Source organism: Leopardus geoffroyi, chromosome B4 (assembly GCF_018350155.1).
Source record: "Leopardus geoffroyi isolate Oge1 chromosome B4, O.geoffroyi_Oge1_pat1.0, whole genome shotgun sequence".
Lineage (NCBI taxonomy): Eukaryota > Metazoa > Chordata > Mammalia > Carnivora > Felidae > Leopardus > Leopardus geoffroyi.
The window spans coordinates 137,979,851-138,096,694 of record NC_059341.1 but is presented as its reverse complement, the minus strand read 5'-3'; the positions used below and the strand labels follow the sequence as shown (position 1 = coordinate 138,096,694).

Sequence of the window (116,844 nt, the reverse complement as noted above, 5' to 3'; positions counted from 1 at the left end):
AAGCGTTGCCTCGCTGGGGGCCGGGGGGAGTCAGGAGACAGCGACAGAATGCAGGCTGGTGGCTGAGGGACACACGGAGCCGCGGCCGGGTCGCCTCAGGGTCACCTTCAGCCGTGTGGGTATGGCCAAGTCATCTGGCCTTTCTGAGCCCTCACTCTTGACCAAAGTATCCCCACCCGGGACCCCTGAGCGCTCGTGTTCGTGAGCTGTGACGCGTCGGGTACAGACGAGGCCTTGGCCGTAGGTAGGGGAGGGGGGCATCTGAACAGGCGTTTGCACGGAGAGGATCAGAGGTTTGGGGGAATGGAAGCAGGACCCCCACAGGGGGTACCCGCCGGCCCCCACCCCGTCGCACTTGAGAACGGCCCGCAGACCCCAGGGCCCAGGCCAGACCCCCACGGTTTCTGTTGTAACGGCGGGGGGCGGGCGCTGTCCCGGCATCCTTCCTCGCGCCTCCCCTCCCCGCGGTGTCCCGGGTTCGTATCTCACCAGCCCTGCCCCAGCCAAGTCTCCTCCTCTCTGTCCTCGACCCTTCGGCCGTCCATCCGGGCCCCCCGTTTCCACCCCACTCTCCGCAGCCCGTTCTCTCCGCCTAGCCTGAGCATGGTGTCCCCCGAACAGCCTCTGTCACTTGCAGCATCAGATCCAAGAGCCTCCACCGGGGCTACCGGACCTGACGAACTTCAGCGACTCTCTGACCGGGCCCCTTAGACCCCGCCTGTCCTCCTCACTCACCTCCTGCTACACTGGCCTCCCTGAAGACCCTGCCCCAGGGCCTTTGCACAGGCTGCTCCTCCCTCTGTACTGCCCTGCCCCCATTCTTTACCTGACTGCCCTGCTCCCCTCATCGAGGCCTCTGCTCCGACGCCATGGCTTCCAAGAGCCTCTCTCCTGCAAAGCAGAAACGACCACTCCTGTCACGTCGACCCCCTACCCGTCCCGGCCGTGTTCCCCTGCGTCGTGCTGGCGGCGGACTGAACCGCGTTCCCCGCAAATTCATACGTCGGAGCCCTAACACCCAATGTGACTATTTGGAGGCGAGGCTTCGAGGAGGTGAGTAGGTTTACAAGAGGTCGTGCGGGCGGGCTCCTTATCTCCTAGGATTGGGGGCCTTCGAAGAAGAAGGAGAGTCAAGGAAGGTGGGGAAGCGGCCAATGCCACCCTGGGAACTGAACTTGCTGGCACCTTGACCTCCAGCTTCCCAGCCTCCACCGGGAGCTGAGAGAGGGCAGCCCCGTGTGCACGCCTCGGGTGTGGCGTCGTGTTACGGCGGCCTCAGCTCAGACGCACTCGGCACTCGGCGCCTGTCCCCGTACCTGCTTCCACGGTGATTGTTTCTTACCCCAGAAGTACGCCCTGTGGAGCCACAGACTCGCTTCTCTCGTGCGTAACCGTAGGCCCGGCCCCCGGGACAGGGCCTGGCTCAGCTCGTAGGCACCGGACGCGTATATGGTTGGGGATCAAAAGTCAGCCAATCGGTCGGTCAAGTGTGTGGCTATCAGGCCTGTCTGTGAATGCCAGGAGGCATCGGGGTGCCGTGACCGGCAGCTTCGTAGAAGGCGGCTTTGGGCCAGGCCGTGAACCCTGCGCACAGCCCCCTCCTTCCCGGCTGAGGATCTGGAACGGAGAGGGGCCGAGGATCCTCAGGGAGCAAGGAGTGACGGGAATGCGCAGGACCCATCCCAGGACGGCAGGGAGGCCAGCGCTGGGGTCGGGGGGCCGGCGGGGACCAAGCACGGAGGGTCAGGAAGGAGGACCGCAGGGCGGCCGGAGCGCGCCCGGTGGCCAGGCAGGGTCCCTGCCTGCTGTGCTGTATAGGGGGAGGTCACGGATGCCACCGAGACAGCTTCCCTCCCCAGCTCCCCTCCCCCCCACCGGGGAACTTCATCAACCTGCCTGGGGCCTCACAACAGAAAGCCTCCCCGGTGGCTTTCCACTCCGACTCTTGCTAAATTGGTTGATGATGAGACGTTATTCATTTGCAAGTCAGACGGCCAAGTCCCTGGCCTTGAACTGTTGCCCTCGGCAAGGCCAGGTCTGAACGCAAGGTGCGTTTGCAGAGCTCTGCTTATTTTCTTCTCTTGCCTGGAAACTCTTTTTAGGAGGAAGGTGTGGGGCCCCCATGGGTTCCTGGAGCACAGGCCAGCGGCCCACACAACCCCTCGGCCCTGCCCACTGGATCTGAGACAAGGTCAGCAGGTTCCGGAACCTCTGAGGGAGAATCCATCCATCCCGTGCCTCTGGCGTCGCGTCGATCCTCGCTGGCAATTCCTGGCGTCACCCCGGGCTCTGCCTCATCTGTACACGGGCTGCTCCCCACACGCGCCTACATCTCCCCCTCTCGGAAGGACTCCAGTCTCTGTGTGAGGTCACGCCCGAATCCAGGATGCCCTCCCTTAACTTGGTCACTCCTGCAAAGACCCTACTTTCAAATAAGGTCACGTGCACAGGACCCCGGGGCGACGTTAGGACTTGACCGTATCTGTTTGGGGGACATAGCTCCACCCACTACGGGCACCAAGTGCGGGGGGACCTTGCTTTAAAGGCACAATTCTCCCAACAGCCCCCGGAGGCAAGTACCGTGATCGCCCCCACTGGGCAGTGAGGGAAACTGAGGGCCCTCAGGTGGGGGCTCTGAAGCCCGTGCACTGACCGCTCAGGTGGACCTGAGATCGTGGACGGAAAGCCCTTGCCTTACAGCTGCCTTGCTGCGTCGTGTTTCCTATGACCCGACGTCAGGAAGCCTCAGTTGGCCAGTGGATTAATTCGGACATATTGACTCTTCTCTTTTTGCCGCTAATATTTTGCTCACCTGAATTAGATTCTGATTTTGAAAGCCGGGGATGATTAAGTTTTAAAATGTTGTGCCTGAGGGGCGCCTGGGTGGCGCAGTCGGTTGAGCGTCCGACTTCAGCTCAGGTCAGGATCTTGCGGTCCGTGAGTTCGAGCCCCGCGTCGGGCTCTGTGCTGACGGCTCGGAGCCTGGAGCCCGCTTCGGATTCTGTGTCTCCCTCTCTCTCTCTCTGCCCCTCCCCTGCTTGTGCTCTCTCTCTCTCTCTCTCAAATAAATAAACGTTTAAAAAAATTACAAAAAATAAAAATAAAATGTCATATCTGGAAACTCAGCCTTTGCTTTCATCCAGAGATGCCCTGACGAAGGGTCATGGTCCTGCCTCAGCGGACATGTCCCCTTCGCATAAGAGCAAGAGAGCCCCGGTTCGATAGCCCTTGGTGGCTCTTCCTGGCTGTGCACATGAACTTCCAGGCAGACATGCATGGTTCAGGCAGAGGGGACTCTCGACATTCAAAACTATGGAGGACAGTCCTCTGCAGTGCGTCCTCACGGGCACTGTACCCATTCCCTGGGACGCACGAGAATGGCGAGGACCCAGGGCTGCGGATGCTTCCTCCACGGCCCAAGTCTGCTGCTTCTTGAGCTGGTCAAGGCCAATCCCGCAGCTCCTGGGATTCAGTGGACGTGGGGGAGGTTGGTGGGGAAGTTGAGTTAAGGAGGTGAGGTGAGGATCTGTTTAGCACATTTCCATCTTTGTCCCACCTCTGGTTCTGGACCCAGCCTCCTACCTCCGTGAGCCAGCGTGGGCAGAGGCCACAGCCTTCAAATTCACAAATAAGAAAGCGTCTGTAAGATTTTGCAACTTGAATCTTTGGAAGGGCGTGAGTTTCAACTTGGAAATTTAATGACAAACCACAACTTTATGCAGCCGTCCAATTTTTTGTTAATTCTTTTAAAATGTTTATTTTTGAGACAGAGAGAGACAGAGCATGAATGAGGGAGGGTCAGAGAGACAGGGAGACACAGAATCGGAAGCAGGCTCCAGGCTCCGAGCTGTCAGCACAGAGCCCGACGTGGGGTTCGAACTCACGGATGGTGAGATCATGACCTGAGCCGAAGTCGGCTGCTTAACCGACTGAGCCACCCAGGCGCCCCAACAGCTGTCCAATTTTTAATGCATTTATTTAGCATGGAGTTGACTCCCTATTTGGAACACAGAAGCACACAAATAAACACACACACACACACACACACACACACACACACCTGCAAGTGTATACACTGAAGCCTGGCCAGCAGTTAGCTGGACGAAACACCCCCATTTGGTGATCGCCTGCCCTGATGCAGGCCCTGGGCTGGGGACTGGCATTAAGGCGGTGGCCGGGGGCGGGGCGTGGATATGGGCAACGCCCCTGCCCCTCCGCTCGCCCCACATGCCCTACGGTTTACCTGTGTTGCAGGCTTGTGTCTAAACAGCTGCCACCTTAGCCTGGAAGAATCATCCTAGGGTCCAGGGTGACCTTTTTGGGTTTTTTTTTTTGCAATTTTAGGGGATACAATATATCAGGACCTAACCAAGGTAGGGGAATATCCTCGGGAAAGCAATTGTGTGGAAATTCCCCCCTGACCTCAGTCAGGCACATATTCAGAACTTCCAAATTTATGTGTTTTCTCACAGACTTACCTTTCTCGTTCCTCCCTGATTTAAAAACCTTGAATCATCTTCTAATTCCCCCCCAAATGAGTAATTATTGAAAGGAACGCTAGTTCATGGCACCTCCTATTGCTTTTTTTTTTTTTTTTTTTAATGTTTACTTTGAGGGAGAGAGACAGAGACAGAGACAGAGAGAGCTGGGGAGGGGCAGAGAGAGAGGGAGACACAGAGTCTGAAGAGGGCTCCAGGCTCCGAGCTGTCAGCACACAGCCCGGCGCGGGGCTCGAACCCGCGAACCGTGGGATCATGACCTGAGCCGAAGTCGGACGCTTAACCCACAGAGCCACCCAGGCGCCCCCTCTCGTTGTTTTAATAAAGGTCTTCATTTCATTGTTATAAATGTTATTAATTACTTGTAACTCCTTAATTACTAGTCTCCCTGGTGACTGCCACGTGGCCGTTGAAAGATTTCTACCTGTGTCCTCCCCAGAGAGTGGCAAAGTGGAGCCGGATGCCTGTATTTCAGTCTCCCAGCCTGTGGTGTCCATTGGCCACCGGCCGTGTTTGCTGGGCGTCCTTTGCAAGCCCAGTAGAGCTGCCGTGTAGAGGCTAGTGCACCTGCTTGGACCTGAGTCAGTTTCCGTTGGAAACAACGACCTACCAGCCACGCTTCCTTGGATGGCTCGCTCCGCGTATGTTGGCCTCAGTTCCCACATCCACACAATGGGGTTAACACTACCTACCTCCTAGGGTCTTGGCGAAGATGATTAAAGAAGCCACGAAAGCCCTCGCCATAATGCCTGGCATTTAAATATGTCCACGTTCAGTAAACTCTCCTGTTATTTTTATTGTAACTTACAAGGTCTACTGTGGAACCAAGGTCTCCATGATGGGCGCTCTTTTCGTTTGGAATCTGCAGGCTCAGACGTGAAGCAGGGAGGCGGGGGTGAGCGAAACAGGAAGCAGGATGCTGTTCCGTTCTGCTGTTTTGGCATTCGGCTAAAACGGGGAGAGAATAAAAGCGCTTTTTTTTTTTTTTTTTTTGAAAAGTCCTTGAAAGTTTTCAATGAACTATGGGAAAAAATATGCTGACTGCGTGCATGAATAATTGAACTCGACTTCCTGTGCCTGCAAACACAGGCCACTGAGGAAGAACAAGCAGGATCTGAGGACAACGGAGCACCAGGGTTGCAGACCGAAGTGTCCCGCTGACCCGAGGGAGACTCTGTCGCCCAACCTGCTGGCGGGAAAGGGGCGTGAAATCTAACGAGGGCCTGGCACGGGGGAGGCCTGATGGGAAGCATCGGGCCCAGCCTCAGTGCTCCCTCGTGGAAGGAGGCTTAGGACTTTGATCACAGTGGCTCGGAGACAGAGGTGGGACCCCACAAATAAACTCAGGTTTGGCTAAGGAAGGAAGGAAAGGGAGCGTGTCCGCGTCCTGGGGTTCCACGGCGGGCGGCTTTAAGCAACAGAGGGTCTGGAGTCCGAAATCAGGGTGTTAGCAGGGGCTGTCTTCCCTGAAGGCTCCAGGGTGGAATCTGTCCCATGATTCTGGGGCTGTTGGCTGTCCCTTCTGTTCTCTGTGTCTGTCACCACGTGGGATTCTCCTCTCTGGAGGTGTCTCTGTCCCATTTGCTCAATTGTGGAACTCCTGGCCCCAGCCTGGCTTCCGACCCACGCAGGGGACAGAATCTAGGCGGAGCTCAAGCAGGGTCTGTCCCAAGAGGCCCCGGGTAGGGCCACCAATCTTTGCATTCAATTACTGCTCTGCTCCTGGACTCAAACGTTACCGGGTTGCAAGTGTTTTTTAAAGAAACCTAAGCTATTTGAGATGATGCTGCCCTGTCGTCAGGTGGGCCTGCCATGTTCTGTGAATCTTGAGAGACCAGGGCCACCTGGCCCGCTGTTGGGAGATGCCCACTGCCCACACAGGGCACAGCCAAGCGAGTGAGCTCGGCTTGGCCGTGGTGAAGGGGTCACCACGTCTCTCCTGGGCCACATCTGAGCCGTGGTTGTAACCTGAAGGACCCTTTTTAATAATTAATTTTAAAATAATGATAATAATAATGGTAAGGGAGCATCTGGGTGGCTCAGTTGGTTGAGCGTCTGACACTTAAAAAAAAATTTATTTTAGAGACAGAGAGAGAGAGAGAGTGCCAGCGGGGAAGAGGGGCAGAGGGAAAGAGAGAGAATCTCAAGCAGGCTCCACACTGATGCAGGGCTCGATCCCATGAACCACGAGATCATGACTGAGCTGAAATCAAGGGTTGGACGCTCAACCGACTCAGCCACCCAGGCGCCCCGAGAGTCTGACTCTTGATTATGGCTCATGTCATGATCCCGGGGTCGTGGGATCGAGCTCCACACCGGGCTCCGCACTGAGCGTGGAACCTGCTTGGGATTCTCTCTTTCCCCCTCTGCCTCTTCCCCTCACCTGTGCTCTCTCTCTCTCTAAAAAGAATATATAATAATAGTGATAACAATAATAGGACACGAGTCACCGGACTGGGGCCCACCCTACTCTAGAATGGCCTCGTCTTAACTTGATCACATCTGCAGAGACCAACCAGGTCACATTCTGGGGGTCTGGGAAGGATGCGAATTTTGTGAGGACGTATTCTAACCCCACGCGGGGAGGCAAAAGACCACAGACCTCACTTCCCCCTGCCTGCCTACCCCTGCGCTAGAACTTGGCCCTTTCTGGGTCGCAACACGTCCCCCAGACAAGCCCGCTGAGGGCGGGGCCTCAGCGCCCCAACCTCATCATCTCTCCAACCTCCCCTCTCCCACCCCCCGAGCCCGCTGCAGTCACACAGGCCAGAAACCACGCGCTGCCCGGACCCCCGCCTCTCCCTTGCTCTGCCTCCTCGCCTGCCCACCCGTGTCACCTTCACCCAGCCTACCCGGTGGGTCCCACTCCTTCCTCCTGTCGTAGATAGTGTCCTGCTCCAGTCACGGGGGGCGGGGACCACCACCCCTCCATCTGGGACAGCCGATGACCAGCAGGTCCTTGCCGCCAACCTTCACGGCCCGTCTTCTTGGCCCGTGATATCGGGTCCTCTGCCAGGTGGCTGCCTCCCAGGTGTGCTTTGGGGTCCAGCTGAGCCCAGGACGCGCCAGCCCGTGTCGCCAAGAGCGAGGCGCTCCATTGACTCATTCTATGTTCCCGCCGGCTCGTAGCGTGCGCTCTGCGACCCACTACTGAACGGGTAGCCCCTACTGTGCAGGAGAAATAGACACTCGGAGCAAAGAGCTGGCCGTACGTCATTCAGCCAGGGTGACGGCCAGGCTTCAGAATCGCCCGACCTCAGCCGGCTGGGCCGGCCCCCTCCTGTTACCTCTCAGAAAAGGCAAGTGCAGGGCCCTAGAGGGACACTGTCAGCCCCAGTGTCAGCCCCCATTGGCAGCGCCCCGAGAGGCCAAGGTCCAGGGCAGATTCGGGTCAGCACATCAGGGACAACTGAGTCACCGCGCTCGTCCCTTGGCGCTCTGGATCAGACCTGCAGCTGCCTGCCCCGCATCGCCCCCCGACGTCCTAGCCATCAGCGTCCCCCTGGGCTGCAGCCCTCCCACACCTGCCTCTCGGCCTGCCCACCCAGCCTGTGGCGGGCAACCTCACTGCCCACTTGGCCTCGCGGGTCAGACGGCAGGAACGTTTTGGAGCCTCTCGTCCCCGTGCTCACGTCCACTCTGGCCTCCACCCCAGCTCCTCGCGACACCTGCCTCTCCCGCCTGTGCCCCCCAAACAGAGCCAGGTCCAGACGGCCCCCACCCCCGCCCCCGGGTCTGAATTCGGCAGACAGTGACGCAGTCAGAGCACTTAGCCACCTCCCCGTCACCTGCCGACTGTCCTAACTGCTTTTAGGAGGCGTTGGCTGCCGCCTCCATTTCTGGCTTATCGCTAATGCTCTCTGGCTGGGCAGATACTGCCCCACCCTGCCTCACCCCTCCCAGCCTCCCGCCTTCCTTCTGTGCATCCTGAGGCTTCTACTGCGATCGTCCGTCTGCAACCCTCCAGCCTCGGGAGCGGGTGTGAGGAGAATGTGCCCCCGGGAGCGGCCCTCGATCCGTGAGGGGCACAGAGTTGGGGGAGAACCACCCCAGGTCTCTCCTCTTGAGTGGGATGACTCACAGGTGAGGTCCACATAGCCTCCCCGACGGAGCTCCGTGGCCCAGCAAGGTCACGTGCTCCTTAACGCACCCTGCCCGGGCTTCCTTCCTCTCTCCAGGCCACTTCCTGCTCCCACTGGCGCTTCCTGGGACCACCCGCCAGCTAAACTCTCTCCAGTCCCACTCAGGCCAGCTTCTGGCTTAGATCCAAGTGAAGCCATGGCCTCGATCCTCACTCAGTACACCTGTGCCCAAACCCACCCGCGTACTCGCGTCTCTGCGTCTAGACCTTCAGCGGCATCCACCGACTAGGTGATTTGCAGGTAGCCTGACTGCCTTGAGCCTCAGTTTCCCCATGAAGAGTGGAGGTGACGGCAAAGCCCCCACCTCCTCCCCAGGGTGTAGCAGGGGCAGTGGAATGATGGCGTGTGAAGCCTACCGGTGAGAAAGGGGACTCCCTCCTGGGTGCTTTCCAGCCCCCATACGGCTCGCCAGCAGCTATTTTGGGCCCACCTGTGGGATGGTGGACGGGAACCTGTTATCCCATCAGACTAGGAGCCTCTAGAAAGATCCCATCTCGGGGCGCCTGGGTGGCTCCGTCGGTTAAGCGTCCGGCTTCGGCTCAGGTCATGATCTCGCGGTTCGTGGGTTCGAGCCCCGCGTCGGGCTCTGTGCGGACAGCTCAGAGCCCGGAGCCTGCTTCAGGCTCTGTGTCTCCTCTCTCTCTGCCCCTCCCCCACTCACACTCTATCTGTCTCTCTCAAAAATAAACATTAAAAAAAATCAGTTAAAAAAGAAAGAAAGACAGAAAGAGAGATCCCATCTCCCCATAGCCTCCAGGACGAGGCCCCAAACACAATAGGATCCTCACATGATGCCGTGGAACGAAATCCCATTTTTCCTCCCTCTGTGCCCCATCAATTACTCCCCCAGATGCACTTTGGCTCTGTCCATGGAGAGAAGAACCAGGCTCGGGGGCAGACCATGAAAAATAACTTTCACTATTACTCCGCAGAGAGGTCCCAGGGTCAGAATCGCTGCTTGGCCAGAAGCCTGGAAACAAAAACATCACCCAGCGTGAGAAAGAAAATCAGAGAAGCAATTCCACTCTCGCGGCGTCTCGAGCCTTCCAGGGATAAAGGTGACGGGGAAAGAGGCCTTAGCTCAGTGCGTCCCCGGGGGATTTCACTCCGCCCGATAAAGGGCATCCTACATGTGTGTGCAACATGTTGACTCACCCTCAAGACAGAATTGAACCTCTGACTTGGAATCTATGATGTGGGTGTAGACGTACTAATTAGGAAGCTTTTGCTAATAATAGAAGCTTCAGGACAGACACATCTTAGGTGGCTCCAACGCTTGGATCCCGTGAGGCCTCTCACTCGTCTCTGTGGCTCCTGTGCTGGGGCTCCGGGTGGTCAGGGCTGCAGCTGGGAAGTCCCTGTCCTTCCCTGGCCATTTTCTCTCTTTGATGTTCACATCAACCACTTTTTCCAAGCGGAACCTGAACTCCCAGAGGTGAAGCCAGGAGCCTATAGTTTCTGACTCCAAGGAGGTCCACGTACGTGGGGGGCCCTGGGTTGTGACTTCACGTGGTGGACCTTGATTCTCTCCCCTGTAAACGGGTATGATGTTAGCACTTCCCAGGGCTACTACGGGATCGCCCGTAGCGTGTGTATATATTCGGTCAAGGCCGCCGCGCTCTCGAACGTTCTCCCCAAATGCTAATTCCAGTCTCCTCCCCTGCCCGGCCGCCACCTTGCCAATTCTGACCCTCTCTCAGCCCAGTGCACGTCTCTGTTCCCCCTTTTAGGGCTGACGGATGGAGGGACGGAGGTGTTCAGTGGGGCGGGGGCAGAGGAACGGAACTACAGATCCGCGGGACCACACAGGACCTATAGTTGGCGGTGCCATCCTGTGTATGCAGAATTCTGTCTCGGTGGTAGATCTTGTGTTCAGCGCCCTTCTCACCACAAAAGAAACAAGTCCGTTTTTAAAAAGTTTGAAGTCAAAGAGTCCACCGGAAATGGCTGGAAAGAACGGATGAGTTCATGGCCTTGACTATGGCGATGGTCTCATGGGGGCACATTTGCCTCGAGCTCAGCATGTTGTCCGCTGAGTATCCACAACTTTCTGTTTGTCAGTCATCCCTCGGTGGCTTTTCTGGATTTTGAACTCTGCCTTTGGAAACTGGGCCGTTGCTTGCAGGGGAGGGAAGAAAATGTATTGGGGGATAGAAAAACAACTCCCCAAGTGGCTTCTTGACCCCTGACCCCAGGATGGAGAGTCAGCTGGAAGGGGAGGTGCCCCAGAGGCGGTGGAGACGTCCTCCTCGGTTTGGAATCAAACCGTCCTGAGTTTGAATCCTGCCCCTCGCCCACACTGGCCAAGATCTAAGACAACTATTTAGCTTTGCTGGGCTTCCTTTTCTGACAGTGAGCAATTACTTCTGCCTTTTCGGGGCGGCGGGTGGGGGGAGGCAGGGCACAATATTGACGCGCATGATGATGTGGCAAAGTGGTCCAGTTAGCCTGGGGTAGGCGCAGTGATGGGGGGCTCATCCGTGCTGGCTCCCTGCCTCGTCTTTTCCCGCTACGAACGCCCGGGAGCCTCAGCCTTGGGTCAGACCCTCAGAACCTTCCGCATCCTGTCAAGGGGAGCTCTCCTGCCCTGTGGGCATTCACTCAGTCTCCAGAGCCATCCTGTTCATGTTTGAAGGGATGTGGGATTGCAGGAACAAGCTGGTCTCCAGTCATGTGATCCATAATATGGAGGACTTCTCTCTCGTCTTTAGCTGACTGAGCACTAGGTATGTAGTTTAGAAATGCCCTGTGGAACGATATATGTTTCGAGACTTCTCGGAATATCTGTGTTTGAAACCAAAATGTCAACTTGTAAGGGCGCCCGGCTGGCTCAGTCGGCAGAGCATGTGACTCTTGATCTCGGGGTTGTGGGTTCAAGCCCCCTGTTGGGTGTAGAGATAACTTAAAAATAACGTCTTTCAGGGGCACCCGGGTGGCTCGGTCGTCTGAGCTTCCGACTTCAGCTCAGGTCATGATCTCGCAGTTCATGAGTTCGAGCCCGAGGTCACGAGGCTGTTAAGGGGTGGACCCAAGTCTCAAACCCAGATATTCAAGCTCCAATCCAGGCCCATTCGATCGCAATGCAGGTGAAGAGAAACGTGGATGCTGGGATGGACCGCAGACACGGCTCATTTCTGTGGCTATTATGAATAGTCCACCTTTCCAGAAATGGAATGTATTTCTCTTAGCATTCATCCATTCACTCATTCACTCCCTCCTCACTCACCTTCTCATCCGTTAGGCACCTACTTGGCTCTAGGCCCACACTGTGCCTTCCTTCAACATACTTACACCATGTTCTGCTCACAGGCCAGACTCGCTCTGAGCTGTCAGCACAGAGCCCGACGCGGGGCTCGAACTCACAGACCGTGAGTTCATGACCTGAGCTGAAGTCGGATGCTCAACCGACTGAGCCACCCAGGAGCCCCTAAAGAGGATTTTTAAAAGGTAGGTTAGAAGCGGAGCGCCTGGGTGGCTCAGTCGGTTAAGCATCGGACTCCTGATTTCAGCTCAGGTCATAATCTTACGATTTGTGAGTTTGAGCCCTTGATCGGGCTCTGCACTGACAATGTGGGGCCTGCTTGGGATTCTGTCTGTCCCTCTCTCTCTACTCCTCTCTTGCTCTCTCTAAAACTAAATTAACTATTAAAAAAAAATTTTTTTAAGGTAGGTTATGAGGGAAAGGGCATCCCACATGGGGGGGGGGTGCAGCATGGGCAAGGGGAGGGCGGTCCGGGGTGCAGGACGTCGTCAGGGAAAAGCGTGTCCACAGCGGCAGCACAGAACTCTGCACATTTACTGACAAGAACTTCAGCTTTGGTTTTCTGCACGTAACCAACGCCCTCGTCGTCAGAGAGCACCCCAACCCTGAGCCTTGGTTGCTGGCTCAGGACTTAGGCAGCTACGGAAACAGCAGAGGGCCAAGCAGATGATTATTGCTGTGCCCCGAATTAATTACCAGAAACTTGCAGACAGCCCTTCGAAGTCTCCGCAGCAGAAAGCACCCTCCTCTAGCCAGCATCTGCCTGAGCGCGCGGGTCACGGACAACCTGAGAGTCCTCTCTGTTGATTTAATTACATACACGGCCAATGAAATTATTATGAATTTTTAACCAAAAAGCCAGTGACATTTACAGAGATTACAGTAGGAATGCTCTCACGTGCCGTCTCTCCCTGGCTCTCTGAACACCGGTCCCCTGGGCAGCCCACTTTACCAGGCTGATGCGTAGCCCAGCAAAAGCATTAGGGAGAGAGGATGCCATCCTGGACTGGGCCGAACCCACAGTGGAAGGAGCGAGAGCCTCTTCAGGGTAGCCGGAGTCAGCCCTTTTGTTTTGCATTCGGTGAACGGTGCCTCCCTGATTGGTGCTACACCAAATGGGTCATGACCACTTAGAACGTGTGAATTAACCAGCGATCCGTCACTGAGGTCTTCCTAAAGGCTGGCTGCTGGGGTCAGAGAGGAGGGGCCCCTGGTATCTGGGGGCCCAAGGGACAAACGCGTAAGTCATGTGTGGCAAAAGCCCTAATGGAGAGGCCAGAGCAACACTGGGGTCCTGACCTGAAAAAAAAAAAAAAATTCTGGCAACTTCTGACAGAAGAGCCCGTGGCCCCTTGGCATATGTTGAAAGGGCCATTTGTTGATCGTGTGTGCCTGGGTATTTTTTGTGCCGTGCAGGAACAGGAAGTTATGATGATTTATCAGCTTAAGCCTTTACTTCGAAAGACAATTGCCATTTCTCCCCAGCATTTTTCAAACATACCAGGATGCTACCAACAGGGCACAAAGCGCTCCGACGTTAATTGATGAGGGTTGGTAACTCGACCATGGTAATATCGACTCCGAGACGTTAACCGCCTGGCCGTGGGCTGGGAGTTTTGGAATACGACCTCGGCAGCTGTACTTATAACTGTTTTATGTGACATTGACCGGACGTGTTTACGATTTTTAACAACAGCCTTAAAAAGTCCAGTGACATCTGTTGAGAGTTTAATTGTGAGTGTAAAAAAAAAAAAAAAAAAAAAAAAATCATTAAAGGCACAGTCAAGAGATCAATGTCCTTACTGTTTAAACAACACGGTGGCCATCAGGCGGTGGGGGAATCTGAATCTCCCAAGTAGAAGCGTCAGTATGCAGGGGGACAGGAAGGGACGGCAGACAATTTAAAAAAAGTAGGAGACGGAGGCTGACGGAGGCAGGGAAGAGGGAGCACGGGGAAAGAGGGAGCACCGAGAGCCAGAGGAAAAAAGAAATGAAAAACAAAAAAGAAAAAATGGACATTCTTCTTCCCCCCCCCCCCCCACCGGAGAGTATCTACAAGCCCGGCCCTGGGCTGGGCGGCCCGGGGTCCTCACGTCTGGCTGCGCGCGCGGGCGGAGAGGGGGAGGGGCGTCCGGTCCGAACGGTCCCGGGGCCGGCGGCCCCAAGCCGCGGGCCGGCGAGTTTGCGCCCCTCGGCGCCGCCACTTTTGTTCTCCGCTCGGGGTGCGGGGCCGCGGCGGGGCCGCAGTGCGCACGCGCGGGCGGGGCGGGGGCGGGGCGGGGCGGGCGGCGGGCTCCGGCACCGCCCCCCGCCGCCCCGGCCCGCTCCATCCGGGCACTGCCGAATTAGCATCGCGCCGAGGCACAACTTTGCCGAGGCCCAGCGAGATCCAGGCGCGCGCCGGAGGAAATATAGTCCCTGCCGGCCGGCGGCGGCGGGGCGGGCGCGCGCGGGGCTGCGCGGGGCTGCGCGGGGCGCCCGGCGCCTGGGGGCCATGCGCCGGCCAGCGCGGGCGGCCCGGGGACCCGGCGCAACTTGCCGGGCAGCCTGAGGAGTTGGAGCGGCCGCGGGCTCGGCGCCGCGGCGCCCGGCCGCCTTTCTTCCCCCCTCGCCAGACCCCCCGCCTCCCTCCCGTTCGGCCTTGGGGGAGGGGGCTCGTGTCCCCCCCCTCCCCACCCGGTCTCCGGAGGACCGGTCCGCCCCCGCCCGCTCCCGCCCCCGCGGAGTCGCGCAACTTCCCGGGAGCCGGGGCCAAAGTGAGCGCAAAGTGCTGCCTAACTTGCCGGGATGGAGCTGCAGAGCCGGCCCGAGGCGCTCGCCGTGGAACTCGCGCGCCACCAGGTAGGCGGCCGGGGCCCCGGGCCGGGAGTGCGGGGCTTCAGGGACCCGAGCCCGGCGTCTTCTCCCGCATCGCAGGGTCTGCGCGGCCGGAGGTACGCGGAAAGGGCTCCTCCTCAAGCCTGCTCCCGGGTGGGGGACTTGGTACCTGCACGGCCCCCGCCGACCCCCGGGCTCCTCCTCCTCCCTTCGTCTCTTGCAGTCTTGCACACTTTGGGGGGGGGGGCTGGAGCCCGTGGGACCTGAGCCCCGCGTCTTCTCTTTCTCCGCGCGGGGTCTGCAGGACGGAGGGGGCCAGGAGGGGGCCCCTTCGTGAGCCTGCCCCGGGCTGTTTGTGTGAGAGTGCGGGCCGGCCCCCGCTCGACCCCCACTCGCGTGCAACCCCGCACAGTTTGCAAAAGTAGTTTTAGCGATTGTTGCTCGGGCTGGCGGCGGCGTGGCGGCCGGAGCCCGAGCGGTATTGCGGCGTGCGCGTGTGTGTGTTGGGGAGATTAGGACGCGACTTGAATATTTATGAGCTTTGCTCGACACGGACTCGCCGTGTTTACTTGGCTCTTTGTTCCTCCCCCCTCCCCCGGCACACACTCACACTCACTCGCACACGCACCCCTGCCTGCAAACTTGCACGGCTCGGGGCGCGCCGCCGGGTGGCCGCGGCCCCCGCCCCGCCCCGCGAGCTGCCCCGATGAGGCGGCAGCCACAGGTAAGCGGCCCCGCGCGGCACTGCCCGGCCGCAGCGCGTGCGGGACGCGCGGCCCGGGGAACTTGGGGCGCGCTTTGCACGGCCGGGCGGGGGTTGCGGCCCGCGGGGCCCCGGGGCGTACTCGGCCCCCCGGGGCGGCCGGCCTGAGCCCGCTCCTCCGTGTTTCCGCAGAACGGCGACCTCAAGAAGCAGCTCCACGAAAGGCAGCCGCGGATCGCCGCGCTCAGCGACAAACAAGTAAGCGAGCTGGAGGCTGCGCCCCCCAACTCCGCCCGAGGTGGGGAGGAGGGGTCGCCCGGCACTTTGGCAGCCCCCTAAAAAAGTGCCGGCCTCGGCGCCGCACGCTCAGACTCCCAGAGGAGTCTGTCTGCAGCCCTCAAAGTTACCCGCCCCCCCCCTCTTTTCTGGAAAGAAAGAGCCGGGTTCCTGGAGGCCGAGGGGGGCGAGCCAGCCAGGCTCCGGCAGTGGCCGAAAGAGACGAGCTGCACTCAAAAGGCGGCGAGCAGCCCGGCGTCCATTTTGAGTTGGTGGACATGTTTTTGGAATGTGGCAGTTTCTCCCGGCTCGGTGTCCCCCACCCCACGCCGGTGCGAGGGTAGGGGTGGCGGGGGGCCGTATTTGGGACCTGGACGCCAAACTACTTGGAAGCAGCTTCTGGATTCCATTGCGAACCTTATTTAAAGAACCTTCCTCCGGGCTCCCCCCCCCCCCCTTCCTCGCCACTTCTCCAGCATCACTTTTTATTCTTGGAACCTGACGCCAGCTCCCGGGGAACAAAAGAAAGGCGCCCCCAGGACCCCCCAGTTCTGCCCCAACTTTGGTCTCGGGGCTTCAGGTGTAGATTGGGACTCCCGACAGCCGCCTCGCGCCGGGGGGAGGGGCTGGCACGGCCGCCGACCCCCCTCCCGGCCCCTCCGGGGAGGAAAAGTTGTCCATTGTGACTTAGTTGCGCTGAGCTCAGCGCTCGGGGTTTCAGCACCACGAACAGATGCCGCCGCCAGAGCGCGGCCGGCCGCGCGCCCCCGCCCCCTCCCTCCCCTCCCTCCCTCCCTCCCTCCCCGCCGCCCGCGCCCCTCCCCCTCCGCCCCTCCCCCTGCGCGCCCCGCTCCCCGCACTCGCGCTCCCGCCCCTTCCCCCGCGCCGCCCGGAGCCGAGAACTTTGAGCCGCGCAGCCAATGGCGCTCCCGGGGCTCCGAGGCTGGCGGGGGGCGGGGGCGCCGGCGCCCCTCCCCGCGGCCCCTCCCCTCCGCGGGCCCGCCCCCGCCCCGCCGCGCCCCCTGGCCATCGATCGCGCTTCCTTCGGAATGCCGGCCGCCGCCGTCAGCACCAAACTTGGACAGCGCCGCCCCCGCCCCCGCCCCCGCCGCTAGTGCGGCCCCCTCCGGCCTCCCCCGGCTCTGGGCCGCGGGTCGGATGCCCCCTCCCCGGAGGGGTTTTCGGTGGAGGGAGAGACGTGGACGAGATCGGCGGGGGTGGCGGCGACCGCGGAGCGGGAGAACTCGGAGGCCGGGTGCAAATTTCGAGTCTTTAAAGTTGAAAAGTGGTGGGAGGGGGCGTGCTGAAGAGGAGGGGCCCGGAGGTCGCGCAAAGAAAGATGGCTGTGCCCGCGGGTCCGCGCCCGGTCGGGGGCGCCCGGCTGGACAGGCGGGTTGGGACGAATGCATTAACCCCTTTCTGACGCTGCCGCGGCACCCCCTTTCCTACCTTCCCCCCCCCCCCCCCCCCCGCCCTGCCCGGCCGCGCGCCCGCGCGCGCCCCCGCCCGCCCGGCCCGCGCCCCCGTCCAGGCGTGGAAGCTTCCATTCCCGCCGGAGGGGGGTCCGGCGCGCGGCCCCGGCGAAGTCGGGGAGTTCGCGGGGGGAGGGGACCCGGGCCCCGGCATTACCATTTTGATTGCTTTGATGCCATTTTTGGAGGGGGAGGGGTTGGAAGACCCTTCGCTGAGCACAAAGATGTTTAATCACTGTGTAGAATCAAATCAGATACTTTATTTGTATTTTATTGTTTTAAATCCGCCACCAAATCGGGTGCAGTGTGATAGCTGAGGGTTCCTAAGCCCTGTTTTCAGTGGGTAAAATGGCAAGTTGTTGACTCTTATGCTCGGAGTGAACGATTTAAGAGAGAGCGAGAGGGAGGGAGGGAGAATCCAGGAATCCAGCGGCTTTATCGCAACAATGTCTTTATGTGTGCTTCTACATGGCAATAGTTTTACTATTTGGAGTGGCTTTTCAGAGCTTAGGTCTGATCATTTCTTCTGTATTGTAGCAACTATGCCAGGGCTGTTTAAAATTTTATGTTGATAGTAAATGAGTAGCTATTTATTATCCGTCATGCCAGAATTTAGATGAGGCTGAGAGAAACATTGGAAAATTCTGTTTGGAGGCTCCATGCATCTCAGGGGAAGGAACTGTCCTACTCCCGGCTGCCTTTGCCTTTAAATTTGAACTCCGGGAAGGAAAGATGCTTGCGAATGGAATGTACCTCCATCTTTTTTGTGTCTGTAAGTGTGTGTCCAAAAAGAAAGAAAACAAGGAAAACTTTTGTTCTCTGGCCTTTTAAAAATGTTTCTCTTTTAAATGACTAAATATAACATCTGGTAAGCAGCCAGCGTTGGGCCTGGCCATCGGAACTTGTGTTTGGAACTGTCGGTTGTTTTTCCTTTTCCCTTTGTGGCATTTTATATAACAAGGGCTCATAAAAGAGGGAGGGGAGGGGGCCGAGGCCGTGGTGCAGCATGCTAATAAAGCTGCCTGGTCTCTCCCAGGCTCCGAGGTGAAATCTTTCAGAAGTCACCTATGAAATGAGTTGGGTAGACTTAACATTTACTCGTCTCTCTCTCTCCTTGGGAGAGTTTGGTGGTGATTGGCAGCTTGGTGGGGGGTGGGGGGAAGGTCCAGGAACAAGCTCTTGGAGGTGATTCCGGGCTGCACCCAGGGTCTTAAAGAGGGGCAGTGGGGCTCTGCCTGGGAGTGGCTGAAATGTGGGAGCAGGTATGAAAAAGCCAGTATTTTTAGAGTTTGTTTTTAACTCAACATAAAACTAAAGGTAGGGCTCATTTATAGATTTGCTGGGGAAGAAACTCACCGTGTCCACCTCCGGAGATGTGTTTTTGTGCCGTTCCCTCTTGGAATGTGGGATGTAAAGGTTAAGTTTCAATTAAAAGTGCGTACGTGGATGATCAACTGGATAGTAAAGCGAACGGATGACCCCATTATCCACATCTGTTAGAAATACAATAGCAGCTGAGTAACATCTTTTGGTGCCCTGCCATCAATTTCCCATTCATGCCCTTGACACTGGAATTTTTTCAGTTACGCCTAGAAACACAGACAAGTGTTTCAAGATGTTTATGGAGGACTCCTAGAAGTAAATAGGTTAGTTGTTGGTCGGAAGCAGAGAGATACGAGTCCCGTATAACTGTTCAGTGCGTCTCCCACCATTGATGGACCAGGGGATAAACAGGAAACCAGTGTCTGTGTGAAAACGGAGTTCATAGTTTTTTCTTAAAAAAAAAAAAAAAAAAAAAAAAAAAAGGAGGTGTGAGAGTTGGTCAAAGCGGAGTTTTGGGCCAGGCCGCATTCCCAGGTGTGGCCGCGCCTGGCAGCCGGGTTTTTTGATTTCAGTGGAGGAGGGACCCCTCGTCTTTAACGAGATATGATGTTTGAAGACTCTTTAGTTGCTCCGACGGTTTTATGCCATGAATCTGCAGCACACGCAGAGAGGCGGTAACATTTTTATCTAAATTTTCAAGCAACAAGCACTTCTGTGTAAATAAGAGACCCGTCATAAATACTGGGTGTCTTTTCTTTCTCTCTTTCTCTCTTTCTTTCTTTCTTTCTTTCTTTCTCTCTCTCTCTCTCTCTCTTTCTTTCTTTCTTTCTTTCTTTTTCTTCCCCCTTCCCTCCTTGAAGTTCTCAGCACGTTTAGATGCCACGTATCACGGGCATCTCTAGACCTGAACTTCATGAAGTTCAGCTTCACCACGGAGCGAGAATAGCCTCCTGTGTTGACTGTAGTCCACGCCGGTGTGGCTTCGCGAGAGAGACCCCGGAGGTGAACTTGGGGCCTTTCCTGCTGCTCGATCCATCGATTTGATGGACTCTGGATTCCGAGGGGCTGTCCTTAAGTGCAGCAATAAAAATATGTCTTCTTGAAAGGTATTATGTATGTGGCGTGCACCCGGGCGCTGAATCACGTCTTCACCGTGATTCACTAGCCGCGTTGGACAGCAGAGGAATTCTGCCTTGAAAGTATCCACTGAACAAAACTGCAGGCTGGCTACAGTCCTTTGGTAAAAGGGTGTTGTTCCGTTTGCCAAGCTTTCCTTCAAGTCTGCCCCTCTCCAGGGGGGTAAATTTCCATCTTCCTGACTTAGCGTCGAGGATGTCATGCTTCAAATAGTATCATTACTTTCTAAAGAGAGAAGTCTCGCGGAGCTCCACACTCCGTCCCCCTGCGGGGAAGAACGTGGCCTCGGATGGCAGGACCCAGCCCTGGTTTCGCCCGCTCCCACGCTTCTTAGCCCGCAGCATCCCGAACCTACCCGCGCCCCCCTCCCCTCACCCGAGCCCTGCTCCCTGAGTCCCCTCTTCCCCTCCCCCGACTCCCACCATCATCTGTCAGTTGAGGATTGAGGCTGCCACCTCACCGCATCTCCCGTGAAAACCGAAAACCCCCAAAGCGGCTTTAGTGAGGTACATGTCACATGTCATACAATTCACCCATTTAAAATGCACAATTAAATGGTTTTTTGTGTATTCACAGAGGTGTGCGACTGTCCCCACCATCAACTTGAGAACATTTTCATCTCAGAAAGAAACCCCTGGGCTCTCGCTCCCCACCCCCACCCAGCCCTGGGCAACCGCTAATCTACCTTGTGTCTCTCTGGGGTTGCCTGTTTTGCTTCCCTGTGAATGGAACCGTACGACCTGCTTCTTTCACTGGACGTGACGTCTCAAGGCTCATCCGAGTCGTGGGAGATGTTGGTGCTTCGTTCCTTTGTGCGTCTGAACGATACTCCGTGGTACCGATAGACCATATTTTGCCCGTCCGCTCACGGGTTGACGGACGTTTGGGTTGTGTCCTCCTCTCGGCCACGTGAATAACGTATCGCGTCTCCTCTTGCCCCTCTGGTATGTTCTGCCGGGCTCTGCTCAGGGCGGTCTCCATCCCACTCCTGCACGTGGCGGTGCAGTCTCCGTGGTGGCTTTCCGGCGGCTTCTCTGGCACGTCGAGCACTTCCCTGCCTTCACACGGTGTTGGCCGGCGTCCGTCTCGATCTTTTCACGTCTGCTTCTGTGCTGGACTGTAAGCTCCGTGCAGGGGGGGTGGTGCGGCCTGCTCTCCCTCTTCCCCTGCGCCTCGTAGGGACTGAACGCGCTCTGTTGAGCGAGTGGATGACGTTGTAACAGGCCAGGCGTGAGGATTAGTGGAGTCCCCTAGTGGGGAGTCCCTAGCCTGTCATAGGCGTGCAGCAAATCGTAGGTTATCCTGTGTCTGAAGTGAGTGGACTCAGCACTGATTAAGACCCGCGGCTCCCTGCCCTTGGAAACCTCACAAAAGAGTCAGGCGTAGATAACCACATTTCGAGAAGGTCCCAGCAAAGTTCTGGGAAAGCCATGCTGTCTGGCCTGGAGATGGAGGGCAGCTTCCTGGAGAGGAGGTTGGGGGACAGGTAGGTCCTCGAGGGCGCCTAGGGTCGTGGACAGGAGATGCTGGTGCGAGCCCGCTAAGAGATAATGGCCTGAAGAAACTTGCAGGTGCTGTGACCTTTCTGGCAGTAAAGCCTTGAGCAAGAGAGAGACATCAGAGAAGGTGAGCTGGGGCCAGAGCAAGGAAGGCATCACTTGCTTGGATGAAGGGCCTGGATTTTACACCTTAGGCTCGGAAATAGCCAAGGGCTGTTAGTGCATAGGTCAGGAAGGTGCAGGAATGGTGCTAAGGGCAGGTGGGAAGGGAGGAGAGAGAAGGACGCCTGAACTCCCTCGTTGCTTGGCCGGGCCGGGCCATGTGAGTTCTTCAGATGTTTGTCACCTCCATGGGGAGGCCCTTGCATGGACGCTGGGTCCCGTGTACGACATGGGACAGGAGGCTGGGAGGCCGTTGGCCACGTAGACTTGATGACCGGCACCTAACAGGCTGTGGGGGCAGGGGGCCACTTGGTGATCCTCTCCCTCCTGCCTTCCCCAGAGCTTCTTTGAGCTGAGAAACTAATGGGGGGAGGGGAGTGCTTCTGGAAACTTCTAGAAGGTGTCTCGGTTAGCAGTTCTGTTCAGTTGGTTTAAGAAAAAGTGTATGTAGGGACGCCCGGGTGGCTCAGTCAGTTAAGCGTCTGACTTTAGCTGGGGTCACGATCTCACGGTTTGTGAGTTCAAGCCCCACCTCAGGCTCTGTGCTGACAGCTCAGAGCCTGGAGCCTGCTTTGGATTCTGGGTCTCCCTCTCTTCTCTCCTGCTCGTGCTCTCTTTCTCTCTCTAAAAAAAAAAAATTAAAAAAAATGCACGTGTATATATGTATACGTATACACTTATCTGTCAGGTACATCTGTGTTAGTGATTTCATTTTGACAACGTAACAAGTAAAGTAAGTAATAAGCGTGTCACCGTGTACCAATAAATATATGCAAAGTCTATGTAATATGTGTGTAAAAGTCAGTTACTAACTTTCCAGGATTTCCTAATGAAAATGAGAGGATTTGTTTTTTGTTTGTTTTTTTAATGTTTGTTTATTATTAAGAGACAGAGAGTGAGTGGGGGAGGGGCAGAGAGAGAGGGAGAGACACAGAATCCGAAGCAGGCTCCAGGCTCTGAGCTGTCAGCACAGGGCCTGTCGTGGGGCTTGAACTCACGAACCGCGAGATCGTGACCTGAGCCAAAGTCAGACGCTCAACCGACTGAGCCACCCAGGCGCTCCTAAGGATTTGTTTTGGAAGTGAGAAAATAATTATCATTCTCCTGAAGTAAAATCTTAACCGAGGAAGGTGGTGATCGACGTTCTTTGTTGTTATTTCTGTAACATTGAGGAGATAAAGAAGAATTCTGCTTGTGAAAAAGTTTTTACTGTGAAAGCAGCATGTGCTTGTGAGGAGGAAGGTTTGCAGTACGGATCTGAGTCCTAAAACACGAGTCCCCTTCCTTCCACCCCACCCCCCATCCTTGCTTGGGGATGAGAGCAGGGCTGTGTTTGTAGGGCACGTTCTGTGCACACGCAAATGTATACAACACAGATAAACACGCTTAGTGCACGGGCTGGGCACATACCTTGCCTAAACTTGCTTTTTACGCTTGACCTTGTAGTGCAGCCCTCTCTCTTGGGAATAACTCAGTTTAATTATTCCGTAAACACTTAACGAGCATCCACCAAGTACCGGGGATATGGAGGTGACGGTGGGTAGTGTGCCGTGAGCAACGGGGGCGTCTCATTTTGTAAGGCTTTATGCTGACAAAACGCCGTCACCCATCTTTGGTTGCACACATTTTCACATACAGTTGGGGAGACAGGTGCATCCCCAGCTCCCTATCCCGTGGAGCCCGGTGAGGTGTCTGCGTGAGATGTTTAACCACCAGGCTCACTCGGGCAGCAGACGGGATGGTGTGCTCTGATGGGGTGCTTGGGGACCGCGCCGAGGAGGTGACGTGTCCACCTGTAGAGAAGCCTAGAGACAGATTGCTCACACGATCCGTTGGCCGTCAGCAGCAGCGATCAGTTCTGTCACCTCTTTCGTGCTGTCTTTTTATTTGATTGTCGGGATGATCCCGTGACTTGGGTCAGGCCGGGCAGGTACACGCTTCCTGCCAGACAGGTCAGAGAAGGGCAGCTTCCCAGGGTGCCCTCTGTTTCAGCCACTGCCTCGTCCCCAACTGGCCCCCTGCACTCCAGAGCATAGCATGATGCAGCCAGCAGAGCAGAGGCCCTAAAGTCACACGCCAGCGTTCATATCCCAGCTTTCCGCATCAGGCTGGGCAAGCTCGGGCAAGTGGGGTTCATGTCCCAGCTCCCTGCATCTGGCTGAGTGGCCTTCGACGAGTCGTGTTGCTTCCTTGGGCTCTGTTTCCCGTTACGGGCGTAGCAGTGAGACTTATCTCACCAGGTTGTTGAGATGAAGTCAGATAAGGGACGGAAGCGAAGGGGTCGATTGGAGCGAATTGTGGTCGCTGTCCCCGTGGCCACAGAAGACACCTGCCGGTCCCCGTCCTGCACCTGTGGAACCTGCCACCTTTGCATTTCCACTTGCCTCCTCTCACGGTTGGGGGCATTTCCTTTTTCCAAGTGTGGGCGTCCCGTTGCTCGGTGGCCCAGGGTGAGCTTGACGTTGGCTGTGCCGTCTTCTCCAGCCGGTGCCAGGTTCGCTTTGGTACTTAGCCTCTTACAACACCTGCCGACGGAACTGCACAATTGGTTTCCACTAGCTTTGAGTTTTTTCAGTGAGACGACTCTGATAACTTTGGTAATCCCACGATGCCTCATTAGAGCCGCTGGCTATGATGATTAGCCCCGTGATTTCGCAAGTTTTTCCTCCAATACCTTTGTCTGTCCAGGAGCCGAGGGACCGGCTCGCTGCTCTGTTCGCGTTCCTCGTACGAGCCAAAGCTAAGCGTGCCGCTGCCTGGTCCGCCCGCCGGAGCTCGCCGCTGGGTCTGAGGACGCATGCGCCTTCCTTCTCCAGCAGAGCAGTGTCTTGGCACGCTTTGGTGACCCACGGGGGACTCGAGGAGGGCCCTTTGGGGGTATCTGTTGGCTCGGCCTCCGAGGCCCTCACCCCAGACACGGGGGGACTTCGGGGGAAGAGGAGGGTGTCTGCAGTCAGTATGGCTACGCTGTTTGCAAAGTGCGCTGTTTAAGGAGCTGGGACCCTGGATTTGGTTTCCCTTCCAGAAGAGGGCTGCTGAGAAGGCTTTTAACTTTTGTCTCTGAGAGGCACGTAACAAAGAGCTTAAAGCACAGGCTTTGGAGGGGGACAGACGGGGGTTATAGACCCAACGCCACCCTTCTGTGGCTGTTCCACACTCAGTGGCCGTAAAATGGGTATGACAGTGCATTGCGAACCAGGTGGCAGAGGGCTGGCACGCGGTAAGAGCTAAGGAAATGACCCGAGAGAGGCGCTCGGAGGGTTCAGCCAAGAGGAGGCGGTAAGCCCCCCCCGCAGGGTCCTCAGCAGGTGGGACCTGGAGGTCGTCCGATTCGGTGCTGAGTCCCGGCCTCCCTGTCTGATGCTTACTGGAGCCACGCCCCTCCGAGGGTTCCTTGGACCCGTCTGCCGTTCACAGAGCCCTTGGGGGAGGCCTGCTCTGAATTCCATCGTGCTCAGGACCGGCTGAAGCCCAGAGAGGTTGACCGGCTTGTTGACGTGACGCATGTCAGGCGACAAGCGGAGGGGCTGCAGTCCGGTTCCGGGCCTTGTGGTCCTCGCTGCGTCGGAGGAGGAGCGTGGGGGGGGGGGGGGCGGAGAGGACACACGTTGGGCCACGAGTTAGAAAAGCGGCCAGGGCGTGTGTTCGGATGCAAGTAAGTGGTGTTCGCGCCTCAGAGACGAGCGCGGGTGAACCAGAAGCAGCCGTTCCGCAATGAGGAGCGGGAGTTTCACTCTGAGGTGGAAGGTTCTAGAACTTCGGAAGGGGCCTGGGCCTGCATCTGGTCTCTGCACGCGGCACCAGGGTGGGGAGTGGGCAGCGGGCTGGGTGCAGGGGGTGGGGGGCTCCGCGGTGTGGAAGCCAGGGTTCGTGCTGACCCCACCCTCGGTGAGGAGCCCATGGGCGCTCCCCCCCCACCCCCCCAGCTCTGTGAGCCCCACCTTGGCCCCCGTGGCTTGGTTACTTACAAATCTTTTTATTTCCAGTGTCATTTCACACTTGAACGTCGAGGCGTTGCCTCGTTTTGAAACGGCCTCTGTTTTCAAAAGGAACAGATACGCTTTCTCAAGCTTTTTTTTTATTATCATCGGCGGTTACTTCTTGTTGGGTAGCAGCAGTTTCCAGAGTGTGGTGAGAAATTGCCGCTACAGATCCATTCTGGTTACAGCCTCTGCCCGCCAGCAGCGGGCGTCCCGTGCGGTCTCACATGGGCCCTGCTGTTTCCTGTTGCTTCTTCTGCTTGGCACCTTCTTCTGTGTCGGTCTTGTTAAAACACAGCACAAAGAAGGGCTTCCTTGGGGCATTTTCTTTGCCTTCCTCTTTTTCTTTTTTTTGTCTGAGGCCGAGGGGCTCGTCAGCCTCCAGGTCGTTACAAGAGGAGGGGCAGGTGGCTGCGTCCTGATCTCAGAGTATCTCAAAGGGGAAAATGCTGCTTCCCAGGCAAGTTGTCCTGAGGATCGGTGAGGACGTGTGTCCCAGGTGCCAGGCGTAATTCCCAGCATGCTGCAGGGCAGCGGAGTCCGAGGGAGCGCGGTGAGCAGTATCCCTCCATCACACGTCACCCAGGGTGTGAGACGTGGAGAGCTGGCCACACCCCAGAGATCTCACTGCCATGGGGAAAGTAGACCGGCAACTGGGGCTTTTTGTCAGGGCGGGAGCCTCTGGCTTGCTTTGGTCTCCTCGGACTGGCGTGTCCGCAGCTGGGTTGGGTCGTGAGCTTGGGGTTCAGTGGAAATGGAGGGTGCGTGTCCCCCAGACTCGGCGTGATGGCTTAAGGCACAAGATGCGAGAGCCTTGGGGGGCTTTGCGGGGCCCCTGTGCCCAGCCCCCTCGTTACACGTGGGGAACCGAGGCCCTGAGTGGGGGTGGGGGTGGCACCCAGGACCCAGAACGAGCCCCGGAGGACGCCTGTCTTCCCGACCACACTCCGCAGTCAGGCAAGAAGTCTGTTGTCTTTGCTCAGGCAGTTCTGCTTCATTCACTGGAGTTTTCCTTTGGAAGCATCCTCTTGGGTGTCCCCTGTGTGACGGGCCGGGGTCTCGCACAAGATGTCCCCTGTGACCCCAGGACCACCCGACCACCTCAGTCTTAGACTTTAAGAGCGGTTGACCCCCGATTTGCCCAAGTGGGGGGGGGGCGGCCGCTTTGGTAGAGCACCGCGCATTCCGGAACTGTCCATTTTACGCAAGCGGCTGAATCTGATTGGCTGGAGCTCTGTAGGTGCCAGTGTGTTCCAAAACGACGGTTCAGAAAGAGTCCCTGCGGGGGGGGGGGGGGGGGGGTGGTGGCGCTTGTCACCCAGCCCCCTGGACACTTCCTGCCTTTCAAGTCTGCCCTCGAGGTGGAGACTGGTTATGGCCTTGGGTGGGCAGCCCCCCTCCTGAGCAGAAAAGGCGGCGAGGGCTGCAGTTTGCGGGGAGCAGCCATCTTCAGGGGAAACGCGTCTGCCGTCTCGTCTGTTGAGCGGAACCCCAAAAGTTACTTGAAACAGCAGTTGGGAGAGGTCTGTGGAGCCTCCCCGGGGGGCGCCCGCAGGCCGTCCCTGGGCGATACCGTAATCCATCTGGGGACAGACTTTTTGCCCCACGAAAGAGAAGAAGGCAGGGCTGGGGCAGGAGAGAGAGAGAGAGAGAGAAGATGTGTTTCTCCTTGATGTCATTCAGGCGGAAAGCCAATCTGCACATGTAAATGAACTTGAAAATGCAATTAAAAATATATACATATTACAGATTGTGATCCAGAATTTAATGGGAGATACAGGTTGCAAAGTGACAAACAGCATTTCCGACAATCAGTGTTAGCAGCTCTTCTCCGTGATTAACGCGTCTCATCTCGGCGGTGATAAACACAGCCACAGATAAACGCCAGAACAGCCCCACTGAACGCAGAGTTTGCTCGGCCCACGCCGCTAACCTGCCCCAGCTGCCACTGCCGAGGGGACACGTCCTCAAGAAGGCCCCTCCAAGGGCTTGTCCTGGCCGGACGGGAGAGGTGATGACAGTTGCTGACATCATCGTGGGCAGAGATCAGAGGGGTCCTGAACCTGGTTACAGCCGTGGCGCCAGGAAGTGGGCACGTCACAGGGAGGTCACGAGGAGCCACCCGTGCCCTGCGTCTACACCAGGAGCCGGGATGTGGGAGGTCCGAGGGGTTCAGCGTAGGGAGGGGGCTGGAAGGGAGCGGGGTGAAAGAGTGTGTGTGTTTTAAGCCCGTCATTGAGGAGACAGCCCTGGAGCAAAAGCCTGCAGAAGCTGCGGGGGTGGGCCTCGTGGTTCTCTGCAGGAAGAGTGTCCCAGGCAGAGGCAAAGCCTGTGCAAAGGCCCTGAGGTGGGGTGTGCCTGGCATTTCCAGTGGAGGCCAGTGTGGCAGGGGGAGAGTGACAGGTGAGCAGGAGGGAGATCTGGGAGCTGAGGCAGGGTGGGGGGCTGTCCTCTCCAACGTGACTGCCCTCTGCCTTTAACTTGTCTGCTGGCTGGGGGCGGTGGGGGACGGTGCCTGGGTGGCTCAGTTGGTTGAGCCCCTGACTTAGGCTCAGGTTTATGAGTTTGAGCCCTGCATTGGGCTTACCCTGATATTTCAGAGCCTGCTTAGGATCTTCTCTCTCTCTCTCTCTCTCTCTCTCCCCCCCTCCCTCTCTCTGCCCTTCCCCCACTTGCCCTTTCTCAAAAATAAATAAAATATTAAAAATCAATAATAAAGAAAAATAAATTGTGCACCGGCCGTAACGAATAAGCGGGAACAGCCGTTGGCTGGGGCAGAATTTTGAGTAGAAGCTGGACGTTTTCAGACGGGCAGCCTTAACTCCCAGGTCTGGAGAAATTCCCTGACAGAGCTGGCCTGGGGCAGAAGTGGTTTTGCTGGGAATCCTTTGTCCGCCACACCAGCACCTCATCAGCCGAGGCGGCCCCCGTGACAGCGGGAGGGGACCCCCAGGCCGCTTCTCCCGACACCGACACCAAGGTTCTGCCCAGAAGTGCCGAGGCTCGTCAAGGATCCTGCAGCTGCCTGATGAGAAGCAGGGATGCTCTGCCTAACGCAGAACCGCAGACTTCAACCCCGCCTGCCGCCAGGGGTCCTGAGGCCGTGCCCTGCAGGGGGAGGGCAGCGTGGCCCAGCACCTGCCCCTTTGATATTTCAAGAGAAGCCGGAAAGTCGTGCTTCTGTGGGACCTCCTGAGGGGTAGGTGTGGGCAGTGCATAAGGCCTCTTGTAAATGCTGCCCGCCCGCCCGAGGGAGCACCCCTGCAGCCAGACCCGAGTCCCCTCCCCCGTGCCCTGGTGCATTCGTCGGCGGCGTCCGGGCCTCGCCAAGGCGGTCAGTCGCCCTGACCTCGCAGACGGGCCGGGTGTCCCTCCTCCGGGCCAGCGCCCTTCAGGGCTCCATCGCACCGGGGTCACGATCTAGTCGTTGCCGCCCGCACGTCCCCCAGTCACGGTCTCGCGTGGTGTCCATGCACAGAGCACTAAACACAGAGCCGCGGGCGGAGGGCGTGAGAGCCGGGGCCCTCGGGTGGTTCTGTAACCTTCAGTCGCTAGGGCGCGAGTGTCTGATAACCAGAGCCCTGAAGGGTCAGCGGTTCTGCGGCCCCAGAGACTCCCCCCCGCCTTGTCACTTAGGGGAACACGGCCGATCGCGGGGCTAGAGGGCCATTGCGGTTTTCTTCAAGAACGTTCATCTCTCACTCAGATGCGTAACAGGACTCAAATACATTTCTGTAAATAAAACAGGCCCGCAGCCGCCCGCGCCCCAGCCGAAGTCGGCGCCTCGTTGAAGTTATTTTATTAACGAGTTCTGCTGAGTGGGCTCGCGTGGGGGCCGCCGCTCTCGTGTTGTCGAGCTAATTATAAACATGAGGGACGGAACCAAATAACTGGCCTTCGAAGGGAGAAGAGTCTGGTGGCTCGGTCTAAGTGTCCTTTGATGAACTTCTTTGGAACTCGTATCTTAGCAACACATTTTATTACACCCTGGTGCAGCTGGACGCGCCGCCCGGTAATTTATCCCCTCCCCCGACGGCGCCCCCCACCCCAGCTCTCTTTGGTGACAGAGGTGACAGAGGGAAGGACGCAAGGCCCGCTTTCCCCCGGGCTCTGTTGGCATCGCTTTGGCTTTGTTCCGGCGGTTGGAAAGGGCGCACGCGGCGTTGGGAGCGGGGGCCCTGCCCGCTGGCTCGAGCTGGCACGGAGGGGACCCCGGCCCCGGCCCGAGAGGGGGGCGGCCCTCCCGCGGCCGGGCCGCCCGTCCAAGTGCCAATTCGCTCCCGGGCACTCCCTGACTTTGGGTATTTTTATCTGGACTTCTTGTCGTGACACCGATTCGGATGTGGTGGAAGTGAGGACGTTTGCAAATCGTTCGCGGTAATCAGCAGCCTGTGAGTGGGGCCGGGGAGCGTTCTAGATGAGGTGGCCGTGGTGGGGGAGGGCAGGACGGGGGCGGAAGGACGGAGGGCTAGGACACGGGGCCCCCAGGGTGCTCAGCCAAGTTGCCTTCTCTGAGCTTAACTTTCTTGCTTGCTGCGTGAGCGTCCCGGGGCCGTTGTCACAAAGGGCCACAAACCGGTGGCTTACGACAGCAGAAATTTACCCTCTCACGGTTTAGAGCTGGAAGCCTGAAGTCAAGGTGTGGGCAGGGCGGTGGTCCCTCCTGAAGCACCAGAGGAGGGTCCCACCCACCTCTCCCAGCTCCGGGTGGCTCCGGGCTCTCCTGGGCTCGTGGCCAAGCCCCTTCACTCTCTGTCTCTGCCGGCACGTGGCCGTCTTTCCTGTGTCTCTGTCCTCTCCTGTTCCCATCAGGACCCCGGTCATTGGACTTAGGACCTGCCTTAATCCAGTCTGGCCTCAAACGATCTCATCTGCAAGCATCCTATTTCCACACAAGGTCACGTTCCGAGAGGTTGGGTGGACGTGAATTTGGGGCAGACGCTGTTCAACCCAGCGCACCTGCCAGTGGAAGGTTACCACGCCCAACTGAGGTCAGGGTCGGGGGGTCGGAGTAGACGGTGAACCCTCGATGCTGACCCAGTGCCAGGAACGCCCTGGGCTCCCTCGGCGCTGGCCTCCCCACCCTTTCCCTTCGGTCGGGAGCCGACAGAGAAGCTGCTGAAGCCACGCTCCGTCATGAGCAACAGGGTGGCCCTGTTCCCCCAGCATGGCAGTTGGTGTGGACATTTGAAATCAGGGCCACCCCAGAAAACCTGGGGGGTGTCGTTTCGTGTAGCTGGTGGCCCGCCGCAAGTGGAGGGTTTGCCGTGAATTTGCGGTTTGGAAAACCAGCCGGCCCCTGGTTTCACCCGGAGTTGTCCTCATTCGGTAGCGGGGACAGAATGCTCTAGAACATGGTGGATGGTAAGCAGGAAAGGGCACCCGCTGGGCTGCGCAGAACCTCCCATTTGTCTCGTACGGAGGTTGGCCTCCAACCCCGGGCTGGAGTTAGAGGCTCCCCTCCGAGGGGCTCCCACCTCTTTTTCTGCATCTGTAACGTGGCAATGGGACGTCACTCCCCACTCACAGGGGAATTGCAAGAGTGGAGTGAAAAAACACGAGGGGAAACCCGGGGGCTCAGGGGACTGGGCCTGGGCTGCTGGGGCCACGTGAGTGGGCCGGAGTGCCCCATCCCCATCCCCATCCCCATCTCTTCTTTTGAGCCTACTGTGTGTCAGGTGCTTTACACATGATAGCGCCACGTTGCTCCTTGGAACCGAGCCCTGATCCCTATTTACAGGAACAGGAAGCGTAGAAGCAGCTTTCAGGAGCGGGAGTGGCTAACGGCACAGAGGAGCAGGCTTTGAACCCTGGAACCCTCTCCCGCCTCCAGATTCGGAGCCTCCGCCCCTCGCGTGCAAAATACATTCCACAGCAGCTCCTGTATCTTCGGAGGGTTGAGCGGGGTGACGTGGTCGGTCATCGCCCTCGCTTGGGTGCCACCTGCAGCGGAGCAGGACTGGACGACGTGGCTGGTGGGAAAGGCCGGGAGGCAGTGGGGGGCGGGGCTGTCTCTCCTCCCGCGTGCTGGCGGGGGGCGCTCAGGTCTGGCACTCCCAAGGCGCCCCCTCCCCCCGCCGAGGGGCTCCTCCTAGTGTCGGTTCACCGTCTCTCCTTTGGCAGGGAGGCCCTTATCCCGTCCCGCCACCTGAAGGCACAGAGACCACCTTTCCGGTCCTTTCATTTGGACCCCTGTCATTACCGTACACCGAGCTGGAAAATTCTGCAGGGCTAGAATGTGTCAGTGGCTCATTGGTAGAGAAACAGAATCCAGACTCGTCCCCTCCCAAAGGAGGCGGGAAGGGGCTGTGCTGCGAGGAGGCTCGGATGCCAGGAGGCTGTGTTGGGCAGGCCCCCCAGGTGCCTGCTTTTGCTCAGCGCCTTCCTGTTGGGGCCTTCAGACCTCGGGCCATGTCCCGTGGCACTCTGGCTCCTATTCCGTTGGCCAAGGTGGGCCACGTGGCCAACTTGCCAGCAGAGGGTCCCTGAGCGGTGCCATCCTGCCACAGTGTGTGGCTGGTCACCACCCAGGCACCTGTGCAGGTGGCCGCTTGGCACACCCACTTCCCATCACCCCTGGGACAAGTGGCGGCGGGGGGGGGGGTGGGGGTGGGAGAGAGTGGCCTCTGGAGCCCACAGACCTGCGTCCACATCCCGCCCCTATGAGCCCTCTGTCCTGTGGAAACCGTCCCCGCCCTGCTCCTGGCGCCTGTGCACCTGTGTGCTCTCCCAGCTCCCAGATCCGCTCCCAGGTCCGCTCCCAGATCCGCTCACCTGTCGGGCTGGGTTTGACCTGTCTGTCCTTCAGGCAGTGCATCCCTGGCACCCCAATGCCCCGGGTCCCCGTCCCTGTCCTCTGCGGCTCTGCAGTTACTGGTGGAGGGCAGTGGTGGGGGGGGGGGCGGCGGCTGCATGAGGTGGGGCTGGGCCCGCCCCTCCCCCTCCCTGGTGCCTCACCTGGCCTGCCTGCACTGGGCGGGAACTAGACAGCCTGGCCTGGCCGCCAGGGGACGCAGCTACCTGCGTTTGTAAGGGAATCCTTTCCCTCGGAGGCTGCAAGCGTGTTAAGCTCTTCTTCAGTTAACTTTTCCACCTGGTCTCCAGTAAGCATTTGTCGTTCAGTAAGTATTCACTTCCACCATAGCGCTCTGCCCGAGGCTCAGGACCCCAGAGGAGGGGTGGCTGGGAGTGACTGTCATTGCCGTCATCCCCAGTAGCCTTGTTCATCCCTGTCGGCGCTTGGATGCCCTTTGACCCCCCCATCCATCCATCCACCCATCCATCCATCCATCCGTCTGTCCATCCATCTGTCCATCCATCCATCTGCCCGTCCATCCATCCGTCCATCCATCCATCCGTCCGTCCATCTATCTCCATCCGTCCATCCGTCCATCCATCCATCCGTCTGTCCATCCATCCGTCCGTCCATCCATCCATCCGTCCATCTGTCCGTCCATCCATCCATCCATCCATCCATCCATCTGTCCATCCATCCATCCGTCTGTCCATCCATCCGTCCGTCCATCCATCCGTCCATCCATCCATCTCCATCCATCCGTCCATCCATCCATCCGTCCATCCATCCATCCACCTGTCCATCCATCCGTCCGTCCATCCATCCATCCGTCCATCTGTCCGTCCATCCATCCATCCATCCATCCATCCATCCATCCATCTGTCCATCCATCCATCTGTCTGTCCATCCATCCGTCCGTCCATCCATCCGCCCATCCATCTGTCCGTCCATCCATCTGTCCGTCCATCCATCCACCCGTCCATCCATCCACCCGTCCATCCATCCATCTGCCCGTCCATCCATCCATCCGCCCGTCCATCCATCCATCTGTCCGTCCATCCATCCATCTGTCCGTCCATCCATCCACCTGTCCGTCCATCCATCCGTCCATCCATCCATCCATCCGTCTGTCCATCCATCCGTCCGTCCATCCATCCGCCCATCCATCCGTCCGTCCATCCATCCGTCCGTCCATCCATCCACCCGTCCATCCATCCACCCGTCCATCCATCCATCTGTCCGTCCATCCATCCACCCGTCCATCCATCCATCCGCCCGTCCATCCATCCATCCGCCCGTCCATCCATCCATCCGTCCGTCCATCCATCCGCCTGTCCATCCATCCATCTGTCCATCCATCCATCTGTCCATCCATCCATCCGTCCACCCGTCCATCCGTCCATCCATCCATCCATCCATCCATCCATCCATCCATCCATCCCTGCCAGTTCACTGGGCACCTGCCACGTGGCAGAGGTGAGCGTGCCGATGTAGACAAGACTCAAGACTCGGCCTCCAGGAGGGAGACAGAGACAGGACGAGGGCACGTGCTCCATCAGCTTCTGGCCCAGTTGTCACAGACGCTCTGAGACAGCCACCTGGTGACGGTGGTGGCTCTGAGGAGGGGGCGGTCGGTTCTCTGGGAGGCATCACCGTGTGATTCTCCCCAGTTTTCAGACGAGGAAACAAGTGACTGGCCTAAGGCCCACAGCAGCCAAGGGGCAGTGCCGGATTCCAGAGGCATCTGCTTGACTCCAGTAGGCACTCTTACCCCCGTTTGAAAGGTGAACAAACGGAGGCCCCAAGAGGTCATTGGCTTTCCCAAGTCACCCACCTCCTAGATGGCGGTGCTCAGATCCCCACCCAGGTCTCTTGACCCCAAGTTCTCACTTCCTTCTGGGCTGTGTGGCTCCTGGAGACCTGGGTGGGAGGATTCGGTGTGGCCCTGGTCTTCAGGTCACTTGGCTGGTGGACACTGTCCCTGCCCTGTCCCCTCTAAGTGCACAGAGTCCCCTGATGGCTGAGCCAAAGTGCACTGTGCCTGACACGGCCTGGCTCAGTATTCACCACGCATGTGCTGTCTGAGGAAGAAGAGAGGAATTTGATGGGGAGGATTTGGTTTTTAGTTTGGGTCTGGGACCTCCTGTGCCGGGTCCCAGATCCCCCCATCCCTGATCTCTCCTTCCTCCGTCCATCCACCCGCTGGGGGAGACCTTATTGATCCATGGACCAGTCGACGATGCAGCGCTTGGGGGGCTGCTTTGTGGGATTACAAACAAACTGTCCCCCAAGAGCTCTGCGTCACCCCGAGGGCAGTGGTGTAGCAGCTCGGGGCACAGCGACTGGAGACGGCAGCCATCGGTGTAGGTCTTGTGACCTCGCGCAAGGTATTGGCCATTCTTGGGCCTCCGCTTAGGCCCCCAGGCGGCAGAGACAACACGGGTGGTGGGGCCTGAAGTGAGAGGTGAGGCTGGTGTGCGGTGAGGGCTCAGGAGGGGCGAGTCTCTGTGACCTTCTCTCCCCGGGGCTCATCTGCACCCCAGCTCCCCACCATCGTCTTGCCGGTCACCTCCTCCTAGTTCACTCTGCTTCTCTGCCTCTGCTGCTCTCATTCGCCTTCAGCTGCTCTCACTCAGAGTGTTCCGGAGCCTCCTTGCTGCCCTCACTTGCCTCCTGCACTGGTCCTCCACACCATCACCACAGTTGTCATTCTGAGGTTCAGCCCTGCCTTCTTCTCTCCCACTACCCAGTGCCCACAGCAGAGCTCTGGGTGCGAGTCCCGCGAGGGGTGCTCTGCCCGAAGCAGGGCTGGGGCCTGGTCCCCCATGCACCCTGCCCTGTGCCCCCCCACAGGGCCGCTGGTGAGTGGGGGACGCCTGGGGCTCCAGGGGACACCGCGTGGAGGGGCTAGTGACTTGAAGAAGATTCAGAAATTCTTTGATGACGGGCCTTTTGTTATGTGACCTCGGATCACGTCTTCAGCCTCGTGTCCCGACACAGAGCTGTTGACCATTTCTCAGACACAGTATAAACACCTGTGGATCGCCCTTTTGAATTTAGCGAGATCCTGCTCATCCGCCAAGGTCGAGGTCATCTGCTCACCCTCCAGGAAGGCACCTCTGGATTCATTTGGATCGGATCGCGGGGGGGAGTGACGACGGTCACGGTGACGGTGGTGGTGGGGAGGAAGGTGACGGCGATGCTGACACCGGGGGTGATGAGGGTGGTGATGCGGTGCTGCTGATGATGGTGAGGATGCCGGTTACCGTAGAGGGGATGGCGAGAACACCGTCAGCGATGGTGAGAGCCGCTACCATTTGGGGACCACTCCTGCCGCGGGTGTGAGTGTTTTCTGAGCTGCCTGACCTGGGATCGCGGCACATCCCCGTGAGGAAGTCTCATCCCCACCACACACTGGAGGAGACAGACGCGTAGCAGGGGCTGGTGCGGCCGGGCTGGGCTTGGCTTTGCTACTTAGGGGCCGATCAGACTCCTCAGTAAAATGGAAGACTGTGAGGGGTGTTGTCTGTGTCTGACCCATCCGTGCACAAGAGTTCTGTTTTAATTAGTGGGTAGTGGGCGGGGATGTGCCTTAAAAACTGTAAATGTGATAGAAATGTCTTCTTTGCTGTTATATTGTGTCCCTGAAGACGAAATGTTTGTGGGGCACCTGGGTGGCTCGGTCGATTGAGCACCTGACTTCGGCTGAGGTCCTGATCTCACGGTTCGTGGGTTCGAGCCCCCGTCGGGCTCTGTGCTGACGGCTCGGAGCCTGGAGCCTGCTTCGGGTTCTGTGTCTCCCTCTCTCTCTGCCCCTCCCCCACTCACTGTCTCTCTGTCTCTGTCAAAAATAAATAAACATTAGAAAAAATTAAAAAAAAAAAAAAAAAAGAAATGTCTTTGCTGTTCTATTGTGTCCCTGAAGACAGAATGCCCGTGGGGCGCCTGGATGGCTCAGTTAGTTAAGCATCCGAGTTCAGCTCAGGTCGTGATCTCACAGTTGGTGAGTTTGAGCCCCGCATTAGAGCCCGCTTCAGATCCTCTGTCTCCCCGCTCGCTCTCTGCCCTCCCAAATTGCGTGTGCTGTCTCTCAAAAATAAGTAAACGTTTAAAACTAAAAAAAAAAAATACAAATAAAAAAGACAAAATGCTCGTGTGCGTGTGTGTAGAGGGGAAGCAAAAAGCTCTAGAGATTCTAAAGTGACCAGAGTCAACACCCAAGCAACAAAGTCCCTCGTGCCCCTTGCGTACCATCCTGGGAACCCCTACAGGGTTGATAACAGATGACAGAACACGACACTCTGCCAGTATTATTGGTAAAGACTGTGGGGCTCAGGTAGCATTTTCCAGGCAGGTGTCTGTTGTTGGTTGCAGGTATGTTTGTGACATCTGCCGCCACTTAGTAGGTCTCCTTGGAAGTCGGCTGTCCCCTCTTGTCGCCGCTGAGGTTCTGGAGGGGAATCCCAGGCGTAGAAAATACTATGTGATTTTTCTTGAAAATGACTTTTTAGAAGATTTATTTACTTATTTAAGTAATCTCTACCCCCAGTGTGGGGCTCGAACCCACAACCCTGAGATCAAGAGTCAGGTGGTGTTCCCCCACCTGAGCCAGCCAGGTACCCCTTGAAAATAAAAACTTTATTATTTTATAAGTTATTATTATTCTTAATGTTTTTATCTATTTTTGAGAGAGACAGAGTGCGAGCAGGGGAGGGGCAGAGAGAGAGGGGACACAGCATCCGAAGCGGGCTCCGGGCTCCGAGCTGTCGGCACAGAGCCCGACGCGGGGCTCGAACCCACGAACCGCGAGGTCATGACCTGAGCTGAAGTCGGACGGTTAACCGACTGAGTCACCCAGGCGCGCCGAAAGTTAAAACTTTAAATGAAAAAGAAGGAGATAAGCGATCCTGCCACCCCTACAAATGTCATTAACGGGTTCGGGAGCGATATCAAAATAAAAATAAGCATCCATATCATCACTGACGTAATCGCTCCTTGTTGCACATAGCACGTGTTTTTTTAACTCCCAGGTGACTCTCTACCCTCCACTGCGGTGTTTTCGGGCTTTGCAGAGACTCGGGCCCCAATTGGACCTTTGTTCAGGGTCTCTAGGTTCTGGCCCCTTGACCACCTGTCTTCACCTGAATCTCCTGGGAGCTCCACCTGCCAGCAGGTGCTTGGTCCGTAGTTGCAGAAGCAGCAGCTCCACCGCTGAGCCCAGAAGTATGTGCGATGTGCCCCCCTCCCCCCGTGAGATTCTGGAGCCCCTGAAGAGTGAGAACCAGTCCTCTGAGCGAGGATAACCCTTTCCCTGGGCGCCTGACACAATGGAAGGGTGTGGACAGCCTGCTTCTCCGGTCCTTTCCCTCTTTCGTGATCATGGGGGTGATGATGACGATGAAGAAGAAGACAAGGGTGGTGACTCTTGTGATGGTGGCAGTGTGGGTGGTGATGGGTGTGTCCCACCTTGCTACCCTCACAGAAGGGTTGAGGTTGGGGCGTGCGAGGGGGGCCCAGCCCCAGGTCCTCTGAGTGCTCGCCTTGCCCTCTTGAGCAAGGCGTGGAAACTTCCCAAACCTTACTTACCCTGCTCGCTAAAGGGACGTAGCTGTATCTTTATAAGCTGTAAGAGCCTGTGTCGACATTCGTGGTTTTCTTATAACTCGGAGGGCTGGCCTCGGTTTTAATCACGTGACCTCTGCACGCAAAGGGGTAGCGGAGGAAAGAGGACTATCGGTGAGAATGGTCTGGGACGTTAGACTCTTTGCACTCGTGTTTTGTGTCGCTGATACTTGGACATTTCTTCTTTCCTTCCTCTTTCTTGGGATGAATTTTAAAACCTATTTCCGTAAACGTGTGTTTAAAAGACAAACACAGAAAGTGAGGGTCATGGCACCAGCCTGCATTACCTGCCCCTTGGTGTGATGTCTGGGGAGAGGCCTGGGCCCCGTGTCACACGCCCCAGTTCTCGCAGGCTCCTCTCTTGGTGCCCTCCGTACAGTCTGTGCTCCGGTCCCCACGCAGGGCGCCTGATGCTGCTGCCGTAGCCTCTGCCCGTGTCGGCGAGCTGCCTGGACGGCTGGGCTCCCTGAGAGCCACTGGCCGAGGCTGAGAAGCTCTCCTTCCCCATTCTGGGTGACTCTGCCTTTGCCCCATCCAGATCAGGTTTTGTTTTATCTACTGGAGCTCCATTTCATAATTCTGCTGGCCTTGATCTTGCCATCGCAGTTTAGACATCTCCCTTTGCTGGCTTCTCCCGTTAGCCCCAGGTGCCTCCTTCCTGACACAGGGCCTGCTGCTCCTGTAATACATCCTCACCCCTAATGAGCTACTTAAAAAATAAGCATTGATTTCTAGATAAAAATCACAATGAATTTTAAATGCCCTCTGTAAGCCTTGTTACAAATAATTGCCAGAAACACGCAAGATCTGAAATTAATTAAAATCGACAGCCTCGTTTGATGTGGGATGCGCTTCTCATTTTTTAGTTACGTACGGGAGCCATGCGGATACTCTGCTCTGGCAGAACCAGTGGCTGCGAGATGCCGGGTGGGGGGATTTGCAGGAGGAGGAGCTGAGCTCTCTGTACCCCCCTCCCCCAGGTCTGGAGTCGTCCGGACCTGGCTGGCAGCCCTGCGTCCTCTCACAGTGGGGTTGGCTGACTTTCCATGCCTCCAGTTCCACATCTGTGAAATGGGTTTATCAGTGTCGGCCCCGCGGGCAGCTGGTGGAGGGTGATGGCGAGGAGGTGCTGCTTGCTGTGAGGCTGTGGTCAGTGCTTAGTCTCCGCCTCTGTCCTCCCCACTGTCCCTTCCCTTGCCCTGGAAAGGTTACCCCACACTTCTGTTATTCGGGTCGTATCGTTCCATTCATTCGCTTACTTCTGCCGCAAGATAAACACAGAAGCTGACTAGTTCCCCTCCTCCCGGCGAAGCAGCTGAGGATGTTGAAGGTGGGGAAGTGACTTGATCAAGGCCAGGCCTGGCCGAACCACGCTACCATGCCGATGGCCTCGCCAGGCTGTTGGGGTCGCTGGGAGTTGGCTTTTGCCAAGGCAGAAGGAGCCAGCCGAGGGCCACCGCTCTGTGGTTCCCCTGCCCCCACCCTGGGGTGGCATAAACCCCTTTCTCAGCAATGGGGTGGACGTGGAGAGGTGAGGACAGCAGCATTGCTGTAGTAACAGGTGCATTTATACTAACTTGCGTTCGTGGTCACCCTTTTGTCAGCTTGCGTTCCAGAATTCTGCGAATCACGGCAGTGTGTCCTTGAGCACAGAGCCCTGTGGCCCTTAGCATTTCATTACTGGTCCCTGTGTAGCTATATGAGGGGCCACCTCCCCCGCCCCGCTTCCCGAAGGAGCACGAGCGCAGGCTTAGACCTACCCGGGACTGATCCTTAGGTCCTGCCCTTTACTGACTACAGATGCCGGACAGCTACCACTTGGTATCTCTTCACACCGCAGTTTCCTCGTCTGCAGAGAGGGATAGAGTAGCACTGACCTAGTTCTTACGGTCTGTTCGCGTGTTTATTGGGGGGGGGGGGTGGCGTTTCCTGCGCACCTGCTGTGTGCCTGGCCTTGGCTGAGGTGCTGGGAAAACAGAGCAACTGCACAAGGTCCCTGCCCTCTACAAGCTCCTAGCCAGGTCTGGGGACACATAAGGGCAGCCCTCCTTGGTGAGTAAAAGGAGGGAGCTCGGAGGGGGTCCTGCAAAGGACCCACCAGTCCAGCCAGGGGCCACAGGAGACAGGGACCCCGAGAGGGTGGAGGTGACACAGGAACAGTGCTTAGCAAATTGGTGCAGGCTCAGTTAGGAGGGTTTCCTGCTCACCTCCTCCCCTCCTCTCCCAGTCCCCGAGTGTCTCTTAACCCTTTCTCTCCCCCTCTCTTTGGAAGCTTTGGATAGTAAAGGCCAGTTCCTTGTCAGACTTCTCCCATGCCTTTGGTCCCAGAGACGAGTATGTGGACCCCCCACCCCCACCCCACGTCCCCACAGACATGGCTGCAGAAAAAAAAGAGAACAAAGCTCGGAGTGATTTATTTCTCGCTTTGCAGAAATGTTTATTTCGAAGCCGCACGGCAAGGTGGGACGGTTTGATTTGATTAGCAAGTCTAAATGTATTAGCAGCAAGACAGAAACGATATTACAATTAGTGGTAATTAGTTGTGCTGATGACTCTGGGTGGCAGTGCAGGGTGACAGATGTTGCTTCCTGGTCCCGGGTTAGATTGGGGGGGGGGGGGCACTTTCCCCTTGTGAAAGGACTCGTTCGGCTCCCTGGAGACATAGGACCCCAGCCGTGTCGTCAGCGTGTCTGAGTCACAGCTAATTAGTCACTTCACAGACACACGTGTGCCGGACCCACTTGTGTAAAGTGACTTCTTGGTGTTTGGGGGGCAGTGGGCCTGACTTTTGGGGAACCAGAACCTTCCAGGCTGCTTTGGTTTGGCACCATGGATGGCCACAGCAGTGGATTCCTTCGTATCTGACTCATCTGTCTCCACGTCTTTATCACGGCCCAGCCCTCCGTACCCCATTCGCTTGGGTTTCCTTGTGGGTTCTCTCCCTGAGGCCCCCCCGGCCTAGGCTGCAGGGAGATGCCCTTGGTTACATTCGCTGATGCTGCTGTGGTGGAGGGTGGTGACACTGGAAGGTGCTGGGTTTACACTTAGGAGACCCTGGAGACTATGTGCCTCATGTTTAGAAGTTACTGCACGTGTCGGTGACTTTGTTTTGTTTTGTTTAAATATTTATTTTTGGGAGAGAGAGCATGCATGCACATGCAGGGAGGGAGAGGGAGAGAATCCCAAGCGGGCTCTGAGCTGTCAGCACAGAGCCCAATGTAGGGCTCGAACTCATGAACTGCGAGATCGTGACCTGAGCCGAAGCCAGACACTTAACCGAATGAGCCACCCAGGTGCCCCGGTTGTCAGTGACTTTGAGCAAGGATAAGGGTGGGGCGGAAATGGCCCAAGACCCCGCCTGCCCTCCAGGAAGGAGTTCCCAGTCTCCCCACGGAAGCCCCAGACCCCAGACTTGAAAACGTCCTTGCAGGAACAAGCCAAGTGCTTCTTGTGGGGGAAGGGAATGTTTTAGAGCTGGGTGGACACGGGGGTTGCCTGACTCTGTGAGTGGGTCGAATGCCACCGAGTTGTTCTCTTTAAAACAGTCATTTTGGGGTGTCTGGGTGGCTCAGTCAGTTGAGTATCCGACCTCGGCTCAGGTCATGATCTCACGGTTTTGAGTTCGAGCCCTGCGTCGGGCTCGCTGCTGTCATTGCAGAACCCGCTTCGGATCCTCTGTCTCCTTCCCTCTGCCCCTCCCCTGCTTGCGCTCTCTCAAAAATAAATAAGTAAAAACAAACAAACGAAAAAACACTTAAAATAGTTACTTTCGCGTTGTGTGAATGTCACCTCAGGTCTTTAAAAAGGCAGCAGGGTGCTAAGAGGTGTATTTTGGAAGCTCAAACACTCTACACTGAGCATATCTCAGAGGCTTTAAGGAGATAAAGTTTCTGAGAACACAGAGCCAGTATTAGAGATGATCATGGATGCTGAGTCTGCCTCTGGGGTTGAGGGAGCACAGGGGGGAGGAGGGAAGAGCCCTCCCCCCGCCTCCACTGAGGCCCCAGGTGCTGGAGGTGCGGTCTTTGGATGAGAGTGAGGAAGAGGCGAAAGAGTTCAAGTGAGACCACATTTCCTTTCTGCCTTGGCTGCCCTCGGGGGGCTGTAGGAAGGGGGAGCACGAGCCACGTTTATGCTGGGAGGAGGCAGCCCCACCTGCCTCTGTTGCCACCCGGGGCTCTTGTGCACGTTACAGACCACAGCCGCCTCTCCAGCGTGGCTGCCCTTTCCCTGGCCTCAAGGCGGTCTTGGCCTCAGCCGTGGCATCTGCCAGGCCTGCTTGGAGCCCCCAGACGGTAACTGCTTCCCATCCTCCACAGCCCCCACCATTGGGAGGATCCTCTGGGTTCCAGATCTGTGCCAGACCTGGACCAGGCACCCACTGCAGGTGCAGCAGAGTGAGACAGGCATGGCGTGCCCACGGGGCTAGAGCCCCCGAGAGTCAGCCCGGAACTGCCCCTAAGGCTGCGTGGTGGGGTTTCCGGGGGACCTGGGAAGGGCTACAGCTCGAGGAGATGCTTTCTGAACCCGAAGTGTGATTGCAGCTTAGGGGCTGTTATTATCAGGGATGGGGGCAGCAAGAACGCATTTAGCTGTGAACCTGGAAAGTGGGCTCACCTGGCGGGTGAGGACCCTGGGGGTGGGCAGGGCTGCTGTCCTCTGCAGCTCCAGGCAGACTCCACACAGAGCATCAGCCTGTCCGGTCCTCTGAAGGACATGCGTTTGGTCCAGAGCCTTTCTACCGAAGCCGGAACCCAGAGGTGTCGGCGGGGCGGGAGCAGGGGGTGTTGGACAGACCTTCCTCGAAGCGAAGAGTCAGTCAACTTGTGAAAAGATGCTCGGCCTTACCCGTGTCCGGGAAATACCCGCGAAAACCACGTTGAGATTCTGCCTCCTCCTTGTGACACCAGTCTGATGGTGCTGGGGGCTGGTGAGCACACACAGACCAGCCCAAACTATGCAGTGCTCGAGGGCCAGAAATTGGGGAACGTGGAAAACAATTTGGAGTCATCCAGTAAAGCTGAAGACACACTTATCCTGTGGCCGGAAGTCCTACTTTTGGGTGCGTGCCTTAGAAAAAGTCTGACACAGGTGTGCCAGGAGATCTGCACGTTCCTAGCAGCCCAAACAAGACCATCAGATGTGTGCTGACTGTGAATGGGTCACCAAGTACACGCATGCGCCGTGTGGCAGTGGGGAGGGGCGAGCCAGGCCACAAGCAGCAGCAGCGAACCTTAGGAATGTGTCGTTGAGCCCAGAGTGGAGGTTGCACGGTACTTTGGTATGATTCCATTTATATAAAGTTCAGAGATAGGCAAAACAAAACTGTATTTTTGGATATGTAGATTTGGTAAACTACGAAGAAAATTCAGGGAGTGATAAATGCAAAATCATAGTTACCTGTACGTGGGAGGGAGTGGGGAGGGCACGTAGGGGTATTTCAAAGCTAGTGTTGATTTTCCTTCTGTAACCTGGGCACTGGGCACACACACAATATAATTAGTCTTTAATTTTTTAAATTACATTTCTTTATTTTTGAGAGGCAGAGAGACAGAGCGCCAGTGGGGGAGGGGCAGAGAGAGAGGGAGACACAGAATCCAAAGCAGGCTCCAGGCTCCGAGCTGTCAGCACAGAGCCCGACGCGGGGCTCGAACTCATGAACCGTGAGGTCATGACCTGAGCCAAAGCTGGATGTTCAACCAACTGAGCCACCCAGGCGCCCGGTATTGTTATTCTTTAAATGATGCACGTATCTTATCGTCTTTGGTCTGTCTTTAGTACTTAATAAAATACATATACGTTCAAAAGGTGAACCTGCAGGCATGAAGTGTCCTGCCTCAAATGCACAGTGAGATGATGTGCTTTAGAGCAGGCAGACGGGGTGGGGGCAGTCAGGGTGTCTTTGGCCATGAAGCCTCCAGGGACAGGGCATTTCCAGCTTCCCAGAGGAAAAGTTGTGTGACTTTTGGAAACGAGACAGAATGGTGAAAACTGCATGATACTAGATGTGTACATTGTGAAACCTAAATCGTAAATCTGCTTTCCGCCCAATCTAAGGTAGCTTAAAGGCCACATTTAAAAGTTTTGTTTTTAACCTGGATAATGCAGCAAAACCGCTTAGCGCCCTCTCCTGGGCAAGACGGGGTGGAACCCCTGGTGTCCCGGGTAGTAGGAGAGCTGGGCCGGCGTTGATTCAGCACCACGGACAGCGTCCGCGTCTTTGGTCGCCACCCCGTTGGGACGGCTGGAACTGGGCTTCCCGCACTTGGTAGCGGTGTGGCTTTGGGCAAGTCTCTTAGGATCCTGGAGGGGCTCCCCTCCTCGGGGAACACAGAGTGAGGACAGCTACCGCCATGGCACCCAGCATGGGCTCTGTGCTCCAGAAAGAGTCATCCAGGGGCTGATGGGGCTGAATGGGATGGGCAGGGCAGGGCAGAAGATGCCAGATCAGTCAGTCCTTGTTGGAACCGTGTGACTTGTGAGGAACACCGTGAGTGGTGACTCGTGTAACCAGGCTCTGCACGCACTTGCTAGGCTGGCTGGCTGGGGCTCCCGGGGTGGGCAGGAGCGTCACTGTGGCTCTGGGCACCTGCCCATCCGCCACCTGCACTCCCCACCCAGGGCCAGCCTCCAGGTGACCAGAGGAGGAGCGAGGCCAGGCAGGTGCAGGCGTTGCCTTGGGCTTGCTTGCCTCAGTGGTGAGGCAGGTGGAGCCAGCAGAGGGGTCTCCATCAAGAGCTTGGACCCTTGCTTGGCCCTCAGTCTCTGCAGAGAAGGTGGCTTGGTGCACGTGGGGAGGGTAGTGAGATGGTGGTGGCGGTGGCTTCTGGAAAGTTCTTTGCTGTGTTTTCTGAGTGAAATGAGAAGCAAGGCCCTCAGCTGAGTGTGGGGATGCAGCAGGGGAGGGGGGAGCAGGTGAGGAGGGATTGGCCAGGAGAGTTGGCTAGGTGGCTTCGTGCTGGAGAAGAGGCAAAGTCTGAAGGAAGATCTCAGGATTCGGCTTTAAATTCTAGGCCGTTTGTTTCCAGCCACAACAACGCTCATTTGTTCATCCACATTTCTTTTTTTTTTTTTTTTTTTTTAACGTTTATTTATTATTGAGAGACAGAGACAGAGCGTGAGCAGGGGAGGGGCAGAGAGAGGAGGAGACATAGAATCCGAAGCAGGCTCCAGGCTCTGAGCTGTCAGCACAGAGCCCGACGCGGGGCTCAAACTCACGGACCGCGAGATCATGACCTGAGCCAAAGTCGGCTGCTTCACTGACTGAGCCACCCAGGCGCCCCTGGAATGATTTTTTTTTTTTAATTTTTTAACGTTTATTTATTTTTGAGACAGAGAGAGACAGAGCGTGAACAGGGGAGGGGCAGAGAGAGAGGGAGACACAGAATCCGAAGCAGGCTCCGGGCTCCGAGCCGTCAGCACAGAGCCCGACGCGGGGCTCGAACCCACGAACCGTGAGATCGTGACCTGAGCCGAAGTCGGACGCTCAACCGACTGAGCCACCCAGGCGTCCCCACGTTTCTTTTTGATTTACTTGTTCAGCGATTGGGGCACTGAGTGGTATCATATGACCTAAACTTTCAGCAACAGCAAGAACGTTACACCATTAGTTGGAACGAATTGGTTGGCATCTGTATCTCCGTGTATCGCCCTGATCTCATTAAATCTAAATCACATTCACACTCGGCAGGTCTGATTTGAACTGTAAGCCCGGCGTGGTGGAGGGATACCTGCTGTTTGAAGACCTATCTTTCTTTCTCCTCTGATTTTTGGCTTGATTCGACGTTAGCTATACAGCGTCGGGCCGTGTCTGTAAGGGCCCGCGAGGTGGTGGCAGGGTCCCAGAAGCGACCCACGGTCGGCAGGGCGCGTCTGTCTGGTGTGAAAACTCGACGTACGTTGCACAGAGGCAGGACTCGGTGCTGTGTTGCACCAGCACGCTCGAGTGTGTGGGTTGTGTACGTGAAAATGCAAGCGTGTGCCACATCAGGGCATGTTTGTACAGACCGTCATGTCCCTAATGAGGCCGATTATGACTTCACACACCAGCCCTCCGGGGCCAAGAACAGAACTGATGTTCCACTCCTGTCTGTTGTCATAACCGCTATGGCTGCAGCCCAAAGTTCACAGTGCTTCTGAGCCAGGAGGAGAGTTTAGCCTAGCCCAGGGGTCCAGGGACACAACCCCAGGCCCCACGTTCCACACTTGGATGGCTCATCAGTGTCCAAAACGTGTGCATTTAGTATTGTTTCTGCTAATTCTGTGTTGTCTCTTCCTGCCTTGTCTCCTGGCTCATTCCTGCAAATCCTTTAAGAACTGACTTGGTACTTCCTCCTCCGGGAAGGCTTCCCTGACTTCACCGTGCTGGGCTGGGTCTTCCTCAACCAGCTGCACAGCTCTGGGAGGGAGCAGGGGCCACATAGTCCCCTCCCATCATACCTTGCCAAAGCTGGGAAAACAGTAGGTGATCGGTATATGTTCATCGTATTTCAAAATGGTTACTTTTCCCCTCCCCTCGGTCAAGCACAAGAGGATTTTCCTCCAGGATTTACTAGGAGAACCTGATGGGGTTCCTGGAGGGAAACCCACCAAAGTATGAGGGGCCCCTTCGACTGAGCCGTCAGGAGATTTTAACTCTCCAGCTTGTTCGCATTCAGCCTCCAGAAGGTCTTTGAAGCCACCGTTATGAGTGTTTTGCTGGTTCCTGGCCAGCAGCTCTGTTCTCAGTCAGCTGTGATTGTCTGTAGCTCCCCGTCTCCAGGCAGCCTCCTGCTCGCTCTCTGGGCTTACGGGGTACCAGGGTTGTGCCAGGGCTGCGTCTGGCAGCAAAGAGGAAATCCCCATTTGGGGCAGACACACAGCCCCGGCGCACACTTCTTTGCGGAGGGGAAGGGCCGCAATCGTCTTGGTCCCAGGACCGGGTCCAGGCAGGCAGAAATGCTCCTTCGGCGTTTGTTGACCGACTGAGGGTTTGTGAGGCCGGCGCTGTGCCTGGCTCTGCCCGGAGCACCCCTGAGCTGACCCTGGCAGAGGAATCCGGACCCAACAGCGCGTGCCAAGAGGGCCATCGCCAGCCTCCGGGCACTCGGTCCAGTCGGGGAGCCGTCTCAGCCAAGACGAGGTTCCAGGCCACTCTGGCTCCCCTCCCCCTTAACAAAATGATGAAAATGCGCAATCGGCCAGAATGCCCAAATCCAGAACGCATTGTACGTTCTCCCAAAGTTAGAAAAGAAAGAAAGAAAGAAAGAAAAAGAGTCCCCCTTAATCACCTTTCATATTTTCATTAACAACATCAAAGCGATTAGCTCTGGAAAAACCGGTCGAACCATAGTCATCTCAGAAGAGGTGGATGAGGAACGCAAAAGAATTTGAATTTCAAAGCCGAGCCTTTATCTCTCATTAATGCTTTCTGCTGTGAGGGCTCCCCCAAGACCCAGCCGTGTCATCCATTAGGGGAGCTGCTGGATGGTGGATCTGTAGTCCTTGCTCGCTTTAAAGCCTTCAGTGCTGACGGTGCGGGTGGCCCCACTGTGAGCCCACGTGACTGCCCCCTCCCACCCCAGTCCAGACCCAGTTCAGAGCTGCATCGCCTCCCTGAGCAGCTAGCTTGTTCTTACTCGTTTGTTGGAAGCTGGGGACACCTGTTGCATGCGTGACTCTGCACTGAGCCAGGTGGGGGGCGAGATCTGTAAGATGCCCTCAGGGAGCTCCCTGCCCAGTGGGGAGACGCCCCCAACCCCACAGGGGAAGGATCAGCACAGGCTTCAGTCACGTTCTGCAGGGGGTGGACCGGTGCCAAGACCAGTGCCAAGGGCCAGGCCCCGTCCTGGCTGCCTGAAGGCACCGCACATCCCCGGGTCGATCAGAGCTGTGTTGAGGCCTCCAGATGTCTGCTGGGACCTGGGGACACAATGGGGGGACACACACATCATTGGCTCCATTTCCACCAAGGTCAGCCACGCCCAAGTGGAAACGTAAAGCCCCTTCTCCCCGTCTTCCTGACTCTGGGGTGTTAGTCACGCGTCTATACCGGGTGCCGGGTACATCATCTCGACCGCCGGCCCCGACTGGCTCCTGAAAGGGCCCGAAATCCTGCAGAGTGGTGCCGCTTACCGGGCATGAATGCCTTCTTTCGTCATCTGGAAAATGGCGGAAAATCCAAGGGAGGACAGAGCGATCCCGCCAGGTGAGAGGTGCAGGTGAGGACATCAGAGGCATCCCCATCGGACAGGCTTTGTAGTGGCGGGCGGGGCGGGGGGGTCACTGATGGTGACTTGCTCTGTCCAGCTGGGAAGGAAGAAATGCCCGGAAGTGTATTACAGACCCCTCTGTGTCCAGTCCCCTGGGGACAGGGAGGGGAAGCCTCGGAGGGGGGGACTGAAGGGGATTCAGGACCCGGATGCCGAAGCCTCAAGTTCCAGCATGAGGTATGTGGACATGCGCCGAGGTCCTCATTCCTCAGAGCTAGTCTGAGGATGGGTCGCCTCAGAGTGGCCAAGGGAGCTCTGGTCACACAGCTGCCCTGCCCCACCTTTGCTCCCTGCGGTCAGGGCTCTAGGGAGGGTTCGAGAATCGAGCCTGGGAACTGCTGCTGGAGCCGGCGACAGCGGTGTGTGGCCCGTTGTCTGTGCGGTGAGAGGCGGCCCGCCCTGCCCCCAGCAGAGAGGGAAGCCTGCGGGGGTGGCCGGGGTCACAGCAGCCTTGGTGATGCACTGACCTGGCCTCAGGAGCAGGCACGGGGGGGGGGGGTGCCTGGGGGCTGTGCAGCAGCAGACCTGCCGGCAGGGGTGTGGCGGCACTGCTCATGCCCTCCGATGCACGAGCGAGCGAGCGAGGTGCATCTGGCCCTGCCGGGCCCCGCCCTCCCGGGGCTCAGGTGCCGCCTTTGGCGTTTCAGCTCCCGTTGATCAGCACCTGCCCTGTGGCTCTGCAGGATGGACCTTTGCTGGAGTCCGTCCTGAAAGAACAGTGTTCAGGGAAGGATTTCCTCGGCCTTCTCTGCAGAGCAGATCGTGTGGCCAGCCCCACGAGAAGGGCTGGGGAGACACCGCAGAGTCCCGGTGCCCAGGGGCTGGGAGGCAGGGATGCCCTCCGGCTGTCTGATGAGCGGGCTCTGTGGCCTCTCTGGGCTCTGGTGTCCCCAAGTATCAGACACTGGGGTGGGGCTGTGATCTCTGGGCCTTTCAGAGCTCACCTCCTGTGGTTTCAGGAGACGAGGGTGCTGCCAGAGGACCTGAGGACAACAGAGCAGTGACCCTGAAGGCTTTCCAGAGCAGGCAGACGATGAGACGGGGTTTCGCTCTCCGTGCCAACGCTTAGCAGCTGGGTGTCCTTGGGCCAGTTACTCAACCTCTCCGTGCCTCTATTTCCTCATCTGCGAAATGGGGACGGTAAAGGCTCCTGTGGGACTGTGGCAAGGACCACGTGAGATGATGGAAATCCTGCACATTAGACTTTATTCTAACCAAGCGCGAGCAGCCTCTCGCCCCTAATCGGTTATCCTCAAGCAGCTGCGTTTTTCTGTTGAGTCCCGGCCCCTCCTGACTCCACAGCTCACGTGCCACCAGCTACGGGGTGTCATTTGTGATGGAAACACCCTTTGTTTGGGGGGGTCTCCTGCTGACTGACGTGAGGGGGGCCTTGGCACCGCACAGAGACCCCGTCGCTCCAACGCCGTCTCCCTTAGCTCCGCGAAGCCAGGGGTGACTCTGGCCATGTCCTTCGATGCAACAGATAAAGGGTGTCCAGGAGCACAGCATCTTGCAGTGCTGGAAACAAAGAAAAATCACAATGATGGGAATATGTCAGAGGGACACAGGAGCCGACTCAGAGCACCCCCTGGCCACGGCTGGGACAGTTTGAGGAGCAAAACATAGTATGGGGTTATAATCCCAAGGGTAACGTGACTTCGTGCTTTATAAATAAGGGATTGAATAGGCAGGGGAGAAGAGACCAGGCTCCCACACAGAAGATTCCAAATGCAGGACGCAGATACTTGGCCCCGGAGGAGCTGGGGCAGAACCGCCTCCTTCCGCGTGGGCCGTGCAGTGCCGCCCCCTCCAGGGCAGCGTGGACGGGGTGGGGGTGGGGGTGACTGAGGCCGGCACCTCTGTCATCAGGCAGGCTGACAAGCAGGTGCCCTGATGGGGCGGGACGAGGAGGGCCCTTCTGTGTGCTTCCTCCCAAACCCGGGACCCCAGTCCAACCCCGAGCAAGACATCAGACGAATCCCGGTTGAGGTTCGTTCTGCAGAATGCCGGACGAACTTGCCTCGAATCTGTCAAGGTCGTCAAAAACGGGGAAAGTCTGAAAAACTGTCACGGTGCGGGAGGGGCCCAAGGAGGCGTGATGGCTGTGTCACGTGGGGTCCTGGGTGGGGTCCCGGGAAGAGGACGTGAGGTGGAAACGCTGGAGCTCGGGATGGAGTGTGGACGTCAGTTAACAAGGAGCATACAGATCCTGGGTCCGTAGTTGAGACGAATGTGCCAGACCCCAGGGGGAGGCGATGACGGTAGGGAAAGCCAGGCGTGGGTGTGTGGGACCCGGTACCATCTGGGCCACTTTTCTGTATGTCTGAAACTATCCTAAAGTGAAAAGATTATTTGTAAAAAATTAGGATTAAGGGGGCGCCTGCGTGGCTCAGTCGGTTAAGCGTCCGACTTCAGCTCAGGTCAGGATCTCGCGGTCTGTGGGTTCGAGCCCCTCGTCGGGCTCTGTGCTGACAGCTCGGAGCCTGGAGCCTGTTTCAGATTCTGTGTCTCCCTCTCTCTCTGCCCCTCCCCCGCTCATGCTCGGCCTCTCTCTCTCTCTTTCTCCAAAATAAACGTCAAAAAATTTGTTTTTAATAATAAAAAAATAAAACAGAAGGGGATTCTGGCGTCTCTTCCGCAGGCACCGATCTGACAATGGCTGCCCCTCACTGGTTCCCAGTGGCCGCCTGTCATTTCATTCGGCCTTTACGACTTTGCTTGTGGTCACAGTAGGTGGGCACCAGGGCTCCTGTGCTGGCACCTTGATGCTCACGGACGCTGGCATGGTCACCTGCTTCTTGCTGCCCTCCTCTTGGGGCCCCGGGGACAGAATGGCCTTGGACCTGTCGTTTCCCGCTGCCCCCCCCCCCCCCCCCCCCCCGTGCCTGGGAACTTTGTGAGGACAGTGGCTGGGCCTGACTCCCCTATGTCTCCAGTGCCCAGGCCGGCCCTTCCGTGTGACCCCGAGCTTCCCAAGAGGCCGGCCTCTGAGAAGCAGGAGCGGAGCGTGGGGCCCGCCTGAGGCCATGGGCAGGCGAGCCCCGAGGTTCAGGCTTCTCCATGAAGGAGACTGAAACACTGGGTTTCTTTTTGGTTGTTTTAATTTTTTTTTTAAGCGTAGTTGTTCATTGAGAGAGAGAGAGAGAGAGAGAGAGCGCGAGCCAGGGAGGGGCAGAGAGAGAGGGAGGGACAGAGAGAATCCCAAGCAGGCTCTGTGCCATCAATACAGATCTCACAAACCGAAAAATCATGAATTGAGTTGGGCAGTTCGCCGACTGAGCCACGCAGGCACCCGACCCACCGGGTTTCTGAGCTTTCTCTGCGGCCACGTGAGGGCTGACCGGGGTCGGGCGGGGTGTGCTCGGGGCTCCGGGCTCACCCCCCCCACCCCCACCCCCGTCTCTGTCTGTGCTGGAAAGCCGGTGAGGGTGCTCCCGGGGCCTGGAACGCCAGGGGAGAGCCCAGGCCGGACTCAGAGGCTTGGACTTTTTTGCACATCATCTTTCCAGAGGCGTGCCTACTGGGCCCTTGCCCCCCTGTCCCGGCAGCTCCTGACCACAGCAAGGAGGAGACAGTGGGTGGCAGCGTGGGGGGGACCTGGGTGACGTGGGGTGACCTGGGTGACAGGCGGGTGGGGTTGAGTTGGGTCTGTGCCGCGGCTAGCGGGAGGAAAGGGCCTTCCAGGCTGAAGGGGCAGCAGGAGGGAAACGCGTGGCCGTCTCTGGAATCCTCCCGCGCCTGCCCGCCCCCTCCCTGCGCGGCTTAGTTCCAGGTGAAGACTCATCCCTGCCTTGGGGTGGGTGGGTGAACAGACGTGTGGAAGTGAGGCCTCCGGAAAGAGGATTTCTGGCCGGCGCCCGCCTCCTGTGTGCAGGGCGCAGGTGGCTGGGGCAGGTGGGTGATCAGGGTAGAGAAACGCCCTGGTGGTCGGCTCGGAGCTCCTGGGGATAAATGGCTGGTGCTTGTGCCCCAGGCTCCAGGGATGGGCGCGTCCCCTGCCACCCTCTGCCGGCCGTGCCGGGTCTGAGGCCCTGGAGGAGGCAGTGCTGGACCCCCTCACTGAGACCCTGCCCGCCGGCTCCCGGGTCAGGCAGGGCCACTGGGGTCTTGTCTGGAGGGGAAGGAGCCAGATTAGCTGACAGCAGCAGCAGGGCTCCGAGAGGGTGGAAAGAGCCAGAAGAGGCAGGACCTGTGGGCTGAGGGGGGAGGGGACGGGGGCGGAGGTCCTGGCTGGAACAGTGGTGACTTCCGCCCGAGACGTTGGCACCTGAGCCGCCTGCTTGCCTCTCCCACCCCCGGGAGGGCAGGGGGGCCTGCGCCGGAGACCCGGATGGAGGCGGCTCGGCGGAGTGAGGACGGGGGAGCTGGGGAGAGATGCGCCGTCCGGGGGTGCCGTGCAAGGGCCACGCGTCCCTTGAGGGAGGAGGAGCGTGGCCCGCCACCTGCACATGGGTGTGTGCCCGAGGCTGGGCGGGGCCGCCGGATCGAGAGGTCGGAGAGCCCTGCCTGGCGGCTGCCCTGAACAGGTGGCCCGGGGGGGGGGGGGGGACTTCCGGCCAAGCGCATCTCCAGGCCGGCTCAGGCCGGGTGGGGTCCAAGGCTGAGACTGCGAGTGGCTGGGTCATCCACACCACGTGCAGGGCAGCCCCGCCGGGAAGGCCTCAGGACCCCTTGCTTGCCAGCCGCCTCCTCTCCAGCACGTGGGTGGGAAGCTGAGGACCAGAGAGGTTAGGGTTGCCTGCCCAGGCACACACAGCAGAAAGCAGCCGGGGCAGGGTTGGGCCACACCCTCCGCCCTGAGAACCATCCAGAGTTTCGTGTGAGTGTCCACGAGGCCCAAGAAAGGAAGTCTTTCCGTTTGGGCTGTCGGTGGCTCAGGCTTTTATCTGCTCCCGCGAATAAATAAGTAAATCGAGGAGACCTGTTTCTTGTCTAAAGTCACATTAGAACATTTGCTGCAGGCAAGAACTTTCCCCCAAAGATCTCACCCTGGGAGGTATCTCCCTTTAACATGTAGTTATTAATCACTGTAGCTGAAATTAGCATAATCTGTTCGTTTAAATGCAGAGCGCAGTGAGTGAGGATCTCCCGTGGAGGGGGGGCGGGGGCTCGTCTTACTGCTGGAGTTCGGGGTACCCAGGGACGGCCCAGGGGTCAGGCCTGAGCTCCGAGTGGGAGGGGCCGGGTGCAGGGTTGCGGGAGTCTTGGGGGGGCCTTGAGCCCAGCTGGGCCTGGGGAGTGAGGCGGGAGGGGAACGGGGGCCCCCGAGGTGAGCCACGCGAGCTCCCGCCCTCTCAGGGCTGGGGCTCTCGGTGACCCGGTCTGGCAGGTGTGCTCTGGGGTCTGTGTTTTGAGGACAGTCACCTGAACCGCCGCTGTGAGGGGAGAACAGAGGCTGGGGCCTCGATCAGTAATAACAGTAATTTGTGTGTTCTCGTTGGTCCTTGTGGGGAAGGGGAAGCTGAGGCTTGGGGGCCCCCTTCCTCCCGCCAACACACACAGCCGGACGGGGCCAGGTCGGGGTGTGAGGGCAGGCCACCTGGCTCCGGAGCCAGTGCCCCTCCAGAGAGTAACCTGAGCGCCCCGTGCCTTCCAGGCTTTTCTCCGTGAGGAGGGACACAGTGGTTTGTGTTCATACAGCAGGTGTTTAAAAACACCTGCTGGGGGGCGCCTGGGTGGCTCAGTCGGTTAAGCGGCCGACTTCAGCCAGGTCACGATCTCGCGGTCCGTGAGTTCGAGCCCCACGTCGGGCTCTGGGCTGATGGCTCAGAGCCTGGAGCCTGCTTCCGATTCTGTGTCTCCCTCTCTCTCTGTCCCTCCCCCGTTCATGCTCTGTCTCAAAAATAAATAAACGTTAAAAAAAAAAACCACACCTGCTGGGGCTGGTCATTTGGGCCCTCTGCCCGCGCTCGGGCGTGGCCCTCTTCTCTGAACTTGGGGTGTTTCCTGGTTCTGCCCCAGGGGCCAGGCGTGCAGGGGCATCAGTCAGGCACGCCCTGTGGAGGTTAGGTCAGAGAAAGGCGTGGGGTTCTCGGGGTTAAAGTGAAGTCTTCGGTTCGTGTCTGCATGCTTCCTGTGGGTCCGGAAAGCACCTCCGTTCTCTTGAGCTGCACTTTGCACTCGGGGTGATGATGGCGACAGCTGTGACACTGATGGCCAACGGAGGCTTGGTGACACCGTGTGGGTTGGGCCATCTTGGAGCCTTCGGACCCGGCTGGCGAGGTCCCCATAGCAGCCAGCTTTCTGGGTGGAAGCCAAACGAGCCTGTTGGCCCCGGAGCAGCAGGAGGGGCTCTGTGCTCAGCACGTGCGTGTCCTGAAAGGCCGTCCAGTGTAATGCTCGCCCTCTGCTCGTCGGCGTGAGGTCTCGCTCCCCGGGCCACTGCCAGATGGCGTGGAAGTCGTCCCTGCGCCCAGGCTCGCGTGAGTCCCCCGGTCATTCACACATGACGAGGGGGCTGGCAGTCCAGTGCACGCGGGCAAAGGGTCCCCACGCAGGGAGGGCCCAGGTTGGAGCCAAGACCTCATGCTTTAGGAGGTGAGAGCCGGGGCGGGGGGGGAGCCCCTGCGCTCCAGAGAGCTCCATTTCCTCCTCCGCAGAAGGAACCGAAGAACAAGAAGGAACCAAACGAGAATGGACGAGCTGTTGCTTTGCGGCTCTCGGGCCACCACGTACAGGTCTGAGGCGTCACTGTTAGTTTTATGGCCCTTGTCACCTCGGTGCTCGGGGCAAATGTGGCAGTGGTAGTGACGTGTTCCTGGGAGGCCTGCGTCCTCCGGCCATGTGGAGAGTTGGGGGGGGGGTCCCCCTCTGTCCCCGACTGCCACCCACCACTGTCCCACGAGGAACAGAGGGCTCTTCGTGGGTTCGTCTTCCATTGCTACCAAGTGTCCCCTGCAGGCAGGACTCGGAGCTGCCTGTGACCAGCTTGCGCTGGGCTCTCCAGGGAAACAGAGCCAACAGGATGGAACTTTTAACATATGCACGTTCGTGTATCGTACACGTTTACGTTACGTGTTTATGTATGTTTTTAATATACGTGATACGTTAACGTTTATACACGTGCACGTATTTAACATACGTAACGTGTATATTATGTATGTACGTCCATAAACACAAGCGTGCGTAAACGCAAGAGATTTGTGGCAAGGAATCGGCGCGTTCAATTCTGGAGGCTGACAAGTTGGGAATTTGGAGACCCAGGAGCTCTGATGGTGTAAGTTCCAGCCCAAGAGCCAGCAGAGGCACGAGACCCTAGAGGGGCCCATGTTTCGCTCTGAGTCTGAAGGCAGGGTAAGCCCCGTGTCTCAGCTCGCGGTCAGGCAGGAAGAATTCCTCCTTACGCAGCCTTTCCGTTTTACTCAGGCCTCCGGTAGGTTGGATGAGGCCCACCCTCATCAGAGAGGGCCACCTGCTTTACCCCGTCTGCTGCTCCGAACGTTCGTCTCCTCCAGATGCACCCAGAGTAACGTTTAACCGGATGTCTGGGCGCCCGGCACGCACCCCGTCAGGCTGACACCTAAGATTAACCATCGCGCAGCCCCTCGGGGGACCAGACCTCTGAAAGAGCCGGCAGCCCCGGGCAGTGCGAGCACCTCCCCTAGCTCGGGGCCCGGAGCACAGAGGAGCTGGAAGTGATGCCAGCTGGTAGGGGAAAGATGGGGGCAGACAGGGGGCCTTGGAGACATGGGAGGGCGGACCGTGTCTGCCTGCTGCCCACCTGCCCTGTGCCAAAGGTTGTCTGATTTTTTTCTTAATTTTTTTTTTAATGTTTATTTATTTTTGAGACAGAGAGAGACAGAGCACGAACGGGGGAGGGTCAGAGAGAGGGGGAGACACAAAATCCGAAACAGGCTCCAGGCTCTGAGCGGGTCAGCACAGAGCCCGACGCGGGGCTCGAACCCCCGGACCGCGAGATCATGACCTGAGCCGAAACCAGGAGTCGGACGTTTAACCCTCTGAGCCGCCCAGGCGCTCCTGGACGTTGCCTTTTAAAGCCAACATTTGGCAGTGAACTTAGGTAGCCGTGGAGGGAAGGGGTGTCTCTGCGGGGCCACCAGGTTAACTGTAAATAAAACAGCAGGAAATGGAAAAATACATCCAGGAAGTGGGTCCGTCGGCTCGGCTCTCGGAAGACTGAGCATCTGGGGGGTTTTGTCCAGGCGGATGTTTACTTAGCATTTACCCCGTGCCAGGCCTTGTGCTCGGTGTTGGATGCACACTGGTGAGTAAGCACCCTGAAAACTCGGGTTTCGGTGAGAGAAAGGTTTGCGCACATAGTGAAGAGTGCGGTGCCCTTGCCGCAGGTGCTCGCTGCCCTGCGCAGAACCTTCCGGGCCCCACAGCCTTCTTTCTGGAATGGCCTGGCTTATTCCGCCTCAGCCCCCATCGCCTTCGCCCCAGTCAGGCCACATCCCTGCATCTCCTTCAACACGCTGGCCTCCGCTCCTACCTCCAGTCTTTGCAGAAATGTGTTTCTCTCCTGGAATGGCCTTTCCCTCCCATCACCCATCGAGGATCCGCTTAATTTCAGTTCTCAGCTCTTCCTGCCCCGGGGAGGCGCCGGCTTCCCTGCATCGATGCCTCCAGGCACTCCAAACAGACATCCTCCAGCCCCGGGCCCTGTCCCTCATGCCTCTCATTACGTGCCCGCCTTCCCCACCCGCCTTCCCCACCGGCCCGTGTCCTCTCGGCCAGGGCCCGCTGCAGCCAGGTGTCACAAAGGCCTGCTGAATGAGTGAGCACTTTTCCAGAGGGCGTGGGGGTGGCCTCGCTCATCACGACCACGGTTAGAAGAGGGCAGAGGGCTCGGGCAGGTGTGGAGGCACCGAGGGGCCCGGACATTGTGAGAAGTTCCGTAGATGCAGCACGAAGCCCAGAGTAGGAGCGTGAAAAGATGGATAAGGACAAAATGCCGTCATCCGTAGACGACGTTGTTGACCCAGTGCAGACCCTCCAGAGGCTTTCAATGCCTTGTCTTGAAGTGGGGGTGAATAGTCAGGGGTCATGGCACATTTGAGTCTTCCAAAACCTTAAGCCCAAATAAGTTCTCCAAGCAAAATAAATAAATAAACTTAAATTTTTTTTTTAATTTTTTACATTTATTTATTTGAGAGAGAGAGAGAGAGGCAGAATGCAAGTGGGGGAGGGGCAGAGAGAGGGAGACACAGAATCCAACGCAGGCTCCAGGCTCTGAGCCGTCAGCACAGAGCCCGACGTGGGGCTCGAACTCACGAACATGTGAGATCCGACCTGAGCCGAAGTCGGATGCTTAACCGACTGAGCCACCCAGGTGTCCCTTAACTTTTTTTTTAAGTTTATTTATTTGAGAGAGGCAGCACAAGTGGGGGAGGAGCAGAGAGAGAGAGAGAGAGAGAGAGAGAGAATCGTAAGCAGGCTCTGTGCTGTCAGCACGGAGCCCGAGGTGGGGCTCGAACTCACAAACCGTGAGATCATGACCTGAGCTGAAACCAGCAGTCGGACGCTTAACCGACTGAGCCACCCAGGCGCCCCTAGAGAAAGAACTTAATAATTCAGTCGGGGCATTCCGGAAAAATTAGCAAGAGGATCATGGGAAACCAAGCCAGTGAAAAGTCGGAGCGGAAAGAAAAAACAGTTTTGTGGGAGGGCTGACTATTGATTATGGATGTGCATTATTTAAAGACAAATCAAGTTAATTTGAAAACTGCCCCTGGAGGCAGCGGGGAGGAGGAGCAGACAGAAAGGGACGTCACGCCCCCGCCCCCATTCTTCCGCGACTGACCGCCACATGCACCAGCCTGCTTTGGTACCTTCGTAAAGGTGTTCATACATGTAATTGGGGGAAAAGAAAACTTGTCAAAGACAGTTAATCCTCGTAAAGGATACAGGCCACTGCTTGACCCAGGAAAGGGCGTGTTCTCAACCCGGTGTGTGGAAATGTGGTCCTTCTGCAGAAGGTCAAGGGCCAGGCCAGGCCGTGGCTGTGGCCAACAGGAAGCATCCTTGGTGGTGGTGGGCGGGGCGTGCAGGGTTGGGGGAAACCAGGCAGGGAGCCGTGCGGAAGGTTGTGGGGATGGGGCAGTGGTGACCTGCGGGGAGGGGGTGTGCTCAGGTCGCTGTGGCTGTGGGGAGGGCATGGGTGGCACTCTTGAATGCCCCAGAGCGTGTGGGATGCTGCTCTCCTTGAACCCTTCCCCCTTCCCGGCTCTCCGTGAGACCCAGTGAGGGAGGTCAGAGGACCAGGCGGGACCGCCCATCCCTTCCCTCTGCCTCTTTCCGGCTTCCGGAGGGGCCGAGTGGATTCCAGGAATGGGAACCATTGCCCCAGGTGGGCACAGCGGGGCCCCCGGGAGACAGCGCCCCATGGGCCTCCGTGTTCCCGAGCAGCGCGGGGATGCCCCCCGAGGTCTCCACGCCCCTCACTCACAAGCCGCCTCGTGGAGACGGTCTAGCAGTTCTGTGTCCCGTAATGTGCGAGAAATCCCAATATTTCTGCCATTAAACAATAGCGTCACGAGGGCTGAATTGCCACCTGCAATGAGTAAATTAAATATTGACGATTTCATTGACTGTTAGATTTAATTTGGAGCCATCTTGCTGCGGCCGTAATGGGGCTGGAAATGACTTACTATTTAATCCTGGCTGTCATCCCCGTTAAGAGCTGACTGATAAGGAAAAGATTACTCACCCAGGCGGGCAAGTCCTGGCTCTCAGGCCGCTGCCCGGTCAATCTGGGGCCGAGTGATGGGGGCTGCCCCCCTTCTCCCCCCGCAGCAGCCGTACCTCGTCCCCCAGGAAAGATTGAGAAACTCTGGCTCCCTCCCGAGGGGAAGCCGGGGTCTCCAGCTGGAGGCTGGTCTGCCAGGAGGGGGGTGGTGGCTTCACGCCGTTGGGGCTGAGATGCTCGGTGCCCTTCCTTGCTGGCTGCTGGCTTGGCTCCGTGGGGCAGGGAAGGGACCCTGAGCCCCAGGTGGCTCAGTGTCGGCTCAGCGTGGGCGGGACTGGTGACATGTGTATCAGGTAACTGCAGGAACTTGGGACGCTCTCCTCCTCACTTAATGGCCACAACCAGTGACCTGTGAGCATAGGTCGAGATCACCCAGATGAGGAACTGAAGCCCAGAGAGGTTCAGGGACCTCCCTGAGGTCAAGGTCACACAGCTGGGCGGTGACCAGGATTCTGACCGAAGACTGGGCCTCCACCCTTTGTCTACTTAGGCCCGACCCGGCTGGATCACTGGGGCGTGACCGGCAAGGTGCTTGCTCTGGGCTGGTGGCCCCATCCCGTCCACCCGCCCGTCCGCCCCACGCACTCCTGGCCCCATTTGCTCCGCGTCTCACACCTCCTTGCCTTGGACTCCCTTTCCTCCTCCCTGCAGGGAGAGCCCCTTGCCATCTGTCAAGACCTGCCCCCTTCTTCAGAGCCAACTTTTGCGGTGTGGACAACCACTTCTCAGTCAGTCCGTAGCCCCGAATTACTCCAGAACGGGCCAGATGGATGTTCGCAGAGAAGCAGGGTGAGATGGGACGGAACGTTGGTGAAGTCGAGGCAGGACTTTGTGCAGAAACACTTCCACGTGGCTCCGGTTGGCTGGGTTGACGTGAGGCGGTCCTGGCCTCAGAAGCCCTGCTGGGGAAGGGACAGCTAGCCACCGGGTGCCACCGTGCCTGTTCATTTGAGCACCTTCCGGCCGTGGTTTGGGGCAGTTCAGCCAGATGCCTGTGTAGGAGGGGCTCGGACAAGAGTCACCTAACGTCTCAGAGACAGAGATGTTGGGGTCCAGAGGAGGGAGGGAGCGATGTGTCCTGGTGGCCGTGGATTCCTGGGGGGGGGGGGGCCTGGAAAGAACCGAACAAGCATTGGGCGCTTGCAAAAGTATTTTCCGAGGGGATTTGAAAAGACAGAAAGGTACTGGTAGCCGCTCAACGCAGTCACGAGAAAAAGACCTTGACGGATGGCACTTCCCCAATGTAAACGCGAACCATGGGACCCTTTCATGGCCGAGGAATGCTGTGGGTCACACCCCACACGGTGGGGTCCTGAGCTGGGGGAGGCTCCCCGAGGGCATACAGGATTCAGGGAGGCCCCAGCGGATGGAAGGAGGGGCACCCTTAGAACCTTGATTCCTAATCAAATAGGACTCGCAGCTTCGGTCGCCAAACCCACACACGTGGAAGCTGTGGGTCTCAAGGGGAAGGGCTGGAAGCCTCCAGAGCAGGGGGCGGGGGGCTCCATGTTAGCAGGGAGCCCCCGCTTGGCTCCCCCCCCACCCTGCTCCCCACAAGCAGAAGAAGAAAAAACGCTCAGAGATGTTGGCTGTGTTGAAGGGATCCACTCCGGGGCTGGGATTATGTTGTGAGCAGAGAGACTAATTAATGAATTAGAACAGGACAAATAAAACGAAAGGGAACGTGGGGAAGTGAGGAGTGATCAAGGCAGGAAAGCCCCATGGGGTCTGGGACTGGTGCGGTTTGCGAGGGACGGGGGGCCGAGGCGGGGTGCCCGCGGGAGGGCGAAGGCTGGATCGGCCAGTTTGATGTTCCTAATTGGTCGAGCTTCTCTGCTTAAAAGAAAACGAGCTGGGAAACCACACTCAGACTAGCAGGTGCTTTCCGTCCCGAGCTGCGGGACCAGATCCCCGAGAGCCTCTCTGCCCCGGCCCGGGTTCTCCGCGTCCGTGTGGAGGGCGCAGCAGGGAACCTTCTCTGGCTGGAGCCAGGCCCCACACCTGGGCTTCCGGCACCAGCCCACCCCACCCCCTGGCCACCCCGGGCTGCTGTAGGAGAAACCCCAGGGGCTCTGGAGCGGAAGGAGGGGGAGGGGGGGCAGGAGGGGGGTGCACCCACTGCTCAGGAGTGCCGACTAAAAGGGCCCCTCGTGGAATGGATAAATGAGTGACTTGGGCCAAGGGAAAGGGAGAGCGATCCGGACGGAAGACACGGTGTCTTGCTGCTGAGACTCGGAGAGTTCTGGGACCCCCAGCCCTGCGTGGAGCCCCAAGATTCAGTGTGTCCAGGCCATCGCACCCGGTGCCTGCCCGGGCTGCCTGCTGAGGTTGGGGGAGGCAGGGACCCTTTACTCCCCCATCCTGCCATCGGTATTTGAGGGGAGCCCAGTCAGGTGCCAGAAGAGGAGGGGATCCCAGGACCCCCCCCCATCACTACCTGTCCCCTCAATTCAAGCCCTTCCTGAGGCCCAGGTGCAGGGACAGGGACGCAAGCCCCAGGCTGCCGGCCGCTGCTGGGCACTGCCCCACATTTCCTCTTGGGGCAGTAAAACTCGCTCCCCACTCAGGGGCGGGAGGGGCTCAGATTCAAGGCTCTCGTCTGCCTCGGGAGCCCAGGACCCCGTGTCACCGGCCCGGAGTTAAGTTGCCCCATTTTACAGTGAAGGGAGTACAGGCCCCACTCAGGGGTGCCAGGAACCTGGGCCAGAAATACTATAAAGTAGGGTGCCTGGCTGGCTCAGTGGGTTGAGCGTGCGACTCTTGATCTCAGGGTCATGAGTTCAAACCGCATGTTGGGTGTGGAGCCTACTTAAAGTACTACGCCTGGGTGGCTCAGTCGGTGAAGCGTCTGATTCTTGGTTTCTGCTCAGGTCAGGATCTCGAGGTTCATGAGATCGACCCCCGTGTCAGGCTCTGCACTGACAGTGTGGAGCCTGTTTGGGATTCTTTCTTCCTACTCCCCCCACCCCCCTCACTCTCTGCCCCTCTCCTGCTAGTGTGTGTGCATATGTGCTCTCTCTCAAAATAGTAAAAAAATTTTTAAAAATGTTTTTTAAACATTCATTTTTCGAGAGACAAAGAGACAGGGTATGAGCAGGGGAAAGAGAGAGAGAGAGGGAGACCCAGGATCCGAAGCAGGCTCCGGGCTCCGAGCTGTCGGCACAGAGCCCGACGTGGGGCGGGCTCGTCGAACTCATGAACCGCGAGATCGTGACCTGAGCCGAAGTCACCTGGCCGCTTCACCGACTGAGCCACCCAGGTTCTCCTCAAAATAAATGGTTTTTAAAAAGTGTAAAGTAATTTCCACGTGAACCAGAGCTTCATAAATGCCAGTGCTTCTGCAGCATTTCACGTGCCTGAGGGCTCCCCCTTGTTGTGTCAGGTGAGCCTCGTCACCGGCCAATCACAGGAAGTTAAAGCGGGAGACGGACGGGAGCGGGCCGCGATCAAGCACCTTCTAAGCACGCGGTCAGCCCCCCATGCAGCAAGTGCACTGCGATCCTGCAGGGAAAGGGTCTCCCCCCCCAACTGACGGAGGAGGAAGCTGAGGTTCGGGTGGACCTCCGACCGAGCAGGACGCGAGTGCCAGGCCAGAGCCCCGCTCTCCCTGCCTGACTGCGGAGCCTGGACGCTCCCGTTCCCCCACTCTAGTTCCCTGCTCTAGTCCGGGGCTCTCGCGTGGGTTTTAGGTCCCCCCCACCCCCGTGAGGTGGGCTGGGCCAGGGATCTGCGGTTTCTGGCGTCATTCATTCATTCGCTCACTCACCCACTCATCAGGAGCCCGTCTCTCCCCGGGCAGACAGCTGGACGTCCCTCTGCACGTCCTGATGGTCCACGCTGCGCGTCTCCGGCTGGCGGAACCAACGTGTGCCGGCCGACCCAGGGTCGCGTCAGCTTGCTGGTCGGTGGCGGCGGGGCTTGGCGGGGCGCGTGACGTGGCGGTCAGTGCATTTCCTAGCTCTGCGGCTGCCTCCTTTGAGTCCCCAGCGTGTCCCTGACCCGAGGCGGTACCGACACGTTATTGATGGCCCAGCTGTGGTCAGGGCCTCCGGACGGTCCTTTTCTGGGGCCTTTGCGGCCGAGGGAGGAAGAACAGGAGGACGTCACATGGCACGTGGGCTGGAGTTGTGCCCCCCGCCCCCCCCATGTGAGCGCGCGGCCCCTGGGAGCTCCTCCCTCACAACACCAAGTCTGGAAATGAGATGCGCACAGGAGTGACGCGTGTTTCCTCCCTTACCTTCTCTTGAAGGGATGTGGTTTTCCGCTTCCACACAGAGCGCGCCCCACACGGCTCATCAGAAGTCTTACCAGTAGGCGGCCATAGGATTCCCATTTGCAGATGGGGAAACTGAGGCTCGCGGGGCTCAGCCTGTCCCGGAGGGTCAGTGGGCCGAACAGCCGAAGACGTTTTCTCGACCGCCTGCCACACGCGGGGCACCGAGGGTTTGCATGCGTTTGAGACCGAGTTGGTCTCCCGGCTGCTTCGACACAGGCTGGAATGTGCCGGGCAGATTTCCTTGGGGCCCGTGGACCTGCGCGGGGCGGGGGGGGCTGCTGGGCTGGACGCTGGCGCCTCTGTCCCTTGGGCAGAGCCCAGGGGTGAGCCTCTCGCCCCTCCCCCCGGCCGGGGAGCACTTGTCATCTGCATCACTGCACGTGGGGACCAAACCCTGTCACTCGGCTGAACGTAAGGTTGCCAAAGGAGGGCTCGGAGGCGGCACAGCGGGCACGGTGCCCGCCAGGGATTCCAGGCGGCCGGGTGGGGCCTGCAGGAGTGCGGGAGCTGGCCACGTCCCGGGGAGGAAACCGAGGCACAGCCCAGCCTTCTGGGGAGCCAGGCCTCCTGACCTCTCGTGGGGCCTTGCCCAGAGCCCCACACGCTTCCTCCCCTCCGCGTCCTGAACCTTCCCCACGTGTCTGTACAGATCTGGTCCTGCGTCAGACGAAACGGGAACACAGGTCTGTCTGTCCTGCCGAGAGCCTGGGCTTCCTCTGTCCCGGGGATTCTCATGCTGCTGTTGCAGTCCTCTGGGTGGAGGTGACCCCCACCCCCTCACGGTGTGCTGCTGGGGGACAGATGCCGGGACCTGGCTGGTTCCGCCCTGGTCTCCGGGCTTCTGGGCAGAAAGCACGTTATGATGGGGGCCTGCGGGCAGGATCGCACCTGTTGGGGAAGGAGAAGTAGAGGGTTGGGGTGGATAGGAGGGGCCCGGCTGGGTGGTCAGGGGTCTCACCGAGCAGGAACCCGCTCTAGATCTTTCTTCCAGCCTTGGCAGGCCTTGGCTGTGGCTCCCGGGCCCCCTGCCCCGCCTAATCCAGGGGCCTCTGCCTCCGGCTTACGTCCTAAGGTTCTCAGCTCCTTTCCTCTTTCTCTGAGTCAGACCCACCACGCTGGAGCTCGGGGATCAGCCAGTGTAGCCCCACCCCCATCGTGCAGGTGGGGAAACTGAGGTCCATCTGGGTCAAAGGGTTTGCTGGACCTGAACCAGACACCCCCGCTCACCCACCTCCTGGGTGTTCTCCGGAGATTGACCGTAACCTCCGGGCATGTGTGGGTGGTCCTGCCCTCCGTGTGGCCTCCTGCTCCTCCTTGGGGGTCTCAGCTCGGCAGCCAGGCCTTGCTGGAGCGGCAGGCATCTTGATGCCACCCTGAACCTTTGCTGTGCGTTCGCCGGGCCTCTGAGGACAGTCTAGAGCGTGCGCTGTCTCTGTGGCCAGGCTGGTTCTGGCCCGGCTCCCTTCACCTCGTGGCCGGATCTGGTCACGGAAGTGGAATGATCTTCTCAGGCTTGTGGAGGGAATGAAATGAGCCGTGCCCGTCAGGGGCCTAGGCCAGGGTGGCCTGTGTGCCTGGCATCCTGCTCTCTTCCCCTGCAGTCTTGGTCCCCGGATACCGGGGACCTGACTCTGTGTCCCCGGGCCCCCGTGGCCAGCTTTGAGACGCTCCAGGCCCTGGATCGTCTGCCTCTTTCCTGAGTCCGGCTGGGAAAAGGGAGAGGAACCCCCAGTGCGGGTCCTGAGCATGGTGGCCTGAGGCCCTTCTGGCCCCCGCCCCCTGCAGGCTGCTCCCTAGGCCCCCCAAGGGCACACCCTCTCCCCCAGGCCTTAGCCGCCGCTGTGTCCTCTCTCGTGGGCCACCTCACTCCCCTCCTCTGGGAAGGTGCTCCCTCTGCCCCCACAAACTGAGGGGGGATGGGTCTGTACCCACCGAACGGAGCCCCTGGGGGACGGGAGCGGCGTCCGATTCACCCCTGCTTCCCTGAGCCTGGAACAAAATGCAGAAGGGAGTAAGGGAGGGAGGCAGCTTCCGTGGCTCAGGAGGGCCCCGCGGGGGTCCCCGCCCTGGCGCCGCTCCGACACTGCCCTCACCGCGGTCTGTCACCGTCAGCCGGTGTGTCTGGCCCACCGAAGCCCCTTGCCTGGCACACAGTAGGTGCGCGGGCGGTTTTCTGAACAAGTGGGGGGCTCAGAGTCGGGGTTGGTGTGAAAATGGAGCTGTACCGTGACCTTCCGCGGCCGCCGCTGGGTCAGAGGCGCGAGGCGTGCTCAGCTTGGGTGGGATCTGTGCCTTTGCGGTCTCTCCGCCCCTTCTGCTGCACCTGCTTATTCTCAGCGATGGAGATGAGACCAGCTGAGGGTGTGAGGTCAGGGGCCGCCTGACCCCCCCCCCCCCCCGCCCCAGGCCGATGGCACGTGCCCAGCGCTGCAGGGCCCCTGGGAGTCAGGGAGGCTGGCGGTGGGGGCCTGGGAGGGGCCGGAAGCTGGGGGTGACCTTGGGCAAGTCACTGTGTCTTCTGAGCCTCCGTTTCTGCACGTGAAAGGGAACAGCGGTCGTGAGCACTCGGGGCTCCTGAAGGATTGAGTCAAGTCGGGGCTGCGTGACCCAGGGCAGGGGTCATGCCAGGAATGCCGTCTTCACTCTGTGATCTCTCTCCTTGCTCCGCAGATGTTTGCGGAACGTCTTTTAAAGCTCGAAGAGGCTGGAATTTCAGAAGTTGGTCTAGCATTATAAATTAAAATTAAATTCCACGAAAATGACAGTAAGGGGGCTGCCGTCCGTGTCTGTGGGCTGGGTTGGCATGTCCCCGGACGTCTCCTACGTGTGTCCCCTTCTGCCCACGGTGGACCTCGTGTCCACCTCGGGCCCCCAGCCCTGGAGGAGGCAGTACTGGGTAGGCCGGCCCCACCTTGGCCTGGCCGGAGCTCGCCAGCTGCAGGGGGCGGTCCCAGTGGTGGGGGAGGCCTCGGGACCCCGAGGCAAGGAAGCTCCCACGGGTCTGCTGCTGCCACTGCTGAGCCAGGTCCTCAGCGGGGAGTCCCAGGCCGCACTGTGTCCCCCTCGCCGTGAGGCCGCGTGTGGGGGTGATCTGTCCTTGCCCCGGCCTCCTGCTCCACTCTCCCTCCTTGAGCCCTCGACACTTTGGGGGACTCCGGGACACCCACCTTCTGCCCCAGGGACAGGCTTGGGCGCACTTGGGTCTTTGGCCAAGGGCTGGGGGTCACGGCCAAAGACGACCTTCCTTTTCCCCCCCCGGGCCCGTCAGCGAGGATCCACGTGATGCGCTCCCTCTGTGCCCCCCGTCGGTCCACACGCCGTGTCCTGGCCCCCAGGCGTGCACAGGGACGGTGTGAGAGACTTCTCTTGAGCCCGGCACGACGCTCTGTCCTGACACAAGGCCGAGCCCCGGTCCCCCAGCCTTGTTCACGCTGTCTTCTGGCAGCCCGCCGACCGGGGGCGGCACTCGGCCCCCTCCCCGCTCCTTCCGGTGGTCCCGAAGAACCTGAGACCCGAAGACCTGAAATCAAAATAGCCCTCCGTCCCGTTGGGCCCCGCTGCTGGGTGCAGCCTCGTTATCCTGGCTCGTTAACGTGAGGACGCGACGCTCGACCATGCGCCTCTGAAGTCGCGCAGCAGGCGGGAGGACGAGAAATGCTAATGTCCGGTGATTAGAACGTGGTCGGATGGTGCGTGCAGCCTCGCGGTGTCCGTCGGGGCTGGGTTTTGGGTTTCGGGTGTGGAAATAATTAAGCCGACGGGAGGCTTAAGAGCAGGCCTGCCCGGGTCGGACCCTCTTGCCGAGAGCAGGGGCGAATGCTTTCCTGCTGATCTGAACACTCCGTGCCTGGCACGGGTTGGCGGAGTTTTAAGCACATCTGCGTTTTACCTTGACTGTTCCCTTTGACGCGTGGGGAAGCAGAGGCTCTGGGCGAGGGGGCCCCCCACCCCCCCACCCCCACCCGGTAACCGCGGCTGTCATTTTCTTGAGGACGAGGGCCTGATCTTCACATCTTTGTCCCCACCACCTAAAGGTGGGCTTGCTGGGGTTTTCAGCAAGGTCAGTCTTCTGCTTAAAGCCCCCAGAGCCCCAGCAGGTCTCCGTGGCTTCTTGTTCGCATCACTTGTTCCCCTGACCCCTCCCCGCCTCTCCTCCCTCGCTTCCCTGCCTCCACTTGTACCCCTTGTGGCCCATCTCGAGCCCCTGCGCTGTTCTGTGGTAGTCTCACGTGCCCCCAGCTCTCTGTCCGCCCCGCACAGGGTGGCCTCTGGGGCCCTGGGACCCACTCCCCCCCACCCAGCCTCCCCAGCCTCGACCCCCTCTGCATCTCTGCCCGTCCTGTGTCCCTGTCATCTTCTGGTGTCCTGGGCATCCCCACTCCGTGCCCCCCACCTGTGAGATCCTGTCCCAGCGTCTCCATCATCTTCCCCTTGGGGCCCCACGGAGTACTGTGCCCCTGCCCCGTGTGAGCCCCTCTCTCGGGATTTTCGACTAGAGCCTCCTTGGAGGTCTTGGGGAAGGCAGGTCGCGGCAGGGGCCTCGTGCATGCAGCCTCGAGCCACAGTGGGGTTTGGGGAAGCCCTCGGCCTCTGCGGCTTTAAGTACTTTCCATGCTTCTCAGAGAGGTGGGATCAGACTCGTCAAAACCCTGCTGGTAACTGACGAGGCTGGTGTGTGTTTTATCTACGAGAACATGTAGATGACATGTTCCTGATTCCGTTTGATGACACCTCGCCTTTTGGGCCGTAACTGACGTAACCACAAACACGATTCCAGTCCGAACGCAGCGAGTTAGCCGTGAAGTCTCGAAATCCAGAGGCGGGGGGAGGGGTCTGCACCCCAGCTGCCCCCACTTTTCCTTGCTCTCTGGGGGGTTGGCATTGCAACCCTTGCATTGTGTAAACACGTATAGCTTTTTCCTTTGAAATATATTTACGGCAAAAAAGGGCGCCTGGGTGGCTCAGTCGGTTGAGCATCTGACTTCAGCTCAGGTCACGATCTCGCGGTCTGTGGGTTCGAGTCCCCGCGTCGGGCTCTGTGCCGACAGCTCGGAACCTGGAGCCTGCTTCGGATTCTGTGTCTCCCTCTGTCTGTGCCCCTTCCCCGCTTGCACTCTGTGTCTCTCTCTCTCTCTCAAAAATAAATAAACATTAACAAAGTATATACTTACATACCTTGAACTTCACAGATCCTAGCCGTACCGTGTGACGAGTTTTGACACCTGTATACGCTCGAGTAACTGATCCCCCCAGAACGTTCTCACCACCTCAGAAAGCTCCCCCGTGTACCTGCCCGGTGAGGCTCCCCCAGGGCAGCCCCCCCTTCTGATTTCCCTCACCCGACGAGCCCGCCAGCTCCTGGGCTTCGTGTCAGTGGGACTAAGTACTCAGCGAGTGGCCTGTCTTGCTCTGTTCATTCGGCCCCACTTTTGAGGCTCCCCGTCCCACATTCACCAACTGACGGACATTCGGGTGGTTCCCACGTTCCGGCGGTTATGAACAAAGCTTGGAGCATCTGTGTGCACATCGTTTTGGGGACGCGTTTTCATTTCTCGTGTCAATACCTAGGAGGGAAACTGCCAGCTCCTAGGGCACAGGTGCGTGTTCGAGTTTGCAAGAAATCGCCAAGCTCTTTCCCAGAGGGGTGGCCGCACCTCCCGGTCCCCAGCAGCGGTCTGTGACGGTCCCGGCCGTTCTGGCACACTCGGCTGGCCTCCCGGCCCCGTGCCTCGGTGCCTGGGTCCCCTGTGCACCTGTGCTCACACCGGGCGCCCGCCCCGGTGTGGACACTCCCCTTGTTGCTCCCCCTTACTCCCTGGAACTTGGTCTTTCTTGTGTCCATCACTTGTCTCCAGTCCTTCCATAGAGAAGTATGGTTTTTATTCTGAGTGAGTCTTCCTTCTTGTTACCATGGAGCACGGGGTCGAGGCCGTTCATCCTTCTGCTTTCTCGTTAGAAGCGGACGTCCGCGGCTTTTGTCTTGAAATTGCAACGTCCCGTAGAAGAGCTCCATCCAACGGAAGTATAAAGGGAGCCACGTGCATAACCTCACATCTTGGAAGCCTCGTAACCAGTATATCCAAAACCTTATCACTGCAACACGTAACTAACCTCTCCAAATATTCGCGAGCTGTTTTATTCACGCCAAGTCTGTGAAGTCCCGTGTGTGCCTTACGCTGACAGCAAATCTTCGGTGGCACCGGCCACATTTCACGTGCTCACCGGCAACGAGTGCCTGGCTGCCCAGAACTCAGAGGTGGCTCTGGAGCCGTGGAGAACTGAGCTCGGATCCCGGCTCTGCCTCTTGACGTGCTGTGCAATTTGAACAAGCCACCCTGCCTCTCTGAGCCTTAAGTTTCCTTCCCCGTGAAATGGGGCTTCAGCTCCAGGTTGTGGCGGACAAGCTGTGCCAGTGGAGACCGTCCGTGTCGTTGCTCATCTCTGGGGTTTCTTGGCAGGATGTCTCAGGGGCCTGGGGTGCGGCCCTGGGAGGGTTGTGGGGGGAGAAGGGGAGCGCCTGAGTATTGAGAAGTGGGGGCCACGGCCTGGAGCGGCGCTTGGCACAGCAGCATCCTCTGCAAGAGAGCAGCCTCGAAGTGGGTGGGCTGCTAGCACCTTCCCTGCCCCGGAAGCCCAGCAGCGCCCCTGCCCTTGGTCTGGACCCCACTGGGCGGAGCCCTCCAGGGGCGCATGGGGCGGGGGTGCATCCCAGCTGTGGAGACACAGCATCTTGCTTCCTCAGGACCCCCCTAGAGGTGTTCTGCACTATATTTCGCCTACAAGGACTTTTTTCCCCTCCCCTAGTACACGGAACTCAAACTCTAAAACTTATTTTCGACACTTTATTCGTTTCCATGCCGAAGTGCTGTTTCTTCTAAAAATACCCTGGCAGAGAGAGCAGGATGTTGAGTGTCTCCTGGGGGCAGCGGGCTGTGGGCACACCGTCACCATGCACGGCACGGCCCATCACCACGCACGGCACGGCCCGTCGCCGCGTCCAGCTCAGAGCAGGCTCTGCGTGAGGCCCGGGCGTCCCTGCGCGGGGTGGGGAGGGGGCGGGGCCACCCCTTCCAGAGCTGAAGGTCTTGCGTTCCTAATCTCGCCGATCCCTCACCCCCCTGTGAAGCCGATGTCGGCGACCCCGCGTCCCCGTCTTGTAGAGAAGCTGAGGCTCTGGTGGCCAGGTGGCCTCACCAAAGTCCCAGCTGCCTGAGACCGTGTTGTCCTCGGGGAGCCACCGTTGTTTCAGGGACTCCGAGGCTCCAGGTGTGTGGCCCCTGCTTCCCTTTGGACTGTCAGAGCAAACCACTGTGGACCAGTTAATTGTCCCCGTTTTACAAAGGAGACAGCCTGAGGTCCGGCGAGTTTGCATAAAGCTGTGCAAGCAGTGACAGCCCGTCCATGGCAGGGCTGGGATTTGACTCCAGGTCTTTCGGCCGCTTCCCTGCAGTTCCCAGCGAGGCACCTCGGGCACGTGTGGGGGCAGGAGTGACAGCTGGACGGGTCACCGCGACCCCTTGGAACCGTCAGTGGCAGCCTACACGTGTGGACGTGCGGTTGGCGTGGCATTTTTAGAAGCTCTGCTCTAAACGTGGCAAGAGTGGACGCTGTGTTCGAGGGTGTGTTTAACGGGGCTTCGACGCTTCCAAGGTCCCGGGAGCTTCCCCAAGTGCAGCGGGCGCTGCCCTTCCCCCCCAAGGCATTAGGCTGCAGGTGCGTGGCTCCCAGCCCGAGGTCTCCCTGGGACTCTCGAAGGGAGGATGACAGCCCCGGGGTGGCAACGTGAAGCAGCCCGGAGATGGCCCCAGGGTTCGGGGGACACTTCCTGTAGTCTCTGAGCAAGACCACAACCGGATGGGGAGGAGGGCTTCTCTTTCCACGCTGGAGAAGCCGTCCCAGGGAAGCACTCTGATTGGTCTGCTGGGTCACATGCCCGCCCTCTAGACCAATAACAGATCCCGGATAACCCGGTGCCGTGATTGGCCCGGTTGAGTCATGTGGCCCAGCCCGCCCCTCCCCCCCCCCCCCCCCCCCCCCTTCCCGACCCAGTGGGCGAACGTCCTCTGTAGCCCATGCTCTTGTTGAGTGAAGGCTGAAGAAGGGCCTGCTGGCCTGGCACGGGAGCCAGGGAGGGCATGCCAGGCAGGGGGCCCAGTGTGCACCAACACACGCGTGTGCAAGGGCGTGGACGCACGAAGTGTCCCCGGGTCTGCTGGCCCCTTGTCACCCTGCTTCCCAGGGAGTGGGCTAGGCGGTGGTGTTTGCAGACCACCGTCCTTGGGGACGTGGGCGGAGCCTGGCCAGGGTGAATCCAGGAGGGGCATGCATGTCAGAGGAAAGGCCCCCAAAAGTCTGCTCAGCCGTTCACCCAGGGGTGAAGGGGGGAGCCAGTGAAGAAAGCAAATTGACGCTTCTCCTGGGGCACCTGGGTGGCTCAGTCGGCTGACTGTCTGACTCTTGGTTTCTGCTCAAGTCGTGATCTCGCAGTTCGTGAGTTCGAGCCCAGCTTCGGGCTCTGCGCTGACAGCCTGCTTGGGATTCTCTCCCTCTCTCTCTGCCCCTATCCTGCTAGCACATACTGTCTCCCTCTCTCTCTCTCTCTCTCTCTTTCTCAAAATAAATAAGTGAACTTAAAAAAAAAAAATTCCTCTCCCGGCACGGCATTGAGTTCTTGGGCTTCAGCTTTCTCGTCTGTAAAACGGGCAGCCCTCTGCGCCTCACAGAATGGCGGGAGGGTCGGCCGAGGTGGTGTATGCGAAGCACCGGGTAGGTGCGGTGCCTGGCGGCCGGTGGGTGAGCAGTAACTTTCTTACAGTCTCGCTGGACTAGAGCGGGCGTCAGGCTCCCACGGGCAGACGGGAAACATTTGCTGTTGGGCCCCTTCTCTTTCTCTTTTTGGGTCAGTATCACCTGCTCCGGGGCTCAGTTTCCCCACCTGTAAAACGGGAAGCCTAGAGAGATTCTGCGAGGTCGCATCCGGCAGCTCACGACCGTCAGCAACTGTTCGTGTTCTTAGAAGGCTGGCCTGAGACGTCTGCCCCGTTCGGCTCTCTAAGCAGCTGCCGGGCCGCCATCCTGTGGGGCGTAAAGGTTGGTCTGCGGGGCACGGGAGTGCTCAGAGATGCTCTGGCCCCGTCCTGTTTCCTGTAGAGTCGCAGGGGATGCTACTGCCCCCGAGAAATGCCCTTTAGGCTGAACAGTCCCTGGAGGGAATGGCGTGAGAGGGTCTCTGTCCCCGCTCAGCCATGCTGAGTGTCCCTGTGTGCCTGTGGCTGCAGCCACCTAACAGACCTGGTCCCCTCCCCCTAAGAGGACGATGGATCTTCTTCCCCGGGATGTGGGGAGGCCGGAGGTGGGTTCTGGGTGGGCTTCCTCCAGCATCTGCGCCGCACCTGCTACGGCCGGCCTCGCTCCTGTCTTCTTACCCTGACCTGGGGGCGCGTCTCAGCGAGGCTGGGGCGCCTCCCAGGACATGACCTCGTGGAGCCTGCTCAGGGTGCGGTGGGTCTGGCATCCGGAAACGTGTCGGGGAAAGAGTGAGGATCAGACGGGGCGTTCTCTCCTGCGGGGGGACCGCGCGGGCGCGGCACGGGCCTGGAGATGCCACGGTGGGTGCTATCAGAGCGTGGAATGCTCTTAGGCAGGCCTTCACCACGCCCACCACACTCCCTGCCCTAGGCCTGGGCGGTCAGTGTCGAGTTCAAAAGATGTCTTCCAGTGATCTGGTTGACCACCCCCCTAGACAGTGGTGACCCCGTCACAGAGATGGGGAAACTGAGTCAGGAGATGAGGTCACTCCGAGGTGAAGGCAGCACCACCTTGTTTCTCTTTGGCCCAAGAGACCTTGGGACCCTCCCCTCCTGCCACACGGGGCCACGTGCAGAAGAGTGACCCCTGTAATCCCTACCATGGCCGTCACCGCCCAGGTCCCAGAGTGCTGCCACCAAGTAAGTGTCACAGGCCCCTCGTGTCCTGCTCCAGACAGGCTGGTGCTGGGACGTACCTCTGGGAGGGAAGGGGTTCGGCTTGTGGCCTGTATCAAGCGCCTCCTGTGTGCCAGGCATTGTCTTCCGCAGACCCCCTGCATGGCTGAGATGGCCGTGCTGAGCCCTCGGGGGACCCTGAGCCCCTCTCTGTGTGTCCTCCCTTCCTCCCCACGACCGGGTCTCCTCCTGCAGGACAGAGTCAGGAGGAAGAGAGGGAGGGGTAGGGCAGGGTGGTGGGAAGAGAAGGGTCCCCTCCCAGGGTGCCCCCCAGGTCCCCTCCCAGCCGTCTCCCTCAGGCCACCGCCTGGGGCAGGTCACTTCCTCTCCCTACGTTTTGAACATCCACACATCCATCGGAGTCCTGGTGCTCGTCTTCCAGAACGGTGGCGACCAGCTAGACACAGAGGTGCTTTATCAACGACGAACAACGCTCCCACGCCCTCCCCTGCTGGCAGGAACCTCCCATCCGCCTCTGTCTGTGCTGGCCGAGTGGAGGCCGAGTGGGGGGGCCCGCTCCCTGGCCGGCACCTTCAGATCTGAGTTCACATCCCGGCCCTGCACCTGCTGAGAGCCTGTACCCTCACAGCCCAGGTGGGAACCTTGACTTGCTTCCATCTGTCCACACGGTACGCTGCTCCCCCAGCTAGAACCCTTGTGGGGATGCCCGGCCCTCCCCTGAGGGGTGCTCAGGAGCTCCCCGCCGAGTTGCTGGAAGGTTCTGTATCTTCGTCTGGGTGGTGGTTACTTGGGCTGAGCTCTGCGCCTTTCGCTGTAAGTAAATCGTGTCTCCGTTTCACCAAGGGGGGGGCCCCTTTCGGAAGCCGAGAGTGTCTGGGTCACTGCCCACGGGAGGCTCGGCGGAGGCGCTCTGTCAGCGGGCTTCCCGGGGCTCCGTGCAGATGTGCGTCCCCTAAATTAGATTCCGGGGCATCGGAGGTGGCAAGATGATGAGGCCGAGGCCAGGAGGAGTGCGCGGCCGCCGACCACACGTGGAAATTAGATTTATCTTCCCAAGGTCCGCGGGTCGGTGGGGAGAGCCGGGAGAAGCCCTCCCGTGGATCGCACAACTCGGCCGTTGTGATTTGTTTGAAGACGCGGACCTGGCGGGGCCGCCTCCACATCCGAGGGCCCAGAGAGCTGCTCCGGGCCTCCCGCCAAGGGGCAGACACAGATACTTCAAGTCCCAGATAGCAGGGGCCCCGAGGCGAGGGCGACAGGTGGCCTGTGGGGAGCAAGGCCTGGGGACAGGCAGGTACCACCCCTGCCGTGTTTTCCTCTGGCCTCGGGCCCCTGTGCCCCTGCCTGGGCAGCCTCGGAGACAAGCCGGCAGCCTTCCCGGCAGGCGGGGGGCTCCGGCCACAGCATCTTCGCTGCGGCCCGGCCCCTCCTTGAGAGGACCCCTGCAGAGCGGGGGAGGCAGCCTGCTCTCGGGCTTTCTAGCCAGGGGCCACCATCCCTGGGGACAGGGGTACCTGGAGGGCCGGGCAGGGGTGCCAGCTGGCTTCTGCCCTCCGTCGTCCAGTGCCGTCTCAGAAATGGCACTTTTTCCCCAGTTTTGTTGGTGTGATACGGCTGCTTTAGCTGCTCTCCCGGACGCCCCTCTCCACTACCCCCCCAACTGCAGAAAGGGCACAGCCCCCCGTCTTCAGTCCACCAGGCCATTTAGAGCATGTGTTTCCTGCTAAATAGCATAAAATTACACCCTTTCAAGTTAATGAAAGCACTTGGCGACGCTGGGGCTGCTGGGGCAGGGGGTGGGGTGGGGGGGTTAAATGTCAGCGCAGAGAAGCCGCCTGTGTTCTCTGGGGTTTGCTGATGACGAGCGGCCTCCCCTGGAAGGACCTCTGCATTGGTTAAGTGGCCCCGGGCAGCCTGCCTCAGCTGGCCCACTCGGTCAGGGTCACCGGGACCTGGCTGGGCGGGAGCCGCCTGTGCGGGGGGCCGTGCCGTTTCCCCCGCTGTGCACTCGGGAAATGGGTTTGCGTTGCAAACCCTGTGGTGCTTGGAGAAGCCGGTTTCAGGAGACGGTTCTTGTGTTAAAGCCCCAGTGCCACAGTCTCCTGAGAGTCCCTTTGGACGTGCCCCCCTCTCCCGGGAGCTGCTCTCAGTGGGGACCACCTGCCAGCCCCCGGGGGAGAACAGGACGCCCAGGGCAGGGCCGGCAGGTGTGGGTGCCCGTCGGCAAGAAGAGCCTTAGGACAAGGCCGGTCCTGGGCTGGGCGCCACCGTGGGATGCTCAGAAGCCCCGCCCCCTCGGGAAGCAGCCAGCCAGCAATCCGTCATGTCAGAGGAGGCCAGAACCCACTTCCTGCTTGCCCCAGAGGGCTCCCTGGCTTACAGTCCACACCTTACCCCCCGGCCTCAGATCTGGCCTCCACACAGAAGCCCCCTTCCTGCCCTGCTACACCATCCAAGAGCCTACAGTGGCTGACGGCTCCCCATCTCCCACAGGGCATGGCCACGCTCTTGGGCGTGGCATTCAAGGCCCTACCTGGCTGTCTACTTCACCGTACCCACCTTTGGCTTTGTGGTTCGGCCCCCAGTGCTCCGAGCTCCTGGTGCCCTCACCCCCCCCTCCTCCCCCGTCCCTCCTATTTACCACGCACTTACCTGGCTGCCCCCTTGATCAATTCTGGTGCGTCTCTCAGGGCCCAGCTCGGACACCACTCCTCCAGGATGCCTCCCCCCTTCCCCTCTGCAGAGCCCTTTCTGTCTTCTTTTACGCTTAGTTTTTAAAATTTTTTTTTTTTCAACGTTTATTTATTTTTGGGACAGAGAGAGACAGAGCATGAACGGGGGAGGGGCAGAGAGAGAGGGAGACACAGAATCGGAAACAGGCTCCAGGCTCCGAGCCATCAGCCCAGAGCCCGACGCGGGGCTCGAACTCACGGACCGCGAGATTGTGACCTGGCTGAAGTCGGACGCTTAACCGACTGCGCCACCCAGGCGCCCCTACGCTTAGTTTTTAATGACAAGTACGCAAAGGGTGCTGTGATAAGCCTGCACGTGCTCTCTGCCCGAAGCAATCAGTGGGCACTTCGCCACATTTGCGCCGATCGTCTTTTGAACAAGTAAGATGTGCAGAAGAAGCAGGTGCCCTCCGGACTCCCCCTCGCCGTCCCCCTCCCCCCCCACCGCCAGGGACACCCACGATCGTGAGTCGGTTTTGCACGTTTACTCAGCGTCAGCAAACCAGGCCGTCCCGTGGTGCTTACTCTATGTGAACGTAGCGGGTGGCGGGTACCGCTCGTGGGTTTCACCCAAGGGCCTGTCTCTGCGGTGACGCGTCTACATCCGGCTTGTGGCTCTGGCTGCCGGGAGCCAGAGAACGTCCCCCGTCGGAGGGACGTTGTGGTGGGTCCGTCCCCTGCCGATGGGACAGTCCCTTTTCCCCGAGGCAGGTGCTGTTGTGCAACACGTGTGTCCCGGGCACGTGGGCACTCGTGGCCCTGGGGGGTGTGTCCAGAAGGGGAGCCGCGGACCTGGCCCTGCCCGTGTTCACTCTGTCGGGCAACCCCGTGGCCGTCGTCCCCACGCCGGCCTCTCCCTCTCTTCCTTGTCTCGATGCCGCCTTGGTCCTTGACGCACATTCGTGACGGGAGGAGCCACTGGAAGGACCCAGGCGCCAGCAGCTCTGGGCCAGGTGGGAGGGACGCTTGTCCCATTCCCGGCGATGGGAACGAATGTGTCTGCCGGTCGGCCGAGCCCCCCCAGTAGGGACACGGGCATGGTGGACACAGGGACTCCCGGGACACGGCGGCGGGAGCAAAAGCTGGCGCGTGTTTCCCTGGGCTTTCGCACGAACCTCCAGTGGCCCCCGCTGGCCCTGCGTGGACGGGCTCGGGTTAGCGGGAGCCGGCGTGGGGGCCCCGGGCTGGGTGGGCGGTGGTGGCCGAGCTGAGCGGGAGCATGCCGGCCGCACGCGGAGTGAGCCCAGGGCCCGTCCCGCAGCCAGGGTTCACCCGCGAGCCACAAACTGGTTTCGCACGACAGCCAAAGTGGTGCTTGTGTTAGAGTACTGTTTATCGGTGCTTACTGGTGTTGGGGCTCACTTGCGTTTGGCCCGCGTCCCAGCCAGCCTCTGAGAAGGCAAGGGACCTCAGAGCTCCAGAAGCCACACAGCCGCACAGCTCGAGTGGAGGGATGCGAACCGAGGCCACCTTCCCTGGGGCTGCTGGGTGGTCCTGGGGGGCCCGGGGCTGCTGCCCCCCTGTCGTCGCCCAGCTCGGGGGGAGGCGGGAGCCAGGAGGGGTGCGGGATGTGGGAGCCCCGGCTCTGGGCAGCAAGTCCCGTCCCAGCCGCTGGAGAGGCCCGAGAAGCAGGGCCGCACGCTTCCCTGCTGTCCTCAAAGCTGCGCTCGGCACTCCGCGTCCCCTGCCGGACGGCACCCTCCCAGGCGAGGTTAGTGGAGGTCGCGGGGAGAGGCGGGTTCCTCCGGGGCAACCTGGCTCTTGTGTCCACAGTGCTGGCCGGAGCCCCGCCACCGAGGGCGGAGGGCAGGTCCCGGCTCTGCCACTCGCTGTCCCGGGGCCCAGTAAGCCCGCCCCCTCTGGGCCTGTCACCTCATATGGAACACATACGGTCAAGTAAGGGAGGGACAGGCGTGCACTTACAGAAACGTTTGTCTCTGTGTGATGCGGCCTCCTTCTGTGAGGCCGCTGCTCCTGTGATGAATTCTGAGGTCCTTAAGGGCCACCTTCCGCTCTGGCCACTGACCACGCCACGGGTACACAACACCCCCCCCACACACACACACCAGCCAGGGCTCACTGGATCTCCCTCCTCCTCCCTGTCCATCCTGTCCCTAACGTGACCCGGGGGAGGGGCTCACTGTGACCCCGTGCCCGCCCCCTGCACCATTCCTGCACCAAGGGAGAGGAAAGGGGAGGGCCTGGACGACTGGGTCCCACTGACTCGCGGCCTGTCCCGGGGGCCACAGACTGGGCAGGAGAGGCAGACGGCCACCGAGGCCCTGCATGCTGATGGAGCCTTCCCGTGATTGCCCTCTCCGCCAGTTCTGGTGGCCGCTGGGGTCCCTTCCTGCTGTCCGCGTGCGAGGCCCTTGCTGGTGGGCCGTGTGGAAGGCGCAGGCACACGCCTGCCCGAGGACGGTCCCCGGATGCGGTGGGAGGTGTGACGGTCACTCTTCCCATCGTTGAGCGTCAGGGGCTGACCTTCGGGGTCAGACGGGCCGGAAGCTGGCAGGTCAGGGCAGGCCCTGGCTCGAGGTCCTGCGTGGGAGTCGTTCTGTCCGGTCCTAGAGGTTGGCCAGTGCTCACGGCTGGGTTGCTTCGGGAACACGTCTACCCACGTGACCTGGACGGGGCCACCTCAGGACCCCCTGGGTTCCGCCGAGAGGACAGCCCTGTGAGGTCTGGGGTCAGCGCCCAGAGGTCACGGTCTGCGTGGGTGTGGAGAGCGGGCTCAGGCAGGGGTGAAGCTGGCCGTGGCCTACCGCCTGTGCAGGTGGCAGAGGGCAGGCCCACCTGATGGTGGACCCCGGTGGCCGTGCGTGCAGAAAGAGCCCCCCGTGCCTCGGCCGCTCCCCGAGGCCCTCCTGGTTTAACGACATCTGTCAGACACCCGCTCCGGCCAGGACCTGGGCTGGACTCCACACGGAGAGGGGCTTCAGCCCCGCCCCGCCCCGCCTTGCCGACGGGGCCCTCCTGTCCCGCCCCGCGGGGGAGCAGAGACCGGTTCTGGTCCCTCGGGTCAGAGGCTGGGGTGGGAGCAGCCGCGGTGAGGCCGGGCTCACGGACCCCGTTGCCAGCCAGATGCCCCGTGGGTGCTCCGGGACGTTTGCTGAACGAATGAGGGAGAGAAGGGGGTCCCCGTGGGCAGAGGGCGTCTGGCAGTGCCCGGAGGTCTAGGGAGGCCACGACGGGGAGGACCTTGGCCACCGCAGTGCACAAGCAGCAAGTCGGCATGAAAGCACCTCCACCCGGCAGGGGCGTGGCCCCGTGGCCTGGTCCCGTGGCTCGCCCTGGCCAGGGGTTTACTGAAAGCCCAGCAGGCTCTGGTGTCTGCCCTTGGGCACAGAAGGAAACACGGATGGGAACGTAGGCAGGAAGCCCGAGAGGTGGTGGGTCTGGTTTTCTTTCCTTCTTCCTCGCGCTGCTGGGCACCAGGGTATTTTACTCTGATTTTGGGGGCAGGGAGAGGCAAGTCCGTACACCCCACCTGAGAGTCAGGGGGTGCCCAGGTTTGCCCAACAAGACAGGGGCCCCTCCGGGGCGGGTACCTGGTCAGGCTGATGCCACGAGTCCCGGCCCTCCCCGCTTCCCGGCAGGCTGGCCGGCTCCGACCCTCCCCCTTTGCGCAGCGCTCACCGTGCGAGCCGGCCCCACGGCGCCCGCTGCCTCCGACCCGCCCGCGCCCCGTGCAGCAGGCTCTGTTCCTGTGGCAGATGAGGGGACTGGGCCCCGAGAGCTGGGGGGCCACACGCAGCTGCTGTGAGAGCCGGGCTGCCCCAGGGACTCCGCCGATGCAGGACAAATGTGAAGTTATCTTTGACTTTTATGGCCCTTTTTTTCCCTATTAAGATGCTTAGAGCTGTAAATGTAGTCCTAAAGAGCTCATTTATCCTGACGAAAGTGTGGCTATAAACTATCCGGTGCTCGTGACATAGCCGCTGAGATGATTGTTTCTGCTGGTACCGATAAATTCCGACGCGGAGCAGAAAGGTCAGCCCCTGCCAGATAAAATGTCTTTTCAGCTTGTTAATTAAAGCTTCATAAGGACACGGAAGAACGCGCTCTGGGGCGGAACTTAGAAAAGGAGCAAACAGATGAGGCGTGCAGGGTGCCCGGAAGCCGGCCCCGCGCACACGGGGAGTGGACGCTCGTGGCAGGTGACTTTGGTGTCCTGGGAGGCGACCCAGCGTGCCCAGAAGCGCGAGGTGGAGGGACCCGGCTCAGCAGCCCCGTTTGTAGCAAACTTCTCCTAAGCGCCCAGGACTTCAGGCTTTGACCAGGGAGTGGTCCCGTCTCTGGGCCTCCTCTCGATGCCCCGGCACAGAGGGACCCCGACACCCTGCGAGGTGCTCCTTAAAGCCCGGTCAGGCACCCCGAGCGAGCCCCAGGCAGCGGCCGCCGTGGGGCTGGGCTGCAGTCAGGCAGGATTTTAGCTGGTGAGTCAGCCCGTGAATGCTGTTCGTTCTGCGAGCTGGGGGCGTCTTAGCCAGAAGGGGATTCCCAGGGGAAGTAGGCTGGCCCCTTGTTCCCTGGCTCCTGTAGGTGCCGGGCGTGCATTTGCCCAGAAGTGGTGCGGCCTCAGGATCCTCCGGTCGGCTCCCGTCTATGCAGGAATCCCTGCTCCCAGGGGGCCACACAGCTTCGCTCACTGATGACACCAGGTGCCCGTGGGGGTCTCTGATGCAGAACCTGCCAGAGGGACAGGGCGGTTTCCTCTTGGCTTGTGGTCCCCAGGTTGGCAGAATCACCCGGAAGCTTGCTAATCAGATGGGGCACCGTGCCCGCCTCCACCTGTGCACGCCTGGGCCGGAGCGGGGCGGACGGGGGTGGTCGGGGTGGGGGGCGCGTATCCGGCTGGAGGCAGGCCCCACAGGTGGTGCGGATCGCCAGCAGGGCTGGGCCGGGGAGGGCAGAACTTTCTACACTCATCCCTTTGCAGAAGGCAGGGCAGACTCTTAAAATGTGGGCGTTGGGGGGCGCCTGGGGCGTTATTTTAGCACTGCTCCCCAAGCTGTTCTGGCCAGAGACCTGAGGCGGCATTACGGGTTGAGACGCGTCCCCGAGAGGAGACCGCGTGTGTGTTTCATGCTGTCTGTGTTGTGCGTCCAGCCCTGTTCCGGCCAATGTCCACGGTGGATTTCCCGTTAAACGTGCAGGGTGTGGCTCCCCACCGAGAGGCGGGCAGCCGGCTTGGACGACCTGAACCCGCTTGGGGCAGGTGACCTATTCCAGAGGAGGGAGGAGCCGGCCCTCCATCAGGAGAAGCTGCGCTGGGGCTTGTGGGGCCTGCGACCCTCCGCTGTGTCATTTGGGGACAGATGAAACCAGCACCAGAATCGGGACGGCGAACACATCCCCCGCCCACAACCTGGAAACGTTTCCCGGCGCGTTTTGTAATCCCTTCCTCCCATCCCCCCATCTCCACGTGATCTGACCTGCTCCTTCGTTTTGGAGATTGGTTGGCTCTTTCTGGAATCTTACATAAATGGCATCGTACGACGCGTCCTCCTTTCCTTTTTGGCGGGGGCGCCCGGCTCCTTCATTCAACCAACATTTGGAGGTTCGTCCCGGCCGCGTGTAAGAGTTGCTCCTTCCTTTTGATCGCCGAGCGATGCTCCGTTGGGTGCAGACAGCACAGGTTGTTCAGCTGCGGGCCTGGTGGCCTTTAGGCTGTTCCCAAACGGGACGTCTGGAAGTCCCAGATCGGGGCGCCTCTGCGTCTGGGTGCCCTCTTCTCGCTGAGACCTCGCGTGGGGTAAGGGGCTCGCGGTCTCTCTGGGGCTCTTTTTACACGACGCTAATCCCACCGAGTTCATAAGGCTCCACCCTCCTGACTGAACACTTCCCAAAGCCCCCACCTCCTGACACCCCCACATCGAGAGCCTGGACTCCCAACATGTGATTTTGGGGGGACACGCACATTCAGTCCATAGCAGTAAATGTGCATTTAACTTTTTGAGAAACGGGCAGACTGTTTTCTGGGGTTACTGTGCCCTCTTACGTTCCCAGGAGCCGTGGGTCAGCTGCTGTCTGTCACCACCACGTCCCGATCTGGTCCGTCCCCCAGGAGGCGGGAGGAGTGCCTCATTGGGGCTTTAGTGAGCACTTCCCGAATGACCGACGCTGTCTAGCATCTTCTTGGGGGCTCATTTGCCATCCACGCGTCTTTAGTGAAGTATCTGTTCGGATCTTGTGTTCATTGTTTTCATCACGTTTTCTGATTAGCGTGTTTCGAGAGTTTTTTGGGTTTTTTTAATGTTTGTTTATTTTTGAGAGAGAGACAGAGTGAGCAAGGGGGCGGGGGGGTAGAGGGAGAGAGAGAGAGGGAGACACAGAATCCGAAGCGGCTCCAGGCTCTGATCTGTCAGCACAGAGCCCGACACGGGGCTCGAACCCACGAACCGTGAGATCATGACCTGAGCTGAAGTCAGACGCTCAACTGACCGAGCCACCCAGGCGCCCCTCAAGAGTTAGTCTAAGTCTGGACACCAGTCTTTTATCAGCCAACTTTTAAGTGTGTTTTTCCCAGCCTGGGGCTTTCTACTCTCTTTACAGGTAAGCTTCAGGAGTTTTTAAATTCTTTTTGTAGCCCAGTTTACTAATTCATTCTCATATGGATCATGCTTTTGGTGTTAAACGTATGACTCTTTGCCTACCCGAGGGTCCCAAAGATTTTCTCCTGCGGTTTTTTTCTAGATGCTTTGTATTTCTAGGCTTTACATTTAGGCTCTGCTGCATTTTGCTGTGGTTTTTAAAATATTGCGCCAAATATGTATTCAAGTTCATTTTTCTTGGTTTTTAGTATACAGGTATCCATGTGAAAAACCTTACTTTTAAAAAAGCAAGTTGGGGGGTGTGTGGGTGGCTCGGTCGGTTAAACCTCAGACTTTGGCTCAGGTCCATGAGTTCCAGCCCCCAGTCGGGTGAGCACGAGCCCTGCTTCGGGTGAGACCCGCTTCTCCCTCCCTCCCTTTCTCTCCCTCTCTGCCCCCGCTGTGGGATTCTCTCTCTCTCTCTCTCTCTCTCTCTCTCTCCCCCCTTTTCTCTTTGCCATTCACGCACTTGTGTCCCCCGCCCCCAAAATAAATAAATAAGTTGGGGCCTCACATTGGGTGAGCTCCAGCCCTCTTCTCTCTCTCTCTCTCTCTCTCTCTCTCCCCCTCTCTGCCCCTCGCTCACTTGCCCCAACCAAAATAAGTAGAAAATAAATAAATAAATAAATGAATGAATGATTAAGAAGTCGAGGCACCTGGGTGTTGCAGACGATTAAGCGTCTGACACTTAATTTCAGCTCGGGTCATGATCCCAGGGTTGTGGGGTCGAGCCCCGTGTCGGGCTATGTGCTGACAGCTGGGAGCCTGTTTGGGATTTTCTCTCTCTCTCTAGCTCTCTCTCTGCCCCTCTCTCTCTCTCTCTCAAAATAAGTAACATTAAAAAAGAGAAAAAGCTGAGGTGCCTCAGGGCTAATTATTTTCTGGACGATGCCGTCCTTTCTCTCGCTCTAGTTTCCAGAATTTCTTTCTTTTTTTTTTTTTTTTTAATTTTTTTTTTAACGTTTATTTATTTTTGAGACAGAGAGAGACAGAGCACGAACGGGGGAGGGTCAGAGAGAGAGGGAGACACAGAATGTGAACCAGGCTCCAGGCTCCGAGCCATCAGCCCAGAGCCCGACGCGGGGATTGAACTCACGAACCGCGAGATCGTGACCTGAGCCGAAGTCGGACATTTAACCGACTGAGCCACCCAGGCGCCCCTAGTTTCCAGAATTTCTTACATGACCAAGTTACCTCGGTGATCGTAAACTCCTGATGAAGGAAGGGAAGGGCGGGGTTTGCTGCCCCCTGCTCGGCCAGCCCGGTGGGAGCCACGCACCGTCTCAGCGCCGTGTCCCCGTGGTCCTGGCTCAGCGCCCCCTCCTGTCTTGCAGGCTTTGGGAACCATCACTGCAGTGCCTGTCACGGGTCCTCAGGTCAGCTCCTTGCAGAGGTTGGCCGGACAAGGAGCGGCCGTGCTACCTCAGGTAAGCAGCTCGCAGGTGGGCCCCGGAGAGTCTGTCCGTCTGTCCCCAGCCCCTCTGGCGCCGAGGACGTGCTCCCGTCCCTTCCCTCCCCTGCCTCTCCTGCCTGTGAGAGGAGGAGACGGATGTTCCGAGTAGACCCAGTGTCGACAGTGAGGAATTGCAGAATCCTTTTAGTGGGTCGTGACCAGGACTTTTTCTGTTTTCACGGAATCAACGAGGCTGGACTAGAATAGGACAGAACGTAGCAAGATGCACCAAAGGCATTGTTTCTCGAATCCCTTGTGTCGGGGCCGGGTCGCGAGGCCACAGGCGTTTCGGTCACAGTCAAAGCAGCGTGAGAAACTCTGTCCAAGATGATTCTTTCGGGGAGGCAGCGAGGTGCTCGGCTAGTCCATGCCTGGGCTCCGCACTTTGGACAAGTCGCCTGGCCTCTCGACCCTCCTGGACCGAATCTCCTGTGCTGCAGAGGGGCTGGTGCAGGTGGCTCCTTGGTGGCCAGGGGGATGAATCGGACGGCACAGAGGTGTCCTGGTACCGAGCAGGTGCAGGCTAGCGGTTCACCGGTGCTCGGCTGTGTTGAGCGAGTGTGGTGTGCCCGGTGGCCCGCCAGGGCTGCTGGCCCCAGAGGGGAGGACGGCTCCCGCAAGTCATGAGGTCTGGGGTCCCCCGCATCCGTGTTCTCGGGCTTGGAGGCCCAGCCCCTGCAGCCTGGGCACGGCTCGCCCCCGTCCGGAGTCGGGATTATGTGGTGTGAGCTGGCCAGTGTGGACCAAACCCGGAGTGACCTGGGAGGAACCGGCGGCCCAGAACGGCCTCACTTGACCTGAACGGACATCGCAGCTGGGAGGCCCCCCGCCCACCCGGTCCACCCCCCACCCCAAGAGGATGGGGGTCCCCAGGCTGGCCCAAGGCGGGCGAGGACCAGAAGAAGGAAACTTCCCGAGGTTCTCACGTTCAGAATCGGTGTTTGTGCCGGGCTCTGATCCTGACCCCGCGTGCCAAGGACGCAGCAGGACAGGATCACGCGCCTGGGGGAGTCCCCCGATGGCGGGAGGGCCCAGCTGGCGGGGGAAGGGCAGGGCACTAGAAGGGAGGCCAAGCCCCCTGGCGGGCCCTGGCGAGGAGCAGGCGGACGAGACGCCAGCTTGACTGAGGGGCACGCCGCACCGAGGTGACCTGCTCAAGGTCCCGGAGCCCTGTGGGAGCCACCCCGAACCCCTCCCTCCACGAGGGCATGGGTGGAGCCAACCCAGCCCGCCGCCAGCCCACACCAACACCTGGCAGGCTCGTGGAGGTCCCGCGTGCACGTCCCTCTGCCCTAACGACGGCTGGAGCCTTGTTCTTCTCCCTGGGGAAGTCCCTTCCTCTCCAGGCCTCCATTTGCTCATCTGTAGGATAGGCCAACGTACCTGCTTCACAACGCGGTCACGGGGGGGAGGGGGCCCGGTAAGGTAAGACAGGGCGGGCCCTCTTCCGCCTCCTTGTCCCTAAGAAGGTGGCCCTAGGGCAGATGTCACGGGGTTGGCGTGAGGCTCGTTTCTGGTCGCAGGAAAGCAGGGGTGCTGGCGACAGCTGACAGGACGCACACGTTGTGCCTTCTCCCCACCCCCAGCGCACGGATGAGGCGCGTGTCCGGCGCCACACGGGTCCCGGAGGGGCAGGGCTGGCCCCGGACGAGCCGTCCAGAGCGCTGGCCGGAACCACGTCGTGGCTGCCTGCACCTGCTTTCACTCCGCGTGCGTGGGCCTCGCAGAGCGCCATGTGGCTCCCGGCCCGGTGGCTTCCACAGGGGACACGGCGGCAGCCCCCACCCCGATCATGAAGCAGACTGAGCGGGGCCGGGAGCCCCCGGTGGCCCCTCCCAGTCCCCTCCCCCCCACCCCCGCAATGACAGCGCCCTGTGGACTTCTGTCTTCCGGGAGAGCTCGCTGCTTTGCGGCTGGAGCCAGAGGGCACCCGACTGGTCCACAGGCAGCTTTCCCATCGCCCTCCTGCTCGTCACCGTTTCGGGTTGAGCCGGAAGGGGCTTGGGTCCGGAGCTGGGCCCCGCAGCCTCTCCACTGCTGTCCCCTCGCCTCTCACCCGGGAGGCCTCTGAGCCCGGCCGCGTCCGTGCCCGGGCTCCTCCCTTCCCGAGTCCCGGCTGTGTTCGGGGCCCGCCCCTCCTCCGCGTCTGTCGTCACCCCGCCTGCCTGTGTGTCTGCCCCACCGTGCCACTGTCCTTCCCTCCCTCCCCAGGTTAGGCCAAAGACTCTGATTCCAGACAGCCTCCCCGTCACCCCAGGCCGGGACCGGCCCCCCAAGCAGCCCCCCACGTTCCAGAAGGCCACCGTGGTCAGCGTCAAGAACCCCAGCCCGGCCCTCCCCACCGCCAACAACACCGTGGGCCATGTGCCAACGCCCGGCAGCCAGCCCCAGGCCCTCGCCGAGTCCTCGGCCATCACCTCGCCCCTGAGCGGCGCCGGGGTGGCCTACGCCATCATCTCCGCCGCCCCCAGCAATGCCACCGCCATCGCCCCCAGCACCGCCGTGTCTGTGGTCAGCGACAGCGTCATGGTCCAGCCCCTCCTCATCAGTGCCGACAAGAAGGTGGGTGTGTCGTGCCCGCAGGCGCGGGAGGCCCGGTGGCTGGCGGAGTGACCACCCGCGGGCCCGGTAAACCAAGCGGGCGTGATCAGAGGCGCGAATGAGCCGTCAGGAGAGGGGTCAGTGCTCGAGCGCCTGGGGCACGAAGGAACGACCCAGCGAGGGAGGGAGGGAGTCGGTGGCAGGAGGGACGGTGGTGGGAACGAGGCACGAAGGGGAACGGCTCCACACGTGAGCGGGCGGCACGGACGAGCGGGTGTGTGGCCGGAACACGTGGCTGAATGCATCCGTATCGGTGGAAAAAGGATGATTGGGCAGCGAATGAGCAACTTCATTCACGGGAGTCATTAACTGGGCAGTGAGGTCTGTGCCCGGAGGAGGCCGGAGCTGGTGACGATGGGTCTCTGGCCGGCGTCGTTGGGTAGCCAAGGACCTTCGGGGACGCCAGGTGCCCGGAAGGAAAACCCGTGATGTCTTGGCAAGATTGAAAACCGAAACTCAGATCCTCTCTGTGTCCCTCTCCGAACTCCTTGGTGCTTGTGCGGCTCGAGGCCTCTGGGGCTGCGTGAAAGGCACCCCTTCTTCTCGGTGGCCCCTTGTCCTCTGTCCCCAGTTCGGGATCTGCCACAAGGCCCCGGTCTTGCTGATGGCCAGCGTCCCTCCTAATTCCCAGCCTGAGAGCTGGCGGCCCGCTTTTCTGCTCCTGTACGTGGTTGCACACGGTGTATTTCTGGGGGTATTGTGGTTCTGGGCCCTGCCACCCGCGGACGGTAGCCCCGGGGATCCTCGGTTAGGACAAGCCGTGGTCAGGTGGGGGAGACGTGGCCCTCAGGACCACGGCCGGTCACGAGGGGGGAGCTCAGCAGGCGTTTGTGGGATGAGTGCCCTTTTCACTGCAACCTCAGCAGCATTCCGTGTTGCCACTTTAAACACTTTTTGCTGTTTAATCGGTGCGAACAGATGCTCGCTGTTCAAAGCTGAATTCCTTTGGTTATTAGGAAGCTCGAATGTTTCCTCTATACTTTTCAAGAATCCTGTCTCCTTCATCGTGACTCGCTTGAGGATATTTTTTGCCCTGTTTTCTACTGGGGATCTTAACATTTTTCTTCCCACGAATATAAAGAGGGACCTTTTTTTTTTTTTTCCCATCCCGAGAATTCTGGGGTTTTAAAATTGTGATACAAAGGAGAACAAAGAACCTCTCCTCGAGCCAGCCGAAAAGCAGAATGCGTTCTCTCTTCCTGCTCAGAAGCTCCAAATTCACGAGACAGTCATGTTCTCAGGGGGAGAAATTACAAGTTCAGGTTCTTCCTGGCTTGGGTCAGACCCTGGCTGGCTGCTCCTGGTGAATTCCTTCCCTCGGATCCGTGCAAGATAGCGATCCTTTGCCAATTCCCTGCCCCAAACAATTAATAAAATAGTTGAGCCACAGATGGAGAGAGGGAGAGGCTGGGCTGCACGAGTCCCTTTCTGACTTTTCAGCCGCAGACCCTTCGATCAAACCACACGCTGATGGAAGCTGGCTGGAGTGGGGCCGCTCTGGGCGATGCTGAGCTGGGTCTGGAGCCTACCTCCCCCTTCTCGCCCCCACCCCGCTGAGGCCAGATGTGAGAGCCTCAGACACAGTGGCCCGGGGGCCCCAGGGGCATGCTGGGGAGTGGGCAGGCTGGGCCCTGGAGACAGATAGACCCCTGATGACCTCAGGCGGCAAATCTGAGCCCTCCTGGCCTCCGTTTAACCTGCGTTTGAGGTAGGGATAAAGAAACCAACCTTTCTTGAGCCTCTGCTGCCCGGGTCTCCACCGCCTCCCTGGAGGTGGGTGTTTATGGCGAGGAAGCTGAGGCTCAGAGAAGCAAAGTGACCGCCCCGAGGCCACACAGCCGCGACAGGCCAGCGGAGGCCTGAACCCAGGCCCTTCTGGTTCCTAAACCAGGCCCAGCCTCACGCAGACCCTCCTCGCGGTGTGAAGGGCGGGCTGGAGGCGCACACCCTGGGGGCAGGCGCCCCCTGGGCCCGAGAGCCTCCTCCGTCCGTCCGCTGTGATCCCGCCTTCCAAGGGCCCTCTCCCTCCCCAGTTCTCCCCCCCTCACCCCTCCCCCCTCCCCCGCCACTCTCAGGTCATCATCATCCAGCCTCAAGTGCAGACGCAGCCCGAGAGCACAGCGGAGCCACGGCCGCCCGCGGAGGAGCCATCTCAGGGAGCTCAGGCCACCAAAAAGAAGAAGGAAGACCGGCCCCCGAGCCAGGAGAACCCCGAGGTAGGGTGTCCGGGGTCGGGCAGGGCGCGGTGCAGGAGGCAGGGACAACAGAAGCTCCCTGGGGCTGGGCCTCGGCCTTGCGTCTCGCAGATGGGCTCGCGGAGTGGCGCTGTGGGGCGGACGTTCGCACAGATTCTAGAAGCAGGCGCCTGGCTGTGCATTTCCTGCCGCCAGCTTTCTGGAAGTGTGACCGGGGGCAGGTCCCGTCTGCGTCTTTGTCTGTAATGCGGGTGGCGAGCGTTCCTGGCAGCGTCCTTGGGAAGATCCCGCGGGTCGGGGTCTGCTCAGTCCAGGGGACGGGGCTGCTCCGGGCGGCACACACGCACGGCCCTCCGGTGGGCAGAGCAAGACCCCGAATGCCTCAGAAGCCAGCTGCAGCCAAGGCTGGCGCCGGAGAGGCAGATGTCTCCCCGAAGTTGCTGTAGAACTTTCCAGAAATTGCACGTGAGTGCCTCCTCCCCCACCCCCACCTGAAGGAGGAGGGACGAATGGCATCCTTCTCCGTGGCTAACACAGAGCCACCTGCACCAGGGAGTGGAAGAGGCCAGCAGCTAATTCAAGGTCATTCTTTGTGAACTTTCAGGGACAGCAGGTGACCATTCTTGTGTTACTGCTTCTGTCCTCGGCCATCCTGGGCCAAAGTCAACCCTTTGGGCCTTTTGCCATGCGGCTACCCTCACCTGACCCCCCCTTTTCTCCCCTATTTGTTTGTCCGGTGCGATTCACTTCAGACATCCTCTCCTCCAGGCAGCCTTCCCTGACCACCTCACCTCACTGGGTAGAAGAGATCCCTCTGGGCTCCTACAGCAACTTGTGATTCTTTTGTTGGTGTTGTTGTTCTTTACATAATTTATCGTCAAGTTGGCTAACATGCAGTGCGCACAGTGTGCCCTTGGTTTTGGGGGGAGACTCCCGCGATTCGTCACTTGCATACAAGACGCGGGGCTCACCCCAACAAGTGCCCTCCTCAATGCCCACCGCCCATTTTCCCCTCCTCCTCCCCCCCCCACCCCCTACCCGCATCAGCCCTGTTTGTTCTCTGTATCTGAGAGTCTCTTATGGTTTGCCTCCCTCTCTGTTTTTATCGTATGTTTCCTTCCTTTCCCCCATGGTCATCTGTAAGTTTCTCAGATGACATCTGTCTTTCTCTGCCCGACTTACTTCATTTAGCAAGATACCGCCCAGTTCCACCCATGTCATCGCAAATGGTAAGATTTCATTCTTTTCCATCGCTGGGTAGTATTCCACGGTCTATATGTATATACCACATCGTCTACACCACATCATCTTTATCCAGTCATCCGTCGATGGACACTCGGGGCTCTTTCCATGCTTTGCTGTTGTTGATACTGCTGTAAACATTGGGGTGCATGTGCCCCTTCGAATCAGCACTTTTGTGTCCTTTGGGTAAATTCCCAGTAGCGCTATTGCTGGGTCGTAGGGTAATTCTGTTTTCGGTTTTTTGAGGACCCCCCCATACTGTTTTCCAGAGCGGCTGCACCAGCGTGCATTCCCACCAACGGTGCATCCTCCGCATCCTTGCCGACATCTGTCATTTCCTGAGCCCTTATGATTCTTTGAAACCAACGGGCTGTCGTTATCAAAAGAAGTCAGCCTTTCTTCCATTCATTCACTTACTCTTCGGACATGTCTTAGAGTTTGCTCCGTGCCAGGCTCCGTGCTGAGGGTAGGGACGTGGAGATGGGGCAGTTGGAGCCCTGGCCCTGGGGGAACTCACTCCTCCCGGCACGACCACCAGGACTTCGGCTTGGGTTAAAAAATGTCAAGTGTCGGGGAGCCTGGGTGACTCAGTCGGTTAAGCGTCCGACTTTGGCTCAGGTCACGATCTTGCGGTTCGTGGGTTCGAGCCCCACGTCGGGCTCCGTGCTGACAGCTCGGAGCCTGCTTGGGATTCCGTGTCTCCCTCTCTCTGCCCCTCCCCTGCTTGCTCTCTGTCTGTCTCTCTCAAAAATAAACACACATAAAAATTTTTTTTTTAAATGTCAGGTGCCATCAGAGAAGCTCACATTCAGAGCGGTGGGAGGTGCAGGGAGAAGGAGCGTGTGTTTCCACCCGGAACGACTGAGGAAGGCTTTGCAGAGGAGGGGCGGGGCAGAGGCAGGAGGGACAGCGTGTTGTGCAGAGGACATTGCTTGCACAATCTCGTGGATGTGAGAAGGCATTTAGCAGGCCCAGGAAAGCCAGCGGGTCTGCTTGGACCTCAGGTGGCACGTGTGCGTGAGAAACCCTAAACCCAGGGTCGGAGAGACGCTGGAGCCTGACCCTGGGGGGCCTGCATGCCGGCTGCCGTGGTGCAACTTCATTCCTTGGGCGGTGGGGAGCCATGGAATATCCTTGAGCGGGAGAGTGACTTCATTATTGTCCTTTGGCGTGTCCAGAAAGCCCATTGGCTTTTTGGGAGTAGCTTCGATTCAGAGTCGACCATTCACTGAGGCTGAGATAACCTGGGTGTCCTCTGTGGGCCCCGGGCCCGATTTGTCTCAGGAGGCTCTCCGTTCCGTCCCTCCGTGACGTTTGCGCACCTGCTGCGTGCGCGGTGAGCCCCGGGCCGGCCTCTGCGTGCGCCCCTGTGTCCTCCCACGGGGACCCGCAGCCTTCCTGGAGGTTTTCCGGGCGGATTCTCTGTGTTCCCTCAAAGTATATCTCACCCGGTTATTGTGCGTTTATACAATTAGTATAATTACATTTAACTACATAATTAGCGTAAATACGTGTAATGACTTAAATAGAACTGGCAATTACAACACGTCCCGGCGTAAAAATCCTTATTAAACTTTCTTTTTTATAACACGGGGTCTGGGAGCGGTTGTGCGGGGCCGATGCGGGGCTCTGTGGCACCCTTTGAGCCCGTTCACCAAGAGCCCGAGTCAAGAGCTCCCGAGGCCAGGGCGGCCCCTGCCCCAGAAGCTTCGCCGGAGGAGTGGACTGGCGTCCTGGGTGGCTGGTGGCAATGGAGGCTCCCGGGGCTGCACGAGCGAGCCCAGGGTGCCTGCAGCCCGGAGCCCCGTTGAAGGGAAGGGAACGCCGAGTTTACCAGCACCCGGAATGACTCCAAGGCTCTCTCCCCTCGGCCCTGTCTCGAGGCCCACGGCCACCTTTAGGACACAGCTGTGGCCTTGCCTGTGCCGCCCATCATCCTGGCCTCGGGCAGCACCTGAGACTGGCCGCCGTCAGAGCAGCACGAGGACTGCAGGGGCCCCAGCCCCGCACGAGCCCTGACTGCGGCCACCTCCCTGGGCGGGACCCGTGCGCACAGATGCCCACGCCGTCCGGGTCACCACGGCCCCCGTTCCTGCCCCTGGACGGGTTCCTCCCTGTCTGTCCTCCCAGTAGCTAGAAGGGTCTTTCTAAACTTCAGAAATAACCAAGGCACCCCCCGCTTCTTGAAACCGATCCGGGGCGGCTCGGGGTTCCGACTTGGAGGTAGCCCCCTGCGGCAGACCCACAACAACGGCAGAAAAAAGCGTAGGGACGTCACGGGACCAACGCGAATTCGTTTCGTGGGGAGTCACGGGCGTGCCAGGCGGAGTTGGCACACAAAGTCAGCTTTGGAATAGCTCTGGACACTGACTGCCCGGGGGTGGGGGGGGTGGGTGCCTTTGGTTTGGGGTCAGGATGAGTAGACAGGGAAGGCTTGTCATCGTAGGGAGACAGGGCGCCTTGACGAAAGCTGCCAGTACACCCAGTGCGTGTCCTGTAAACGCAGCTGAGGCTCCTCCGGGGGGAGGTTTCGGTATCATATTGAGGTTCAGGCGATTGCCCGTCATTCCAGCGTCACTCCGTGGCCCACCCGCACAGGCACGAGGTGGGGGCTTGGCGGGACAGTCGCCATCACCTGAGGGCTGGTTTCGGGTGTCGTTTGCCTGAGTTTAAGAGCTAAGCCGGAAGGGAGAGCTTCAGGAAAGATGTAAGACGTTTGTGGGTACGAGCAGGTGGGCAATAAAGGTCAGGTCCTGGGGACTAGCCGGTGACAGGAAGAGACAACAGAGAGGCCGCTGTGCTGTGTCCCAGAAGCCCAAGCAGTGAGCGGGACCCTAGGGCCACCGGGCTGCAGGTCCGGAATGCCGGAATCGGGTGAGGGCCACCAGGAGGGCAGGGGAGTGGGGGGGAGCTCACACCTGGCAGCGTGGGTCCCATAAGCTCTTCAAGAAGGAAAGGAGCCAACGTGAGCCTGAGGCCACAGCCACAGCTGGGGAGGGGGAGGGAGTGGGAGAGAGGGGTGAGCAGGAGGGGGAGGGAGGGGGAGGGAAAGGGAGGGGGAGAGGGGCAAGCAGGAGGGGGAGGGAGGGGGAGAGAGGGGAGAGCAGGAGGTGGAGGGAGGTGGAGGGATGGACGGGGAGGGAGGGGCGAGCAGGAGGTGGAGGGAGGGGAAGGGAGGGAGAGGGAGGGATGGAGGGGGAGGGAGGGGCAAGCAGGAGGTGGAGGGAAAGGGAGGGAGGGAGGGGGAGGGAGAGGGAGAGAGGGGTGAGCAGGAGGGAGGCAGAGAAAAACGGAAACACAGAACAGGAAGGAGGAGCTGTGCCCAAGATGAGTCTGGACAGAATTCTGGAACACGTGACGCGGTCCACGCGGAGTATGACAGAGTCCACACGTGGAACGTGAATTTCCTCAAGATGGACTTCGTTTTGTGGCATCATCTGGCCACGACTTGCACACGAATTTGTTTACGGGGTACTCGGGCAAGTTTGTGTTTTAAAAAGGGGAATAACAGCCCCTTTTTGGAATAAATAAGAAATAACGGGGCAAACGATGTCATGAAAGATAAAGCGAGATCAGGTGAATGTAAAACCCGTTTGGAAATCTTGGTGATGAAGAACATGGTGATTGGTTGAAATTAAGAGTCTTACTGGACGGGGGCGCCTCGGGGGCTGAGTCTGCTGAGTGTCCGACTCTTGATTTCGGCTCAGGGCATGATCTCACGGTTTGTAGGTTCGAGCCCCGGGCCAGGCTCTGCGTTGACAGGGTGGAGACTGCTGGAGATTCTCTGTCCCTCTCTCTCTGCCCCTCCCCTGCTCCCAAGTGTTCACACATGCGCGCTCTCTCTCTCTCTCTCTCTCTCAAAAGAAACGAATAAACTTCATAAAAAACTTACTAGACAGGATGAACAGAGATAATTGGTGCTTTGGAATATGCCACCAGGGATGTAGCACAGAGTTGCAAAAAAGTATGGGGGGCGCCTGGATGGCTCAGTCGATTAAGCGTCTGACTTCGGCTCAGGACTCGGGTCATGATCTCACGGTTCATGAGTTCGCGACAAGATCCTGAGGACAGACAGAAAGAGCCTAGGGTTTTATGTCCCGCCAAGCTGGCCTTCAAACTGGAAGCCTCCATCCGCGTGGAAGGTTTTATTATTTTTTTAATGTGTATTTATTTTTGCGAGAGCGAGAGCGGGGCGGAGAGAGGGAGACAGAGGATCTGAAACAGGCTCTGTGTTGTCAGCGCGGAGCCCGACGCGGGGCTCGATCCCACGAACCGTGAGATCGTGCTGAGCCGAAGTCAAGAGTCGGTCGCTTCACCGACCGAGCCCCCCCTCCCACTCCCAGGCGCCCCCCTCCAGATAGGTTTTAAATCTGCTAAGGACTCGGGAGATGCTGTTCCGTGGGCCTGGCTCGACGCCCACCGGCCCAGAGGAGACCGGGGCCCCTTTGGCACCAGCCGTCGGGCGGGCGGCTCCAATACTCAGCCGCGGGGTGAAACGAAAAGGGTAAGGATGTCAGATCAGAACTGAAGTAGGACATTCTCCGATCGCGTACAAATGCTTCATCTCCGTAGCGTCGGGGGTGGGGGGGCCGTGAGAGAAGGTGGGAGGCAGAATGAGCTCCGGGGGAGTCTCCGTCGTAGCTGAGATTTTCAGTGAATCAAAGAATATCACGTAAAGCTGACAGATGGAGGGGGAGAACTATTTTTAGCAGCACAGAAGTAAAAAAAATGGAAGAGTAAACAGTCACTATTTGGAATGATTTGGAAAACCCAAGAGAATCGATGATAAGAAAACAAATCTGCAGACAGAAGTTGTCGAGGCAGCGGGGTTTAGTATTAATGCAAAACATCGATGATCGTCAACAGAAACACAGAGCAGCCTGTTAGAAGCCTTACAGATAACCGTATTTACAGTAGCAACAAAAAGATTAAATATCTAGGGACAGACATGCTGACAACAGTCAAACCCCGCTGGAGGGTAAGTTTAAACCCCCGAAGGCAGAAGAGGAACAGAGAGAGAGGCACACCACGGTTTTGGGGGGGAAGATTGCGTATCACAAAGTTGTCATTATGCCCTACGTTAATTTTTTTAAAAATTTTTAATGTTTATTTTTTAGAGAGAGACAGAGAGACAGAGTGTGACTGGGGGAGGGTCAGAGAGAGAGGGAGACACGGAATCCGAAGCAGGCTCCAGGCTCCGAGCTGTCGGCACAGAGCCCGACACGGGGCTCGAACTCAGACGGCGAGATCATGACCTGAGCCGAAGTGGGGCGCTTAACCAACCAAGCCACCCAGGCGCCCCTTAATGTTTATTTTTGAGAGAGAGAGAGAGAGAAAGCACAAGCAGAGGAGAGGCAGAGGGAGAGAGAGAGGGAGACACGGAATCCGAATCAGGCTCCAGGCTCCGAGCTGTCGGCACAGAGCCCGACACGGGGCTCGAACTCAGACGGCGAGATCATGACCTGAGCCGAAGTGGGGCGCCCAACCGACTGAGCCACCCAGGCGCCCCGCCCTACGTTAGTTGATCGTCTTGACATCATCCCAGAAAAGCTGCCAAGGGGCTCCGTCCGGCTCCTTCATGGTTTGTAAATGTCACCTGCAAAAGACAAGCAGGAAGGACCGCAGAGCCCTGAACAGGAAGAACACGGAGAAAGGGATCCTAATCCTGCCAGTTTCTGTAAAGCCAAGGCAGGGACACGGTGCCACGGGAGCTCACGAACAGGTAGGAACAGAACAGGGGGCCCAGAAAGGGACCACGGATACGCGTGATCATTTAGCGTATGATTCAAGCGGCTCCTCAAACCAGTGAACAGCGGAAAGACGGAAGTTTCAATTAATAGTATTGGAACAAGTGCGTAGTAGCCATGTGGACTGAAAGGAATCCGCATTTCACGCCAGGATACGTTCCCAACGGCTCATAAACCTGCATGTAAACAGTGAGGGGGGCCTGGCTGCCTCCGTCGGTAGAGCGTGTGACTCTTGATCTTGGGGTTGTGAGTTCAAGCCCCACGTTGGGTGGGGAGCCTCCTTTTGAAAAGTCATAGGGGCGCCTGGGTGGCTCAGTCGGTTAAGCGTCCGACTCTGGCTCAGGTCATGATCTCGTGGTTCGTGGGTTCAGTCCCCGCGTCGGGCTCCGTGCCGACAGCTCGGAGCCCGGAGCCTGCTTCGGACTCTGTGTCCCCCTCTCTCTCTGTCCCTCCCCCGCTCGCACTCTGTCTCTCTCTCTCAAAAATAAATGAAGATTAAAAAAAATGAAAAAATCATAGGGGCATCTGGGTGGCTCAGTCGGTTAAGCGTCTGACTCTTAATTTCGGTTCAAGTCATGATCTCAGCGTTCGTGAGTTCAAGCCCCGTGTTGGGCTGGCTCTCCACTGACAGGTGGAGCCTGCTTGGGAGTCTCTCTCCCCACCCCCTGCTCCTCCCCTGCTCTCTCTCTCTCTCAAAACAAATAAACTTAAAAAATCATAAAATAAAGTAAGCAGTGAAATTACAAATACTGAAATAAAACATAAGCAACTTGGTTTACAACCTCAGAGTCTGTAGCTAAGATTCAAAAACCGAAACGCTGAAAAAGAAAATACAGCTAAATTCTACTACGTACAAATTTTTTTTAGTCTACGTGGCCAAAAAAGGCCACCGGGGAGCACAATTCCCTGCTTCTTCAGTGTGAGTGGTGACCAGCCACTTCCTGCCAATGAGGACAGTGTGGACGGGGAAAGAGGGATTTTCAGTGGAGAAGGCCGACCGATGCCTCAGCCGGGTGGTCAAGGGCCACGTCGCAGTGCTGAGTCACGTTGATAACACACGTGCCCTGGATATGATGGGTTGGCGGGACACTTCCCCTCTGTGGTCCTCCTCCCCCAGGCCCATAGCCCAGTCTAACCATGAGAAAACCGTCAGGCGAATCCTAACTGAGGGGCATCCTTTGAAACACCTGACCAGCCCAAGCTCAGAACTGTCCCCATCAGACACGAAGAAAACCAGAGAAATCCGGCCCAGCCCAGAGGAGCTAAGGAGGCACGGCAACTGAGTGCAACGGGAGATCCTGGATGGGGTCCTGGGACAGAGAGGGGACCGTAGGTAGCAACGAAGGAGACCCGAGACAGATCAGCCCATGAGTAGGTGCTCCTGTCGGATTTGTCGAACGACTGGAAAGACGTGGAAGGTGGTGGTAATGCCTCTCCGTTTCCCTCTCTTAGAAAATCGCCTTCATGGTAGCTCTTGGCCTGGTCACAACGGACCACTTGGAAGGTAAGGACCCCGCACGGCAGCAGGCTGGGCTGGGACCGGCCTGCGCCGCGGGGTGACAGCCGTGGACGTGTGTCCCAAGGGCCGGAGGTCGTGAGCACAGAGAGAGGGAGGGCCTCCCTGCTCCCCCTGCCTCCGTGGCTGCCCGCACAACTTGGCAGAACGGGTGTCAGGGCCTCGTTAACAGTGCTTTGCTGATAGACTCGTGACTGTTCCTACGGTTTTTGTAAGTAGCCCTCCTGGGGGCGCCTGGGGGGGCTCGGTCGGTTCAGCGTCCGACCTCGGCCCGGGTCATGATGTCAGGGTTCGTGAGAGAGGCGGCCCCAGGCTGGGGGGTGGCACACGGGGGACCAGCACTGTCGGTGGGTACCTGCCACCCTCCGGCCGGAAGCCGGCACCTCTGTCCGCCCCAGAGGGAGCCGTGCCGGGGCCACTCTGGGGCGCGGGGGCAGGGCAGGAGGGGACGGGGCCGCCCAGGGCTTGCAGCGGAAGCGTTCAGGGTTCCCGGGACAGGAAGGATCCGGTGACTTCTGTGTCTGTGTCTTTCCAGAAATCCAGAGCAAGCGGCAAGAGCGGAAGAGAAGGAGCACAGCCAATCCCGCCTACAGCGGCCTCCTGGAGACCGAGGTGAGGGACCCGCCCCGCCCATGATGTCCTGAGCAGGCCCGTGGTGTCCCGAGCACTGCACCCTTTGGGAAGGATGTCACTGAGCTCTTCCTTGACCTCCACTCAAGGAGGTGCTGGCCGCTGTCTGGACCAGAGGGCCCCGTTCCCTTTGCCGTGCTCGCTGATGAAACCGTCCCCCGCTCTGTGCGCGAAGCCACACCCCAGTGCCCCCAGTCTGTGGCCAGGGCCAGAGATGACCTGATTAAGGAATCAGGAGCCGCCTCCCAGCCGTGACCCTTGAGCCCCGGACCCTTGGCTCCACGAGCGGCCCTGCCACGGGGGCCTCGCCCTTGGCTCTGAGCACAGCCCCGCCGCGACGGGGGAGGCGGGTGCAAAGTCGGTCGTGTGTTCTCGGCCTGTGGCCGAAGCCACCGTTCGGAACGTACCGGAAGCCTCCGCGTCTCCACGATGTTTGGTGCCGGGGACGACCCCGTGCCGAGGGTTCCTGGGCCCCGTGCCAAGAAGGGAGGTTTGGGGAGCGAGTCCCTCACACCCTCGTCTCCCGACCTGACCCCAGAGCCAGCTGACAAGGTGCAGGAGGCAGACGGACGGGGAACCTGGTGGCTGCTTGTTACTGGTTGGCCCCGATGTGGGGTCCCCCACTCGTCCCTCCCGAGTGAGGCGGACGTATCGGCGGGGGGCGGGCATGGGTTCCACGCCTGCCACAGGGCAGAGCCCTTGCTGACGCCAGCCCGCCCCTCCCCTGCCCTGTTTCTGCCTCTGGAGCCCTGGGTGGGGAGTCTGTCCCGGGTACGCCCTGGGCAGGGGCAGGGTCACTGAGGAGGGCTCCCCGCGAGACGGTTTTTCTTTTGTTTTGTGTCCCCTGCAGAGGAAACGGCTGGCATCCAACTATCTCAACAGCCCCCTGTTCCTCACAGCAAGAGGTAAGTGCCTGCGGGGCGTGGCTTCTCCTGCCGCGGCCGCTGTGGGGCCGGGGGGCCGGGTCGGCTTTGGTGGCTCTGGTGGCTTTGGTGGCCCTCCGCTCCTGGCCTCCGTGGGGCTGGGCTGGGCTGGCCCGTCCGCGGCCGGGACGGTTGTTTCCGGCGGATGGTGCATTCCAGCGCCACGCCCCGGCCCCCTTCGCCCTGTCGTCGTCTCTAGGGAGGAGGAGGGCGGGTGGCGGTGCCGGGGCGCCGAGCTGGGTGACGACGTAAGGGCTGGATGTGACCACGGTTTGTAAACTGTCCCGTACACACCGAAGCTGAGCTTCCCACTGGACAGCGTTATGTGCGGACAGCCCTGACCCAGAAACCAAGAGGAAAACCATTTTTTGTGATCATTAAAAGTGTGGTTTGGCATCGCTTACTGGAAGGAGGGTGGGTGGTTATGGGGGGAAAAAACAGTCGAAAATAAATCACCTTGAGAGGTTCCCGGAATGATGGGTCCCTCCCCTGGGCAGCTCCCTGCCTGTCCCACGGTGGGTCCTGGCCATGACCGGGGCAGAGACCCTTATTCCTGTCACTTCCTGGGTGAGACCCAGGTGTCCTGGGTCCAGTGGTGCTCCCGTCGTGTCCCGGGTCCAGTGGTGCTCCCATCATGCCCCGGGTGAGACCCAAGTGTCCCAGGTGAGAGCTGGGTGTCCCGGGTCCAGTGATACTCCCATCATGCCCCGGGTGAGACCCAAGTGTCCCAGGCGAGACCCGGGTGTCCCGGGTCCAGTGATGCTCCCGTCATGTCCCGGGTGAGACTCAGGTGTTCCAGATTCACTGATGGCCCTGTCATGTCCCTGGTGAGAGCCAGGTGTCCCAGGTCCAGTGATGCTCCCATCATGCCCCGGGTGAGACTCAAGAGTCCCAGGTGAGACCCAAGTGTCCCGGGTGAGACCCGGGTGGCCCAGGTCCAGTGGTGCTCCCATCATGCCCCGGGTGAGACCCAAGTGTCCCGGGTGAGACCCGGGTGTCCCAGGTCCAGTGATGCTCCTGTCATGCCCCGGGTGAGACTCAAGTGTCCCAGGTGAGACCCGGGTGGCCCAGGTCCAGTGGTGCTCCCATCATGCCCCAGGTGAGACCCAAGTGTCCCGGGTGAGACCTGGGTGTCCTGGGTCCAGTGGTGCTCCCATCATGCCCCGGGTGAGACCCAAGTGTCCCGGGTGAGACCCGGGTGTCCCGGGTCCAGTGATGCTCCCGTCATGTCCCGGGTGAGAACCCCCCGCCCATACTGGGCCTCGTGGCCTCCCGTCCTGATCGGCGCTCCTCCAATGCCCACTAACATGTTCTCCGCCCTTCTTCCCTGTGCCAGCCAATGAGGACCCCTGCTGGAAGGTACGTGTCCCCTCGCTGTCACGCCTGGGCGGGGTGGGGCATGTTTCCACGGTCCAGGTGTGGGTGCCCCTGGCAGGCGGGAGCCGAGTAGAGGGGCTGCAGGCTCTGTCCTCAGCGCCAAGAGCTTTGCGACAACGCGTCGGCCGTCGTCCAGCCCGCATGGTGCATTAGGCGTCACCCCAGGGCCAGCCCACAGGGTTCAAGCACGAGCTGAGGACGCAGGGACCCCGGGAGCCAAGGAGGCCCAGGTGGAGGCAGCTGATCCCGGGGCTGCCAGCCGGGCCCTACCTGGCTCTTCTCGGCCCCAGTGTGACGCTGGGTGCAGTGGTCCCCTCCATTTCTCACTGTCCACCTCACGAGGGTCTAGACTTAGTAACCCCCAGGGTCTCAGCCCTCACGGCTCCGTTTCTGTGATCCTGTGAGACCCCAATCCCCCCGTGCACAGACCACGTCCCTGCTTCCCAGGACACAGGCTGGCCGTGACCTCATGTGCAGGCATGGCCTCAGAATTCATTTAGTGGCTTTTTTTTTTTTTTTTTTTTTAAGTAAGTTTTGGATCTCGTCCTAAAAGAATTTTCTAGTCCCTACATGCCTAGAATGGCCAAGCCACTAAGCAGCAGCAGGTGACGGGTATAAACTCCGATTATTCCGGGCTTTTTGCCACCAGAACCCTGTAGCGTCACGGATCAGGGCTGGTGGCCTGCCGTGCCCGTCCACAGCCACCTGTGCCCGACCAGCGTGAGCACAGGAGACGCCTGGAGCCTGAGCCTCGCTTCTGCAGACCCCAGAGTCCCGCAGGGGCCTTGGCCTCGAGGCGGGAGACCCCGATGCTGGCCCTGCTTCTGTCTCCAGCTCCCTGAGTGGTCTCGGGCGAGTGGCTCACCTTCCCTGGGCCCTTGGTCTGCTACCCCCTCCCTCGTGGACGGCCTGGGCTCCAGGGTCCTCGTGGCCTGGGTCGTTCCCGATAGGAGCCCCCTGGTCCCTGGCAGCACTGAAGTCGGAAGCTGCCGCTGACACACAGGTAGAGAAGCGACGGCGCTTGCACGGAGAAGGGTGTCTAGCGGGTGGTGGAAAACCGTTCAGACTTTGCGGGTCACGGGAAGCAGGGCGTTAGGAAAAGCTCCTGTCTCGGTCAGGGCCGGGCACCGGGCAGCGGGCTGGCTGGAAAGGCAGGGAGCCCCCTGTCCCTGCAGGTGTGTAAGTGGAGGCTGAATGACCAAATGACGACGACTCCACAAGGGACCTTTGAAGTTGCTTTGTCCCAAGGAAAGAGGGAGCTGCCCTTTCCCAGGCTCCTTCTGGACTGCGCTTGGGGTGCCCTCTCCTCTCGAGTCTTCCCGGTGGCCTGGGGGGGCGGGTGTCGCTAACCCACGTTGCAGAGGCGGAAACAGGCGCGGTAACCCACACGGGAGGCCGGAGGTGCCAGGTCGGGCTGCGGCTCCATCAAGGGGCCTGGGGAGCGCCGTGAATCCGGGCCTCCCGAGGCAGCGCGTGCAGGAAAACCGTGTGGGAGGGACGCGTGGCGAGCGCTGGCCGGCCCCCCACCCCCGACGTGGGGTGCAGTGTGGACCCGAGGGGGACCATTTCCTAAGCCACGGCAGGACCGCCTGCACCTGGGGACCAGGTCTCATGCGGGGGCCACACCCACCTGACCCTCACCCCTAGTAAACGTGGCCTGGGGGATGCCCTAGAGTCCCGCGTCTGGCCGCCTCCTCCTCCCGGCTTCCGGGCTTATCCCTCTCTCTCCCAGAGCTGCTGAGAAACGCTGGCGGAAGCTGGGTCCGGCTCCCTCCCAGCCCAGCTGACCTGGACCCCCTAACCCCCACCCCTCACCCCCCACTGACCCGCCTCCCGCCCCCCCTTCTCTTTCAGAATGAGATCACCCACGATGAGCACTGTGCTGCCTGCAAGCGAGGGGCCAATCTGCAGCCCTGCGGCACCTGCCCGGGGGCCTACCACCTCAGCTGCCTGGACCCGCCCCTCAAGACCGCGCCCAAGGGCGTGTGGGTGTGTCCCAAGTGCCAGCAGAAGGTAAGGAGGCTGCGCTGCGGGGCGGCCGGCCCTCCCACCCCCACCCTGCCTCTCTCCCCGTACCCGGTGGGGGGGGGGGGGACCCTCCGTACAACATCTGCAGGTGCTCACACTGTGTTTTGGGGTCGGGTCGGGCCGCGGAGGGGTGACCAGAGGGGCCGGCGTGGGAGAGGCTTTCTCCGCCTCGGCACGACCCGGTGACTCCAGCTCTGGCCTCAAAACTCCTTCCTGGGTGGAGCTGGACCGATAACACAGACCACAACGATAGCACTACTCAGCAGGTCCCATCTCCCTGCTGACACACGAATGAAAACCAGTCAGGTTCAAAAAAACAATAACACTCCCTTCCGGTGGCGATGTGGTGAGGCAGGCACTCTTAGACGGTGCAGAATTTTATCCGAGCCTCAAAAGCGCGTGTATCTTTTAAACCCAGAGTCTAGCTTTGGGGAACGCAGTCTAAAGAAATAATCCAAATACAGATAGGATTCTGGGCACAAAGAAGCCCCTCGCCCCTTACTTACAAAGGAAAGACACAGCCTACTTCAAAGCAGCAGGAGATAGTGGAATTAATCCCAGTGGGTGCACTCAGTGAGATGTTGTGTGGTCCTTGAAAATGATCTTTGCAAAGGTTTTGTGATTCTTTGGACTTGTTCACCGTATGGAGTTAAGTTCAAAAAGAAAAAGAGAGCGAACTCTAGGCTTCAGAGCAGCCGTGCAGTTGAATCATCAGCTCCCTGAGAAAAACCGTAGGCAGAATAACCCAGGGAGAGGGTGGGTACAGCGGGCCCTGTGTCACTGGGCCACCGGCCCCTGCACTGTGACTGCCCGGGGGTCGCAGCTCTTTGCAGGAAGACAGGGGGAACAGGATCCTGTTCCCCGCTTCGGCATGATGGTGGGGCCTCACCGGGCACTCGATTTGCCCCCCGGCTGGCCTGGGGCTGCCCGGCACAAGGGAAGAACACCCCAGTGGTCAGTCACGTATTCATTCATTCAGGAAAAATCAGAACCTCCTCCCCGCCGGCACGGTCTGGGGCCCTGTCCTCGGGGAGCTCTGGGAGCCAGACCGTGAGGCGGGAGGGTCGGGCTCCCTCCCGTCCCAGCTGAGGAACCTGCAGCTCAGGAAGCCTTGCTCCCCCCACCCCCGCCCCCCAGCGCTCTGGCCCGCTTGTTCATTTCCCCACCTGCCCTCTAGGCCTTAAAGAAAGACGGTGGCGTGCCCTGGTCCGGGATGCTGGCCATTGTGCACTCCTACGTCACCCACAAGACAGGTAAGACAGTCTTGCTCCCTTCCCTCCCACCCCACCCAGTCCCCTGGGCTCGCCCTGGGCCCATCCGCAGCCATTCCTAGCCAGGGCTCCGCGCGGAGGGACCCTGGGAGTGGGGCGGCATGCAGGGCCATCACTGTGGGGGGAGCGGGGGCTTGTCTCCAGTCCCTGTGTCCTCAGCCAGGGCCACTGGCTTCTGCGGGAGGATGTGGCCAGAATGGCCCGTAGGCTCGGGTTCTCCGTGCTTCTCCCGCTCGCCCACGGCCCGGCCTTTTTGCTCACCTAGTTTGCTGGCTCACCTGGCCTTCTCTTTCCTAGTCAAGGTAGAGGAGAAGCAGAAGCTGCTACAGAGAGGCAGCGAGCTACAGAGCGAGCTCCGGCAGCTGGAGGAGTGTGACCGGCGCCTGGCCTCGGCGGTGAAGGTGCGCTGGGGGTGCGGGGCAGGGGGCTGGGGGACCTTACGGCCGCGAGATACCAGGCCAGGGTTTCGCTGTCCCGTCCCTGAGGCCCCAGGAGAAGACGGACTCACGGACGTCGCCCCGCGAGGCGGAGTGCGGCTCTGATCCGCTCGACGTTCAGGTCTCGAGCGGTTGGGCTTGGGGCTCCTTCCTGGCTCTTTGCCTCTGGCAAAGCTCTCGGAGCCTCAGGCGCTTCGTGTGTGATGTGAACGCGATGATTTCCCTCCTGTAGTGTGGTGGTCGTGATAATGTGACGGTCACGATGGTGGCAGTGGTGGTGACGATGGTGATAGTGGTGATGGTGGTGGTGACGGCTGAGGTCGTGGAGGAGATAATGGTGCTGAGGGCGGTGCCAGGCCCCAGTGAAACTCTTTAAAGGCGGTATCTCATTTAATCTCTCAAGAGCCCGGGCAGAGGCTCTCTGATCATTCCTATCTGGGAGTCGGGACACAGTTTCAGGGGGTAGGAGCGGTTTCCCCGAGCAGCAGGTGGCTGATGCTGTAGCCTGTGCGCCCGTCCTGGCTGCCTTACGCACGTGACGCGTAGAGAGCCCACGAAGAGGCAAGAGCACGGCAGGCGGGAGCAGAGCAGAGAGCGGGCTGGCAATCCGTGGGTCTCCCGCAGGTGTTGAGGCTGAACCGGCCCCAGCTTCCTCCAGGAGGAGGAGGGGTGGACGTGGTCAGCAAGGCAGCACCACAGCCACGAGGGAGAACGTTCCACACTCTGGCACAGGCACGCCGTTTCTAGCCCTGAACTCTACAACGGATTTCTCCTGGGCTGCCGGAGGCCCTTGGCCGGCGTCCTTCGGGCCCCCGCAGTGGAGGGGAGGAGCTGTAGGGGGAGAGGGGCCGAGAGGGCGGCGGCCCCGGGACGCCTGCACGGCTGAATTCTGAGAGCCTCCCCCTGCCCCTCTCTCCCCCTGCAGAAATGCCTAGAGCTTAAGACGAGCCTGCTGGCCCGGCAGAGGGGCACCCAGACATCCCTGGACCGCCTGCGGGCCCTCCTGAGACTGATTCAGGGCAAGCAGGTGCTGCAAGTTGCCATGACGACCACCGGCCCCGCCCCGCTGCTGGCCGGGCCCTGGACCAAGCCCTCGGCAGCGGCCGTGCACCCCGCCCTCCAGCAGCCCCAGGGGCACAACTGACCCCGAGGGACCGGCTTCACACCCACGGAAGGTTCCTGGGACCCCCGCTCACCAGACCTGAGGGTTCTGTCCGCCTTAATTCATAAACACTATGAATTTCAGACGAAACTAAAACCAGACCGAGAGAGAGAGAGAGAGACGGAGGAAAGAAGGGGAGAAGGAACCGGGACGGGTTGGGATGCAGTCCTACCCTCCACGTGCGGACGGGACCCCAGGAGGCCAGGTGGGCGCGAGACGGCCGGGTGCACAGTCAGCCCCCCGGCCGTTGGGGGGGCTGGCCCGGGCCCCTGGCTTCCAGGCACAGCTGTCTCCCCGGCCTCGTGCTGCCCCCGGGGGAGAGAAGGGCAGAGAGAGGTTGGGAGGGGAGCCGGGGACCTAGCTGAGTAGTAGGGGTAGTTGGGACGAGCAGTGGGTAGCGAATCTAGGTAGGGGCCCGGGGCTCGGGGCTCGAGGCCGCAGGGCTCCAGCGCCTTCTGGATCGCGGGCCCTCGTCAGTCAGTATTATTAGCGTTAAGAGTCACAGCTGTCGAACTTGAAAGAAACTACACTGTGGGTCCCTCCAGGGACGCTGCGGTACCCACCTGCCAGGGTCCCCGCGTGCCCCCGAGGCTCCTTCCCTTAGCTGATCGTTTGGACTCCTTTTGCCACCGACGTATTTTTCTCATGGAGTTTTTTGGGCAAGATGGGGCTGCGGGCACGCAGGGGAGGCACGTGGCAGGTTTTCTACTTGGGGTTGAATCCTTCAACTTAACGACCCAAGCCTTTTCCTTTCTCCCCTCGAAGAGCCGATAAAGGGTTCCACTCCTCTTTTCTTGCCAGTACAGACACTATGCCAAAAAATAACTTTACATTTTTGTATGGCGTTTTTATTGTAAGCTATTTAATGTGAAGGGGGGATGCTTGCGGACTTCTCTTCCCGCTCAATGGTAGTCTCGGCTGCAAGGTACGAATGCAAAAGCCCTTCCTGGGGGACTCCCAACCTGGAGAGATCCAGAGGGTTCTTTCAGAAGGAGGCTGGGGGGGCGGGGAGAGAGGGTGGGGAGGGAGAGGGGGCCGTGGCCTCTGGAGGGTTTGGCCTTTGGAGACTCGAGAGTCCCTTTTCTTGCTGCCTCCTTGAGTTAGTGAGAGCGGAGGGCGCCGTCCTAAAAGGGCTCCCGCGTCTTGGGCTGGGTCGTCACACCCCGCCTCCGGCTTCTCCGGTCCCGAGGGACCTAGCACAATGGGATAGGCGTCGGGGAAGCCACAGGGCTCCCACCCCAGCATATCACACGGTGCCGCGCTGCATTGGACACACGTGCGTGCGTGCACACGCGGCCCCAGACACACACGCACACGCGCACGCCGCCAAGTGCAGAGCAGGGAGGCTGGCCAGAACCCCACGGGCTGCCGTGGTCCCTCCTGTCATTGTCTCGACTCCGGGAGAAACTGTGCTGTACGATACAGATCTATTTTAATACACTCAACGCTGGGTTGAACAAGATTTTTATATTCTTCTATTGATGAACAAAGTGAGCTGTGAGACACACGTCTTCTATGTTGGTTACTCTAGATGCCAATTGTGCGTCACCGCGTGGCTTGCGATGTAAATGTCTTCAGGTTCCTTTCTGTTGGTTCGTTTTTCTTCTTGGATGGATCGGATTCGATTTTTTTTTTAAAAAAACGTAACGGGAGGATGTGAGAGGTTGGACCCGGGAGGGGTAGCTGCCGACGTGTCTCGAGGCGTAGTGTTTTGGACCAAGGAGGACCGTCCAGTGGGTAGTGAGGATAGAGAAAAGTGTTTGTCTTAAATATGCCCATGTAGTTTTCCTTCTGTACGATGCATTAAACGCAACTGATGATTTCAGAGCTGTGTGCTTCTCGTTACCGTGCCGTCAGCAGAGAGGCCTCCGGGGACACATGGGGCGGGGAGACTCGCGGAGGTGGAACGGCGGGGTCCCGCCGCGGGCCCACCCCCAGGGAGGGGGGCAGCAGAGAGCTCGTGGGCGCCCCCCAGAGGTGGCAGGTACACCTGTTGGGACCAGGCGGAGGCTGTCAAGCGGCAGAAACCCTCCAGGCCAGGCGCTGTGCGGTGTGGACCCCACTCCCTCACTCGTTCCTGCTTCTCTCCGCCCATCGACAGCACCTGCCTTTTCTGTTCCACACGAGGTCCTACTGCCACCCTGGGGCTTAGTCCTTGGCCTTTCAAGAGGGCGGCCAAACTGGGGAGCCAGACCCCGCCCCCCCCCCCCCCCCCCACGTCCTAGCTCCAGGGGCCTCCGGGAGGCTCAGTCAGGTGAGGAGGAACCCAGCTGTGGACAACCAGATGTGGCCGAGGGTGGGATCAGATACGAAGTGACGGCTGACTGGAGCCCCAGGACTGAGCGATGTGCCCAGAGACAGGGGAGGGCTGGGCCACCTGGCCGGGGTCCCCGACAGTCCTGTCCCGTTTCCAAGCTGGCCCAGAATCACATGGTTTGGGCGGGGCCTAGAACTCAAGGCCGCTCTGCCCGACCCCCAGCCACAAGATCCCTCACCACCCCCTACGCACCCCTCCCCGCCCCCGAAAGCCGGCCAGTCTCAGCCCCGGGGCCCCCGGGGAGCCCCTCGCCCTCCTGGCTGGGGGACTCAGAGCCCCCTTGTTCTGAGTTCCTTATGTTCCTCCCACCTTTTGGGGTCCTTTCCCGTCAGGCTGCCTCTGCTCCCCTGGAGCTGCCCAGTTCAGGGTCAGGAGTGACCTTCCTGTGGCCAGACCTAGCGGGTGACACATTGGCCCTCCTGCTGGAGGAGACTCCGGGACCCCCCCACGCCCCTCCCCCGCTCGCCTGTTTTTTCCAGTTCTCTCTTCCGCCTAATCGCTGAATGCCTGAGAGCCCCGGTCTCCCGGTCTGTGCTCTGACCTCTCTGCTCCCGAATTCCTTGGCTGACCTCGTCCCGCCTCCCGGTTTTCCGTGTCTATGCTGGCCGCTCCCAACTCTCACCTGCGGACTGGGCCTCTGCCACGGACCCCAGCGCACTGGGCACCAGCAAGCGTCTGTCCCCGCCAGGCCAGCTCCCCTGCTCGTGTCCTGTGTCCGGGAGATGCCACCTTCCTGATAACACGGGCTAGCGCCCCAGCGGCCTCACCCTCCGCCCCTGATCATCGGCAATGCCCTCGGAATACACGCGGGAGGTGGCCGTGTGCCCCACCCACGCCAGCGTCACCTGGGTGGGTCTCAGCCCACCGCCTCACCGGGATTACCGCAGCCACGTGCTCCTCCCCCATCTCGCTGCCGTCGGTTCTCGAGCCAGCAGCTAGCAGGACGAGGCCTCTGCCGAAACCCCGCTTCACGGCCCACCTTGCCCAGCAGCAGCTCAAGCCCTACAAGGGCCACGCTTACCGCATTCCTGCCTCTCTCCAGTTTCCTCGCCGTGTTCCAGCCACGCGGCCTCCCTGCTCTACCTGGAACCCACGCGGCATGCTCCTGCCACAGGGCCTTTGCACAGGCCGCACATGTCCTTGCCCGGCATGCCCAGCTGTCTCTTCGGTCGGCTCCCCCACTTACACTCGCTTAGGGAGTCGACCACCGTCTCCCCCCTCCGTGCAGCTGCGCCCGGTCACCCAAAGACTTGGCATTTCCTCTCCTTCCCTGTTGATTCCTTAGGCTTTAACAACTTTCTATGATTCACCTTTTTGACTTTGCTTCACAAACGCAAGGAACTTGGTCGCTTTTACTCACCAATTCCCGGCATCTAAAACATTGCCTGACACACAGTAAGCAGGAGCTCGGTAATACTCGCAGACTAAATGAAGGAGCCTTTCGAGAAGCAGCTGCCAGGCCGCGGGCTGCCTCCATCCTGGTTCAGGACCTGGTCCCCGCAGGCTCCCGGCTCCCAGTCCAGCTGCCAGGCCCATTCGGCCCCTGAGGGTGGAGGGTGGGGGCAGGAAGCTGGAGAGACCAGGGCTGCCCGAGCCCCTGCAGCTGCAGAGGGGGGTGGGTCCACGCTCCTCCTTGTCTCTGTCCTCCAATCCCACGGGGGGTTCCAGGGAGCCCTTGCTCCCACCACGAAAGGCAGGGGCTTGGCACGGGCGGCGGGGGCGGCGGGGGGGGGGGGGTCGTCCAGGACCCTCAGAGCAGGACAGGAATTCCCTCCAAATTTGGATGAACCCCCCCCCCCCACCGCCCCTGCTCCCAAGACCACACTGTTTAAACAACAGAAATGAATTCTCTGCCAGTTGGGCTGGTTCCCCCTGGGACTGGGCGACAGAAGCTGTCGCAGGCTCCCAGCTCCTGGGTGGCCGTCTCCCCCTGTGTCCTTGTCATTTTCTGTCTGTAACTTGCTGGCGAGCTGTGGCGTTCCCTGGCCCGTAGACCCATCACCCCGATCTCTGCTTTGTCCCGTGTGCGGCTCTTCTGTGAGGGCAAGGTCACACTGGACCAGGGCCACCCTCATGGTTTCACACCAACTTAGTCATCCCGTTTCCAAGGTCACAGTCACTCGTCCTGGGGGTTCGGACTCCAACCTCTTTGGAGAACACGATTCAACCCATGACAGACACCCTTCCTGGGTTGTCTGAGATCTGCTTCCCCGTGGCTTCTGCCCCCCGGCCCCCAGGCCCCTCGGCACTCTCCCCTTTGCCTCATCTGCCCCCACGCCGCTCACAGGTGGAGACACCGTGGTGCCATCCTGCCCGACGACCCGCTCTCTGCCCGCCCCGTCCCGCCTGGCTCCTTCCTCGGACCCACCCAGGCACGTGACGGCCCCTCAGAGGGGACCAAAGCGCAGGGACTTGAGTGGCACTCCGAGGTCACGCAGCCAGCCGGTGACTTCAGCCTGGGCTGTGGCTCCTCACCGCTGCTCCAGGCACCTTTGCTACCCTGCCCGCTGGACTCCGGTCACCTCTTGGGACACAGGGGGTCAGCCGGAGGCCGCCCTGCCAAGCTGCAGGCACGCCCGCTCCTGACCCAGCCACCTCGCTGTTGGGAGCTGCCGACGGCACCCCAGGCTGCAGGTGACCACGCACAGGTGCAAGGGGACAAAGGAGCACAAGCCAACTAAGTACTGACCCCGCAGGCTGGGCAGGGAGCCCAGTCCCACCCCCTGCCCTGTGTGGCCCCCCAGCGGGGGAAGGGAGCTTCCGAAGCTAAGCTCTGCTTTGCCCCCAACCCCATCTTTCAGGCTCCCCAAACAACACCTGCCGTTTCTGGGTGACGTTCCTGGGTGGGTTCCAGTGACGGCATTTCTGCACGTGGAGGCCTGGGCCCATCCCGGGGAGAAGTCTGCGACCAGAGCGCGTGACCCCACCCACAGAGCCAAACCCCACTTAGGCACCTGCCGCTCACCCTGCCCCCGCTGACGGGGCGGGAAGGGGTCTCTCCCCCCACAGGACCCCCGCGAGGATCCCGCACCGGGCACAGAGGGCCGGGCGCCGGCTGCGGCTGCCAGTTCCCGGCCAGCCTCCGTGTGGCGAGGCCCCGTCACCCACCCCCAAGGATCCCTGGTTTCCAAACAGAACGGAGGGATCCCACCCACCTGCGGGACAGCGCAGCTCCGAACCGGCCCGTCTTGGAGGGGAGGCCCGGCCGGGAAAGGGTCATTGCTGGGCGCGTGGCGATGTGTCGGCCGGAGCCGGCTGCCACCGGCCAAGTCCCCGTGTGCCTCTCCGACCAGATCCGTGTCCGGGGACTTCGTGTTGGTAGTTTGCAATTAGCCGTGGTGGGCGTATTTACAGCAGGGAAATGGGCGAAGGCTACACATCAGGCTCTTGTGTCCCTAGAGAGCCAGTGGCCAAACACCCACCGACCCGCACACACCCGTGCGCGTGCGTGCAAATGACAGAGACGTGGAGGGCTGTGGTTCCAAAGCCAGCGTGTGTCCAGGTCGGCCCCAGGTGCTGTGTTCGAAAATGCAACCCCAGATTCCTCACAACATTTCCAGACACAAGCTAATTCTCGGAATTTAGCAGTTGGCCCAAAGCGGACGGATCGAGATTGCAACGGCTTATACGTTGGTAACGTAGACACCCTCGATTCCCGTTGACCAATGTATCCAGGTATATGTCTTCTCTCCTGTTTACCTCCAACCTATCTACTTAAAGTGCACACAGTCGGGGAGCCCGGACGGCTCCGTCGGTTCAGTATCTGACTCTTGGTTTTGGCTCAGGTCGTGATCCCAGGGTTACGGGATCGAGCCCCGTATCGGGCTCTGCACTGCGCACGAAGCCTGCTTAGGATTCTCTCTCTCCCTCCGCCCCTCCCCTACTCGTGCTCCCTAAATAAATATTAAAGTGCATATAGTCACGTCTTGCTTTTATGTCCATTTTGACAGTATCTGCCCTGCTCTTCATTGTCGAATTTAGTATGTTAACATTAGAAAATAACTATTGAGGGGCGCCCGGGTGGCTCAGTCGGTTGAACGTCCGACTTCGGCTCAGGTCATGATCTCACGGTTCGTGAGTTCGAGCCCTGCGTCGGGCTCTGTGCGGACAGCTTCCGGAGGCTCCGCGATCTTCATGAATTCCAACATATCCAGGTTTCAATCTGTTCTCATTTCCCATCACCTTGAAGAACTTCCTTTGGCATTTTTTGTTATTGTTGTTCAGGTCTGCTGATGAAAAAAATTCCTTAGTTTTTTTTTGTTTTGTTTTGTTTTGTTTTTCACCTAAAAAAAGTTTTGATTCAACCTTTTATCTTAAAATATTTTTGACTGACTGAGAATTGTGGTTTGCACACTGTCCCCCTCCTTTGGGCAATTTATTATCGTTCCTTTACTGTATTGGAACAAGACCTTATTCCACTGTCTTCTGGCCTAAATAGTTTCAGCTCGTAGGTCCGCTGCACCCAGCGGCTGGTCTGCTGTATCATTTTTTTCTGGAAGCTTTCAGGATTTCCTCTTTATCTTTGGTTTCCAGAAGTTTCACTACAGGGTGCCTCTGTGTCGTTTTCTTTGTATTTTATCCAGTTTGGGGGTTCATGGAGATGACTGAATGTGAAAATGTAGGTCTTTGACCAAACTGGAAATACTTTTAGCCATTAATTTTCAAATACTTTTTGTGTCCTATTCTCTCCTGCCTCCAGAACTCCAGTTACATGTTTGTGAGATATTCTGATATTGTCCCGCAGGTCTCTGAGCCTCCGTTCATATTTTTCAATCCTTTTACTCTATTTTTTTTAAAGTAATCCTTAGGCCCAACGTGGGGCTCAAACTCACAACCCCGAGATTACGAGTTGCATGCTCTACAGATCGATCCATCCAGGCACCCCCATTTGACTCTTTATACCTTAGATTGGGTAATTTCTATTAGGCTACCTTCAAGGTCACTGACTTTCTTTTGTCATCTCTACTCTCCTAGTAAACAGAACCGGTGTTTCTATCTTGCTTTTTAGTTCCCCCCTTGTACTGTCAGGTATTGTATTTGGTTTTCTAGAATTCCCCCTTTGTTTCCTATGATTTCTATGTTTTTTGCTGAGACTTCTAATCTTTGCATTTCTTTTTTTTTGTTAATAATTAATTGCATGCAAATGAGAGCGTGAATGGAGGAGGGGCAGAGAGAGGAAGAGAGAGAATCCCACGCAGACTCCACACCTTTAGCCCAGAGCCCGACGCAGGGCTCGATCCCACAAACCATGAGATCATGTTGAGCTGAAATCCAGAGTTGGAGCCTGCTTCGGATTCAGTGTCTCCCTCTCTGTCTGCCCCTCCCCTGTGTGTACTCTGTCTCTGTCTCTGTCTAAGATAAACATTAAAAAAAAATGTAAAGAAAATAGTTATGGACATGGTTGGATTGAAGCCCACCATTCTGACTGAGCCACCCGGTCGCCCTATTTTTGCATTTATCGTAAGCACGTTTGCCCTTATGTGCTTGAGAAGGTGTTTAATCGCTGTTTTCACATCCCTGGTCGTTATTTCTAACACCTTGGTCTCTGTTGATTGTGTTAGAGTAGGCTGCATTTTCCTGGTCCTTCACATAACGATTTCTCATTGTATGCTAGACGTTGTTATTATGTTGTAGAGGCTTTGGCTTCCGTTGGGAGTCAGGCCACAAACTCTAGTAGAGGCATAAACCTCAGGCTGGGTCTTTTGGCCACAGCTGGTGTCTGTCCCGCACAGGAGTGGCTCAGGGATCAAGCAAAACTTTGGGCAGAGTTGATGCATGCGATTTAGCCTCTCCCGAGCTGTTTCTCTCCTGGGTGGAACCCTGTCCCCGCTTCCTGGTGACTGTCGTCCCAAACTCTGTCCTGTTCTCCCAGCCAAAAAGGCCAGATTTCTACCGGAGATACAGCCACTCGAACACAAGTGCCGGCTTCGGCCTGGCTCGGTTGTTAAAAGCCACATAACGGAAGGTCACCCTGTGCCATTCACTTTTCCAAGTGTGGCCTCCCTTCCAGACTCTGTCCTTGTTCACTCTCCAGTGCCTTCAAGTCATTGCTTTTTGTTTATTTTTGTTCTTTTGTATTTCGTCGAGTCCATAGATGTTGTCTGTGGAAAGGCCGAGTCTTGTAGGAGCTATAAAGCCCCTTTGCTTCTCTCCTGAGGAACTTGGCATGTCTCCACCTATTCACTTTTTAAGAATCTGTCTTCTACGTATGTTGTTCAGAAAAGCCTAATACCGGAGCGCCCGGCTGGCTCAGTCCCTAGAGCGTGCGACTCTTGATCTTGGGGTTGTGAGTTCAGCTCCCACGGTGGGTGTAGAGATTACTTAAAAGTGGGCTCTTTTTTAAACAGTGCAATACTGTACAACTTATGAACAGAAATAGGGTTGGGGATGCTTAGAACTTCACACAAGTGATAACACACTGTGTTTATCATGCTCCGGCGTTTTCCCCTGCCGATGTACTATTTGGAGATCTACCCGTGTCGAGCCATACCGACCCAATTCGTTCATTTTTACCCTTCGGCCCCATGGACGTAACTCCTTTATCTGTCTTCTCTTCTACCGACGGACACTCAGGCCGCAGCTGGCCACTCGCAGGGACAAGAACACTGCCGTAACACTCCGATTCTCCACCCAGACGCGTGATTGCTGGGCCAACTTTCGCCTCACCATCTGGCGAAATTGCCCTCCAAAGTGTGCCGATTTACAGCTCTCCCAGCAGCACATAAAAGCCCGCGCCTCAAAATATTAACAGTGGTTATGTGCGAGCGGTACAATTCCGAGCAATTTCACCTTCTCGTTCTATACTTTCTGTCATTCAGTTCTCTCCCCGCTCTGAGCAGCTGTTCTTACAACAGCGGGGTTGTCTGTTCGCAAACCAGCAGAACTTGTCCTTCCTCTCCCACCCTCTCCACGTCAGGGCAGATCCCCACCCTCGGCTGCCCGCAGGTCAGGTGAGAGGGCCGGCCGGTGCCCTCGACACGCTCCTCTGTCCCTTACCCGCTCTCCACACTTCCCCGGGTCCCGTGCACACCGCGTTGGCTTGAAACACGCTGGTTTGTGCGTTTCGTTGCTTATTTACTCGCCGACTAGTCCGCCAGCCCCGGGAAGGCAGGAAGCGCATCCTACCCGTCTCTGTTACTGACAGACTGGCGCTCCCTGGCTCGAAGCAGGTGCTCAGAAGCACACGGGATGGAGGCAGAGGGGGCAGCGCCTCCTGCACCCCGCTCGCACCCCTACAGCGGGGGACAGAAAGAAACCCAAGCTGAACCTTCTGACTGGGCAAAATGACTGGCCCGGGGCCACACAGCTGTGGATCCGAGCTGGTAACAGAAGCGAGGTGCCCCGTCCTTGCTCCCCCAGTGACGGTGCCGTGGCTCTCCTCCGGGCAGACCGACCGACCGCGTGCATTCTGCCGACTTTTATGTTCTGGACGGCATTCAGTAATTCATCGTGGGTATCAGCGACGAGATCTGGGCAGCCTGCCTAATCTCCGGGGTCACTTAAAAACCTCTGCCGTTTCTGCAAAAGTGAATGTTTGAACAATGTATTCCCCACGTCCTGTCAACAGAGACACCCTGGAGTCCCCGGGTCCGCGTCACAACTCATTGTTTTACGATGAAATGCACCACATGTGTCTCCAACACATGACCACCGTGATCGCTTTCTTCTGCCGCGGAAATGACGGGGGAAATCGTGCTTTGATACAAGGAAGGGTGACAAGGCCACGCCGTGCCGAAGCCGAGATTCCGCAATTATCGTTTGTGAAAGGGAGACTGTTATCAAGGCAGCCACAGGGACACGTCTCGGGGCCACCTCTCGGAGTCAGGAAATTTGAGACATCTATTTCACAGACGCGCGTCACCCTGTAAACCCTTCTGCATAATGCACGAGATTTGATTTAATGTCGTTGTTAATTCTGCTGTTCACAGCGGTGTGCTCTTAAGGGAGCCATCGTTTTTATTTCAGGGTGGTTTTTTTGTTTTTGTTTTTGTTTTTCCCTGGCAACAGAACCCGGAGGCTGTTCTGGGGTTGTGCTGGAGTGCGCGAGCACAAGACCCCTTCCCAGGCACAGGGGGGCAGAGGCCAGGCAGCCTCCCTGGAGGCCACGGCCAGGCGGGCAGCTCCTCTCCGGAAGTCTCTTGGGTCCGCTCTGGGCTCTCTGCACCTGGCTGTGGCCGGTCAGGGCTTGGAGGGTCGAATTTGAAAAAGAAGAAGGAAAAGGGAAGAGGCTTTGTGGCAGAACAGAAAGTGAAGCAAGGGTCACCTTCCAAGCTGTGTGATGGGGTCGTTTTGGCCGGGGTCAGCCAAAGGCGTGAGAAGAACGGGATGGACCGAGCGCGGTGAAGGGTGAGAGCAGACGAGAACCAGCCCCTATGGAGCAGGGACCCAGCAGAACGCAGCTGCCTGTCGCCGGCCTGTGGCCCCGCGTTGCCGTGTCTGTCCCCTCACCTCTGACCACGTTCGACCTGAGGCCACAGAGCCCTCCTCTCCCAGGGAAGGCGTTCAGGGAGCAGCAGGGACCCCCTCGCAGCATCTGGGGATCCCCACCCCCTCTGCTCCAGCGGCTTTAATGGGATCAACGTCCCTGCGAACCGGATGGACGGCCAGGGCCCAGGGACGCTGGGCTATAGCCCTGACAAGGGCCGGAATCCGTGTCAGAGAAACGGCTCCCCGGCTCGTGGGTCCAAACGGTCCTCAGTGGGAGGGGTCAGCCGTCCACTGGCAGGTGCTGGGAGGTACTGGCCGAGCTCACACGGCCCCTTCTTTAAAGACAGCAAAGCCAAGCACATCAGCTCAGGGAGGGGGATTAACCCCGTGAAAGTGAGAAGAGAGAGGGAGAGGTGAGGGAGGCACCCACTCTCTCCTGGGAGACCCCAGGACCCACACGGGCACCTGGGGGCATTGCTCAGTCGGGGGTCAGCACCCCATCCCAGGCCTGGACAGCCTGGGGGGATGTGCAACGGACATTTATCCTTTGCTCCCTGACAGCCCTCCCCCCCTCCATGCAGCAAGAGCTTGGGGCTCCTGACGCAGTCCTGACACACGGCTTATGCTCGGTGGAGGGTGGCAGGCGACCTGTCACCATCCCGTCTGGTGCTACGGATGCACTGTTTGTGCCCCCTCACCCCCAAACCCGTACATTGAAGCCCCGAACCCCAGGGCGGCTGTAACCAGGGACGGGGCCCTTATGGAAGTAATTCAGGTCGGATGAGGTCACGAGGGTGGGCCTTGAGTCACCAGGATTAGTGTCCTTCTGCGAAGAGACTCCAAAGGGCTCTCTCTGTCTCCCTCTCTCCCCATCCTGCCGGGCGGGGACACTGCGAGAAGGTGGCCGTGCACAAGCCAGCGAGAGGGCGCTCGACAGAAGCCGGCCGCATGGGCCTGCAGAGCTCGAGCTTCTGGACTCCAGCCTGTAAGAAATAAACGTCTGTCGCGTAAGCCCCCAGCCCGTGGTGTTTGTGACGGAAGCCGGGGCTGACGCATCTGGGGCGCCACCCGTCCTTAACCCCAGCCCAGGGTGGGGTGCACGACTCGGGCCCAGGGCAATCGGCACAGACCCGACCACGGTGAGGGTCAAGGTGGGCACGTGGCCCAAGCCTGTCCAATCGGGGTGAATCTGGGGGGCTCTGTGCTGGGAATGCGGAACCACCTTTCTCTGCCCTATCTAAGCGGGAAACACAGCGCGCGTCTCCCAACGTAGAGGCGGAACACGACCAGGAACCCCCGGCAGGCCCCAATCCCCCAGCCGC

At 59.2% G+C, this 116,844-nt stretch overlaps 1 protein-coding gene across 3 annotated transcripts; it reads left to right on the top strand.

Moving 5' to 3' along the window:
* Nucleotides 1–14,583: 14,583 nt before the first annotated feature.
* PHF21B (PHD finger protein 21B) lies at nucleotides 14,584–106,408 on the top strand. Of its 3 annotated transcripts, none has more exons than XM_045463486.1 (13): nucleotides 14,584–14,744; nucleotides 15,616–15,681; nucleotides 83,531–83,623; nucleotides 85,861–86,211; nucleotides 88,326–88,466; nucleotides 96,887–96,938; nucleotides 97,486–97,562; nucleotides 98,431–98,485; nucleotides 99,840–99,862; nucleotides 101,735–101,893; nucleotides 103,086–103,161; nucleotides 103,477–103,580; nucleotides 104,542–106,408. In XM_045463486.1, exons 1-13 carry the CDS (start codon nucleotides 14,691–14,693, stop codon nucleotides 104,758–104,760), a joined length of 1,470 nt encoding a protein of 489 aa, XP_045319442.1. In that variant the 5' UTR covers nucleotides 14,584–14,690; the 3' UTR covers nucleotides 104,761–106,408. The 3 variants fall into 3 exon arrangements, with proteins under 3 accessions (XP_045319442.1, XP_045319445.1, XP_045319444.1); XM_045463489.1 differs by having other exon boundaries at nucleotides 14,585–14,744; nucleotides 103,482–103,580; nucleotides 104,542–104,669; XM_045463488.1 differs by lacking the exon at nucleotides 14,584–14,744 and adding an exon at nucleotides 15,381–15,444.
* The last annotated feature ends 10,436 nt before the right edge of the window (nucleotides 106,409–116,844 follow it).

Excerpts from the sequence above, each read along its gene's own strand:
- PHF21B (XM_045463486.1), top strand. The coding sequence starts at position 14,691 with ATGGAGCTGCAGAGCCGGCCCGAGGCGCTCGCCGTGGAACTCGCGCGC. Across the intron at positions 101,894-103,085 it reads GTCCCAAGTGCCAGCAGAAG|GCCTTAAAGAAAGACGGTGG; the intron begins GTAAGGAGGCTG and ends CCTGCCCTCTAG. Across the intron at positions 103,581-104,541 it reads GCCTGGCCTCGGCGGTGAAG|AAATGCCTAGAGCTTAAGAC; the intron begins GTGCGCTGGGGG and ends CTCCCCCTGCAG.